The 121,692-nt window shown below is 48.5% G+C and overlaps 4 protein-coding genes and 1 long non-coding RNA gene across 12 annotated transcripts; 2 read left to right on the top strand and 3 right to left on the bottom strand.

Annotated features, from left to right (window-relative positions):
- The first annotated feature begins 346 nt into the window (after positions 1 to 346).
- Positions 347 to 14,130, top strand: SPRYD3 (SPRY domain containing 3). The gene is made up of 11 exons (XM_005902150.3): positions 347 to 500; positions 1,922 to 2,068; positions 3,043 to 3,118; positions 3,575 to 3,699; positions 4,003 to 4,138; positions 5,007 to 5,192; positions 10,935 to 11,084; positions 11,522 to 11,579; positions 12,172 to 12,291; positions 12,386 to 12,558; positions 12,826 to 14,130. Exons 1-11 carry the CDS (start codon positions 478 to 480, stop codon positions 12,958 to 12,960), a joined length of 1,329 nt encoding a protein of 442 aa, XP_005902212.1. The 5' UTR covers positions 347 to 477; the 3' UTR covers positions 12,961 to 14,130.
- Positions 14,131 to 14,366: 236 nt separating this feature from the next.
- On the bottom strand, positions 14,367 to 30,494 carry TNS2 (tensin 2). Of its 7 annotated transcripts, none has more exons than XM_070370838.1 (29): positions 30,325 to 30,494; positions 25,934 to 26,042; positions 25,374 to 25,411; positions 24,443 to 24,481; positions 24,094 to 24,132; positions 23,881 to 23,930; positions 23,473 to 23,644; positions 23,136 to 23,186; positions 22,722 to 22,844; positions 22,575 to 22,639; positions 21,452 to 21,535; positions 20,964 to 21,076; positions 20,811 to 20,871; positions 20,473 to 20,548; positions 20,089 to 20,218; positions 19,918 to 19,983; positions 19,726 to 19,839; positions 18,300 to 19,511; positions 18,020 to 18,185; positions 17,303 to 17,892; positions 17,099 to 17,188; positions 16,681 to 16,806; positions 16,421 to 16,513; positions 16,229 to 16,306; positions 15,990 to 16,067; positions 15,421 to 15,589; positions 15,260 to 15,328; positions 15,126 to 15,155; positions 14,367 to 14,983 (listed from the first exon to the last, which is right to left on the bottom strand). In XM_070370838.1, the coding sequence occupies exons 1-29, from the start codon at positions 30,397 to 30,399 to the stop codon at positions 14,845 to 14,847; spliced, it is 4,245 nt and encodes a 1,414-aa protein (XP_070226939.1). In that variant the 5' UTR covers positions 30,400 to 30,494; the 3' UTR covers positions 14,367 to 14,844. The 7 variants fall into 7 exon arrangements, with proteins under 7 accessions (XP_070226939.1, XP_070226942.1, XP_070226937.1 ...); XM_070370841.1 differs by having other exon boundaries at positions 18,020 to 18,170; XM_070370836.1 differs by lacking the exon at positions 30,325 to 30,494 and adding an exon at positions 28,569 to 28,618.
- A 4,368-nt stretch (positions 30,495 to 34,862) lies between these two features.
- EIF4B (eukaryotic translation initiation factor 4B) lies at positions 34,863 to 60,570 on the bottom strand. Of its 2 annotated transcripts, none has more exons than XM_005902151.3 (15): positions 60,414 to 60,570; positions 53,079 to 53,216; positions 51,911 to 52,119; positions 50,409 to 50,525; positions 49,096 to 49,150; positions 48,330 to 48,464; positions 45,641 to 45,778; positions 45,387 to 45,560; positions 40,896 to 41,124; positions 39,780 to 39,892; positions 38,828 to 39,041; positions 38,312 to 38,367; positions 37,640 to 37,745; positions 37,326 to 37,398; positions 34,863 to 36,955 (listed from the first exon to the last, which is right to left on the bottom strand). In XM_005902151.3, exons 1-15 carry the CDS (start codon positions 60,424 to 60,426, stop codon positions 36,749 to 36,751), a joined length of 1,977 nt encoding a protein of 658 aa, XP_005902213.2. In that variant the 5' UTR covers positions 60,427 to 60,570; the 3' UTR covers positions 34,863 to 36,748. The 2 variants fall into 2 exon arrangements, with proteins under 2 accessions (XP_005902213.2, XP_005902214.2); XM_005902152.3 differs by having other exon boundaries at positions 39,795 to 39,892.
- A 22,361-nt stretch (positions 60,571 to 82,931) lies between these two features.
- LOC138987823 (uncharacterized) lies at positions 82,932 to 87,364 on the top strand. Its single transcript, XR_011464115.1, has 3 exons — positions 82,932 to 82,970; positions 84,914 to 85,056; positions 87,253 to 87,364. It is a non-coding gene; the product is annotated as an uncharacterized lncRNA (long non-coding RNA).
- Positions 87,365 to 109,868: 22,504 nt separating this feature from the next.
- KRT18 (keratin 18) lies at positions 109,869 to 113,633 on the bottom strand. Its single transcript, XM_005902154.3, has 7 exons — positions 112,995 to 113,633; positions 112,131 to 112,213; positions 111,697 to 111,853; positions 110,987 to 111,151; positions 110,759 to 110,884; positions 110,349 to 110,572; positions 109,869 to 110,055 (listed from the first exon to the last, which is right to left on the bottom strand). The coding sequence occupies exons 1-7, from the start codon at positions 113,406 to 113,408 to the stop codon at positions 109,935 to 109,937; spliced, it is 1,290 nt and encodes a 429-aa protein (XP_005902216.1). The 5' UTR covers positions 113,409 to 113,633; the 3' UTR covers positions 109,869 to 109,934.
- Between the last annotated feature and the right edge of the window lie 8,059 nt (positions 113,634 to 121,692).

Here is a 121,692-nt window from a genome sequence, read left to right as displayed (position 1 = left end):
TTAATAATAAGACTCATTTCATAAGGTTGTTGAGTGGATTAAAAGGACATTCCTACAGAGCTCTTAGCATCACGTCTGACACGGAACTGGCGCTGAGGGAATAGTCACAGTATTTGTGGGTACGCAGCGACCTTACCCGCCCGCCCCACACGGGGCGGGAGCCGCCCCTTGACCGGCCACTCAGCGCCCGGGGCGCCCAGTGCGGCGTCTGGGCCGCCACGTCGCCGCCTACCACCCTCTCGACACCCGGGTTTACCAGCCCCTACCCGGCGCTAGGTACCCGGTTCACCGGGCCGCGCCCGGTCCGGCCTGCGTCCTTCGATTGGCTCCTGAAGGTGCCTGTCGTCCTCGGCCGCTGCAGATTGGCCAGAGTGGGTCCAAAGGGGCGGGTCTCGGGGAGCGTAGGAAGGGCGGGGACCCGGATGTGTGTGGTGGCGGCGGCCGAAGAGCTAGTGTGCGGAGCTGAGAGGCCTATGGATGAGGAGGACGCGGCGGCCCCGGTAGGCGGGGATCGGGGGCGGGGTCCCGGAGGCCTCGGGTCGGTCTCCACCGAGCCTGAGGCGGGAGGCGGGAGGCGGGGGTCCTGGGCGGAGGCTTCGGAGTCAGGGGCGGGGCCTTGCGCTCTGGTCGCTGGGCTTCCTCTCTGGGGACCCTTCTCGGCCCAGAGCACGGCCTGGGGAGTCTGGGCGTAGTCACACTGACGGGCCAGTGCTCCTTTCCCCCGGGTCTCCTCTGAGTGATCCGGGTGGAGGCGGGGCCCGGTGCAGCCTCCTCTCGCTGGTGCCAAGGCTATGGGATTCTAGGCAAGCAGATGCCCCTAGGTCTGGGGCGCCAGCATCAACCTGGGGTCGAGCCCTGGCCGAGTGCCGAGGAGGCCAGTCCTAGGAGGCCAGTCCTAGGGCTACCCCGCAGGTGCCTACCCTTCTGAGCCACGCAGTAGCTTGTAGCTACTGCAGAAGCTTGTAATATGCGCATGGGGAGTGAATTTAGCCTAGCCAGCTTCCTAAGCCCCTACTGTGTGCAGGACACTGTCAGGCCTTGATGGAACCTTTGTCCCAGGGTTTGGGATATGGGAAGAGAAAGTAACCCCTCTTTTTGTCACTTTGGGGAAGATTCATTCATCTATGCGTTAGCACTGTTGGTTTAAATACCTGGGTCATCCTACTCCTCTCCATCTTCTCTACTACCGTCTTTGTGGATGCCATCTCTCATTAGAACAGCAGCTGCAGCCTCTTGATTAATTGTTTGCCACTCTGTTTTGCTCATCTTGTGATGAGTTTAGTCTCCAGCCAACCGCCTGAATGATCTTTACAATCAGATAAGCCTTAGAAACATATCATTTCCGAGCTTAAAACCCTCCAGAGCTTTCCCATCATACTTGGAATAAAATTCAAACTCCTTAACATGGTCTGTAGAGCATTGATCTGGCCCCTACCTTCCTTCCATCCTTTTCTGGTACATTTTTTCTGCCTCACATTCCCTGCACACCAGCCACCTGACCTATTTTCCTATCATGCCAGCTGCCTTGCACCTCAGGACCTGTGTTCTGGCTGTCCCCTCTGCCTGGGAAGCTCTTTCTTGGGCTTGTCACATGCCAATCACCTTTTCATCTCATAGAGTTCAACTTGTTATTCTTTCATCATGTCATTCTGCTTATTCCTGCGCTGTCTAGGTAGAATGGAAGCGCTCTGAGAATAGGCAGCCCATCCTTGTTCACAGCTGTATCCATAGCACCTTGGACAGCAGGAGCACGTATAGGGAGCTCAGTAAATGTTTGAATAAAAGGACGAGGGTGGGGATTGTTAAGGTCAATCTAGGCAACTGGCTTCAAGTCTAGAGTCTTTTCTGCATTCTAGGTAGAACTGGCCAAGGTGCTCAGGGCCCTGCTTCCTCTTCCTCAAGTCCCTTCTCCCCTTGGCAGGTTTGTTCTCATGAACAAGATGGATGACCTCAACCTGCACTACCGGTTTCTGAATTGGCGCCGGCGGATCCGGGAGATTCGAGAGGTCCGGGCTTTCCGATATCAGGAGAGGTTCAAGCATATTCTTGTAGATGGAGACACTTTGAGGTGAGTTTCAGGGAGGGCTTTCACATTTTCCTTTCTATGTCAGATCTCAGAGATGAAAAGGGGCTTTTGCAGAAGCAGAGACCTGTCTATACTGCATGGGGATGCAGTGGACTCTGGAGGCCTTTCTGATGGAGCAGTGTGCTTCTTCACCTTGCACCCCTCTGGGCCTGTGTCTCTGGGTCCCTCTGTCCTGGTCTGCATCGGAAGTAGTCATGTCAGAGATGGAGGCTGCTGGGGTCTCAGGAGTTGCCCAACTGTCTTGTCGAGAGGACTCCAGTGAGTCTGTGCGATGCCTGGGTCTCCTGCCTGCATCTCTTGAGTTGGGTTTGGTGAAAGAATGACCATTTCAAAGGCAGTGGACTTCCTGTTTTGGGAAGAATGGCCCGGTAGTGCATCCTGCTCACTGCCTTCCAACCCTTTGGTTTGTGTGTTTGTTTTCTGTCTCTGGCTTGAAACTCTCCCTTGACTCCGTTGGAACCGAATTCTCTCACAGAATTGTCACTGGAAGAGGGACAGAAGTAGTGCTATCTAGCCTGGAAACAAGAAAGTTGAGGAGTGGGGAGTGAATAACTCTTTCAATCTATGAAAGGCTTTGGTCCAGAGGATAGAGACTAGCCATTCTCAAACTCCACTGAGGACAGAGCCAGAGGAAAAGGGCTGAAGCTGCAGCATGAAGGATTGAGGTTAGACAGGGTGTGAGACCGCCTAATAGGCAACTCTGGGAGGCTCTCCTTCTCTTCCCCACTGGCAGTCGTAAGCCAGGCGTGCAGTGGTCTGGTATAGGTTGACCCTTGCTGGAGGCAGCGGGTGACCTCAAGTATCTTGTTATGGTGTTTGTGCAGATGACCCCAGTGTGACCAGATGGATTCTCCTCTCAGCTGGCCCTCACAGGGTGGGGGTTGGGGACACTAAGGCACTCCCCCAAACTCCTGGGCTAGGATGCTAATGGACCTCCCTCTTCATTTCTCCTTCAGTTACCATGGAAACTCTGGTGAAGTTGGCTGCTATGTGGCTTCTCGACCCCTGACAAAGGACAGCAATTATTTTGAGGTGATCAAGGCTATGGGTGGGCAGAGCAGGGGGTGAAATGGTTTAGCTCCAGGGAGCTCTTTTACTGGATTCTTGACCTAGTTCTTTAAACTTTCCATCAGGATTATCCTGTTGGCTGGGAAAAGGGCCCAGAATATCACGATGCCTAATCTGAGAGGCACTGTAGAGTCCTGTCACCCTGTCCCTTTGGCTCTCCTGCCCTTCACCTAGGTAGAATTTGACCCATGTCTTTTCTCACACCCTAACCCAAGCCCGGCATCTACTCCGTCTCCTATCTTTTCCCATAGCTTGGAAATTATTTTGTAAGTAATTGTGGTAAAGTGGGCCCTCACTTTCCCCCGTTCTTCCTCTGGGCATCCTTTCTCTTTGATCCCCTGTCTCCTGGCTCTTTGGGCCTCAGCCCCTTTGATGTCTGCTCCCCTCTGTGCTAACTGTGCCCTGCTCTCCTCCCTCCAGGTGTCGATTGTGGACAGTGGGGTCAGGGGCACCATTGCTGTGGGACTGGTCCCTCAGTACTATAGCTTGGATCACCAGCCTGGCTGGTTGCCTGACTCTGTGGCCTACCATGCTGATGATGGCAAGTGAGTTGCCTCTTGTGGCACCCAACCCCTTTTCTGCAGATTTGGGAATCTTAGATACAAGGGACTACCTCAGGGTGGCTTTGGCCATTCCTTCACTGGTCTTGGGGTATTTTCCTAGATTTTTCTGATCAGGTCAGGAAGGTGGCCTGTTGACTCTCCTTGGAGGCTTGCAGACTTAAAGGGGAGGGTGGAGCTCATACGAGGACGCAGGTAGATGGTGTTGCAGAGTGATGGCGAGCAGGAGTACTGGGGAGAAGTTGGGAGGCCAGGCTCAGATAGTGTGTCTTTCCGCCCTCTCTACAGGCTTTACAATGGCCGAGCCAAGGGTCGGCAGTTTGGGTCAAAGTGCAACTCTGGGGACCGGATTGGTTGTGGCATTGAGCCAGTGTCCTTTGATGTGCAGACTGCCCAGATCTTCTTCACTAAAAATGGGAAGCGGGTAAGTGGGACATCCTGAGTGGGATTTCAATGCTTGAAGCTGTCCAGGGACTTGTGTGAGTGCTATGAAAGAGTCTGCTGGCTGGGGCCAGCCCAGGGCCCCCTGGGCTCATTTCCCATCTTCTTCAGTTCAGTCTTAAATTCTCCTGGGCTCTCCTGCATGTAGAAGACCCTCCCCTCACCCAGGGGAAGCTGGGACTGTCCCCAGGTGATAGACACAGAGGGGCAAGTTTATGCAGTGGAGGAGGGGCAGAGTTTGAGGGGGTACAGAATGGGGTGATGTGGAGGAAGGTTTTGAGTAGGAAAAAAGAGGGAGAGTTTATGGCCTGGCTCCGTAAGCTGGAGGTCGTCTTGGGACGTTTGACTTGAATGCTTTTGAGGATATGTCTTTTCTGTGTTTTGTGTTCCTTGTTTCACTTCTCCTTTCCTTCCCTCTTCAAAGGCGAGTGATGGTGGAGGGCTGGGATAAGAACACATAGGAGAGACCCAGGCTGTCTTCCTTCTCCTCCCCAGCCCCACCTCCTGCCCAGGGAAATCGCTTTCTCAGTTCTCTGCTGAGGGGTTTTCCTCCCTTAGCATCTATCCTGAGCTCTCTTCCTGCTGCAGTCCACACTCAACATGTATCAAAAGTATTTGGCACGTCGAGAGACTTGCTGTTTGCCTTCTAGCTCTGTGGATTGCTTGCTCAGCCAGGAGTGCTCAGCAGCTTTTGTCCAAACTTCTCTGTACCTCTGTTTTGTTCTCCTGTCAGTGTGTGTGGTGATGACTGGTTGCATCATTCTCAAAAGTCCGCTTGTGAGAATTAGATGAGCCGTGGGGAAAGTGAGCCAGGCGGCAGCTCCCTCCTTCCTTCTCTCCTGACAACTCAGGTGGGCTCCACCATCATGCCCATGTCCCCGGACGGGCTGTTTCCGGCAGTGGGCATGCATTCGCTGGGGGAGGAGGTACGGCTGCACCTCAACGCCGAGCTGGGCCGCGAGGATGACAGTGTCATGATGGTGGACAGTTACGAGGATGAGTGGGGCCGGCTGCATGACGTCCGAGTCTGTGGAACCGTAAGTAAGGGGCAGTGGGTGGAGGGCGCCGGGCGGAACTCCTGGGGCCCCAGCGGCTCTTAGGATTGCTTGGAATAGGCAGTGAAGACAGTGTCTTCTGTAGGGTTTTGGAAAGTGAGAGTTTGAGCAGCAGTGCCTGGCACCATGACACGGTCCTTGCGTGCAGGTCTGTGTTCCCTTAGCCTTGGTCCTCCTTTCCCACCTTCCCTTTTGTTTGAGAGCTCAGGCTCATCACTCAACCTTGGGGAAAGCAGTAGCTCTCCTTTGCCTCTTTGGTTCCTTCAGTCCCCAGGGTGGCGCACGCTGCTGCCCTGAACGTCTGTCTGCCTTTGAGAGGCGGGGCTGATTTTGGAGAGGCTGGATGCCTGGACCTCCCTTTTGGCTTGAACCCAGCCCAGCTGGCCCAGCTTTTCATTCGCTGCGATGTGGGGTAGGTGTCATCATAAATCCTACTCGTGTTGGGAGAGGTTCTTCGAGATGCTTTTTTGAGTAAGCATCCATGTCAGTCTCTTTGGCCTTCCCACATTTTATAGGATGAGAATAGAGGCGGATGATGATTCAGTGAGAGTCCTTGACCCTCCAAAGCTGGCCTTTTCATACATCTCATCATACCTGCGTTAGTCCCCTGTCTAGATTTTAAACTTGGTTGGAAGTGTATAGACCTCAAGGGAGGGAAATTCTTCATACTTAGCCTCTGTGCCTCATGCTAGCTTGGAAGTGGATGGCTGCTGAGTCAGGGGTCTGGCCCTGACCTCTGGTGGGCTGCTCAGGCCTCCCACGTGGAATTGTCCCTCTGCTGCCCTCCCACTCCCGGCTCAACCTTTTCCTCCACCCTCTGGCCTTCTCACCCCAAGCCAGGCTGTTTTTAACTCAGCCTTTGATAGCAAAACAGAAGCAGTGGGGGGTGGGAGTAGGTTATGAGCAAGGCTCTCCACTTCTGGAGTGCAAGGTGCGTCCAACCCAGGGAAAATGGTAGGAAGCGTGCATTCCTGCAGCTTCTCACACTCTGCACCCCCTTCTGGCACTGGGATCCAGGGACTGCAATGGCCACCAGCCCGGAGACCTCAGATGCCCACTCCCTGATCTTCATCTCTCCTTTCTTTCCCCCTTCCACCATCATTCTGACAACATCTACAGAGTTGAAGTTGGGGCTGAGCCAGGGCGATGTTCCAGCTCTCATCCTTGACCTCTCCTCAAGAGTTCCTGGCACCCTTTCTCTGCCTGGACCTGTCCCCACTCTGCTCCTTGCTCCTCCCAGGCAGTCTTTTCTAATTGATGCAGAATCCTGTAGGTGTTTATAAATAGCCTTCCTTCCTCTCTGCCCTTCCCCCAGTGCCCTCAGGCCACATATTTAAGAATCTTTTTTTCTCTCTTAGATGTAAGCTATTGAGTTTAACTCTTCTCTTAAGCCCCAGCCCCAGCTGGGGACAGCTGGCAGGGTAGGCATGCCGTTCCCTGCGTACTTGGTCCTCTGGGGCTGCCTTGGACATGAGCCTCTTGAGGCACGCCTCTTTTCTAGTCTTGCCAACCACCTCATCTTTCAAGTGAGGGTAACTTACCCAGTTTCTTCCAGCCCTTTGACCCACCATCTCCACTGTTGCCTCCTGGCCTCCTCCTTCGTGTCCCTTCTGACCATCCACTGTATTTCCAATCTGGTGATCTGAGTGGTGTCAGCCTGCAAGAGCCTGGGAGAGGTCACTGGGCTGCGCCTGTGCCTCCTGTTTCTAAAGATGTCTAGTGCAGCTGCTTCTCCCCTCTGCCCTTCCTGTTTTTACGTCCCCCTCTGTACGGAGCCCTTCCCAGGGACCTTGACCTCTGCTGTGGTTGCAGCCTATTTCTCCTGCCCTGATCATGTTCCCAGGAGAGCACCCTGTGGAACCGTAAAAGTCTGGGGCAATCTGGGGCAGGCTTTGATGCCATCCCGCCCAGGTTTCTCAGTGTGGAGACTGTGGGCATCTTAAGTGAGACAGTTTCTTAATGGGCAGGACATTTAGCATCCCTGGCTCCAAGACCCAAGATGCTGGTAGCTCCTCAAACCATGCCCCCCCGCCCCAGCTGTGTGACTGCCCACACATTCCCACGTATCCTCTTGTACTGCTGAGAAAACAGCCCCAGAGAAAATAAAGAGACTTGATCAAATGTCACAGTGAATTAGTAGCAGAACTAAGCCTAGATACTCCTTGTGCCCCCTCCCCCCACCTTTCCCACTGTCTGATACATGCTGCCTTCTACCCAGGCCCACTCTATTGCAGCCAGTCTCTCCTGCCCCGTCGCACAGGATGAGTCCAGAGTTCCTGGGCTTAAGCCCACTTTCCCAGAGATTTTCTTGTCTAGTGTCATTAGCCAGGTGAGTCTTCTTGGCCACCTTGGAAGTCTTTTACTCCTGTTTCTTTCAGTTTTGTAGTGTCAGTTATCTTCTCTTCTCCTTTCTCACTGGTTCTCCCCAGACAGAAGAGAGACTTAAACTCCAGACTTTTTTTTTTAACCCTAACAATTCATTCTGAGAAGTTTCCAACATACAGAAAAGCTGAAAAAGTAGCACAGTAAATGCCCCCTGGGTCTCCACTGCCTAGATTAACAATTGTTAATATTTAGTTGTGTTTGTTTGATCTGAGGATCTATATATGGACAGACCTGGCTCTTTCCAGATGGCAGTCTTTCCCTGCTTCCTGCTGCCTTACTTTCCCCTCCTAGAGAGCGCCCCCTTCGCAGAGCTCTGGGATGCTGAAGAGTTGCTGTTGCAATGTTCGCTCCGAGATGGGGAAGGCTGCCCCTCATCCCCATCCCCGGGCCTTGTGCAGTGTGCTTACGTGACATGCTGAGGGCGAGGGGCAGTAGGTAGGGCTGGGGGGTTAGACTCATTCTTTGTTCCTCATTTCCGTTCATAGCTCCTCTGACAATTTCTTAGTGACAGGGCAACAGCTATCGTACACAAAGTGGGGTGAATGAGGCCCCACCCTCTCAGGGGTCCTCCCCAGACCCAACCCAGGAGGAGACCTTGTTGGGGCCTGAGCTGGCCGGTGGGAAGCACGTTCCTGGTTCGTGTTTCAGCTGCTTCTAGGCCCTCGGGGCACTGAGCCCTCCCTTGCTCCTGTCAAGAGGGATTAGGGTCTCTGCTGGCAAGACGAGGGCGGGTCGCAGCAGGAGAGGAGGCAAAGAGTAGGTGCTGCCGCTATGAGGGAGGGGTGGGGTGCAGGAGGCTCTCTGCACTCTGGTCTGCAGCCTCTGCTCTGTGGGGGTGAACTGTTTGGCCTCTCGAGGCTTCTGTTGTGTGTAGAGGGAGGTGTAGGGGGTCTTGAGAGCCTTAAGGAAAGAGTTCCCCTACCCCCACCAAAGATGTTGATAGCGGCATTGTTTGAGGAGAAAGCCTTGGGAGGGAGGCAGTTGGTCATCTGGGTGGAGTCATCTGGGGAGTATCCTAGGGAAACGGTGATGATCAGCGGCCATTCCGATGTGGGGGAGGGGGGTAAGGGCTGAGATGAAAGATCCTTTCCTTCTTTGTGATTGGCAGTTCCAGTCTGTTGTAGCTTTGGGGCGATTGTTAATGTTTAGGGAGCACTGGAACACTGGGGTATTCTAGTATAACCCCCATTTCCTGAGTTTAGGAAAGGCCGATGTGTGCATTTATCACCTGCCAGGGGTCAGACTAGGCCCTTGGCACTCACTTCACTTTGCCACCGTTTTTGGAGATGCAGGTGGTGGTTCCTCTCCTGACTGTGCAAGGAACCTAGGCTCCTGGGCGGTGAGCCGCTGTGCCTTCTGAGCTGCTCTGCAGGGTGGGGAGTAGGTTTTAGAGCCCGAATAAGTGTGTTGCGTTAGGGTTTTATCCTCCTGGCCTTGTAGCTTAAGGAAGCCTCCCTACCCTATCCATAACAAAAAGGCAGCCTGCCCTCCTCAGGGCCGAGGCAGGGGGAATGGTTGGGCGGGTTTTTCCCAAGGATCAGGATCTGGATCCGCTGTCTTTTGGCTCTGAGAATGGAGAACACTGTGTTTCCTACACTGAGGCCAGTTGGATGCCGTGGGTCAAGGGCAGCTGTGGGATCCCCCACCCAGTTCAGCAATGCAGAGGAGAGGGTGGGCTGGGGGCTGCTCAGACTGGGTGGAGTCCATGCTAGTTAATGTGCATCAGACCCCATAACCCTGCAAGCCCACCCCCAGCCTTGTGGGGAGAGAGACAATGGAGGAATTCAGGCCCAGCCGAGCCCACCCAGAGGACCAGAAGTAGAATTTAGACAGGGTGGGCCTTCACAATACCTGGTAAATCAGAAGACCACCTTCAGGGGGCCTCTTTCTAATAGAAGAATGCAGTGTGAGACAATGGAGACTTGGCCTAGGAGTGTGACATCGCGGAGCCAGGGTGCCGTGAAGTGTGTACAGTCCTGGCTGGAGGAAGGAGGGGAGAAAGATCCAGTGATCTGCCATAAACCTCCAGCTTTTCTCCTGGTGCCCCCGACCCCCGCCTGCCTGCGGTTCTCTGGGGCGGAGGGGAGGATGGACTTGCTGTGCCAGGGTTTCGGGGCTCCAGGGTGAGGGTGGGCCAGTGCCTCCCTGAAGGGGTGGTGAGGATGTGGCCTCTCCCTCTGCTGAAGACACACGGAGGCTCGGGTGCTGGTGCTGGCGAGCGTGATGCCTTTCCTGTTCAGGCAGGAGTTCTTTGTGGGGTGAGAGGCCAGTGTCCCACACAAGGTTTGCCAGGGAGAAGTGGAGGAGGTCCCCAGGGAGTGAGCTTTCTTCAGGGCCAGAGGGTGGGAGGGTAGAAGAAAGTCTTGAGGGGCAGTTTGGCTAATTAAAAAGGGATTAAGGAATCCCAGGTGATGCTGAGGGTGGGGGACAGACGGGACAGGGTTGAGTCACGGCGCCACTATTACCATGACAACTGATAAATAAATCCTCCCAGATTGGGGGTTGCCGCCCCGTCTTGCCCAGGCAGGATCACTGGGGCTGAGGAGCCCCAGGAGCCCATCAGTCAGCTCCCCTCCACACCCCTGCTCCAGCTTAAAAGAGCCGCGAGGGGCTGGGAGCAGGAATGCCTGCCTTTCTAGCCCTGCTCTGCCTGGCCCCCTCCCTCACACTGAATGCGGGAGCAGAGCTGGTCTGTCCCTGGCTCCCCGGCACCTCCCCACAAGGCTACAAACAGCTCTTTTCAGAGCCAAGTACAACAAAGACCTTGAGAAACTGTATCAGTCCCATCCCAGGCAGAAGTGGCTTCTGAGCTGTCTCCCCTCCCTCAGACGTCTGGACTTGGCCCCTAACCTCTGCATTCTCCTTGGCCTCCCGAGGTACCCTGAGAAAGCCGTTAGGCTTCCTCTTAGCCTAGCCTTCGCTTCTCCTCTTCTCTGTGTTCAGGGCCCCTGGGTGGCCCTTTCCAGGCAGGCACGGTGACCGAGGGAGGTGATGGCCGAGAGAGCCCTGTGTGGTCCTGGCGCCCAGCCACTGGGATCTTGGGGCTGCTCTCCTGTCTCCCCACAGCAAGGAGAGAGTCCTTGTCTCAGTAGGCAGGTGGGTGCAGTCTTCAGTAGGGGCTCAGCCTGCATGCTGCTCCTGCCGCCTCCACTCCCCCGCCCCATGCCTGTTCTCCCCTGCCTGCTGGGAGCACCGAGTCCCTCCTTATGCCTCCAGCACCACTTCCCTTTCAGCTGGGCTTTCTGTGAGAGACCAGGAAACTGGTCCCCAGACAGCCTTGGAACCAGGTTTCCAGGGTGGGTGTCAGCCTGGTCCCCACCCCTGGTTCTCTCCCCACAGCTGCTGGAGTACTTGGGCAAGGGCAAGAGCATCGTGGATGTGGGGCTGGCACAGGCCCGGCGCCCACTCAGCACCCGTAGCCACTACTTTGAGGTGGAGATCGTGGACCCTGGAGAGAAATGCTACATCGCCTTGGGGCTGGCCCGGAAGGTGGGCACTAATGCTGGCTTTCTGCCCGGGGGATGCTCAGCTCTGGGGCTTCTGGTCTAGAGCTGGGAGCTCCAAGGGAGGTGAAGGGGCCTGGCTGCAGAGAGGCATCTTAACCTGAGACAGAAAGGTCATGTGTGTCTGCTATGTAAGGGTACAGACCCTTAGTCACCTCGGGGCTGACAAAGGGTTGTGAGCCTACCACACACACACACCAGGGCCTCGATGGGGGGTGAGGGCACCCCACAACTCTGGCACCCCAGCACCTTCTCACTCTGCCCCCACCCCCTGCAACCTCCAGTGCCTGAAGGTGTGAGCCTGCCGGGGTGGGAGCAGCCATCTGGGTTGTAGCTTGTTCCAGAAGGTGAGGGTTCAGATGCCACTCTCCCATCTTCTTTTCTGCGTGGTATCACAGCTTTCCTTTTTTCACATTGGCATAGGATTATCCCAAGAACAGGCACCCTGGCTGGAGCAGAGGGTCTGTGGCTTATCATGCAGGTGCGTGAGGGGCTGCCCTGGGGGAGCAGGGGCTGTGGGGGTGGGGGGTGCAGGGACACCCATTTTCCTGACCCCGCACCAGGGGCCTCTCCTCTAGCGTCTGACCTGAGAGACTCTCCCCTGCTGCCCCCTGCTGTCCCCTTCCCAAGCTGCTAGCTTTCTCCTGTTTTCCCTCCCAGCCCGACAAGCCAGGGGAGCAGAACAGGGGCGGGGAAGCTGGGCCCAAACTGGACATTCCAGGCCTCTTAGTTGGCTCCCTCTGCTCCCTTCCTGCAGATTCTGCATTTTCTTCCTTTGACTGGTTCGATTTCCTTGCGGGCTTTCTTTAGAAAGGACAAGCCTTGAGTTCTTGGTCCCACCTCTCCCTCCCCCCAGGCCCTTCTCCGCTCTCTGATCAGCTCCTGAGGGAGCTCCCCCTCAGCCCTTTGAGGGGACAGACGTGTCTCTCTTCTGGTGCCCTCATTTTCTCTCCTCCCTTCCTTGGGGCCAGAGAGGGAAGGAGGGGCACTTGGGCTTCTAGCGGGGCGGGCTCTGGGGGTGTAGGGTATCAGCCCCTCCTGCAGGTGCGTGTAGTCTCCCCTCCTCCCAACAGATGACGGGAAGATCTTTCATGGCAGTGGCGTGGGGGACCCTTTCGGGCCACGCTGTTACAAAGGGGACATAATGGGCTGTGGAATCATGTTCCCCCGGGACTACATTCTGGACAGTGAGGGTGAGTGGGGGTGTCCGTGGCCAACCTGTCTGGCCGGGCAGAGGGTGGGTTCTGCGGGCAGAACCGCAGGAGCTCAGGTGTCCTGGCCTCTTAGGTGACAGCGACGACAGCTGTGACACAGTGATCCTGTCCCCGACTGCCCGAGCTGTGCGGAATGTCCGGAATGTCATGTATCTGCACCAGGAAGGGGAGGAAGAAGAGGAAGAGGAGGAAGAGGAAGATGACGGGGAGGAGATAGAGCAAGAGCACGAGGGCAAGAAGGTGGTGGTGAGCGCGGGGGTCCGGGGCTGGGCCAGGCTGGCGCCCCTGTGGAGGAGAGGGCGGAGCCTGGGGAGGGGCGCGGGCTTGCCGAGTGGGGAGACTGGTTGACAGGCTGGTTTCCGGCCTCTGGACGCCCTCTCGTGGTCACCTCCTGCATCGCCGTCCATCTCTCTCCTGCGGTGGCGGGAGTTGGGAAGGATGGGTTTCAGGCCTGTGTAGCCCCAGCATCAGGCAGAGCCTGCTGCCCATCCTGCTCTCCTCCTCCACCCCTAGGTTTTCTTCACTCGGAATGGCAAGATCATTGGCAAGAAGGATGCTGTTGTACCTTCTGGAGGCTTCTTCCCCACCATTGGGATGCTGAGCTGTGGGGAAAAAGTCAAAGTGGATCTGCACCCCCTGAGTGGCTAGGCCTTCTCCCCGGACCTGCCCCTCCCCTTTGTCCCCTCCCTTTGCAGAACCAGGTACGGAGTTCCTGACTCCCTGAGGATCTGCCTACCCAGCAGGCCCCAGGGGGCGTGTTGGCACTCTGCCCCTACCAGATCAGGCCCCTGCCAAGCTCCTCCATGCCCACGTTTCTGCCCCAGGGCTGCCCCAGTCATCAGTCCCTGGGCGAGAGACCCTGGTTGGACAGAAACAGGCCTGAAGGGTGGTGCTCTATGGCCAGGTCCCCTTGGTTTGGGGCATGGGCGTGCCCCCTTCCGCACTGGCGCGTGTGAGGGGAAAGGAGTGAGTGCTTCTGTCTCAGCTGCTGCTGGGCCTGAGACTTGAGAGAGTGGAGCGGGACAGCCCTCCCTGTTGACCGGTGTTCCAGGGCAGCTGTCTTCTGTTCCCTGTCCTCGTCATTGTGTGAACCAGTTGCTGCTGTCACCCCCCTGGCTGGGCTGGGGGGCTCTCTAGGGCCCTCGCTCTCCTTCACTGAATGCTGTCCCTAGAAGACTACTCGAGGGCCTCTCTTCTCTCCCCCCAGAGCCAGCTTCCTCCCTCACGACCTGCTGGGGCACCATGGTCCCCCGAGAACCCCGTCTGGCTCCCCCAGCTGTACACACGTAGATGGTGCCCGTGACATGTAGAGAGAGGGGCTGAAGGTCCCGGGATGGAGCCTTTGCTGCTGTCTCCCTCTGGGCCTCCTCAGCTCACCTGTGGCACCTTTGTCTCTAGTTCTGAGGATGCAGGTTGAGACCACAGAGCCTCTCTCTCCCACACGGTGAGGGCAGGGCCCCAGAGCCCAGTGAGAGCCCGTGCTCCCCTGCCCCACCCGCACCCTGCTTGTTGCCTGCGCCATTGCCTGTTTTGCTTCAGTGTTTGATCTAGCACTTACACATGTCCTCCCCCACCAAGCCCTCCTGTCTCCTAGCCTCTTGACCCCGACCCCTCCCCACACAGTAGCTTCCAGGAGGGAGAGGGAGCAGGAGTTTGGGGAGAGTGGGCAGGGCTTTAGGGCAAGCAGTGAGCTGTTGTACTGTGGGGGCCTCCACTTTGGCCCTCCCTTCAGGCCCTGCACTATGATGTATGAAATGTATGTACAGACCAGAGATGTTTATACAGCCAATAAAGATGGAGTTTCCATATTTATCAGTACAGCTGGGACAGGGGAATCCTTTCCAGTACACGGGGCTGGGGACAGGGCTGGAGGAGGGAGTGGCGAAGGACACTTGCTCACGAGGCATGTGTGGACTGCTGTGGGGCCAGGGAGAGGGATTGTGTGTGTCCCACAGACATGGCTTGGGCCTGGGATGCCCCAAGAAACACAGGTGTGGTCCTGGGAGACCCGAGGCTTTGACCTTCCTGGAAACAGGCATGAGTCCAACTCTGACTAAACATTATAGAAACTCTTTATTATTAGACAAAAATAGACTCTTTTTTTTTTCCTTTCCCCCCTTTTCATGTGATCCTACTCTGATCTCTCTGCTTAGAGGGGAGGCAGAGGAGGGAGTGCCTTGCTCCCCACACCTCTCCCCTCTCCCTGCCGTGCCTGTCTCCCTCGCCAGCCAGCGCGGATGCTCTCCTGCAGGTGGGGCTGTCCGGATCACCCCTTCCAGGCTCCACCGCCTCACCCTCACACACCCGTCTCTGCCCTCTGCTCACATGCAAGGTCATCCCATGGGCCCATCCACTTCGCTTAGCAGGCTGGGGGCGGGGGAGGAGAGCAGTGTCCCAGGCCAGTGTGTCCGCTCCCCACTCCTAGGGGAGAGGCCGGCTCCTGGGTCTCCTGGGTCCAGGCCAGGGGAAGTGAGGGCTGTGGTGCTGAGAGGGGCACAGTGCTGACGTGGGCTTGGAGCTTGTGGCCTCCCTTCATTTCCTCTGGCCCAGTAAAACTTTGGTGATGAAGGTGACAATGGCGCCTGCGGGCTGATCTGGGTCTAGCTCTGCAAAGAGGTGACACACGTTCTCCCAAGGGCTTCCTGGCTTCTTGGCCACAAAACCAAAGATCCTGGGGGCACAAAGGCAGGGTGGGGAAGGCTGAGCATCCCTTCCTCAGGGACCACCATGCCAGGGATGGGGAGCAAGCAGGCGCCTGGACACCATGCTGATGCCATGCTGGGAGGGGAGACGGCACTCTGGGGGAGGCTTACTTGGAGGTGGTCCCGTCGGAGTTGGTCCATCTGTGGAAGGAGAAGAACTGTGAAGGGATGCACCCAGGGAAGAGCTACCAATGGAGAAGCTGGGCTGGGGACTGTGGGATGAAAGGGCTGGGAGGGAGGGTCACCTCCGGTCCTGAGGGTCAGTGCTGGAAAAGGTGATGCTGTTGACTGGATAATGGCGGCGAAAGAAGAGCCTGTAGGGACGAGGGTGGGGAAGGTCATCCAGAAATTGGGGCCCCCGGGGTCTGTGCCTGGGGTCCCCCAGGGGCTTATCTGGCACACATACTTCCTTTGGTTGTCTGTGAGTGTGATGCCCTGGGCTGAGACCTTGAAGTGGACAACGGCTGGTGTGGGGCGGGGGCTGCAGCTCAGAGCTGCGGAGCTGGCCCGTGCCACTGCTTGGGGGCCCGTCAGTGACTCCGTCTCCACTGAGGTCAGGTAGAGCACGCTGCAGGCTGCAGGGTGAGGAGTGGGGTTGAAGGGAGTAGGGAGCGGTGGCTCTGCCAACCCCCAGCTCTATCTCCCATCCGTGTTCCTCCCACCCACCGAGCTCTCGCACTTTCCCCAGCTAGTGCTGCTCAAAATGCATCCATCACACAGGTAACCTGTTAAAAAGGCAGGTGACTGCGCGAGATGCTGGAAGGAAGCCGGAGAATCTGCATTCTAGCAAGACCCCACCCCTGCAGCCTAGACAGGACTCCCCATCCTATCGTGCCTATGGGTACAGGCCTCCCCTGACTTCCTGGGTGAGGTGCATCTGCCAGGGCCGGCCCACACACAAGGCCTTTCTGTTCCCTATGTGTCAGGGGTGTCCCGTTTGGTGCCTGCGGGAGGGAAGGAGGGAGAGGCCCGTACCGGCGCCTTGACGCAGGAGGTCTGCCGCTGTACTCATGTTGCTGGGCACTGGGGCCTCTGGGACCTCCTCCAGAGGATCTGAGGGAAATGGGGGTCAGCAGGGAGTGGCAGGCCCAGGAGCTGAGGGCGCCCTCTGCCGTCCCAAGGGAAGGCAGGCAGGCAGGGAGCCAGGACTGGAGATTGTGCCTTTGGCCGCAGTGGGAGGGGAGACGGGGGAGGACAGATGCCCAGACACCCACCTTTGCTGGGAATGCGCAGGCAGCAGGGCAGGGACAGTGGGGAGATGGAGTGCTGGGAGACCAGGGCTGACAGGCTGCCTGCAGGGGAGAGGCGAGCGGGCTCCCGAGGTGCCCAAGTCCTCCACCTCCCTCCTGACACCTCCTGACCTCCCCGGAATGCCAAGTGCAGCCTTCCCCACCCCTGCTTCTCACCAAAGTAGGGCTCGCTGGGACAGCCCTTGATCTTCACCCCTTTCGGCCCAGTCTCAATGAGAAAATGACGGACCAGCTGTTCTGAGGGGTCCCCTGACAGGAGTGGAGAAGAGGGGAGAAGATTCCAGGTTCCGCTTCTCTCTGCTGGAATTCTCTACCAAGCAGGAGAGCTCATCTCCTCCTCCTCCACCCTGCCTAGTCTTGCCTCTGTGCCTCCCCTCACCACACCCTCCTCCCCCTCAGGCTGGGCCACTCTGTACCTTTCCAGGACTGGGCGCTGGGAGGGGGCGTGGCCACCTTGAGAGCCAGCCCATAGGCTCCTTGGAATGAATGACTGTCCCTGATCAGGAAGGCCCCAGGGTCTTTGTCCTTCAGCAGGGTGATGGCTGGGGGAGGCAGGAGAAGTTTTCACAGCGGCCGACCAAGCCCCAGGTAGCACCTCCGCTCTGCTGCCTGAGCCCCCCAGACCTCTGGCCCTGACAGCTGTGGTGTCAGCACCCAGGATGCCACTGGGGAGTCAGTGCACTGGGCACTGACCTTGTGAGACCTCCTCGGGCCTAAAACCCAGAATCACCTGCTAGAAAGAGACTTGGCCCAGAGGAGACCCGCTGACTAAGTGGCACAAACCAGAAGCTGAGCCAAAGGCCCGGAGCGGGTGGGGGCAGGCTGGCTTCTCACCTTGGTCACGGGACAGGTGTGGCTTGTACCAGAACTTGGATGTGTCCTGGACAAACTTGACATTGCTCTGGCTCTCTTGCATCGGGGGCTCTAGAACAGGGAGGGACTAAGCTTGACCCCAGGGCTCCCCAGTCCTCATGCCATGCCCCTCCCTGGAAACCAGGTTCTCCCCAGGTGGCCCCAGCCTCCTGAAGGCCTGTATACCTGGGGGCTGGGGGGTGTTATCCGGGAGCAGAGGTGCAAAAGTGACATGGTGACTAGCGCCTCTGGCTGGTGGGGACGCCTGCTCTGGGCCCCAGGGTCCCGGCTGCTGCCCAGGCCCCAGCAGGTGGCGTTTCTCAGGGAGAGGGGGCTGGGGGGCGCCGTTGATGTCGTACGATGCAGCCAGAGGAAAGGCAGGTGTGGGCGAGCTCTGAGGGGGTTCTGGGCTGGCCACAAGCCAGGGCATCTGAGTAGGCACAGGGGTGAGGGGGGACCCATCTGGGCTGTCCGGGGGGTCTCGCAGGCCCTGCCAGGGGGCGTGACGGAGGCCGGGCAGGGTGTTGGGTACAGGCCCCCTTGGACTGGTGCTGTCTGAGCGGCCCCCCGGGCTCCTCTCCTGAGGCCAGTCGTTGGGAGAGCTGGGTGGGGAGGCTGGGGAGAAGGCGCCAGGGGCTGGAGGCTCAGGCCCACTTCTTGCAGGCAGCTCTGGAGCCTTATCAGCGCCTCCCTGGCAAACAGGTGGCAAGGCCTCTGCAGGACTCAGTCTCTGAGTGGGCGCCAAGGTGGGGGAGCGGGTGTCCTGCCGTCGGGCGCTGCAGGGAGGGAAGGCGGGCGGGAGTTTAGTTGGGTTGCAGAGCCCTGCGTGAGCTGCCTCCCAACCCAAGCTTCAGTGTCTACCCAGATAAGGAGGCCCCTGAGCTGCCCAGCCCCATGAAGCACCTCTCCTTGCCCTGGACGGGGCTGCTGGTGTGCAGCGGCGTGGAAGGACCAGACAGCTCGGAAGCAGCGCTGCACTGGGCATCTCGTGGGGACCGGGGCAGGGTGCTGTGCCCGCTGGGACCCTCCCTCCAGGACACAGGCTCCGGCGACTCTGCAGGGAGAGGAGCTGTGGGCCAGGAAGAGCCCCCTTTGCCTGGCTTAGCTCTTCCTCAGTCTGTGCTTTCCCCACATTCCCCAGAACCCTCTTCTGCCCTGGGCATCCCCCTTCCCAGGGCCTCACCTGCAGATGCCAAGGGTCCTGCTGGGGCCAGGTGCCCAGGCAGCGGATACCGGTCCCCTCCCTCCTCTGCAGGGATCTCGTAGCTCAGCTTCCTGGACTGGGGGTAGGGCGGGCTGCCCGGGGAAATGGAGCCAGCCCGGGGGGAGTGGGCACGAGGGCTGGGATACCCTCTGCCCTCACCTGGAGACCCACAGCTGTGCGGCACCCGGCCATATGCTGGGCAGTAACTGGGAACTGCTCCTCCATAGCCGTACGTCACCAGGGCAGGGTACCCTGGGTGCCCATACCTTCCCTCGGGGCACAAGGCGTAGGAGCAGCCCTCATGCCCTTCCTCGCCTGCCTTGGGTGGCTTCAAGCAGCTGTAGTCAGGCAGCGGGGTGTGGTGGTGCCCACAGGCAGGCACCAGCAGAGGCAGCGGGTGCCCAGGTCGCACTGGGTGCAGGAGGGGCTTGCCAGCCTCACTTGCCCACCCCTCTCCAGCCTCCCTCTCCAGCCGCAGCCCATAGAGGGCTGCCGTGGGCAGTGCTAGCTTCTCCTCACAAGCGGGGCACGAGCATAGCGGAGGCAGCCCCGGGTCTTCCAGGATCACCACCTCCCGGTAGCCTGGGGGGCGGTAGCCAAAGTCTCCATTGGCGGGTTTCCCCAGCTCAGACGGGTAGGGGTACGGCCCCTCGGACAGTGAGCGGCAGAGGCGTCTCTTCTCCACGGAGGGCTCAGCATAACCCTGTGGGGGCCCCTCATAGGCTCCGAAAGCCAGCCGCCGCCTCTCCAGGGTCCCCTCTGGCCGGTAGTAGCCTCCATTGGGGACCCCGCAGGGTTCCCGGTAGCCCTGGCGGCAGGAGCAGTGGCGGCTGAGGCCAGGCCTGTGTCCCGAATACATTCCGAGGTGGGGGCCTCCGCCTGCAGCAGGCTGGTCTTCGTCATCAAGGATGGCCGTCTCGCGCCCAGCTCCCCGGCCCCCACTAGCCACTCCACAGCCTCCCAGCAGGCGCTCGAGCTCCTGCCGCTCGGCAGCCGTCGGGGGTGGCCGGCCAGGGGACTCAGCAGCCGGCTCCGTGGTCAGTGTGGAGGAGTGGCCAGAGTCGCTGCTGACAGAAAGCAGCGGGGGTGGGGGTGGCTCCGGAGACGGGGCCGGCGGGGTCTGGCGGGGGGCTCGCTGCACCTGGGCATAAGGACTGCCATCCAGGGGCCCCCGGGTGTGGGTGACAGAGTCTGAGTGGGGAGAGGATCAGGGCAGGAGAGCAAGCAGGCAAAAGTGAGAGAGAGAGAGGGAGAGACAGATAAAGCACGTGTGTTAATAGGGGATAGTGCCGGAGACTCCAGCTCAGGGGGTGTCTCTTGGGAGGGTGTCTGTCTAGGGAGGGAAGCATGTACCGCTCCCCCCAGAAACTCCACCTCCCGCCACCTCTGGGGACACCCCACACACCATCCGCACTGTCCTCATGGTGCAAGTTGAAGTTCTCGTAGGAGTCCCAGCGCACTGCGGGCTCTGCAGTGTTGTAGTCGACAGAGACGGAGGGCTCATTCCGTGGGGTGTTACCTATAGAGGGGCGTCCTGGGGGTGAGGAGCAGGGAGACAACCCCCTGACTCCTGCCCCCTCCCAGGCTTGGCTCTTACCTTTGATCTTCTCTGGGCTGGAGGAGAAGACGAACTCCACCGAGGCTTGGAAGGGGAACCTCTCGTCTGTGGGGAGTGGACGGTGAGGAGCCAGGTGCCCCCCTCCCTGCCCTTACCCACCTGCCTGCCTCACCCGGGCTCCAGCCCCCAGGCCACTTGTCTCCAACTCACCGGTCCAGGCCTCATCCAACTGGTCCTTGGAGAAGGTGAGCCGTGGTCCATGGATGGTGCATGTGTGGAACTGGACTCGGAATACGAGGGTCCGGTCAGTTCCCCGGCTACCCTTGTGATAGCATGTTACCTGGGTGAGGGGAGGAAGACCAGCGTTCAGGCTCTGTGTCCACACACATCTCCTCTGTGCTTCCACCTTGGCGGCTATCTGGCTGCAGCTCTGCTCTGCCTCAACTCCAAGTTGACCTCCCCATCAGGAAGACAACCTCCTTGCCCTCCAGCCTGCCTTAAATCAATGGCTCTCCAGAGACGGTGCAGCTGGCAGCGTTCACCACCACCCCGACCCCACCCCCAGGACTCTCCCTGTGGCTAAGGCCCCCTCACCATGACATCGCCTTTGAGGAGGAGGGCTGGCTCCAGGCTGATACAAAGCTGCTGGGGACCAGGGCCTGCAACGTGACTGGGGAAGAGAGAGGGCAGAGCTGAATCAGGGGCACTTGGGTGCACCGGTGGCTGTGAAGAGTCAACAGGGAGTTGGGAGATCAGAGACTGAGCCCTCCCTGAGCGCGAGCTCTTTAAGCATCAGCTTCCCCATCTGTAAAATGGATTCTAGGATGCTATTAGTTTTGGGGTGCAGTGGCTAGAGCTGGAGGCCCAGCTGTCTGGGAAAGGCTGGAAAAACAGGGATTCAGGGAGAAGGGGTCTGGCAACAGAGCACTCACTAGATTCCTGATGTGTAGACAAGCTGCATGGACTGGTAGATCTTGAGGAAGGGCTGGAATCCTAGAGGAGCAAAAAAGAGAAGGTACATGAAGGGCGTTGAGTGGAGGGGTGGGGCACAGCCCCCCGATGGGGCACATTCCAGGCAGACTCACCTGCACCAGGTTCAAAGGCTGGCAGCACGGGCACCAGCACGTGGTGCAGGAAGAGAGGGCTGCTGTTCATGCGGATGGACCCGGACAGCAGACCGCTGAAGTAGGTGATATACCTGGTGGCCGGATGTCAAGGGGGATGTAAGCCCCTTCCAGGTCTTGGTCTCACGTGGTATAGCCATGGGCCCTGACTATCCCGTGAGTCCCTCTTTATCACAAGACTCAGCTTTATTTTCTGTATAGCTGTTGCTAACATCCCAAACGATCTTGTCTATTTATTTATAGGTTTATTGCCTTCTACCCCACCAGCATGTCAATAAGCCCCATGAGAGCAGGGACCTTGGATTTGTTCTGCATTCTCAGCACCTGACACAAGCCCCTAGCACACAGGAGGTGCTCCAGGAAGGTGTGCTGCATGAATGAGATAAGCTTGGCCTTGGCAGCCACGGAGGGACCTGCTCGCCTGGCCCATCCCCACCCAGGCTGCTCACCGGCGCTGGGAGGGCTGCAATTCTGCGGCAACCTTGTCTTCACAGAACTTCCGCATGGTAAGGGTCGCCAGTGCCTGGTCTGCCCTGGGGAGACAGGGGCCAGTGTGGGGGCTAAGGGGGTGGTTACATCCTGGTCTCCCTTTCCTAAGCTCCAGGGGAGGGAAGAGAGGTGTGATTCCCCGGAAGTCTAGAGGAAGTTCAGAGTGGTGGTGCAGAGAACTAGAAACCCCACAAGCAGCCACTTTACTAGTTGTTGGACTGCAGGCAACTGTTCCCTGAGTTTTAGTTTCTTCCTCTGTGAAATGGGACAATAAGACCATGCTATGCGTTGAACTGGGGCTTCCCCCGTGGCTCAGTGGTAAAGAACCCACCTGCCAATGCAGGAGACATGGGTTTGATCCCTGGGTCGGGAAGATCCCCTGGAGAAGGAAATGGTCACCCACTCCAGTATTCTTGCCTGGGAAATCCCATGGCAGAGGAGCCTGGCGGGCTATAGTCCATGGGGTTGCAGAAGAGTCGGATATGACTTAGCGACTAAACAACAGAAATGGGTTGAATTGTGTCCCCCCAGAAGATATGTACCTCAGAATGTGACCTTATTTGGACATAGGGTCGTTGCAGATGTAATTAATTAAGATGTTATACTGGAGTAGGGTGAGCCCTTAATCCAATGTGATTGGTGGCCTTAGAAGAAAAGAAGAAGAGACACAGACACACAGACACACAGGAAGAAGGCCATGTGACGACGAAGGCAGAGACTGGAGCGATACATCTGTAAGCCAAGGGACACCAAGGACTGCTGGCCCCCACCGGCAGCTGGGAAGAGGCCACTCCAAGAGTCTCAGTGCGAGTGTGGCCCTGCTGACACCTTGATTTCAGACTTGGAGCTTCCAGAACTGAGACAACAAAGTTCTGTTGTCTTAAGCTACTTAGTCTGTGGCACTTTGTTATAGCAGCCCTAGGAAAGTGGTGAAGTACAAGTGAGAAAAAGGAGGTGGAAAGCTCAAGTTTATAGTAAATGGCTCTGAACCCTGAGGTGGGCTTTAGAGGAGTGGGGCTCATCAAGGTTCAGCTGGAGGGAGGGTCCCTGGGGAAGGGGGGACTTGGGGCTGGGGCACCTTACCCTGCAGAGATCTTGCTGTAGTGCATATAGGCAGAGACGATGACCCCGAGCTTGCCCTTGCTCCCCTGAGGACAAAGAGGGATAGAGGGCTTGCTGGGGCCCTTTGCTGAGGGCCCCCAGTCCTGTGAACCTGAAGTTCCAGCTCACCTTGCAGTACAATACGACCACGTGCTGCGGGTCAGCACTGAGCCAGGTCTCCATGGCTTTGCAAATGGAGCACAGCTTGTCTAGGGGGGGTGCGTGCAGCTCAGGCCAGCCAAAGTCCTGGACCTGAGGGGTACAGGGATGGAATTGGGGCTGGTGGCCACCAAAGAAGAGGTGGATGGGGTGGAAGACGGATAGGGTTTAGGTGCCTGGAGACAAGGTCAGGGGCCTGTTGCTTGTGTCGATGACAGCCTCAATTCTTTCCTCACTGAGATGATGGGTCGATACCTGCTGCACCACACTTTGGGCTGTCCCAAGTGACAAGTCATATGGGCAAGTGTCTCAGAGTAAAGTAGATGCCAAGTGCTACTGTTAATACTGAGAAGGCTAGGGGTGATGGTTTTAATTCCCTCCTACCTTCGGGTTTAGGCGGGTCAGGTCATGTCTTTTCTCTGAAAGGTTGAAGAGCTGCAAGTAAAGTGGGGGCGTTAGGCGAAGTGACCCTAGGCAGCGAGGCGTGGTGATTCTTGGAGGTGTCACCTGCTGTGACCCTTAGTAAGGGTCTTTCTCCAAAAGGAGGAAGTGACTAAGGCCCGGCCTAACTTTGACAGCCGCATCAGTTGCCTGCCTTCTAGGTCGGCTCCGAGGAGCGTCCGGGGCCCCGCCTCCACAGGTTTGACGTCAGGGAGCTGCCGGGCCCTTCTGGCCCTCCCAGCCCTCTCATTGGCTGACTAAAGCAGGTCCCGCCTCTCACCAGGTACTTGTCACGGTGCTTGGATTGCAGCACGTGAGCCAGCTCGCGCAGGTGGCCCCGGTGTCGCTGCTCGTCAGGCCGCGCGGGGAAAGAGGCGGCCAGGATCCGCTCCGTCACGTAGGTGAGGTCCAAGTCCCAGCGGCGCTCCATGAGCGGGTCCAGGCTGAAGCTCCTGGGGAGGAGGGGGCGAAGCTGTGTTAGGAGCCGGGTGGGGAGAGGGTGTGGGGCGGGCACCGGGAGGCTGGTGTGATGGAAAGGTGTCTGGCCGACTACAGGTGAGGCCTCCTGGGTCCTGACCTTTTGGGGGTGGGGCTGTCCTAGAGAGCTTTGTTGGGGGGAACTGCCCTGGGCTGAGGGTAGGGTATCAGGAAAGGGCTCATATGGGACCACACCCGGCACCCTACTTACCTGGGCAGAGTGCTGCGCTGCTTTGAGTGGTTCAGAGACTTGGTGGATCCCTGGTGGATGAGATGAGATTTTGCACACGTCTTTTCTGCCCCTCATTCTCGGCCTCCCCACTCCAGAGCTCCATGAATTTTGCTCCAGGAGAGACCTAGGTCCTTAGTCCCAGAGCTATCTGCTTCCTTCCCCGCCCCAACCCCCGCTGCAGCATCACCTTACCAGGTGCTCTATGCGCCTCACAGGGGCGGTGTTTCTCCGCTAGAGGGAGAAGGGAGAGGAAAAGGGAGTGGTTAGGGAAGGGGCAAGGACCAGTCTGGGCCTGGGGGCAGTGGGGAGGGGCTGTGTGTGTCCCTGTGAGGGCTGTATTAGGTGGGGCAGGGAGAGAGGGAGGAGTCCTAACCCTGAGCAGGCCCAAGACACAAGAGCAGAGGGCTCAAAAAGTTTTCCACTGTCTGAGGATGGCCACTAAGGACAGCAGTCCATTCAAGGTAACTTCTTGGGGCCCCGTCTGTGGCCACCAGACCTCTGGACTCTTTGGATCCCCCACCCCATCCCAGAGCACACTCACCAGCTCCACGGGAGGCAAAGCCTGACAGGACGAAGTCACCTGGAAGGAGACTGGAGTGAGGAGCTGAGCTGCTGGTGAAATGGGCTCTCCTGGGCTTAAGGATGGGGCCACCCCTCAGCTTCAGCAAGAAAGTGGAGGGGCTGTCAGCAGATGGGCACAGGCTGCAACTGAGGTTCCTCTATTTAAGGGAGCCTCCCCTCTGGCCTCTCGGCCTCCCACCCCTGGGCCCCCAACATGTTACTCTTGGCTCCCAGCCCCCTGCCCACACAGACCCCCATTCATCCAGCTGCAGGGTAGGAGTTATATATAGAGCCATGCAGGCAGGCCACAGCCAGGGACAGACACTGGCCTCTTTCACTGGGAGACCCCGCCCCTGGGCACACAGCTCCCCAAAGCAAGCTCCAAGGCCCTAGGAAGGAGGAGGACTCACACTGCAGGAGGAGGACTAGGGCACCCCAGAGATGGGGCTGGCTCAGGTACCCAATGGATAATGGGTGCTGCCTACATCTTGCATCTTCTGCCCAGCCTTTCCAGGACCCAGGACAAGACCCACTCAGGCATCCTGAGGATCCTTCCCCAGAGGGAAGGCACAGCCCATCCGGCCACCAGTCTCTGCTTTGACCCCCACCCACCCCACCCTTCCTCCTCCTCGTTCTCCTCCTCTTCCCTACCACCACCCCCCCCCGCCCTGCCCGGTCCTCGCGCCAGCTGCAGCCTGGGCACAGCACCAAGACAAACGTGCTGTCTTGCTGTCCACCCGCCTGGGCCAGTCCTCCAGGGGGTGGAGTAGGGTGGTTCTTAAAGGGCCAAGTACAGTACCCTCTGTTACCCAGCAGGGGTTCCCCAATGATGAGAGGGGTGGAAGGGAGGAGAAGCCCATTTCAGAGGAGGAAGGGACCCCAGGCCCTCCTCCCCACATCAGATTACCCACCTTTGCTTCACATTTTCTGTGTGTTGCCACCTTGCAGACTAGAGGGGATGGAGGGGAGGAGAGGTGTTAGCAGGGGCCTACTGGGGCAGTGGAAGGGTGGCTCTCTTGTCTCCCCAGGTTCTGGAACTTTCCGGACTCCAGCTGTACTGAGCTGGCTGGAGTCCGGGAGCAGGGGCAGAGTTCAAGGGAAGCACATGGCAGTGGTGCGCTACTGCCCAGGCCGGGGAGTGGGGGACCCAGGGGCAATGATCTAGGGTGGGTGCGGGTGTGGAGGAAGGCACAGAGGGAAGCCTCCAGTTCCAGGTCAGGTGGAAGGGTAATTTAGAGTACTAGGCTTCCTGGGGTGCTGGGGGTGCAAGGGCTGTTTGGAGGGGAGGCAGTTCCTCTTGGCCCCCACGTTGCCCAGCCCATACTCTGTTCTGGGGTCTGCCTGCTGGGGCTGTGCAGCCCAGCGGTGCTGGGTGATGCTCTCAGAGCCACAGCCTAGGGTGGGGCGCCTCACCTCTGCGTGAGATGCCCTTCCCATTGATGGCTGCCTTACACACGGCACAGCACCTCACCTCTGCATGAGACGCCCGTCCCATCGATGGCCGCCTTACACACGGCACACACGGGTGGTTTCTTCCGGAAGACCTTCTCTCGGAAGCTATGCGGCTCAGCTTTCCTAGGCTGACGGGTGGAGGGACAGACAGACAGAGGTGTCAGTTCCCACGGGTCCATCTCCAGGACGGGGCCGGGCCTGAGTGCTGCACTTTTCCTGTTTTCCATCCTGATATGGCCCCCAAACTTGTCAAACGCAGTTGGCCACAGCTGTTTCCAAGCAGTTACAGTGCTTGTCCTCGACAGTGCATAGAACCTGGCCCCTTGCGTCACCCTAGCTGGGTCAGCTCCTCCCCAAGGAATCACTTAGGCCCCTCACGTGGCCCTGGTGTGTGATACCCTTGTGGTCACTGTTACCCAAACCCTAGAGCTTCCGTTCTGGTGGCGGGGGGGGGTGGCGTTCCCCGACTCCTCTATGAAGGCAACCTGTTTCTCCTCCCATCTTGCCCTTCCTGTAGGAAGTAAGCAGGGAGGGGGTCAGACATGAATATAGGGTGTCAGTCACGAGCACCCAGATGACCCAGAGGAGAGTCCTCAACCAGGCCTGCTTCCCTGGCTCCCACTGTCCCCGTCCTCCCAGCAGCTGACACGCCCTCCTCCCCCCACTGTCAGAACAACATGTTTACTCATTGTGCACCAAGGCGGCAGGCAGCAATTGTGTAAGGAGGGGGCGGTCATGCTGGAGGGAGAGGCAGATGGAGGCACGACATGGAAATATTTAGCTGCTTTACTGCTCCAGGATGTAGTAAGCACCCAGTCACTTGAGAAGGTTCAAGAGGGATTCCAGCACTGAAGGGGGAGAGGGTGGGCCCGCTGCTCTCCGGGGCCTCTCCCCTCCCAGAGTGCTGTGAGCCAGGCGGCTGGGATATCCCCCGAGGCCCAGGACTACCGTTCCCATCCGTCCATCCTCTGGGGACCGATGGACCGTTTACCTCCTTGTCTCCTCTCCTATTTTTCTTTTCCTCTGGGATTCAAGTTCCTGCCTCCCTCCCCCATAGTACTGTCTCATGTTGCCCTGAGATACCTTTTTGAGGGGTAAGGCTGAAAAAAATGTGGAGAAAGGCAGTGATGGGGCCTCTAGGCCCCCCAGCCTGGGAATGCAGGCAGCACCTCTGGTGTCTTGGCTGTCCTTGAAGCTGCTGGATTAAACCCAACTTGAACTCTTCTGGGCTGGACCAACTCTGCCAGACCCACTAGGAAACTTGGGTGCATTTTGGTATTAATGGGACAGGCAGATGATGTCATGGGAAGCAAGTCAAGCCCCCTTGTCTAAGGCACTTCTGAGACCTGGCCGCCTCCCTTCCTTCCTTTGCCACCCCTGCCCCATTTCCCCTAAACTTCTTAGCTTAGGGAAGTTTTCTCCTGGGCTCCAAAATAGTAGCTGGGAAATTCCTACCATAATGTATACCTGCCCGTGCAGGGCTGGCCTGGGCTAGGGCAGGGAAGGTGACAGGGGAGCTGATGAGGATTTGCTATCACCCAGACTTCTGCTGCTCATGTCACAGCCCTGGCCGCTCCAAAGAGACAGAGTAACGAGGGGATACGGGACTAGGGAAGAAGGCTGAAACTGGCCCCCTCCCCCACTGCCCACTCCTCCACCCCCACCCCTCTGCCCAGTCAAGGGCACTCCTACCCTGCTGGTGGCCCGGCTGCTGTCCCTCCTCCCCAGGGCTCTCAGCAGCCTCTCCACCGGGCCGCTGGACTTCATCGTGTCTGGCTGCCTGGGGTGCTGGCCTTGGGGCCCGAACAATGCTGGGGCCTGGCCCGGGGCTTCCTGGAAGCGGCCTGGCTGGCGGAGGCAGCCGCTTCCCTTGGGTGGAGAGTAGGCTGTCTGGCTGGTGTGAGGAGAAGCCAAGCCCTGGAAGTGGAGGGGAGTGCAGGCGGGAAGGGGGCAGGTCGCTGCTCCAGGAAGTGTGTGTGGCGGGGGAGAGGATGTGGGGGAGGCCAGGAGATCAGATTCCCAGGATCTACCCTGCTGGGAGTGTCAGCCCAGGATCTTTTGCCCCCACCCCGATCCTGCTCGGGAGCTGCCCCCAGGCCTGGGATCTATCCTATCCGGGGATCTGTGGGATCCTGAGGTCCAGCCCCCAGTGGGGCGGGGCAGGGGCGGGGTGGGAATTTAGGTCTCAGGGCCCCGGACAAGGGCCAGAGGGGAACGCCGCGTCCCTGCCAGGCCAGCCTCCCCGCCTGAACTCTCAGGCTCTCTGGGGACCTTCTAGTGGGAGGGAGAGGGAGCTGGGAATCGCTGTCCCAGCTAGTTCAGGACCTGGACTGCATCCTGAGGGTCAGCGTTCTGCCTCAGTTTCACTAGTCGTGAAGCAACAGGAAGAGGAAAACATGCACTGGCCCCTTGCCCCCACCATCTACACTGAAAGCCAAATTCCAGCTGAGACTGCTCTGCCCACAGGAGTCAGTTATTCTGCCCTAGCCCAAGGCATTTGAGGCCCTTCTCCTGAAAGCTCCCCAGCTGCCCTGCTCCGGACACAGTCCTTCACTCACCTACTCCCTGGGTCCCTAGCTCCTCTTTGGAGCCTTGCAACTTGGGCCCTCCTCCTCCCCGTCCAGCCCTCCCCCCACCCCAAGCATTAGTTCTACCTTCATGGCTCCCCCAGCTCCGCTCTCCTTCCTCAGCAGCTGTCCCTGGGCTGGAGGGCTGGACAGGAGGCCCCCCTCCCAACACATACTCCACCCCCCTCCGCGGGCCTCCTGCCTCCCTCCTGGGAACACAGCCAGCTTCCTGTCCCAGGAGTTAAGGGAAGGAGGTGGACTGGGGCATTGGAAAGGGGTGGGGGTAGTAATCTTCCAAAAAATGTTAGGGGTTAACAGCCTGGGGGTTCTCAGCCCCAAGTCTTGGATCACAGCCCCCTAGAGCAGTCCAGTGGAACAGTCCAGCTGCTTGAAAGAATGTGCAAATGTGTGTGTCCTGTCCCCCCCCAACATTTGCACTGGTAGTTACTGAATGTCCCAGGGCTCTGGCAGCTCCCCCAGCTCTGGCTTCTCCCACCAGGCCCTCAGCCTCCCCTCTCCCTCCCCCGTGCCCATCAAGGTTGGTCTAACCCTGCCTCCTCTTCGATGAGCCCACTCAGGACACTTCCTTGGGCTGGGCCTAGCCTGAGACTTCTCCCTTGAAGCTCTAATTCCCCTTCCAGGTCAGGAAGTCTGTCCCCAGGGTACTCTGGCCAGAGGGAGGCCTAACCAGTAACTGGAGAGGGGCAGTGGCTCTGCAACCCACTCCCACCTCCAGCCCTGGCTGCTTCCCAGGACATTCCGGGCCCCTGGCCAGTGTGGGCAATCGGGCCGGGGGTGGTCCAGTCCCCAGCTCTGCTGGGAGCAGGTGAGGTGTGGTGGTGGTGGTGCGGGTGTGGGTGGTCTTTCTCCCCTCCTACTGCAGTTACCCCGACCAGGACTCCTCCAGCAGGCTTGTCTCTACTTCTGCTGCCTCCACAGGGGCTGAAAAGTCCCCTAACTTGGCAACAGGTCCCCAAACCTCCTCGGAGCCTCATTCTTGACCTCGTGGGTGGCTCACTAGGCCCTGTGTTGAGTGGCCAGGGAAGATGGCTTTGAGTCCCTCCCCACCCCGTGCAGCGCCTCTCAAGTGAGATGGAAGTGGGAGACCGCTGAGCCCGCTGCTAGTGCTGACAGGAAAAGCAGCTCCCTGGGGCAAGCTTGGGAAGCCCAGGCCAGAGCCCTGAGACCCTCACCCTCTTCCAGCCCCCAACCTTCCTGAGCCTGTCAGTCTCTCCCCCAGCCTGGCCCCTTCTCACTCCAAAGCCCTGGGTTTGTTTGGAGAAACCCTCCACCCGCACTCCCCCTTCCTGGAAATAGCTGTGGTTGGATGAGCGGCTGGGAGCCCAGCCGCGGAGGAGGGGTGAGGCCCAGGGAAGGAGACAGGGAGGGAAGGAGGGGTGCGTGAGAGTGCCCAGGGTGATCTAGAAAACTCACGATGGAGGCCGCATGTGCCTCGGTTTCCCCAGATGTGAGGTGGAAAAGGAAAACCCTGACACACACTCTCCCCGGCCAATTCCCGCCCAAGTCCCGGGCCTGCGGCGGCGGTGCGCGTGCGTGGCGGGACTGAGCGGCGGCGAATGCTATCCGGACGCGCGAAGGCAAGACGGCCGGCCGGGGAGTGGCCGTGGGCTGGCCCCGCCCCCGGCCACCTTTCCGGCCCCTGTCGGCCGCGGACCCCGGACCCCGGGCTCCCGACCCCCGACCTGGCGCGCCCGTTCCGCTCCCCACGCCCATTCGCCCCGCGCAGCGGCTCCGCGCCCCCTGGCGACCACCACCGGCACTGCCCGCCGCGCCGTGACGCACAGGCCGCCGCCCTCCCGTCCGGCGCCTCGCGGCCACTCACCTGCGGGGGGCGCCCGGCGGGGCGGGGGCGCGGCGGGGCGGGGCAGCAACAGGGGGAGCCCCCGGGCCAGCCCATCCCGCCCCGGGCCCGCGCCGAGCAGACGCTGAGGAGGCGGAGGAGGCGGGACGGGCGCGCCGCGCTCGCCCCCGCCGCTCCCCGCGCCGCCCTCTGCTCTCTCCCGCGCGCTCTCCTCCCTCCCTCTTTCCCTCCTTCCCGGGCTCCAATCCCCACGTGCCGCCCGCTCCCCGCCCCTCCTCCTCCTCCTCTCTCTTCTCCCCACCTTCTCCGGCGAGTCCACGCGCCCAGGAGCTAGGAAGGAGGCATGAGGGGACTGGCAGAGACCCTCGGAGACAGAAATTCGGGGAGAGAGGTGGACACGGAGAACACAGGGACAGGAAACAGAGCCCCGCAGAGACTGACCCAGAGAGAGACAGGCAAAGAAACTTACGAGCCAGCAGAAGAAAAGGTGGACAGAAGGCACCAGAAGCAAGGGCGTAGAGGACTGCCTCAGCCTCTTTCAGTCTGGCCCCTTCTCAGGAGTGTATTTGAGAGTGGGCTTGACCACCCAAGGCAGTAGGGTCCACCCGCTGCCTGGCCTAGTGAAGCTAGCGCCACCTTCCCATCGGGGCTTCGGATGAAGGCACCGGGTGTCACTTGTCTCCCAAGTCGCTGGGCACACTTCCCTGGTCCTCTGCCCCACGGGAGACCTCTCTCGGATGCCACTTATGCTCCCCCAAAGGACTCAGAGCTGAGGACCTCCAGGTCAATTTCAACCCCCCATCCCTAACCTTAAGCCACTCCAGTGAGCCCAAACACCCCCTGCTTTGAACCTGGCCTGTCCTGTTCCCTAGGAGAATTCTGTTTAAAAAGTCTTCACTTTTAACTCAAGTTCCTGGCTTCCCAGTGGACACGGAAATTCATTCTAATCTCATTCACTACTTTTGCAGTGTCTGGATCTGGTACTAGATTGGCACTTCTTGGAACTGAGGCTCTGGGGTTGATTTGAGTCTTGCTGCCCTGGAGGGGAAGGTAGAGGGAACGGATGTCTTTCTAGAAGCTCAATCTATTCCCATTCCCAGATTCCCCACTGTTCTTTAGCAGTGAACGGTTCCTGAAAGTTTCTCCCTCTGTCCCCCTCCCCTTTGGATTTTCCATGATGAAAACTGGCCGGGGGGGAGGCGGAAAGGGGGTCAGGCAGATTCTGAGGAGCCAGTGCCCCGGCCTCAATGCCCAACGCCAAGCACTAAGGCCCTCTGTTCCTCACTGGCTCGTCTCTCATCTGAGTCTTTTCTCTGCTCATCTAGCCTTTGGCAAAGGCTGAGAAGTCTGGTTCTGATTACGAGAGAGTGGAGCACCTGATTCTAATCTGGCAGCAGGGAAGAGGTTGGGAAGTGGTGACAGTGCAGGGCCCCCAGAAACTGGCATTTGGGAGGGGTATGTGGCTGGGACCCTTGAACTTACTGCTCTTGACTGAGTTGGTGTCCAATAGCCAGTCTCAGATTAGAGCAGCAGGAGTCACTGGGCTTTGGAGGAAGGGGTGGAGGATTGGAATGGAGCAGGGGAGGGAAGAGATCTGGAGGCATTAGGAGAAGGGGAGGGGCTGGAATTCGAGGACAAGAATCGGAACCTGCTGGGAGAGGGGGAGGGCTGAAGATCATTCAGTGTATTTTGGCCAGGTCTGATTATGTAATCAAGATACTGAGATACGAAAATTCACTCACTCCTTTCGTACCTAAGGCTAGCTCTTACAAAATCTTTCCTCTTCCAGAATTTGTTAGGGTCTTTGGCTGGGCCCTGGGATGCACACCAAAGGGGGTAGGTTCTAGAGGTACCAAAGGAGAGACTGGGGCTCAGAGAAAACATCCTTGATTGGATCCCAGAACGGTGGGCAGGGCTAGAGCCTCACACTCATGCTGGTATTGCTGTCCCTAAGAGAAACTTTTTTGGCAGGTGTGTGTGGGGGCATCCTGCCCCACTGCTGCTGCTGCTGCTGCTAAGTCGCTTAAGTTGTGTCCGACTCTGTGCGACCCCAGAGACAGCAGCCCACCAGGCTCCCCTGTCCCTGGGATTCTCCAGGCAAGAACACTGGAGTGGGTTGCCATTTCCTTCTCCAATGCATGAAAGTGAAAAGTGAAAATGAAGTCTCTCAGTCGTGTCCGACTCTTAGTGACCCCATGGACTACAGCCCACCAGGCTCCTCCGTCCATGGGATTTTCCAGGCAAGAGTACTGCCCTGCTAGCAGGATCTTAGTTTCCCAACCACAGATCAAACCTGGCCCTTGGCAGTGAAAGTGCCAGGTCCTAACCACTGGACGACCAGGGAATTCCCAATAAAAGGAACTTTTGAGGTGCCAAAGAATTGGGGCAGGGTCATAAGGTGGGTAGCTGAACTTACAGCTCAGGGGAAGGGGGCTGCAGGAGGGACGCTGAGGAAGGTGGAGAGTGAAAAAATAAAGGTGGCAGCTTGGAGAGGGTGAAATTATAATGGGTGGCATGGGGGGCCAGCCAGGCATCCTGACTACCATACCAGCTGAGAGCAGAGGGAACTTTAGAAAGGAAGGGGAAAGGGAGGAAAAAACCAGGATGGTTTCAGTGAATCAAGTTGAAGAACACCTTCTGACCCTTCCTGCAGGTTTTCCTTACCTTAACTATGCAGAGGGCAACCCATCTTGGCACGGAAGGCTGAACCCCCTCTTCCGTGGTCTGGGGTGATCCCATGCTTGTGGCCGAGTGTGCTCAGATCCTTGGGGTAGGGGATTACAGGAGGAGGGCATCGAAAGAGTAGGCTGTTCTGGCACAAAGAGGTCAGGGGGCCTTGAGGGAAGGGTTTGGGCTCTGGGAACCAGGAAGGGCGGGGGAGGGGCAGAGCTATCTCCAGAGGCCAATCTCCTGGCTGAGGACAGAGGGTATATTGTCCAACTGGGAGGTTGCTGCTGCTGGGCGGGGAGCAGTGCAGCTCGCCTCTTCCAAACTTTTCTTTTTGGTGAGACTGGGGGTGAGAGAAGGCAAAGTCTCTTGTCCACACTTGTGGCCCTGGGGGTTACGATGGTTGCTGAGAAACAAGGTTTTATTTGAGCAACAGCTTCCCAGAAGATGTGTAGGTCTCCCACTTCCTGAGAAACCAGATTCTGGGCACTCACTGGGACCCTGCTTTGGGATCTGGAGCCTAATGCTTAATTCTGTTTAGGAGAAACTAGGCCACGTGGACTGGAATTCACGTGGGACCTGGCCAGACTCAAGTTGATGCCAAACCTGCAGCCTCCAGTTGCTCAAGACAACAGGAGGTTGACAGGGCTGACCCATCTTGAAACCCATTTCAGTGGTTGGGCTTCTCAGAGTCCATACATTCTGACTGAGGATGGTGGGCAGACCAGTGAACTTAACCTGTTGGGACATAGAACGGGCAGTTCCCTTCTCCCTGCTTTTTCTGTGCACAAGCAACGAGAACCTCTTTCCAGTCAGCCCTTTTCCCATCTTCATCCTTCTTTCCATCAGTTTATTCAGACCTCAGTATTACAGTGAAGAGGGTGGCTTGAAATGAAGGCTTTGGAGGATGTGACTGAGGCAGGCTATACAGGCAGCCTGGGCGGGAGCTTTTCCTCCCTGCCCACAGGGATCACAGCACAGCACACGCCCCTTATCCCTCAACTTGGAAGTCAACGCACCAGCCGTAAACTACAGGAGCTGTTGCTGCTGGAATTTGCCCAGGAAAGCCACCTGTTTAACTGTGCTCCCATCTCCCGCCCCACACTTCCTCTTGGCTCCAAGTCCCCAAAATTGTCCACTGTGGTTTCTGTGGCTTTTATGCTCCACCCCCTTGTGACCTTAAGGATTCTCTGCCACTGTTCTAACCTCTTTCCTGCCTTGAAACAATGAACAGTCTGTCCCTAGCTGTTTGGAAAATTCTCACCATTGGTGCTTTAAAAGTGGCCTCAGTTGTAACCTGGACCACCCTGTCAACTCCCCTCCGCCTGCACAGTGCAGCCAGGAGAGCAGACACAGCACCCGTCCAGACTGGAGTGCAGGTTTGCAGAGACAAAACCTCAAGGACCTGCAGATGTAGCCCTAGAGTTCCTGCTTCATCTTACGATTAAAATAAACAGCACAGGAAATGGGATGCAGATACTCTCAGGTATGGCTCAGAGGTTAAAGCGTCTGCCTGCAACGAGGGAGACCTGGGTTCGATCCCTGGGTCGGGAAGATCCCCTGGAGAAGGAAATGGCAACCCACTCCAGTATTCTTGCCTGGAGAATCCCATGGATGGAGGAGCCTGGTAGGCTACAGTTCACGGGGTTGCAGAGTCAGACACAACTGAGCAACTTCATTAAAAAGTTAACACCAGGCAAAAATGGAGGGGGCATTGATACTATCACTTCCAGTTCTGAGGCCTTAGTCAACAGATTCTGCTTGTAGTCCCACACTTCAGCTGCATAAAGTGGTATCGAGTACTGAGAGAACTTCAGCAAGGTGTGTGTGTGGACAGCACACTGTCAGTGGATAGAATGTGGTATGCATATCAAGAAACTTAAGCATTAAAGTGAACTTTAAAGATCAGATTTATTGGAGAAAACAAAAAAACCCCAAAACCCAAAGGATGGGATTTTACATCTCAAGACATCTCCCAGGTATTAAGTCTACAGATTACAAATCATTTTCATAGAAGATATTTTTGTACAAATTTTACATGTAATGAGGAGCGGGTCATAAATCCCTGTTTGTTCTAACAGGGTGGCAAGAGTAGAGGAATGGGGGGAAGAAACCAGCTTTTTTGTATACATCTATTTGGAAGGAGTAGACATGAAGAGGGCAAACCCTACCTTTTCAACATCTATAGCAAATGGTTTAAAAAAATACCCTCTCAACCTTGGGTATCTCTAAAAGCCACTTCCTAGCTACTAGCCACTCCAAGCCAATTATTTAAAGTTACCTCACGTGGTATGTCCTTTATGTCCACTGGGTAAATGATTCATTACGCTCACTGCTGCAGCACTCATAAACTAACACCCTGCAAGGTTGGACAGGGTCTAACCTAGGACTGATGGGAAAAAAGTTTGCAAATAAGAGACCAAGGTGTCTTTTCTCTGTAGGTACCAATACTGCCCATAAGGACACCATCTATTGAGCTGACAGTACCAAGGTGCACATAAAGCAGGCAAGTAGAGCTACTGTGTTGCAAGAGAAGCAAGAACCTTGTTAAATTGTTCTCCATTATCATTCATTCTCGCAAGGAATGCTAAAAATAAAAAGAACCACCCCCCCCCCCCCCGCAACACTTGGTCTAGGCCACATTATAAACCCAAACATTTGTGTGGGATTTCAGTGCAGAGATGGAAACTTTTTGAAAAAGCACACCCAACACCAATCAAGGTTGTAAGAAAGGTTTCCAATTTAACCACACACACCACCTAAGACTGGTAATTCTAAAGTTTTCTGAGGTGCAAAAGGGGTCAAAGCAGGAGGAGCAGGAATGGCTGGAGGGAAGGAGTGAGACTCAATGAAGGAGCCAAGAACTGCTTAAGAAAAGCAGTAGTGATTCCTCACTGGACAGCTCCCGCGGGGCTCTAGAGGATGCCTAGCTCAAGAGTGTGACCGAAGTCCAAGTCGTCCCTGGGAAGGTCAGGAAAGACTAGCACGAGGAACCGAAGATGATGACAAGAGTCTGAATTTTTAAAACTTCAAGATTTCAACAGAATGTGGATTTATCTGAACTTTCAGAAGGGACAGTGTTTAAGAAAGGGTGAAACCAGGACACATAAAAGATCTGGGAATTCCCACGAACCCTAAGTGCTTCCTGCTCCAGGAAGTAAACCATTCATGTGTTTACTGGAGGTCATATACCATTTTCTCTATTACTGGTGCAAAATAATTCACCAAACCCCGAAGCTTCTTTTCACACCACGATTTCCCCATTTATTTTGGTCACCAAACAGTCCTATTCTTCAGTGGCCTGTAGACTCACTTCCACCTACCCCCCTGGGGGGTACAAATGAAGGAACTCCCCGTAGGCTGGCCCCAGTAACTCAGAACTAAATGAGAGGAGGGGCTGGCAGCCTCCTGGAGACTAAAACATCAGAGACTAAACCTACCTTGCTGAGGATGGAGAATTTATTCAGGTCATATTTGAGAATTCATGTATGCCACAACAGGATAATAGGAATTAAAGGTAGGAACCTCACTCTTCCTTATACCTGTCTACTGCCCAACTAGATTCCAGACACTGCATCACCGTCACTGCATTTTGCTAAACGGAGGCCCCTAGGCACTAATCACACAGGCAATTGCATGTGTCATAAAAACACACCACAACTTTTCCATTAAAAGCTGTACGTCTCTTTCTCTGGCTACACTGATGATTCTCCTGTTAGTTCAATACTTTAAAGGCTGCAGCAGCATGCAAAAGAATTTCATTTCATTTTGTGTTTTTTTAAAAAAAAGTTAAGAAAGGTCTCCAGGAGATGGTGAGTTTTATTTTGTCTTGTCTGGATAGAGGTTTGATTTGCTCTCGAATGTTCCAGGGTGGAGAGAGATTAGGAGAAAGCACAGAATGCAGAGGTCTATTCGGTGTAATCTCCTCATTTTCATCTTCACCGTCAATGGCGAGAGCAGCGTATTTGCTTGCAGAACTGAACTTCTGTAACAGACAAGATAGATAAGGCCTTGAATTCTCACAGCAAAAACCAAGGTCCAGGATACTGGGGCGGACAGGAGGTGGATGTCCAGACCACACCCACGCGTTTGCTTATCAGGCTTCTCGGATGGAGCTGTAGCTGGGGAGAGTTGACTGGAGGCAGGTATATTCTTATGGAAGGCATACACCACCTTTTATCTTGAAGAGGGGATCAGAGTAGTAAAAGGCAGAATGAAGGAAAAGCTAGCCTAAGCTTCTTTCACTATTTCAAACAAGCAGCAATGCCCACTTTCAACCACTCCGTTTGCAGCATGTACAGAATTTCAGTGGTGAAAGTGGGCCACAGGAAGCTGAGGAAGTCTTTGACACTCACCGAGGCTGGATTTTCTTCAGCTTTCTTTGGCTCAGGTGCAGATCTGGAGTCGTGATCCTTTTTGCCATCTTTCCTGCAGAGGCAGAAATACCTTTAGGAGAGGACTCTTCCAACACCAATAAGCAGTTTTCAGATACTGAATAGGCACATCCAGTCAACAATTTTGGCTATCTGGACCTTTTGTAATTTCTAGATTCTCAGAATTGTAACTAACTGTATTGGCTGACTTTAACAGGTTAACAGTGGGAACTTAATTACAAAGTGGCAGCTGTCAAGCATCAGGGCAGAGACTAGAAATGAAAGGACATGCATACCTGTCTGCCTCCTTCCAGTGGTCTTTGTTCCCCCCATCTCCCGGACCACGGCTGGAGCTCCCACTTTGGCCTTTTGGGGCACTCACCCCATCTACTTTATTTTCATCTGTTTGAGGGACATAAAAATAAATGGAAGTCAAGTAAAATAAACACTCCCACTCTCTCAGGTTTCCCTTAAGCTGAAGAGAAGTGTGCCCAAAGGTACTGAGGGAAATGAAAACTATCCCCGATCCAGACTTCCTTCCTAGGCTCTTCTTCCACGTCCTCTGTATCAGTCACACACCCTAAATAAGATCCACTAAAAAATTCTGCCTTGGGGTTAACGCCACCATGAAAAGCAAAGTGGAAATAAGGACTATGATGCCGTGTAGTGACCTTGGCCTTGCAGATGGCAACATTTCTAATCTGGACCAAGCATGTCCGTTTCCTCCCCACCCCCTTTTCTTTCCCTTTTCAAAGAAATGTACTACCAGGAAAGGGCAGGGCTCAATGTTTTCTCCAAACAAGCCACTCCTGCCCTCTACTGGCAAGAAAAGGCAATCAACTTTTAACAACAAAAAAGGTGCAAAATACAATGAAGTTCAGTATTTTTCAATTCCTCTACAGAATTTTTTTTTTTTTTTAATTTAGGTCTCTATCTTGGCAAATGACCTACTTCCCTCTTGGCCTTACCTTTCCTTGCTGATCCTTCCTCAGATAGTTGAGCTGGAACTACTTTCCCTCCACCACTAGAAAGAAAACACGTAATCACATTCATCAGCTTATCTTAGGAAAGGAACAGAAATGTCTATGTCAAGTGCAGTTAGTCTTACAGAAAACCAAAAACACATACTTAATGCTTTTAAACATTAAAATATGGGAAAAGACAACAATCAGAGCAATTATGTGAACTTGACCAAGTGTCACATCCTTTGACGTGACCCCCAAGGCCATACCGCCAAACTGTGGCCCTCGCAGGTTCTGATTTATAGTGTGTGCAGACTGAGTCACCAAAGTGATGTCAAGCAGCTAGCAAAACTCCAGAAAACTGAGCCACCAGCACACCACAGAATTTGCACTATGAAAGCCAAGATGGCAGAACTTATCAGATGCCATAAGGCCAGTACCCCAGAGGGCACCTTCCACCATTAGAAAACAGCACTGAAGAGTCTATAGCCAACCAACTGCTATGTTTCCAAGCTGACTCACCTTGTAGGGGACTGCTGCTCTGTGTCTGAGCTCTGAGATCGAGCAGGAGGGTTAGAACTTCGCTTCACCCAAGCATTCTCCTTTGGTGGAGGGGCTGGCATTACCTTTAGAGGCTGTTCAGGTTTGGGAGGCTTAGAAGTTGGAGACTGACAGTCTTCCTCTTTATTGGGGGTTTCATTTTCTAAAGACTTCTCACTCTCTCTTCTTCTTGCATCTGTGAGGTCAAAATGGGAAGGTCAAAGCATCAGAAAAAAGGGCTTATTGATAACAACCTATTAGAACCTCAAGAGTAGAAAATGGCCCACATCCAAGTATACTGCTTTCCATCATTATTCTTAAATACAGAGCTGAATTTGGCTCCCAACAGATGTTCTCAGTGTTAAAACGTTGGTACTTGATACACATGTAGAAACACTCGTAACAAAAAGTGATACAAGACTTTGGACCTCACTCATAGCACACTGGATAAGAATGTCTGTTATTGCAGGGGACACGGATTTGATTTCTGGTCTTGGAAGATTCCACATTCCATGGAGAAACTAAGCCTGTGTGCCACAACTATGGAGCCTGTGTGCCGCAACTACCAAAGCCCATCGTCTAAAGCCTGGGCTCCACAACGATGAGAGCATCGTACTGGAGAGCAGCCCCCGCTCTCCACAACTAGAGAAAGCCCACCTGCCACAATGGAGACCCAGCCCAACGACAACAGCAAAGTGACACAAGAACCTAAGAGGAGGGGACAAACCCAACAGCCAAGTATACTTTTCAGTGGGAGATTAAACTGATTAACTAAGTCTCTTCTGGTACCCATTACCCAGATTTTCTCAGAGCAAATATGAAAGTCAGACCAATCCATGATAACCCAAATAAAGAGTCCATGACTAAATTTCATATGCATAATTTGGCTATGGATACGTTAGGTTAAGGCAAAGGGCAATAATAAGATACCCACCCTGGTCTGACTTACTTCTGCCAGATGTGGCTGAGGTCCCAGTCTGTGATGACTCACTTCCTGTCCTCGATCGTTCCCGTTCCTGAGTTTCTTCACTTCGCCAGCTTGGGTGTCTGTATATAAGAGATTTAACAAAATACATCATGCCCAGCTCAGTAATGGCTACCCTGCACCCATGCTGACCCCTCAACAACTATCACTTTTTAAGTTTTATCATGTTGGCTTTATATGTGGGTGTATAAGCTGTATTTCTTGCTCAAACCATTTGAAACTGGCAGACATTTAATACACTTGGGTTCTAAATATAAGTATCACTTGCTTCAAAGTTACCTTTATGCCACTTTACTTTTACAAAAAGACCCATATATGCTGCTGCCACTGGAAAGAAATCCTAAGAGGACTCTGCTTTTAAAAAAAGATGAAAAGTGAAAATAGTGTTCAGTGTTGGTTTTACAGCAAGCTTTTTATCTGTTAGCAAAATGTGTCCTAAAATAATTGCTTCTTTGATTTACACCATTCTGGCTTATAAAAAGTTTTGTAGCAATGCTCTACTTTTGGACATTGGGGAAACCTGTACTTCACTAAGTGTTGGCTAGGGTTAAGAACATTCTCCTACAGAATCTGTAACTCTGTGCTCCATTATTGACAACACAATTCTGCCAATCAATCAAAAAACCAGGTCTAGTTTTATCAGATTATTGTAACTGGAAAATAATTTACAGCCTATACTTAGTACTAGTGAAACCATTCTTTCTACTCCATCTCCAATAACTTGAAAAGAGGTAAATCCATTCACCTCACTTTGGTTGGATTTTACTCTATACACTAAGGCAGGGTTTGGCAAATTTTTTTCTTGAAGGTTAGCCAAAATTTGCAGATGCTTGTGAGGGCCCAGGAGGCCTTTTGAAAATCATGAGGGACAGGCTACAACTCTTCCCTGACTAAAGAAACTGTCTCACTCACTGCTACTTGGCAGCTTCAGCCCATGAGCACTAAACGCTAGTAAGTGACAACCAGTAACACTCACACAAATTTCCCGAGTCCTAGAGATACAATGCCCCCGTTAAGAACCATGGGCTTCATGGATGCGAAATCCGTCACTGAAGATCATCTCACCTCTCCCGAGGCCGTCGTTCTAGTTTTGGCTCATCCAGCTGACGCTGCAGTTTCTCCTGTTCCTTCTGTAGCCGCTCTTCTACTTCTCGTTCTCTAGCAGCTGTGTCAACAGGCTTTGCCCCTCCAAAGATAGAGGCTGCACGACTGGACTGGGAGGTGCTAGCGGAGGAATCATCTTCCTTAGGAGTACTCCGAGGCTTTAGGTTCAGTTTGGGTCTTTGAGGGGGACCTAAATTAGGAAAAAAAAGAAAAAAGTAATAGTTTTTGGAAATCACCAAAAGCTGATGTTTAAAAGTCAGATTGCCAGACGTATCTCTTATGAAATGCTATTTAGTATTCAGATTAAAGAGTGGCCTAGCCAGTCCAACAAAGGTAAGGACGCAGATCATTAAACTGATCATTTACCATGGTTACTATTATCTGGGGGGATTTTTAACTATGATAAGATATTGGATGAAAGTATCTTGTTAAAATATGTGGTCTGGAAGAGGAATCATTATAGTAGGTTAAGAAGAACTTATAACACTATGCTGGGGAAGACTCCAGCAGTGTTTATCCTAAACATTTCAAACAGACAAAAGATATAGAAAATATAAAGAAAGCTTGTGTACATCAACCACCCGACATAAAACACTGCAAAAATTTCCAAAGCTTTCCCTGATAACATGCTTAGCTGCATTGTCTTCTCCTAACTACTATGCTCAATTTGCTATTTATCCTTCTCATGCATGTCTTTATTATTTTAGGTCGTATTTATGTATCTGCAAACAAAGAGGATATTGTTTAGCAAATTTTATATTTTCTATAAAGGTTTTACATTAGTAGTTTATGTAACTTTTAAGGTAACATTTTTCATCTGTATGACTCTGTCAAGGGGCCATAACCAATGTGAATAGGATACAACTGGGGTCAGAAACAAGAACTCACTGAAGTCACACACCTAATATAGGGTGGACCAAAAAATGAAACCCACATTATTGATAATTTCTTTTACCTACTCAACAAATAATCTGAACACTTATATTTCTGATACCATATCAATGCCAGGAATATGAAGAGGCAGAACAGTGAAGGCCCTTGTCTATGTCAGAGGTACAAAGGGTTATGTTTCAGGCCATGAAGAGACAAAAAAAGGGTTTTAGAAGAAGAATAACCTTAGGTATTGTTCCAGAAAGACAACCCAAGCCAACGTGAAAATAGAGGGAAATGTAAGTAACATGGGCACAGCAACGATGTCTGAACAGTGACAGTGACCCTGGAGGAAAGGGGGCAGATCTTACGAGTTGGGGGTGATGGGGGTGGAAATCAAATATTGGGGGAGAAAATGGCATGAAAGGCAAAGGTCAGCAGCCAACGAAGATTGCATCTGAGCCTCTACTTTTCAAAGTGGAGACAATACTTGTACCTCTACCACATTGAATACTTACTAATCATTAACTGTAGGTGTGCTGTCTAAATAGAATTACAGATAAGAATTCTGGACCAGATACCTTACTTAAATTTTAATTTTGGCTGTACCACATTCGGAATCTCAGTTCCCCAACCAGGGACTGAACCCAAGCCAGGACAATGAAAGCCCAGAATCCTAACCACCAGGCCACCAGGAAGCTCCCAGATATATTATTTTTAAAATGACATCGCTGAAGTCAGAACAATAAATTGTGGCCATTTATAATACTTTTTGAGGTAGAGTTGTAACACAACACATGTTTTATATAAGTGATCCTAACATTAGGGGCATTAATTTTACAATAGGTACACTGACATCGTACCATTAATGAATGAATAGCAACCATTTGGTATAATAGCACTGAAATAAGCAACACTTGGTTTTTAACCCATTCAGTTCAGTTCAGTCGCTCAGTCGTGTCCGACTCTTTGTGACCCCATGAATTGCAGCATGCCAGGCCTCCCTGTCCATCACCTCACCAACTCCCAGAGTTTACTCAAACTCATGTCCATCGAGTCGGTGATGCCATCCAGCCATCTCATCCTCTGTTGTCCCCTTCTCTTCCTGCCCCCAATCCCTCCCAGCATCAGAGTCTTTTCCAATGAGTCAACTCTTTGCATGAGGTGGCCAAAGTATTGGAGTTTCAGCTTTAGCATCAGTCCTTCCAAAGAAATCCCAGGGCTGATCTCCTTCAGAATGGACTGGTTGGATCTCCTTGCAGTCCAAGGCACTCTCAAAAGTCTTCTCCAACACCACAGTTCAAAACCATCAATTCGTCGGCGCTCAGCTTTCTTCACAGTCCAACTCTCACATCCATACATGACCACTGGAAAAACCATAGCCATGACTAGATAGACCTTTGTTGGCAAAGAAATGTCTCTGCTTTTGAATATGCTATCTAGGTTGGTCATAACTTTCCTTCCATGGAGTAAGCGTCTTTTAATTTCATGGCTGCAATCACCATCTGCAGTGATTTTGGAGCCCCCAAAAATAAAGTCTGACACTGTTTCCCCATCTAGTTCCCATGAAGTGATGGGACCGAATGCCATGATCTTCGTTTTCTGAATGCTGAGCTTTAAGCCAACTTTTTCACTCTCCTCTTTCATCAAGAGGGTTTAAATGGCAACCCACTCCAGTACTCTTGCCTAGAAAATCCCATGGACGGAGGAGCCTCGTGCAGGCTACTGCCCATGGGGTCGCAAAGAGTTGGACGCAACTGAGCCACTTCACTTCACTTTCTGCCATAAAGGTGGTGTCATCTGCGTATCTGAGGTTATTGATATTTCTCCCGGCAATCTTGATTCCAGTTTGTGCTTCTTCCAGCCTAGCGTTTCTCATGATGTACTCTGCATATAAGTTAAGTAAGCAGGATTGACAGTATACAGCCTTGACGTACTCCTTTTCCTATTTGGAACAAGTCTGTTCCATGTCCAATTCTAACTGTTGCTTCCTGACCTGCATATAGGTTTCTCAAGAGGCAGGTCAGGTGGTCTGGTATTCCCATCTCAGAATTTTCCACAGTTTACTGTGATCCACACGGTCAATGGCTTTGGCATAGTCAATAAGGCTGAAATACATGTTTTTCTGGAACTCTCTTGCTTTTTCCATGATCCAGTGGATGTTGGCAATCTGATCTCTGGTTCCTCTGCTTTTTCTAAATCCAGGTTGAACATCAGGAAGTTCACGGTTCACGTATTGCTAAAGCCTGACTTGGAGAATTTTGAGCATTACTTTACTAGCGTGTGAGATGAGTGCAATTGTGCGGTATTTTGAGCATTCTTTGGCATTGCCTTTCTTTGGGATTGGAATGAAAACTGACCTTTTCCAGTCCTGTGGCCACTGCTGAGTTTTCCAAATTTGCTGGCATATTGAGTGTAGCACTTTCACAGCATCATCTTTCAGGATTTGAAATAGCTCCACTGGAATTCCATCACCTCCACTAGCTTTGTTCGTAGTGATGCTTCCTAAGGCCCACTTGACTTCACATTCCAGGATGTCTGGCTCTAGATGAGTGATCACACCATCGTGATTATCTGGGTCATGAAGATCTTTTTGTACAGTTCTTCTGTGTATTCTTGCCACCTCTTCTTAATATCTTCTGCTTCTGTTAGGTCCATACCATTTCTGTCCTTTACAGAGCCTGTCTTTGCATGAAATGTTCCCTTGGCATCTCTAATTTTCTTGACGAGATCTCTAGTCTTTCCCATTCTGTTGTTTTCCTCTATTTCTTTGCATTGATCGCTGAGGAAGGCTTTCTTATCTCTTCTTGCTATTCTTTGGAACCCTGCATTCAGATGTTTGTATCTTTCTTTTTCACTTCTCTTCTTTTCACAGCTATTTGTAAGGCAGACAGCCATTTTGCTTTTTTGCATTTCTTTTCCATGGGGATGGTCTTGATCCCAGTCTCCTGTACAATGTCACAAACCTCCGTCCATAGTTCATCGCACTCTATTATATCTAGTCCCTTAAATCTATTTCTCACTTCCACTGTATAATCATAAGGGATTCGATTTAGGTCATACCTGAATGGTCTAGTGGTTTTCCTTACTTTCTTCAATTTAAGTCTGAATTTTGCAATAAGGAGTTCATGATCTGAGCCACAGTCAGCTCCCAGTTTGTTTTTACTGACTGTATAGAGCTTCTCCTTCTTTGGCTGCAAAGAATATAATCAATCTGATTTTGGTGTTGACCCATACCACCTACCAATTACTGGCTATGAGACCGTGACTGAATTTCATTTCTTCACTTGAAAAGTCGGGCTAAAACAGACTATTTTAAGTGAGACCTTACTGTAAGAGTCTGGCAAATGGTTTTTTCCATTTTTGTCTATTCAATTAAATTTTAATCTATATCCTAAGACAGATTAGAACTAGGCTTTATGTTCATCATGTTCATTTTAATCTAATGCTCTTTCTATCCTGTTCTGATGCATTTTTCTCTTTAACTATGTGCAGATTCTATTTGTGCCCATAACTGGAAAATTTCAACCAGTTACTACTCTAGTTGTAACGCTCCATCAAGCAAGCAGACAAGATGTTTACCTCTATCATCCCGCCTGTAATCATCCCGAGAGTAATCATCTCTGGAACTCCAGGACCGGTCATCTCGTCTGTCGTATCTGTCTTCATAGCGGTCCCCGCCTCCTCTGTAGTCATCATCCCTCCGGTACCCGCTACCGAATGCTCTTCTGCCACTGCCTATCCTGGAATCGTAGCCTGTAAACAGATCCCAAATTGTAATCATCACACTGGAGGGAAGAAGGAAGCTCTTCAAAGAATTTGTGTTTTATAATGACCTCTGTCATAGTCTCTGCCACCTCGGTCATCATAGCGATCTCGGCCCCCGTATCGATCCATGTCCCGGCGTGGGCCATCACGGTAACTGTCCCGATACCCATCACGATATCTGTCTGAATCGTAACGATCTCGATACTCTAGAGAAGAAGACAGACAGGTAACGTCATTCCTTTTTCTTTGATGCTACTAATAAAAAGAAACATGACAGCCCAATAGGTCAGTTTGGTTTCGAGCTCATATTCACTGAGGTGTCTGTTTTTATGAACAACAAAAATATTATATCCAAGGCAGAATAATTTGTATTGAATTAAGTTTTCTCGGTAGTTATTTTTAAAAAGTTATCTACTGATTCAATAAATGTTCCTGGGGTAACAATTTAGGAGGAAGTTAGGGGAGAAATAAATATACAGTCTGTGGTTTAGCTTTTTGAAGTTTCAGTTACCTGTGGTCAACTACAGCCAAAAATTTTTAATGGAAAATTCCAGAAATACACAATTCTTAAGTTTTAAAACGTAACAATAATGTGTGCTGTTCTGAATAGCATGGATGAAATCTTATGCTCTCTCCCTCCAACCTGTCCAGGATACAAATCATCCCTTTTGTCCAGTGTACCCACACAGTATAGAACAGTAAGATATACTTTGAGAGAGACAACACATTCACGTAACTTGTATTACAGTATACTGTTACAATTGTTCTATTTTATTATTAATCATTATTGTGAATCTCTAGTATACTTAATTTATAAATTAAACTTCATTATAGCTATGTACGTATAGGAACAACACAGTGTAACACACAGGATTTGGTAGTATCCAAGGTTTCAGGCATCCATGTGGGGGTGGCGGTGTCTTGAAATGTATCCACAGGTATGGCAGGGGGCAGGAGACATGGACTGCTATATATTCCATAATAAACTTCCAGGATTAATGATATAAATATTAAATAATATAAGCACAAAACACCAGAAGAAAATACAGCTGGAATCTTTCACAGTTGATATCAAAGAATCAAAGTCTACTTAAAAGTTTAGCATGGAGGGAACTCCCAGGTGGTCCAGTGGTTAGGACTCCAAGCTTTCAGAGCAAGAGGCATGGGTTCGATCCCTGGTTAGGGAAAAAACATGCCGAAAGCCATGTGGTGTGGTGGTGGGGAAAACAAAAATTTGGCATGGAAAAATAATTACATATACCACAAATCAAAATGAGAAAAATATATGTACTATATGACAACTGGTTAATTAAAACACCTCAATGTCTCAATATGAACCAATTAATTAAAAAATGAAACAGCCAACTTAAAAGATGTTTTGAGTTTACATGAGTAGGTCAAAGAAAGATATTTTTGTGACAGCTTCATTTTAAACAATGGTTTCATTTTGCAAAGGTCATCATTTTGTCTACATGAACATTCATCCACAGGTAGTTTAGATTTTATAAATGAAGGGGCTTCCCTGGCGGTCCAGTGGCTAAGACTGTGCTTCCAACGCAGAGGGGCACATGTTCAATCCCTGGATGGGAAACTAAGATCCCACATACCTCGTGGCATGGGCAAAATACAAAAATAAACAAACTTTATAAATTATAAACTTGCACTAAGACAGTAGGGATCCACAGTGAAGAAAAGCAGCACAGAGTTATGTTATTATAAGATAGCATATTCTGGAAATATACAAAACATTTAGAGTAATACTTTCCCCACTCCCAAGGTGTCTTTTGTGGGCTACTGGCTTGGGACGGGGTCTCTCCCTTTGTGGCACAGTGTGGGACCTGCCTCTACCATGCTGGCAGGGCTAACTTTGGGGCCCTGGCCTAGTCTTTGTTATTATCCATCCTGCTTGCTTTAAATTATTAAATTTAATATCTGAGGTGAGAAAACTGTCATGTTCCCGGGACCCCTTGGGGTGATTGTCTGCTTTTCAAGAGCCATTTCTCCTTGTTAATAATAAAACCTCTTGCATAGATACTGAAGTAAAAGTACCTAAGTAGTTCTCCCAAGGCTCGTTGAGTCATAAAGACTTGATCTAAAAATCAGATACAAACGTGACTTCGTTCTTCTACATCTTAACTATATCAAGGAGGACTCTCTTAGAATAGGAATGTATCTCTGCTTCCTCAATTATATTTGACACAGGGTTCACTAGTGTCTCACAACAATCAAAATGTTTGTGGATTTAAGTTGCTCTTTCCATTTTTTAACTTGATACTGCTCTAAAATTCCTCCACATTTTTGCTTTTCTTGCTCACCATAACAGGTTTTGGAAATTTCCTGGTGGTCTAGTGGTGAGGACTCAGCACTTTCACTGCCAGGACCCTGGGTTCAATTCCTAGTCAGGAGGATTAGGATCCCGTAAGCCATGAAGCTTGGCCACACCAAACAGGTTTTGAATTTTATCCCTGTCATCACATGTACGTTATGCTATCAAGTATTCCATTATATCAACAAACCACTATTTAGTCATCTTTAAATTACACATTGTATTTGCATACTATTTCTCTCCCCTGTTAAAATAATGTCCAGACAGCAATATTTTATGTTTTGTTCACTGCCATATCCTGAGCTCACAAAAGTACCTAGTGTATGGGTAGACATTTAGGATTATTTGAAGGTAATGAATTTTCTGTTATTGTCTAATTACAAAACACACCCAGAACACAGAAGAAACTAACTGGATGAAAATGAACTTACTGTCTCCAAAGCTATCATCACCCCTTCTGGGCGGGTAGTCATCAAAGCTGTCTGCAGCAGGACGGGCCCTCCAGTCTGTATCTGTTTTGTCAGAATCACGATTTCTATCTCGGCCAAAAGAACGATCATCCCTGTCTACAGATATATCAAATAAAAAACCACAGGTTAGCTCACAAAAACTGTTGCCAAATATTTCTCACATGTGTATACAACCCCTGCTGCCTCACACATGGTACCTGCTTACACCACAGCATTGTCATGAAGTCATCCCAGCCCTGTAAGTGCACTCTTCAGCTCAACCAAGTGACTCCCTTCCTCACATTTATTCCTACTGGCTTAATGCCTACCTATCTCATCTTCTATATAGGCCAGGAGCCTCTAAAATATACGTGAATCGGGCTCCTTTGGTGTCCAGGGTGCTAGGTATGTAATTTATCTAGTATATATTTAATGTTCATCTAAGGCAATCAGGGTTTCTCAGTATCAAGAATCGGGTTGGACGATTCTGTTGTGGGGGCCATCATACACACTAGAGAACAGCCCCCAGATTCCTTTAGATGGCAGCCCTCCCTACACTTGTGACAACCCAAATGTCTCCCAACACTGACAAATGTCCCCTATGAAGCAAAACCACCCTCAGTCAACAATTACTGATTGAGATTAAGGTAGGTCTCCACTAAAAACTTCTGGGGAAGGGCACCTCTGGTTTGTCATCCTAGGACCAGATGAAACAGAATACTCGAACACATTCAGTCAGCTTTCTCACCTTTATCCTGTGCTTGATCAGCAACGTCCACTCGAATTCTCCTGTTACCTAGAGACTGAGAGCATAGGACCATATTAACCAACCTTTTGCCCCATTATGCACAAATCCCATGAGTGACCTTGAACGTCTGGGCATAGCAGAAGCACTGGGGGAAGGAAGATAAAGGAAAAACACTGTAATCTAGCCAACACTACAATCTGTTGGCTAAAGAATCCTCTATAAAGACTTGAATATAAAATAACCTTGTAGAAATAGCATTTAAGTTGGGCTTAAATAAATGTCAGTTTAATTATCTTACTATTTTTATAAAGTCAAATCTCACAGAATAGATTTAACTTTTTAACTATCACAGGCAATTTATTAAGTGTAATCCTTTTACATTATAGGCAATTCAGCAAACTTCAGACAATAACAGTTGTATGGTATCCTTTTCTTATCCAGAATGAGAAGTTAAAAATTAGTAATGCTAATGAAACTTAAAAGTGATATGAAAAGAAAAACTTCCAACTTTTGTTTTTCATATATTAATATTTAACTAAATACACAAATTTTATTCCTATTTGACATTTGCTTCAGATTATCATGGTGGTACTCAAGCCTGAGACAGGAAAAATATTTTAGGAGGAGTTGCTTTCAATCATGTCCAATGTCAGATGTGGACCACAGAATTATGCCACAAATGTCATTGGAAATTGCCTTCTCAACAATGAGAGGTTGTTGGAATTTAAATAAGAGCCTTTTTTTCCCTTTTCAGATATAATCAGTTTGATTTCTAAAGTCACTAGAGGTAAAAAAGCAGTTCCTGGATTAGAAACTTTTTATCACTAATATGCAACTAACTGTTTTAATATTCCTGCTTAGGCAAGCCTAACAATCCATACATGGCCTTAAATGACTGATCACAATTAGATTTAATCTCCATTCCCCTTCATGTATTAATAGCTGCATTTTCTCTCCCTACTGAACCTCTGGTGTGTCTAGACAGGAAAACATCTACAGGCAAGAATAGTAAAAATGCAGGACTGAACGTTTACTGTTATTCCTAGGAGCAAGTACTATTGATACAAATGACATTTTAGAAATGTTTCTGAGCCCTCTTAAAATTATTACTAGGCCCTGATGAACTTGCTGAAAGGAAGTGTGACTTGCTAGATGTTGAAAGTTAACTGGAATACTGATAAATAATCCAGGCTTTTCTTTGTAGATATTGTGGGAATCTTTGAAATAGCTACAGACCCAGACTAAAAAATAATCAGTTTGATAAACATAAGAGTTGTTAGCTCCCAGCCCTCAACCCCACCCTTTTTATTTACCTCTTCGTTGAGGCTCAAGGCACTGAGCAAGGAATCCAGGTCCTCAAACTCTGCATAACCAAAACCTTTTAACCTCTCAGGATTGCTGGGTTCACGCGGTAAACGCACCGCACTGATCTAAAGAGAAATAAGAAATAGTTCCCAAATTCAATGTTCTTGTTCACTTGCCTTCTTTTCTGACACTGTGTATGCAATGCATTTATCTGAAGAATACACAAGAACCTAGATGTCTCCAGGAGGAAAACTGGTACAGAAGGATACAAGAGAGACTTCACTATATACCTTGTTAAAATCTTTACAACTTGAACAGTATGAATTTAGCCTTTAAAAACCTTGGACAAGTTCAGTGTATTCCTTGCAACCCTGACTTCTGCCTCATTTTGTATTTCTATTTTTTAGTTGTTTTTCAATCAAGAGGAATTGCCTATTCCACAATTAATTGATTTTCAATTTTTCTCTCTCAGAAATTAGACTCAGTTTTTGCCAAAAGGTTTTCTGGGCAGTATATTTTATGACAAGCTGACTTATCTGAGAAACATTATTTAGTGTTTTCACATATTTATAGCTTGGCTGAATCAAACACTGGATTGTAAACTCTGGCCATCCTTACCCTCTGCCAAATGATAAAGCTGACTCATACTTTCAACTACTTTCTTGTCACCTTTTGTGTCTGTTTTCTAACCCCTATTATTTACTTCTTCATCTCTCTAACATTGTGCATATATTCAAGTTATCTTTTGCATCACTGATTTGATACTTTATTCTGGCCTTCTGAGATATGGATTTTGTTAGTTGCTATTTTAACTCCACTCATGAGTAGAGCAGGAAAAGGAATTAAAAAAAAAGGGAATAAAGATGTCCTCTCATTGGCAAAGACTCTGGAGAAAAACCCAAAAGAATTGGAAATTATTACTCCTTCTTCCATCTTTGAAATCTTAAGTATTTTTTCATCAAAGTTTGGAAAAAGGACTTCTAAGCACCTCATACTTTCTAGAAACTTTCAGATCAGTGTTTTCAAACATCTTGCCTTAAACTTTTTAAGCAAGCTTGTGAATTCCATTATACGCGAACAGATTCTGTTAACATAAACTACATATCTGCTCAGTTAAATGTATTCATATAAAATATAAAAATGTAGTTTTTAAATGCAGTTTTGCTATAAGCCTGAATGTCATTAACAGAATAGCTGAGTTCAGAGAAACTTTCTTTCCACTTTTCAACATTCAACTGGGTATGTCACCTTTAAATTTCTTAATGAGAATGGTATATGTTTTTGACAGATTCTCCCTGTATTAATAAGGTATTAAATCTGTTGATAAGACTGTCCGACTGCTGTTGGATGAGAACATTCTCAGCCAGAGGGCCTAAATGCCACTTAATTATATAATTTTCTTTTCTAGGTCTATATATAACCTTAGAACTTTTCTCAACACAGGAATTCAAGAGACAGGCACTATGCTACCCTCCCTATGTAGTTAATTACCTAAATCCTTTACACTTACATTTAATCCTCTAAAGAATTCCTTAATGGAGTCTTCTGTCACATCATAGGGCAGGTTCCCTAGAAAAGCAGTGTAGGGTGGAGATTTGGGAAGACGGCTCCGGTCGATATTGGGTTCCCGAGCAGCCCGTGGAGCAGTGGGCAGGATGGAACGGTCAATTGGAGGTGCCCGATACACATCATCATCATTACTATGCCAAGTGGTTGAAACTAGGGTAGAAAAGTAGACATTAAACAATTGAAGAAACTTCCCTTAGTACCACTGTAGAATAAGAGGACCTACACCAAGTGCCAAGTGATAAGTCATTTTATTCCACCTTACCTTTGTAGTAATCTTGTGAGTTTGTTCCCCATTTTACCGAAAAGGAAACTAAGATTTTGGGAAGGTTTTGTAACTTGCCTACCAAGGTCACACAGATGGTAGCCCAGCAGGATGGTAATCCTAGTGGAGCTAGGAGATACTGTCCCTACGGTACTGCCCATGAGTTTGTACTTCAGGTATCAACACTTATAGAAGGTACGCTCTAGATGAAATTTCTTAATACAAAAATAGGTCACAAAAGTATTTTTCAGTTTGCAATGAAGGTTTTAGAAAAAAATGACGGGTGATCAGATGTGTCAGGCCCAATGACTTTATAGCTCCTGCCTGTTGCCAGCTATTCTGCGAAGGCACGGAACTTCTTCAAATATTTTCCCACCATAATTACTATTCCCATTCCTTTCCCTCAGACCATTTTTGTTTACCCAGGAACACCATGCCTTCATACTAATAGCTCCTAGAACAAATTATTTCCTGACTGTTAAGTATAAACAGCTTATAGATTATAATGCCATCTTACTTTATGAGGACATCACAGAATTTTAAACCTAAAATGAAATCATCTAGCCCTTACTTTCCAAATGAAAACAAGGCTTAAAAGGACAGTACCCTGACAAAACTCTATTACTGTAATAGCCAGAATTGGCACTAAGCCCTCTCAAATCACCACTTTAGTCCCTATTTCAAACTCACAGCCTTAACCTATTTTGTTATGTACAAATACATAAACATAAGACTTCAGATTCTACAAAATTAGTAAGCTTCTTCCAAACTGCAAGTGTGAAGCATTATTATGGGATAGATTTTGTCCAGAAACTCCAGGCATGATGGAAAACAGAAGAAAACGCACCATCCCCTTCCAGATCGTCTGTTTCATCAGCCCAGCTGACTGGTTTGGGGACATAGGTGCTGCCTCCACCAGTCCCTCCATCCTCAGCCAGAAAGTCTGTTAGGGAGATAGTCTTCCCCTTCTTATTCTTCTTTTTCGCTGTTTCAAAAAGACAAGAGAAAGATTACTCATCAATACTTGGGTCTTTACAGAATTGTACACGGCACTATTGTTAAATGTACCTATAAGAAAGCAACAAAAAAGTCCCATCAAAGGTAGATTGTGGTACATTTATACGAAAGAATCCCGTGCAGATATAAGGAGAAAGCACAATGTATTGGGACAGAAAGCCCAATGAGAAGTGAAAAATAAAATGAGGTAGGGGCAAACTTTTATTTCCTACTACATTCTCTTGTGTATCATTTGAGATTTTTAATTTAACTATTTGTGTTTAAGAAAGGGTACTATATTCATTGCTCCCGGGACACAAAGAAACAAAACAAAATCCTTACTCTTAATATTCTGACACTCCTTCCCTACCTTAACACCACATATGAAAATGAGATATTATACTAAAGGAAAAACATAAGAAATCCCTGAGAATCAGCAATTTAAATGTTTTCCCTGGTTTGAAATCTTTAGGAATCCTGGCCATGACTCTATTACTCTCCAGTCCTTAGAACTTCTTCTGAGATGGCACCAGTCAGCAGCTAATGCAGAAGAACTGAAAGGACTAACTGAAGTTCTAGAATTGGCCCTTCAGAGCAGCTGTGACGTGGTTAAGGGGGAAAAAAACCCCCCAAAACCATAACAAGCAGTTCTGTTGTAACAAAGATCAGTTTCATGCCTTTTATAATGATGAGTTCCTTCTCCATGTTCCAATTCTCAACAAACTTTCAATTTTCAATCCAAAATGATGAAGAGTCTGTAACTCGATGCACCATTTACTTAACTGAACGAAGGCTGTTCTCTCACCTGGTACTTACCTTTCCTTTAAAACACAATTTTCAAGAACTAAAGACCTGTTTGCTATGAATGTTATGAACCTTCTGCACACAAAATGAACCTCAAGAATTATGGTCCCAATGTGCAAAATAGACAAACTTGGCTACAATTATACAGGGAAAAAATATGGTCTTGAATGTGAAGTTTTCATGCTTCTCTCAAGTGACCTAATAATAACCCTGTTCCAAAACTCATTTATGATCACCAGGTTATATTGTGTATCTATCCTATGCTTCGAAAGAAAGTAGCTATGCAAAGTTTGATAATACTGATACTGCTCCTAGCTCATATGCAAAGGCCTGGGGGAAATTTTAATTTGAATAAGACATAAAACATACCTTTTATGTAGAACGATAATGTATAGGCTTATTTTAGTTGTTCAATTAAAAAATAAGTGGGACTAGTATGATGCTAGCTAGAGAGCTTTACCTTCATGGGGCTTCATGATCTGTCTGGTCATTGAGAAAATAAAAACAGAACTGCTGGTCAGCCCGTACAATGAGGTAAAGCCCAACATGAGAATAACAGTTTGATTGAGGTGTCGCTTTTCCCCTTGTTTTACATACAACTCTAATGCCAAAACAGCACAAGCTGGAAAACCAATCTGCCCTTTGTTTGATTTTGGCATAAATCAATTTCCTAAACCAGGTTTTCTCAGTTTTTACTTCTTGACAAACTAATCTCACATTCTCCTTTAACATAATTTGAAATTTCAAAATAGTGTGTCCAAAAAAGAAAATTAAAACACTGTTTTAGAATGTCTTTTCAAACGATACATATCCCTTTCCCCTTGGATTCTGTGACTGGCCCCTCAGAAACTTCTGGCTGAGAAATCACTGTTGGGTGATGGATAGCCTTCATATACAGACAAACTAAAACTCTTCCTCAAGACCTCCAACTTCTTTAAATCTAGCAGCAGCACTGACTCAATCATAATATAAGCAGCAGATTTAACAGAACAAGCCTTTAAAAAAGTAAAATTAACAAACCTAAATGCTCTCTCCACTCTGTTTTATTCAAATAATTAAGAAACAATGTTACCTAAATCTTTCATGCACCTTTTGCTCCAGCAATATCTATGTCCATCCCATGTTTAGGACTTCAATGATGTTTTCTTTACTAAGTTAAGCATCCTTTAATGCTCCCAGCAGTATCAAACCTTTGACACAATGAGCTGATCCAACTCTTAAATGTCTAAGTTTTCCGTGAATTGGTGAAAGTTCAACCACGTAATAAAACACATCCCAATTACTTAAGACCAAATCCACTTGGACAAGAAGAAATTTTATTAAACCTTCTAACTGCCTGCTTGCCTCATTACAATTGTAATTTACTGACTAAATACTAGGTACTTGTGAAGCTCTTTATATACTCATCTAGTTAAGCTTTGTCATGATAGGTATAAAAATAAATACTACAACTGATCAGCTTAACTCTTTCTCAATTTCTGCACTGCTGGCTGACATTTTAGGTTGGGTAATCCTTTGGGGGGGAGGGCAGGGAGACACTGTACCGTGTATTGTAGGCTGTTGCTGCTAAGTCGCTTCAGTCGTGTCCGACTCTGTGCAACCCCATAGACGGCAGCCCACCAGGCTCCCCCGTCCCTGGGATTCTCCAGGCAAGAACACTGGAGTGGGTTGCCATTGCCTTCTCCAATACATGAAAGGGAAAAGTGAAAGTGAAGTCGTTCAGTCGTGTCCGACTCTTAGCGACCCCATGGACTGCAGCCTACCAGGCTCCTTCATCCATGGGATTTTCCAGGCAAGAGTACTGGAGTGGGGTGCCATTGCCTTCTCCACCACGTACTGTATACTTAATAGCAATCTCCAAGCCTGGACTTAATGTCCTGGGTGGGTGAGACAAAACTGCCCATGGTTGAGAACCAGCGTTCTAAATGGTATTTTCACATCAATAAATAAGTAGACAAAAGGAAATGTTAGCCCTACACAAAGCACATTAGCAGAAAAGTGACTACAATAAACCAAATCTTCAGGATTATCAGGCTAATCAAAAGTAAAAATGCTTCCTTTAGTTTTCTTTCTGTTCTAACTCCACTGTATTAGTAATAAAAGCTCCAACTGACATATACTGGAGTGATAAAATCTATGGACAAGCTGTTAGTTCTTTAAATAAAACAGTAGACACCTTTAAGTACTTTAAGCAATAAAAGCTTATTTGTTGTACAAGGCAGCCCTACTTCTCCCTCTTTCTCAAACTAGTATCTCTTATTCAGGAATGAGAATTCACACAGTTCTTAATAATTAAATGAAGCATTGTTAAAAAAATTAAGTTTCTTGGACTTCCTTGGTGGTACACTGGATAAGAATCTGCCTGCCAATGCAGGGGACATGGGTTCAATCCCTGCTTCAGGAAGATCCCACACTGCCACTGAGCCTGCGCTCTAGAGCCAGTGAGCTGCAACTACTCAAGCCCACACACCTAGAGCCTGTGCTCTGCAACAAGAGAGACCCGTGAACCACAACTAGAGAAAGCCCTCTCAGAGCAATGAAGACCCAATGCAGCCAATAACAATAACAAAAAAAATGCAATCTGCCCAAACACCAGACTGCCTCAGAGAAGGCAATGGCACCCCACTCCAGTACTCCTGCCTGGAAAATCCCATGGACGGAGGAGCCTGGTAGGCTGGAGTCCATGGGGTCGCTAAGAGTCAGACACGACTGAGCGATTTCACTTTCACTTTCATCCACTGGAGAAGGAAATGGCAACCCACTCCAGTGTTCTTGCCTGGAGAATCCCAGGGACGGGGGAGCCTGGTGGGCTGCCATCTAAGGGGTCACACAGTCGGACATGACTGAAATGACTTAGCAGCAGCAGCAGAACTAGACTTATTTACTGCTGTTCAGACCACAGCATGAAAAGACGTTTCATATAGTGTGGCACAGTATCATAACATTAAGAGTCCCCGACCTTTACTGTGCTACTGTTTAGCAGACCAGAGAATAAAGACCGAGTCAGGATCAACAAGCTTACACCATCTTGCTCGTGCTAAGTCATGTCCATCTCTTTGCGACCTCATGGGCTATAGCCTGCCAGGCTCCTCTGTCCATGGGATCTCCCAGGCAAGAATACTACAGTGTCATTACTAGGGTTGTCATTTCCCTCTCCAGGGGATCTTCCCGAACCAGGGATTGAACCCACATCTCCAGCATTGGCAGGTTGATTTTTTTTTTAACCACTGAGCCACCTGGGAAGCATCTTGACCCCTATGTTTAATTGTCACGGGATCTCTTTGTCCCACTTCATCCTGACCCAATCTGAGGAAAATGCCACAATGTTTTCCCTTACCTCTCCACACATACTCAATTTTGATCACATGTGGACCACAGCAATATATGATACAAATCTAAGAAATTGACTTTGGTTGAGTGCACTTATAAATGTACATACATATATTTAACTACAAATAACCAGTTAAAACAAGAACACCCAAAACTCCAAAGTTAATCCCTTTCCCCATGATCAGGAAAACAAATTCTAGGACGTTTTGGAAAACAAGCAGTTAAAACAAAAAACCCCCAAAACTCTAAAGTTAATTCCTTCCCCCATGATCAGGGAAACAAATTCTAGGATGTTCTGCAACGAATACAATGTAGTAAATTATTCTTATCTCAAGTGATACATACATGGCATGTGACTTATACATTCTTTAAAAGTGACATTACTTAGAAATACAATGTTTTACTTTGATACTTCTCTTTGTATTTGTACTTGAATTTTCATAAGACATTTTAACTTTGACCTTCTGAATCTGGGTATCTTACTCCCAGAATAACAAACACATGGTACAGGAAGGGATATGAAGACAGGTAATACACGAACTGCATACAACAGCAACCAGTGAAACCATTTTTTACTATAGGAGTCAGCACTGTATGAAAACCACCACTGGACACTATCTTACTATAAAAAATAATCAAACAAGATGCCACATATAATGGCATTCTGAAGTTATACAAATGAAAGGCAGGTACACTGTTAACAATCCCAAAGCAGTCTAGTCTCACAAACTGTTAACCTGTGTCAAATACATTTGATCCCCTATAGGTAAGGACACAGATGCAATAGTTAGCTTTGGGACACCTCCAGTTCTTGAAGGTCAATAATTACTCACACTGGATACTGCATTACTGCAAAGAATTTTTTGGTTTCATTTAAAAGTAAAAGGGAGGGGATATATGTACAGTTATAGCTGTTTCACCTGTGTACAGCAGAAACCAACACAACATTGTAAAGCAAATTTCCTCTAATTAAAAAAAAAAAGTTAGAGGCCTGTTAAGTTTTATCATGTATTTTCACAAAGAAAATATAAGATGTTTTTTCAGGGTTCATCAAGAAGTATACTGAAAATACATTAATTTTATAGACCCATTAATACAGTGGGTCTGTATTAATACAATGGGTGTATACCCATTATACACCAAATCAATACGATGGGAAAAGATCCATGGTGGGGAAAGAAATTTGGTGATTTCTCAAGGGCTGACTGTCAGATGTACCACTGTACCCGGATACCAGCATAAGTGTCCCTTACAAGTATTACACAAGCTAAAAGATTCATGTAACTGAACTAAAGGAGATGAGGGCTTCCAATCGGGGAGGGTGGAAGAAGAGACTTCACTAAGCACATCTGTTTTACTAGTCTGGACTTTATTTACACAATGCTATCGGTGTCTTCCACCTCTAAAAAAATTCCACACAAGATATACAGAAAGGGAAAACAGGCTTTTCACTAATTATGACACTAAGACATCAAGACAGCAAATTCAGGCCAAAGTACTTCAGATGAAGCTCCTGGGCAGCATCCCAAACTTATGATGACACAGAAACCAACCTTGTTTGTCCCAAGTTGATAATGGAGAAGAATGAGAAGTTTCAAAGACTTCGACCTTACTCTACCATCTGCAGACAGTGACCTTGAAAGAGTAATTTTCATCTTCCTCAGACAGGAGATAACCAACATCTGCATTATCTCACAGAACATCAAATTAGACAACACAAAGAAAAGTGCCAGGTCAACTGTCAAGTGCTACACTAGTAAAAGATATTATGCTCAACTGCACCTCAATTCCCTCAACATTTTTCAAAGACATACATCTCTATGTAATAGATAAGCGAAATTCTTGGTGAGAAATCAGTGTTCAGAGATAAGGTGTTCAGTAAATGTTTTGTACAATGTAGGCTCATGCCAGGGAAAAGAGATCATATCCCCTATTCTAAAATCACTGTTAACAAAATGTTGGCACAACTCTCCACTAAGTCCATGAGAAGTGCAAGCAGACTTACATGAAAGTGATATTTCCTCTCAAATTCTAAACAAGAAGTCAACTCCAGCCACTGGTATTCTAAAAGCAACTCCTAGCAGTTGTGCAGTTACCCCAAAGCCCTGCCCTACTACTGGGGCTATCAAAACTCAACCAAAACGGAAGCTGTCAAGGGCTCTGATCTTGGTCACCACTGGATCTCCAATATCCAGAAGCATGCCTGACAAATATACATTCACAAGTAAAACTGTGTTGAATGAGTAAGAAAAAGTCCAGACGAAATCTAGGTCTCCACCCTGCTTCCTCTCCTCCAACACGTGGGCGCACCACACCGGATTCCCTACCCCCGTCTTAACTCTAGTAGCGCCAACCTCCAAACCTAATACATTTACCCTTGGAAGAACATAGGGGCCGGATCACACTCTAGAAGGGGAAGAGCAAAAAGTGGAGGGACCTAAAGAGAAAGCAACACAGGCGCGTAAAACCTTCCCATCTGGGCTCTCGCGCGTGCTTTTCAGGCGCGCCAGTCTCCAGTACCCTAGGCTCTCCGACCGCGCACGCGCACCGCCACCTTCCTCCGCCCCTCCAGCGACTCGCGCTCGGGTTCTAACTGCCCCCCCTTTATTCCCTGCCCCCACTCCCGTCCGCAACGGCCTCGCGCCTTGGAGACCTAGTTCAGAGTGCACCCGTCCGCGCGCCAACCGCCTCCTTCCTTCCTCCACGCTTTCACGCGGGCACAGTGCTTCATGTCTATGAAAAGGCCTACTTCTCCTGCTGATCTTTCTGCGCCTCCTCCTCACTCCAACTCAAGCCAGAGTCTACCACTACTCCCAGTCCAACCTCGCGCAGATGGGGTGAAAAGGGTGTGAGGGGGGAGGGGAAGGTGTCCTTCCCCTCCCCCAAACATCCCGAGGCAATAACCTATCATGGCCCAGCCGCCAGCCTGCCGCAGCCCCAAAGTCCGAAGGGAAGAGGTGCCGCCCACCCCCCGACTCCGAAGAATCAGTGGATCAGGCTCGGAGAGTCGCTTCGGAGCCTGGTCCTTGGCCGCGCTCGGCCGCTCACTCACCTGAGGCCGCCATGTTGGGAGAGGGAGAGAGAACGCAAAGGACCCGGATGAGGCAGTCACGTGATTATAGCGAGCGCGTCGGGCTAGGAGACGCGAAACTGGGAGGGGGCGGGGAATTGAGGAGGGACACAGGAGGCGGGGCGGCGCTCCTCTAGGTTCGTAAAGCAGCGCGAGGAGGTGACGCGGCATCCGACGGGAAGACCTGCGCGACATGTGGCCAAAGGGGTGGGGCCTGCGCTGTCGCGAAACCCCTCACGCTTTACGTAGGGCGACGTGCGGACGAGGGGCAGGTCTGAGCCTGGGGCGGGGTCTCCTGATCCGCAGACTTCCTGCCTGTGCGGTAAACGGAAGGGGTGGCGCGGCGCTGTCAAGTTCCACCTCTCTGGCACCGATTGGAGGCGGGCTGGAATCCAGAATGGGCGTGCCACAATTGGTTTCCTGAGAAGATTCTGAGTTTCTTTGTAAATCGCTTTTTGTTAAAGCAAAATAAACCACCATTCTGCTTCAGGATGGTTTTAATTGGGGATGTTTAGAAGGAAAAGAAAGTAACATTCATCACTTACTTGCCACGATCTTTTACTAAAAGTCTTTTAATCCTTCGTTTTGCAAACTAAATTCAGTCAAACTCAGGCCCTTAGGATTTCACAGTCTAATGCTGTCTGCGCTTCCTCTTGTTGCCAGGTCTTGTCAGACTCCTTGGGACCCGGTGGACTGTAGCCCGCCAGTCTCCTCTGTCCATGGAATTTCCCAGGCAAGAATATTGGAGTAGGTTGACATTTCCTTCTCCAAGGGATCTTCCCCATCCAGGGATGGAATCCACGTCTCCTGCATGGGAAGAACGATCTTTTACCAATAAGCCACCAGGGAAACCCCATAGGTAGTAGTTCATTCAATGAAAATTTGCTTTGCGCTCCTGCCATGTGTCAGGCGCTTTTATTGGCATTTTGGGTACAACCGGAGAACAAAACTGCTCCAAAGCATGTTATATAGTTCAGTGAGGGAAAGACAGACAATAAGCAGTAATTAAATGAAATATTAGAAATGTTAAGCACTCTACAGGTAATTAAGGTAATTTGATAAAACTGATTTTGTGCAACTTAAATTGCATGGTCAGGGAAGGCCTCTGAGGAAGTGACATGTAAACTGAGATCTCAGTCGGAGAAGCCAGTGGCAACCCACTCCAGTGCTCTTGCCTGGAAAATCCCATGGACGGAGGAGCCTGTTAGGCTGCAGTCCACAGGGTCACTAAGAGTCGGACACGACTGAGTGACTTCACTTTGACTTTTCACTTTCATGCATTGGAGATCAGATCAGATCAGATCAGTCGCTCAGTCGTGTCCGACTCTTTGCAACCCCATGAATCACAGCACGCCAGGCCTCCCTGTCCATCACCAACTCCTGGAGTTCACTCAGACTCACGTCCATCGAGTCAGTGATGCCATCCAGCCATCTCATCCTCTGTCTTCCCCTTCTCCTCCTGCTCCCAATCCCTCCCAGCATCAGAGTCTTTTCCAATGAGTCAGCTCTTCGAAGGAGGTGGCCAAAGGACTGGAGTTTCAGCTTCAGCGTCATTCTTTCCAAAGAAATCCCAGGGCTGATCTCCTTCAGAATGGACTGGTTGGATCTCCTTGCAGTCCAAGGGACTCTCAAGAGTCTTCTCCAACGCCACAGTTCAAAAGCATCAATTCTTTGGCATTCAGCCTTCTTCACAGTCCAACTCTCACATCCATACATGACCACAGGAAAAACCATAGCCTTGACTAGACGGACCTTTGTTGGCAAAGTAATGTCTCTGCTTTTGAATATGCTATCTGGGTTGGTCATAACTTTCCTTCCAAGGAGTAAACGTCTTTTAATTGGAGAAGGCAATGGCAACCCACTCCAGTGTTCTTGCCCGGAGAATCCCAAGGATGGCAGAGCCTGGTGGGCTGCCGTCTATGGGGTCTCACAGAGTCAGACACGACTGAAGTGACTTAGCAGCAGCAGTTAGAGAGAGCCAACCCCCTGAAGAACTAGATCAAATGCTCCAGGACAGGAACATGTTGGCAAATTTGAGTCTGAGTTTGGTGAGGGAGGGGGGAAAAGTGGTAAAAGATGAGGTTTGAGAAATATGTTGGGGTTGGATCATGTGAGGTTTAGGTGTTTGTGTAGGTCTGTGAATCAGGTTTAGGAGTTTGGATTTTATTCCAAATGGATTGGGAAAGCGTGGAAAGATTTTATGCAGGGGAGTGTGAGGACTTGAAATAGTTTTGTAAAGGGTTACTTGGTATCTTGATGTGGGTGATGGTTACATAAGTGTATATTTATATACATCAGATTGTACACTCAAGAATTGTGCACTTAGTGTATAGACGTCACACTTTAAACAACAGTGATGACAACAACAGGATTACTCAGTTTACTGAGTGGAGAGTGGGTTATACACCTGCACTAATGGAAGAGAAAGATCAGTTAAAAGGTTCTTGGTGCCGGGACCTCATAATGTCTTCATGGACCGTAGGCACTTTTGCCTTCATAGGCCCTTTCTCCTTTAAAACAGTGTTGAAATTATTCACTGCACTGGGTCTTCCTTGCGGCGTGTAGGCTTTCTCTAGTTGCAGCACACGGTAGCTTCTCTTGTTGCAGAGCATGGGCTGAATTGCCCCATGGCATGTGGGCTTTTAGTTCCCCAACCAGGGATTGAACCTGTGCCCCCTACATTGGAAGGAGGATTCTTAGCCACGGGACCATCAGGGAAGTCCTAATATTAAAATTTGTATTTTATGATTGTCCTGGTATAAAAACCAGCATATTGATAAAATACATTTTCTTTGACCTAAATGTTTATTTTTTCTTATGATTTAAAAATTAGCTAAAATGTTTTTGTGGGGCCCTTAAAGTATGGTGGTATCCAGGCACTGTGTCTGCTATGCCTGCTGAATAAGCAACCCTGGCTGCTGTCATCCTGGTGAGAGAAGCTGGTGCTTTAGACATGAGTGTAGAGATGGAAAGAGATGGATTCAGGTCTTGGAAGTGGACTAGATGTAAAAGGGCACAGGAGAAGGAACTCTCCCAAGTTTTTGGCATGAACACTTAGGTGATGCCATGCATTTATAGTCTCTTTTCTCAGAAAGTTGTTAGAGAATCCTGTAAAGAAGAGAGCCTGAATTCTGCTGTTGACTTTACTCAAACCACTGACTGGTCATTGAAGCATGAAAGCATGAACAGTTCAGCTGAGGAAAGCAAAAAAAGAATTGAACTGAGATCTGAGCTGATATCTCCATCATGTGAGAAAGAGAGTTGGTAGTTTGGGTCCAACCAGTTTAATCGCTTGCTAAAATGAAAACATAAACATTTTTGGAGGATACGTTTGTTCCCTGTTCCTCCTGTAGGAAATTTCCACAAATTTAGTGGCTTAAAAAGCAAATTTATTCTTTTATGAGTCTGGGTCAGAAGCCTGAAATAGGTTTCACTGAGCCTGAAATAGGTTTCATTGCCAACAATGAAAGTGTTGGCAAGACTGCATTCCTTCTGGAGGTTCTATGGGAGATTCTGTTTCCTTGCCTTTTCCACCTTCTGTATAACTGGCCATGTTCCTTGGCTCATGGTCCGCTTCCTCTGTTTTCAAAGCCAGAAATGTTGGGTTGAGTCCTTCTTGTATTGATCAGTTTGATTTTCACTTTTCTTTCTGCCACCCTCTTTTACTTTTAAGGACCCCTGTGATACAATTGGGCCCACCTGGACAATCCAGTATAGTCTTCTTATTTTAAGGTCTTCCAGTGTGCCACCATAATTCCATCTGCAGCCGTAATTCCCTTTTGCTAGATAATACAACATATTCACAGGTTCCAGAGGTTTGGATGTGCACATCTATTTGTTTGACTGCACTGGGTTTTAGTTGCAGCTGGAGGAATCTTTGAGTTTTGGGAACTCTTAGCTGTGGCATGCCTCAGAAGGATATAACAGAATCTAGAGTCTTCAAAACATAATATACCTGATGTACATGAATCAGAGTTGTTCAACATGTGAGGAAAATGGAAAATGTGACGACAAGACAACAGAGACCAACCCTGAGATGAGCCAGATGTTGAAGTGATCAGACAAGGACTTTAATGCAGCTATTATAACAGTGTTCAATGAGTTAAAGTAAAATATCCTTGTAATGAATGAATAGGGAGGAAATTTCAGCAGAGACTTAGAAAATATGAAAAGAACCAAGAGGACATTTTAGAATAAAAAATACAATGTCTGAAATAAATTTCATGGATGACATTACAAGCAGAATAGAGATAATAGGAAAGAGTCTCTATACTTGAAGGTAGATCAATAGAAATGATCAAATCTGAAGAGAGGGAAAAAAGACTGGAGAAAAAAGTAAACAGACTCTCTGGGACCTGTGGAGAATATTAAAAAATAGAGCATGTTATTGAAGTCTCAAAAGGAGAGGAGAGAGTTGGGGTAGAAAATATTTGAAGAAATAGTACCCCTAAACTTTCCACACTTGGTTAAGATTCAGGAAGCTCAGCAAACCCTAAATAATATAAAGAAAACCGCATTGGCGTGTCATAGTTGAAATGCTGAACACACACCAATGATAACAGAAAAATCCTGAAAGCATTCAGGAAAAAGTGACATTTGTGCAGGGGATTTGAATGGCCATGGGCTTTCCATGAACTATAGAGGTCTAAAAACAGAGAAACAAGATTCCTAGCATGCCAGAAGAATAAAGCTGAGAAGAAATGACACCAGAGGAAATTCAGATCTTCAGGAAAGAATGGAGAGTTTCAGAAATAGTAAACTGATGCATAAAGAAGACTTTTTTCCCTTTTAATGTCTTTGAAATTCATCTGATTGTTAAAAGCAAAAGCAAATTTTAGAATATTGTCTTGTGGGATTTGTAATGTATTTAGGTGTAATGTGTGTATTATTTACAACTATAGTGTAAAGGATGATGGTTCTTCTGTCTGAAGAAATACGGTATTAACTTTAAGTAGGCTATGAAAGGTTAAGGATAGTATTCTAAGCCTTAGAACAGGAACTTTAACAATAATTCAAAGAAATATAGTTAAAATTAATTAATATGGGATTTAAAGACATTTAATCAAAAAGAAGGCAAAAAAAGAGGAATAGATGATAATAATTTTAAAAACTAGCTGGGGGAAAAATAAGAGATGTAAAGCAAGCACTTTAAAGGGATGGCACATGAATTGTCTTCCTGAATAACAGTTTTTGTACTTTCTAGAGCCTAGGAGTGCAAATTCTTGTTGCAACTCTGTTGCTACTCATCTGTGCAGAACAAAGGTAAGCAAAAAAACACAATGCAAGGGGGAGTCAAATGGATAGAATATACTAGAGTATTCTTGACTATGAGGAATTTGAAATATGCAATGGCTCAGGCACATTTTGAATCATCTCTGGAGAAGAATGAGGCGTCCCTCAGTGGTGTACCTAGAAGAGTGGGAAAGAGATGGCTAGGTGTGGGTGTGGATTCTCTTGGCAGTCAGCTACCTTGGGGAGGAGAGGAAAAGCTGGAAGACACCTGCCATTCTGTTGTGAGCTAGCATTTGAGGAGGCTGTCTCCCAGCCCTTCTTTCTTTTTTTGCCCAAAGGCTAAGGATGCAGATGCCTCCAGGAGCTAGGCAGCTAATGGAAATGATTTAAGCAGCCTTGTAGGCACTGTGGCAAACTTCATGCAGATCACTGCTCCGTGTGGCAGAGATGTTTGCTGCTCACCCCAGTCCATAAACTCCCCATTTCTCAGCTCCTTGCTGAGGGGTGGGGAGGGAGACAGACTGGCAGTGGAGGAGCTGTGTCCCATCAAGTAGGAAGCATGTTAAAAGCTATGGAGCAGCTTGATCTGAACAGCCGCTGCTCCTTGCTGATCATGGAGAATATAAGTTGAAGTGGAGAAGGAAATGGCAACCCACTCCAGTGTTCTTGCCTGGAGAATCCCAGGGACGAGGCAGCCTGGTGGGCTGCCGTCTATGGGGTCACACACAGTCGGACACGACTGAGGTGACTTAGCAGCAGCAGCAGAGCAAAGAAAAGGTGTAAGCAACCTGGATTCCTGCGATATTGCCAGGAGGAGAGCTGCTCCAGAGAGTTGACCCTGGACTTGGAGTGAATAAGAAACAAATCTTCATTCTAAGCCCCTTCCTCTATTTTGTAGCCTAGCCTACCCCCACACACTTTCTTTAAAGGCAGCAGTCACAGCTCAGTTCAGCCTCTTACTATCAAGCCTAGTATCTCCAGATCTTCCAGTTTCTGCAAGATAAACCAGAAATATGAGGGTTTTTTTGTGAAAATGTCAACATTTGAAAATAGATGTTAATTAGAAAAGTAAAACCTTGTATACCCCAAATAAGACTTTCCTGAGGGTCAGCTTAACCCCGGGGCCGCTCAGTTGCAACCTGAGCTCTGCATTTGGTGACTCATCAGTTCTCATCAGTGACTCAAAGCTTCTGTTGTTGCTCCTGTTCAAATGGGGGCAGAGATCAGTTCTTTGATTCACAGCACCTGATGAGCTCAATGATGCCTCCAACTCTGGGTTTCTCGCCCTGGTCTAAACTGTGGGGGCAGCTACTGATTGCTTAGGCACGAGTCTGACCTGGCTCCCTATAGCCAGCACCGATAAACTCAGCCTGTAAGAGTCCTAACTGGTTCTCTCTCGTGGCCCTGACCTCGGTCACCTTTGCCCGACATAGTTCATGCTCAACCTGAATGTTTGCTTATGCTTTCTGACCTAGTGATTTACTTTCCCATATATGGCCTTGCTGTTTATGGTTGTGCCCTTTGTACCTAACTCAGTTCAGCTCCTCCTTTCAACCTTTTTCCTCTCAGTTTTTTTTTTTTTTAAACTGTTTAGAGATTTGGATTCTGCCTTCTAGTTCCCTGTGGGTTTGCTCTGAATAGTCCTGGATTTTTAATTATTTTCATATGTGCATACCTGCTAAGTCACTTCAGTTGTGTCTGACTCTTTGCGACTCTATGAACTGTATAGCCCGCCAGGCTCTTCTGTCCATGGAATCCTCCAGGCAAGAATACTGTAGTGAGTTGCCATGCCCTCCTCCAGGGGATCTTCCCAACCCAGGGATCGAGCCCACATCTCCTGTGGCTCCTGCATTGCAGGCGGATTCTTTACCGCTGAACCACCATGGAAGCCCAGTTAATCTCATAGGTAGCTCATGTTGAATGAACATTTTTCTATCCCAACTCTCCTATCTCCATTAAAGGTACTGCTGTCTTCCATGTCACAATCTCAGACTGTTGGTGTCAAGTTAACCTCCCCATCTAAAACCAACCCAGGTGTTAAGTATTCATACAGTATGTCCTGATTTAGGCACTGAGGCTATGATGGTGAACTAAAAAAGTCCATGTCCTCATGGAGCCTGCATCCATTTGGAAGTAGGCAGAAAATAAATATGTATTAGGTCAGAGAGTGATAAGTGCCTTGGAGAAAATTGAAGAAAGTAAGAGAGAGGAGTGCCATGATGGGGGAAGGGGGTCAAGGGGACTTGAGTAGAAGTCAAGAAAAGAGGGAATGAGACTTAACGTACTTCAGGGCAAGAGTGTTGCAAAGGCAGAGACCCTGGGTGGAGGCATGCATGGCATGTTTTGAGGTCCATGGAGGGAGTCACCCAACAGGGAGACTATTGTGGCTGGAACTTGGTGGGTACAGGAGAGGGTGATAGGGGTGGTTACCCCTCTCTCATCTTTGCCTTCTGCTCCATTCCCACCACCTCTGTTCCAGCTGTGACTATCCTTTCCCCTCTGGACTGGTTCAGGAATTGGCCCAGTTTGCCCAGTCTACCCAGTACAGGCTGCCCTGATGAATCTTCTTAAACATGGGTTCTATGATGGTTGAATTTTTTTTTCTTATATTTTTGGCTGCGATGGGTCTTTGTCACTGCTTGGTCTTTTTTCAAATTTTCTCTAGCTGTGGAGAGCAGAGGCTACTCTCTAGTTGCAGCGCAAGGGCTTTATGTTGCTGTGGCTTCTCTTGTTGTGGGGTGCAGGCTCTTCTAGAGCACGTGAGCTTCAGTAGTTACAGCACATGGGCTCAGTAATTGTGGCTCCTGGGCTCTGGAGCACAGGCTCAATAATTGTGGCACATGGGCTTAGTTGCTCCAAGATGTGTGGGATTTTCTTGAACCAAGGATCGAACCTATGTCTCCTGCATTGACAAGTGGACGCCTTAACACTGAGCCACCAGGGAAGCCTCTGTGATGATTAATTTCATATGTCAACATGATTGAACTAAGGGATGCCCAGATAGCTGGTAAAACATAATTTCTTGGTATTTCTGTGAGGGTATCTCTGGAAGACATGAGAGTTTGCATCGCTAGACTGAGTAGAGATAACCTCCACCAATGATTCTGGTGGGTGTCATTTAATCCACTGAGGGCCTGAGTGGAACAAAAAGGCAGAGGAAGGACAAGTTTGCTCTCTCTGCTTGTGCTGAGACATCCATCTTCTGTCCACCTCAGACATCTGTGCTTCTGGTACTCAGGCTTTTGGACTGAGTGATGACACCACCAGCTTTCCTGGCTCTCCAGCTTGCACAGAGAAAATCATGGGACTTCTCAACCTCCATAATAATGTGAGCCAATTCCTATATAAGCCTCCTCTTATATTTGCCTCTGTGTGTGCTGTTGTTTCCATTTTCTCTGGAGAACTCTGACTAACACGCAGTCCATTTCTTTCCAAGGCACTCCTCCCTAACACTGAAAGCACTGCGTAATCTGTCTTCAACTGGTTTCTCCAACGTTATGTTGCCCCCAGCTTCTGTCTTGCTCAGAGCAGATGCTGGGCTTTCCTGCTGTTGCTCACAATTCTCTTCACCTAGAATAGCCTGTACCTTCTCAGTCTCGCAGGAGAAGCCCCACCCACTCCAAGACATTGTCCCAAGACTTCTTGGCCTGGCTCCTATTGAGTTGTGTACTTGTTTGATTTTGTACTTCCTGGTGGCTCAGATGGTAAAAAATCTGCCTGCAATACAGAAGACCTGGGTTCAATCCCTGGGTTGGGAAGATTCCCCTGGAGAAGAGGATGGCAACCCACTCCAATATTCTTGCTGGAGAATTCCAGGGACAGAGGAGCCTGGCATGCTGTAGTCCATGGAGTTGCAAAGCATCAGACATGACTGAACTACTAACACTTGGTTGATTTTATCCTCCTCATTAGATGATAAACTCCAGGAGCTATTTTACAGTCTCTTTTTCCTCTCCTCCAAGGCCTTTTTTTTTTTTTTTTTTTAATGAGAATTTCTGCTTGATGAGTGTGGGTGGGCATTTTCTTGCCCAAATCCAACCTCTGACACCAAGGATGCCATAGTTTCACTTCCTGGGTTAGAAGTTGTTAGTCAGCGGTGGAGCAGGTGAGGGCTTTGGCTAGAGATTTCCCATGTAGTGTTTCAAACCTGAAACTCACTGCAGACTTTGGCAAGAAAGCAGTCAGTTTGCTCGTTAGGACAGGCTTGTTTGACAGCAGCAGGCTCAAATCCCCTTCCTTTCCTTCTCACGTATCAGTTCAAGCTTTTTAATGCTGAAGAATGTTTAAGAAACAGCTAAAGGCCCAACCCTTGCTCCTGAGGAGTTTACAAAGCTATAGTTAATTGTGTGCTCTTGATAGGTATTGGTAAGAATATAATGCGGCTGATTAATGTTTTTATTGTATTTCTGTGGAGAAATGAATAGTGAAATGTTCTCTACTAGACAAATCAAAGGTAAACACAACAGAATAAGGAGCTGAGGATGAACTTGTCACAGATCCTGGCCATATTATACTTTTTCCCACCTTGACCTTGCCTGGCTCGGGACCATTTCCTTCACCTCTCTTTCCTTCTCTAAATCTTGCCCATCCTTCAGGAAGCCTCCTGGATGACTCCAGAATTCATTAAGCTGTTTTGAATACCAGGGTTAATAACCTTTGCCACAGAAGTTTAGAGTTTGAAGATATCCTTAAACGCTTTGCTGCTGTTTTGTGTGAGTTCTCAACTAAATGATTACTCCTTTGGATAATAGTAAGAATAACAACAATAAAGCAGTTAGTATTTATTAAGCATTTATTATGAGCTTGGTACTTTGCTAATATATCTATGTATTTAAGGTAATTTCATCTGCCCGACAACCCTATGAGGAAGTTCTATTATTATTGCCATTTTACAATTGAGGAAGCTGTGTTAGAGTATAAATTTTCAAAAAGGTAACATAATGACTCTCACACAAACATGAAGTGAATATACATCAAAGATATTATTTAACTCCCCTAATTAAGGAGACATGCGCTGGATCATCAAAAAAGAGAGTTCCAGAAAAACATCTATTTCTGCTTTATTGACTGTGTGGATCACAATAAACTGGAAAATTCTGAAAGAGATGGGAATACCAGACCACCTGACCTGCCTCTTGAGAAACCTATATGCAGGTCAGGAGGCAACAGTTAGAACTGGACATGGAACAACAGACTTGTTCCAAATAGGAAAAGGAGTACGTCAAGGCTGTATATTGTCAGCCTGCTTATTTAACTTCTATACAGAGTACATCATGAGAAACGCTGGGCTGGAAGAAGCACAAGCTGGAATCAAGATTGCCGGGAGAAATCTCAATAACCTCAGATATGCAGATGACACCACCCTTATGGTGGTGACACTAAAAAGCCTCTTGATGAAAGTGAAAGAGGAGAGTGAAAAAGTTGGCTTAAAGCTCAACATTCAGAAAACAAAGATCATGGCATCTGGTTCCATCACTTCATGGGAAATAGATGAGGAAACAGTGGAAACAGTGTCAGACTTTATTTTTTGGGGCTCCAAAATCACTGCAGATGGTGATTGCAGTCACGAAATTAAAAGACGCTTACTCCTTGGAAGGAAAGTTATGACCAACCTAGATAACATATTCAAAAGCAGAGACATTACTTGGCCAACAAAGGCCCGTCTAGTCAAGGCTATGGTTTTTCCAGTAGTCATGTATTGATGTGAGAGTTGGACTGTGAAGAAAGCTGAGTGCCGAAGAATTGATGCTTTTGAACTGTGGTGTTGGAGAAGACTCTTGAGAGTGCCTTGGACTGCAAGGAGATCCAACCAGTCCGTTCTAAAGGAGATCAGTTCTGGGTGTTTTTTGGAAGGAATGATGCTAAAGCTGAAACTCCAGTACTTTGGCCACCTCCTGCGAAGAGTTGACTCATTGGAAAAGACTCTGATGCTGGGAGGGACTGGAGGCAGGAGGAGAAGGGGAAGACAGAGGATGAGATGGCTGGATGGCATCACTGACTCGATGGACATGAGTCTGAGTGAACTCCGGGAGTTGGTGATGGACAGGGAGGCCTGGCGTGCTGCAATACATGGGGTCGCAAAGAGTCGGACACGACTGAGCAACTGAACTGAACTGAATTAAGGACAAACCTGCAATTTGTTAAAAAGCAACTGAAAGGAGACTCCAGAGCAGACAAATTTATGGGCAATCAAGAATACTGAAATGAAGTTGCCATGTCCTATTTATACTAAAATTTGAAATTATCTTTTCTGCTGGACAGAAACCAACTTTATTATTTTTTTAATTTAAAAAAGTTTTGCTGCTGTGCTGGGTCTTTGTTGATGTGAGAACTTGTCTCTAGTTGAGGTGAGCGGGGGCTAATCTATAGTTGTGGTGGGGTCTTCTCATTGTGGTGGCTTCTTTTGTGGAGCATGGGCTCTAGAACACAGGCTCAGTAGTTGTGGTACATGGGCTTAGTTGCTCTGCATCACGTGGGATCTTTACCATTGAGCCACCAGGAAAGCCCAGAAACCAATTTTATTTTAAAATATATTTTATGATTATTATTTTTTAATGACTAGTCTATTTATTTAGCAGAGGGAGGAGATGGCGACACTGGAAAGAACCGGTCTTCTGGAATGCAAGGCAGAGGCAGAGTCTGGCTATTAAAGGACTTGAGTAGCAAAACTGCTGTCATTCAGCCTGGAGCTCCATTGATGCTGAATAGAAGCAGCGATGGTGTTTTCTCTACAGCTGCCCCAGCCGGGACCAGGTAGCACAGTGGTAAAGAATCCGCCTGCCAGTGCAGGAGACATCGGAGACCCAAGTTTGATCCTGGGTTGGAAAGATCCCCAGGCTTCTCTTGTGGCTAAGCTGGTAAAGAATCAGCCTGCAATGCAGGAGACCTGGGTTCAATCCCTGGGTTGGGAAGATGCCCTGGAGAAAGGAAAGGCTACCCACTCCAGTATTCTGGCCTGGAGAATTCCATGGACTGTGTAGACCATGGGGTTGCAAAGAGTGGACACGGCTGAGTGGCTTGAGCTGCACTGCACTGGAAAGATCTCCAGGAGGAGGAAACCCACTCCAGTGTTCTTGCCTGGAAAAGTCCATGGACAGAGGAGCCTAGCAGGCTACAGCCCATGGGGTGGCAAAGAGTCGGGTATAGCTGAGCACGCACCAGCGGCATGTGTGCACGGTGTGTGCTAACTTGCTTCAGTTGTGTCGGACTCTTTGCGACCTTATGGACTATAGCCCACCAGGCTTCTCTGTCCATGGGCTTCTCCAGGCAAGAATACTGGAATGGATTGTTATTTCCTATTCCAGGAGAGCAGCATGTTACCAATCAGCAAATAAGCTAAGTCATGTGTGACACTGGCGACCTTACCCCTGGATAGTTAGCCATAGAGTCTATCTCACTGTCCTTCTTAGAAATCTGTGAGCTACTTAAAAGCCTTTAACAAATGTGTCTTCTTCTTTAATTCAGAAAGCAATTTTATCTCACTGTTTATCTCAATATTCATTTGCATTTCTACGGCCCCACATTATCTGTGTTACTGTCAGTTTTTCCAACTTGCAGAGCTATAAATGAATTTAATAAAAATAATCAAAAGAACTTCCCTGGTGGCACAGTAGATGGGAAGCTGCTTGCCAATGTGGCAGACACGGGTTCAATTCCTGGTCTGGGAAGATTCCACACGCCTCGGAGCAGCTAAGCCTGCGAGCCGCAACTACTGAAACCTGCAGCCCTGCAGCCTGTGCTCTGCAATGAGAGAGTCCACCCAGAAGCCCGTGCACCCCAGCGGAGAGCAGCCCCCACTCGCCACATCTAGAGAAAGCCCGAGCCCAGCAACGGAGACTTAGTACAGACAAAAATACAATAAATTAAAAAAATTATAAACCAAAAGCAATCAAAGATTGTACTGAACACAGTATCTTCTTGGCATATCTGAAAATAAGATATGAAGTCCTATTGACAGTCTTTAAAATAGTTTTGCAAACGTAAAAAATCAAAGGCGTAGACATGAACAGAATCAAGTAACGCTGAAAGGTCCCTAGACAAAGTCCAGCAGTCCTCTGGAAGCACCCAGTAATCTCTTGCTCATTTTGGTCTACGATTTTTCCTGCGTTGACTGGGTCTTAGAGTTCGTTCATACTTAGGTACTGAGCACAATACCTAGTGCATGGTAGATTTTCCACGAATGCAGATCAGTTGATGGATGAGAATTACCTTTTAAATTTTTATTTATTATTTTTGGTTGGGTTGGATCTTTGTGGCTGCATGTGGCTTGCTCTAGTTATGGAGAGCAGGGGCTGCTCCTCATTGCAATGCATGGGCTTCTCATTGCAGTGGCTACTTTTGTTGCAGAGCACAGGCTCTAGGTGTGTGGGCTTCAGTAGTTGTGGCAGATGGGCTTAGTTGCTCCAGGGCATGTGGGATCTTCCTGGACCAGGGATGGAACTTGTGTCCCCTGCATTGGCAGGTGGATTCTTATCCACTGTGCCACCAGGGAAGTCCTGATGAGAATTATTAAATGATTATAAAGCTTGTAGTAGATTGAACTCCATGACCAAAATATTTTGCATCTCTTTCATCAAGATGTAGAGTCTAATGTCCTGCTCCTTGAATCTGGAATTGTCTTGTGATTTGCTTTGGCCAGCAAAAAGTTAGAAGTGACAATGAGTGACTTCTGGAGCCTAAACTTCCAGAGGCCCCACAGCTTCCACTCTTAGTGTCTTGGGACCTGCTGTTACCCAGTAAGAAACCCAGGCTCTTCTGGAGAGCCACATGGAGGAGAACCAAGGAGCCTTGACTGAGAGTCCCAGCCAACCCTCGTGTATGTGAGTGAGGCCAACTTGAACCATCCTGGTCCTGGTGACTGTAGCCACTTGAGCAACTTCAGGTGAGGCCAGCAGAACTGCCAAGCTGAACCCAGCTAAAATTGTGACCTAATAAATGATTGCTGTTTTAAGTCTCTAGTCTTGGCTGTTTTGTTTTGTGTTGTTGTTCAGTCGCTCAGTCATGTCCGACTCTCTGCAACCCCAGGGACTGCAGCATGCGAGGCTTCCCTGTCCTTCACCATCTTTTGCTGTGTAGGGATGGCTACACTGATGGAGGGGTGTATCTGCAGTCATGGAATGTCAGCAGGGGACAGGAGAAGTAGCAGATATAGGCTACTCCCCGTGCTCTCGTTTTCCTGGCTCAACTATCTTGCGCCCCAGCTGACTGGCACCCCTGTGCTGCTCCTTGACAGAAATATCACTACCTGAGTACGCTGTTTGGCCCTAAACCTTCTAGGTGTGCACAGGGCTGTTTGACAGGAGCCCTGTCTGCCCTGGGGGGCTGGTGATTTATTAGAGCAGCAGGAGTCCACCCTCTTCAAAAGAAGAGCAACAGTGAGCAAGCAGCTTTCTTCTAGGAACTTTACATCTAATGAGGACATGTGTGTCCAAATTAAGGTATAAAGTTAAACCTGTTGTCAATATTGGCCTCCTCCCTTCCTCAAATGTGTCATGTGACACTTTTACTTTCCAAACATCTTTCTACTTCGCACGTTTCAGTGCCAGCGTAGCCCAGTGAGTGAGAAGAACAGGTGAGGAAATCCAGAGAAACCTCCACAGCAGCTTAATTGCGGACCAGATTGCAGGCCTCCGGCTGCAGTGTGCACTGACCCAGAGCTGGAGACTACCGAGAGCCAGTTCCCGGGGCAGCCCTGTCTCTCTGATGGCCCTCAGTCCAGGCTGTACGTCCAGGACATGCGTGTGAACTCCGGAGATAATGTCGATGGCAGTATGGTGTCCAGGAAGACATCTATTCCATTCTACTGGCCTCTTTAGCTGTGTGATCTCAGGCAGTCACTCAACCGTGCTCAGTCTCAGTATCCTTACTTGTGAAATGAGATTTAAATTATACTGTAAAATTACAGAAACTTAAAAAACCTGTAAACCGTGGTTACATCTGGAATAAGGTAAGAGGCTGGGCATCTGGGATAGGATGGAGACTTACTCCTTTTTTGCTGTTTTATTCTCTGGTTTGTTTTATCTTATTTTTGAAATGTGTTTATTTATTTTTTGGCTATGTCTTGTGGCATGTGGGATCTTAATTCTCTGACCAGGGATTGAACCTGTGCCCCCTACAGTGGAAGCTTGGAGTCTTAACCATTGGACTGTCAGGGAAGCTGCTTTATTTTTCAGGTTCCACATGTAAGTGGTGGCTCAGACAGTAAAGAATCTGACTGTAATGCGGGAGACTTGGGTTTGATCCCTGGGTTGGGAAGATCCCCCAGGGGAAGGGAATAGTTACCCACTCCAGTATTCTTGTCTGGAGAATTCCACAGACAAAGGAGCCTGGTGGGCTATATAGTCCATGGGGTTGCAAAGAGTCAGACACAACTGAGCCACTAACACATACGTACATAAATGGTAACATGCAGTATTTGTGCTTCTCTGTCTGACTTGTTTCACTTAGCATAATGCCCTCCAAGTCCATCCATGTTGTGGCAAATGGCAACATTTCATTCCTTCTTTATGACTAAGTAGTATTCCGTGTGTGTGTGTGTGTGTGTGTGTGTGTGTGTACACCACATCTTCTTTATCCATTTTCTGTTTTATTTATTTATTTTTAGCCATACCACATAGCTTGCGGGATCTTAGTTCCCTGACCAGGGATGGAACCTGGGCCCTCGATAGTGAAAGCACTGAGACCTAACCACTGGGCCACCAGGGAGTTCCCTATTCATTCTTCTGTTGATGGACGTCTTGACTATTAAAAATAACGCTGCTATGAGCATTGGGGTGCATGTATCTTTTGAATTAGTGTTTTTGTTTTCTTTGGATATATACCCAGGGGTGGAATTCCTGCATTGTATATTAAGACGTCCCTGGAGGAGGAAATGGCAACCCACTTCTTGATGGCAACCCCAGTATTCTTGACTGGAGAATCCCATGGACAGAGGAGCCTGGGAGGCTACAGTCCATAGGGTTGCAAAGAGTCAGACACGACTGAAGGGACTTAGCATGTACCCATGTTAAGACATACTTTTCATTGTATATCTTTTTTACCATGCAAATTTGTGGTTGTGATGATTGAGTTTATGTGAACTTGACTAGGCTAAGACATGCCCAGATTGGTGGTAAAATTATTTCTGAGTGTGTCTGTGAGGGTATCTTTGGAAGGTATTAGTATTTGAATCAGTAGACTGAGTGAAGAAGATCCTCCTCACCAGTTTGTGTGAGAATCATCCAGTCTGCTGAGGGCCTGAATAGAACAAAAAGGTGTAGGAAGGGTGAATTTGCTCTCTCTACTTGAGCTGAGATGTCCACCTTCTGCCCTCAGACATTGATGCTTCAATGGGTCCTTGCATCAGGCCAGGACTGATGGGCCCCATCAGACCATTGGGCCCCAATTCTCAGGCCTTGGACTCAGACTGAATAAAACCACTGACTTTCCTGGGTCTCCAACTTGCAGGCAGTAGCCTGTGAGACTTCTTGGCCTCCATAACCGTGTGAGCCAATTTCCATTATTCTTGTCTTGGGAATTCCCTGGTAGTCCAGTGGTTGAGACTCCATGCTTTCACTGTGTAGGGCCCAGGTTTAATCCCTGGTCAAGGAACTAAGATCCCACAGGCTGTGAGGAATGGCCAGATATAAATAAATAAATCTTGTCTTACATATCTCTCTATATTTCCTATTGGTTCTGTTTCTCTGGAGAACTCTGACTGATACGGTAATTGAAGGGCAAATGGTATTAATTCAATAACAATACTAATTAACCAAGAAATAATTATTAGTTCATAATAATTCTAATTAGCCAATAAATGTGCATGAATGCTAAGTAACTTCAGTCATGTCCAACTCTTTGCGACTCTATGGACTGTAGCCTGCCACGCTCCTCTGTCTATGGGATTCTCCAGGCAAGAATACTAGAGTGGGTTGTCATGCCCTCCTCCAGGGGATCTTCCTGACCTGGGGATCGAATCCAAGTCCCTATGTCTCCTGCATTGGCAGGCGGGCTCTTTACCACTAGAGCCACCTGGGAAGCCTCAGGCCAGTAAATAAATATATCTAAAAAATAAGAACACAACTGTGTCTTTCTCCAGTGGCATACTTGAACACTCCTTCTCTACAGGACAAAATTATTTTTAGAAAGAATCTTTTTTTCTTGATTCACTTTTTAGCTTCAGAACAATTAGAAATTTAAAAATATTATTTAAGAGATTTCCCTTGCAGTCTAGTGGTTAAGACTCATGCTTCCACTACAGGGGTCATGGGTTAGATCCTTGGTTGGGGAAGTAAGATCCCACAAGCCGTGAGGTACAGACAATTATATATATATATATACACATACACAAGATATTATTCAAACTCAGTATACCATTTTATGTATGAACTAAAGTTTACAACTTACCAAGCAAAATATTCTACCTTGCAGTTTGTAGTCATTATTTTTAATTTTAAACACAAATAAAATTTTGAAATGTCCACACAGAATGATGAATTGGAGTAAGCCAAAGGTTGTTTCTTAATAATCACTGTGTGTGGTCATTGTCTATTTTTCATCTACCGTCTAAATAAACCCAGAAGATGTATTATCACAAAGGCTGGCTGGGCAAGTTATTTCAATCGCTCAGTTGTGTCCGACTCTTTGCGACTCCATGCACTGCAGCACGCCAGGTTTCCCTGTCCATCACCAACTCCCCTAGCTTGCTCAAACTCATGTTCTTTGAGTCAGTGATGCCATCCAACCATCTCATCCTCTTCTCCTCCTGCCTTCAATCTTTCCCAGCATCAGGGTCTTTTCCAGTGAGTCAGTTCTTCACATCAGGTGGCCAACGTATTGGAGTTTCAGCTTCAGCATCAGTCCTTCCAATGAATAGTCAGGACTGATCTCCTTTAGGATGGACTGGTTGGATCTCCTTGCAGTCCAAGGGACTCTCAAGAGTCTTCTCCAACACCACAGTTCAAAAGCATCATTCTTTGGGGCTCAGCTTTCTTTATAATCCAACTCTCACATCCATACATAACCACTGGAAAAACCATAGCCTTGACTAGATGGACCTTTGTTGGCAAAGTAATGTCTCTGCTTTTTAATATGCTGTCTAGGTTGGTCATAACTTTCCTTCCAAGGAGTAAGCGTCTTTTAATTTCATGGCTGCAATCACCATCTGCAGTGATTTTGGAGCCCAAGAAAATAAAGTCTCTCACTGTTTCCATTGTTTCCCCATCTATTTCCCATGAAACGATGGGACTGGATGCCATGATCTTCGTTTATTGAATGTTGAGTTTAAGCTTATTTTTTCACTCTCCTCTTTCACGTTCATCAAGAGGCTCTTCGCCTTCTGCCATAAGTTTGGTGTCATTTGCGTAGTTGAGGTTATTGACATTTCTCCCGGCAATCTTGATTCCAGCTTGTGCTTCATCCAAAGGCTTGGAGAATTCTGAACTGTTGCAAACTTTTCTCAAAATGAACAGGGTATTCGCTGGGTAAAGAAAATTATGTTTATTGATAGATAAGTAATGAAAGTGTTCATTTGAAGTTTACACATTTATTATCAAAACTCAACAGTCATCATGGCAATCATTTAGCACTTGGACCAACGAAGGATTTTCTTATGAAATATTTGATCATTGACCTTATTTTTTACTTTTTGGCCAGGCGGCATGACTTGCAGATTCTTGTTAATAGTTCCCCGACCAGGGATGAAACCGGGGGCCCCTGGCAGTAAGGGCAAGGAGTCCTAACCATTGTACCACCTGGGAATTCCCTTACTGACCTTGTTTAGAATTGTCTACACATGAAAATAAGAAAAAACAGGCTTTTAGTCAGTTTTTTTTTTTTTTTTAATTTCTCCACTGACAACGAGCCCCCTTGATGTCAGGAGCCACCTTGATTCAGGGTGGAAGATTCCCACAACTCTGCTCTCCTTACAAGGTCCTTGTTAAAGACCAAATGGGATAATATCCTCTTGGGTCTCAAATTCAACTGCTGCAGAGTTCAGAGAGGCACTAAAGGGGTGTAAGTCACAGAGCGCTGTGCAGTCTGTGGAAGACCAGCAGGGCGTGCCCTGACTAGAGGTGTTCACTATCAGTCTTCTTTCCTTCTTTCTTTTTTTAAGTCATGTCAATCCTGTGAGCTAGGCAGGAAGCACCTTTTAAAATGATTTATTTATTTATTCTGGCTGTGCTGGGTCTTCGCTGCTGGGTGGGCTTTTCTCTGGTTGCAGTACCCAGGCTTCTCATTGCAGTGGCTTCTCGCGTGGTTCCTGGGCTCCAGAGCACAGGCTCAATAGTTGGAGTGCACAGATTTAGTTGCTCCCCGGCATGTGGGATCTTCGCGGACTAGAGATCGAACCTGTGTCTCCTGCATTGGCAGGCAAATTCTTTACCACTGGACCACCAGAAGCCCTCAGTTTCCCTTTCTGAGACAGGTCCATCTGTCCATGGGGTGGGCTGACAGCCTATGACACCCACAACTAATAAACAATTCAAACTTTGGTCTGGGCTGACTTCAAAGCTCTTTCCACTATACCATAGTGAAAATATCACCTTACTTTTAATTCATAGGTAGATACTGACTTATGTCCCAAGTCAGAAAAAAACAAGGGAGCCCTGGAGAAGCAGAGAGCTGAAGCAGGTGGGATTTAGATGAGAAGTGCCTACTGGCTCCTGTGAAGGAGAAGGAGAGAAGGGGATGGACCACTGGGGCTGCAAATGTGGCTCTGTATGAGGGGAAAAGGTGCAGTGTGGTTCTATCTGGGGTCCTCACAGTTGAACAGAGTAAGCAGCCCACCTATGGGAACATTTACAATGCAAAGTTATTTTTTAAATGATCAGAGAGATGTTTGTTGCAATTCAGTTTATGATGGCGAAAAACTAAAGTCAATGTAAATATCCCAAACTAGGGGAATGGTTAAATAAATTGCTCTATATCCATTCATTGAGGGGATACTCTTCAATCCCCAAAAATATTATTAGAGGAAGAATGTTTGACAGGGAAAGAAATTTCCATTATATATGTGATATGTGAAGAGGAGATTATAAAACAGTGGGTACAATCCAATCTCACTTTTGTGAAATTAAAACAAGTATGTAAAAGTTGCTCAGTTCTGTCTGACTTTTTGTGACCCAAAGACTATATACATAGTCCACGGAATTCTCCAGGCCAGAGTACTGGATTTGGGTAGCCTTTCCCTTCTCCAGGGGATCTTCCCAACCCAGGGATTGAACCCAGGTCTCCCCCACTGCAGGTGGATTCTTTACCAGCTAAGCCACAAGGCTCAAGCCCTAATAGCCACAAGCCCTATAAAAGACCTTGAAAGCTACATATCAAGGTATTCACAATAGTTATCTCTAGGTGGAGGTATTCTGAAGGTTTAAAATTTTTCTTATTTCTACTCATCTGTGTTTTCTAATTTTCTACAGTGAACACATCTTACTTAGGTACAATAAGGAAAAAAACCACATTTATTTTTTAAAGCATGGTGAGAGTCACTGGATAGGAATCAAAGATTGTGTTAATAGGTTAATGAAAGTGAAAGTCACTCAGTCGAGTCTGAGTCTTTGCTACCCCATGGACTATAGCCTCCCAGGCTCCTCTGTCCATGGGAGTTCTCCAGGCAGGAATACTGGAGTGGGTTGCCATTTCTTCCTCCAGGAGATCTTCCCAACCCAGGGATCGAACCCAGGTTTCCCTCCTTGCAGGCGAATTCTTTACTGTCTGAGCCACCAGGGAAGCAACTGAGCTAATCTGGAAGAGAACCCAGTAAAAGGCCAATGACTTTCCACCCACGATGAAGGAGAGTGATAGGTGTTTGTGTGTGAGGAGGGGCCGAGGTGGGGTGGGGAGGAGATGGAGGGCAGGACCAGGAAAGCTGGAACAGCTTGGGTACAAAGAAGCTGTCAGGGATTGGGGCTCTGCACCTGCCGTGCATATTACCTGTCCTTTGACTGCTGGACCATGGTCTTTGCCTCTCTGTCCATACCTCCTGCAAGGTCCTGCAGGAATGAACTTCAAGCATAGATGAACTCTGGATGTGACTTTGTCCACTGAGGTCATTTGCATTCCAAGAGGCTGTGATTCTATGAACTCCGCCCAATGAGAGGTTGAAAAGAAATTGGAGGTGAATGTGGGTGATGGTTGTTGTTCAGTCGCTCAGTTGTGTCGGACTCATTGTGACCCCATGGACTGCAGCACATCTGGCTTCCCTGTCCTTCACTATCTCCTGGAATTTGCTCAAACTCATGTCCGTTGAGTTGGTGATGCCATCCAAGCATCTCATTCCCTGTTGCCCCCTTCTCCTCCTATGCTTGATTTTCCCCAGCATCGGGGTCTTTTCCAGTGAGTTGTCTCTTCACATCAGCTGGCCAAAGTATTGGAGCTTCAGCTTTAACATCAGCCCTTCCAATGACTATTCAGGATTGATTTCCTTTAGGATTGACTGGTTTGATCTCCTTGCGGTCCAAGGGACTGTCAAGAGTCTTCTTCAGCACCATAGTTTGAAAGCATCAATTCTTCACTGCTCAGCCTTCTTGGTAACCCACTCCAGTATTCTTGCCTGGAGAATCCCATGGACAGAGGAGCCCGGTGGGCTACCGTCCATAAGATTGCAAAGAGTTGGATACGACTGAAGCGACAGAGCGTGCACGTGCAGTCTTCTTTATGGTTCAACTCTCAAATCCGTACATGACTACTGGAAACGCCATAGCTTTGACTAGATGGACTTTGTTGACAAAGTGATGTCTCTGCTTTTTAACATGCTGTCTAGGTTTGTCATAGCTTTTCTTCCAAGGAGTAAGCGTCTTTTAATTTCTTTGAAATTAAAATTAAAAGAATGTGGGTGGAGCATCCGACTGTTAATAGCTTTGGCCAGATGGTGGTGCTATAAGGCCGAGAATCAGAGCACAGCGCAGTAGTCCCGGGTTAGGCTGGAACAGCCATCTGCTTCTGAAAAGCCACCAGGGGGCAGTCGAAGGTTAAGAGGATGCTGCTTCCTGAGGGCCTGCTGGAGCCACCGGTGTACAATACCATTCAATAAAACGAATCATTATAACAATGAAGTGCCAGGGACAAAACAGAATAATTCAAACAGGTGCAGATCTTGATGCTAAATGCTCAGAGGGAGCTCAGAGGACCTGTCCAGCCACTGCCCTCAGCCCGCCCCTTCTCCCACACACACTCCTGGCTGTGAGCCTCCTCCCTCACCATGCCTCTTCCTTTCCCCTCTCTGTTCTCCCTCCCTACCCCACGTTCACTGAGCATGTTCTGGGCACCAGAGCACTTGACCAGAGCCTGGAGAGGAAGCCAGAGCCTGACAGATCCTTTGAGGATGAGGTAGGAGGGAGCTAAGTGAGGGGCAAGACATGTGAGTAGCATGGGTGTGTGAAGTGTGACTGTCACACTCTCAGGTCCTTGGGCTGGAAAAGTGTGCCTGGTTAGAAGAACTGGGTGAAGCTCAGTGTCCCTGAAGGCTGGAGAAACCGTGTTAGTCGCTGAGTAGTGCCCAACTCTGCAACTCCATGGACTGCAGCCTGCCAGGCTCCTCTGTCCATGGGATTTTCCAGGCAAGGATACCGGAGTGGGTTGTCATTTCCTTCTCCAGGGAATCTTACTGACCTAGGAACCAAACCCAGGTCTCCCGCATTGCAGGTGGATTCTTTACCATCTAAGCCACCAGGGAAGCCCCTGGAGAGACCATGTAGTTTGCACATTTCTGAGACCGCTGAAGGATTCCAGGTAGGTGAGAGACATGATGAGATTTATTTATTTTTCGTTTTTTTGGCTGCGCAGAGCAGCATGTGGGATCTTAGTTCCCACAGAGATAGAACCCTTGCCCTCTGCAGTGGAAGTCTGGAATCTTAACCACTGTACTGCTGGGGTAGTTCCATAAGATTTATTTTCAAAGAAGACAGTGCTGGCTGGCATGTCAAAGAAGGCTAATGGGTCATAGGTGGCTCCAAGAAGGCCTTTACTTAGGGAGACCGTGTAATACAGAGACGAGATGGCTGCAGCCTGGATACTAAGTGTAGAAGAAGAGAAGGGAATAGGTTTGGATTTATTTTGGAAGTAGACTTAGTAATTCATTAGGTGCAGAGGGATGGGGTAAGAGAGAAGAGGTCAAATATGATCCCCAGGTTTTGGGAGTGAGTAGCTGGATGTGTGTCACTTATTAAGCTGAGCAATAATTAACAAGGAGCTAGTGAGGAGTTAAGATCATTAGTTCAGTTTTCGGTTTTGAACAGGTTAAATCCAAGGTGTCTAAGAGAAATTCAAAAGGAGGCATTGAGTAGAAAGTTCCATTGACTAGTCAGGAGCTCAGAAGGAAGATCTGGGTTGGACATCTAAGACTGGAAGCCTTTGGTCTATAGAGGATGGAGTTAAAGTCATGGCAATGAGTAAGATTACTCAAGGGAATAATACACAGGAATAAATGCAGAGGCATGCCAATGTATATAGAGCAGATTAAAGGGATGAGCTGAGAAAAGAGGCTGAGGAGCTACATTTGGAGGAGAACCTGGAGTGAGGTTCAAGGAAACAAGGGAAAGAGAGTGTTCCGAAAAGGAGAGTGTTTATGTTCAGCAGCTGAAAGCTAAGAGGTCAAGGAATAGAAGGAGTGTCAAGTATCCACTGATTTTGACAATGTGGAATTTCTTGGAACCTTGACTGGTGCAGCCCTCATGGGAGCCCTGGGCAGCCTGGAGTGGGCTGAGGAATGGGCAGGGGCAAGGGAGGGGAGAGCCTGTGGAAAGGAGCAGAGAACTCAAAAAGGGGATGTTGGGACACTGGTCCAGGGGGCCTGTCTTAAGATGGGCACCACTAGGACATGTTTGAGAGTGAGAAAGAAATCTGATGGAGGAGGGAGAGGAAGGTCAGTTGATGCTGTTTAAGAAGGGATGGAGTCCAGACCTTGGCTCATGCTCTTCCCTAAACATGCAGTGCCCTATCTTACCACTGCCTTGCCATCTTGGACGGATCCTTCAAGGACCAGCTCAGATGTCAGTGCTTCTGGGACATCTGCAAGACAAAGTTTTGTCTCCATGCACTCATAGCATGTATATAGCTGGATTATAGCTTTTGTCATATATTATTGGAAACAGAGGCTGCCACAGAAGCGTCTGTGCCCCAGCGCTGTGTCTGGCAAATATATAACAGGCCTTAATAAATGACTTTGAATGGACAGCCAGGTGGATAATGGGTGGAGTCAGCACCCTATACCACGGTGCTGAAGGAAGGGCGACGTGGGGGTTGGCACTGATTTTTTTTTTTCCCCCCTGCAGGAGTGGAGTCCTGACAGTTCCCAGACCCCCTCATATTATCTCAAGGAGCTTAAAGGATCCATCCAATGTGGTTGAAGAAACAGAAATGCAGGCAGTGCCCGGCTCCCACCAGTCTATCCACACAGCAAGCCTGGAGGTCAGAGGTGAGGGGGGCCAGACTGGGGCGGGGGTCGGGAGAGGTGCCTGAATTCCTTTCTCAGAGCACTTAGCGGGGATCCTCAGGTATTTTCTAATTAAGATGAGAAGCAGCAGCAAGAGCCCTCTGGAATGTAAACGTCAGATAAGATCAGTACCCCCTCCCCTCCAGGAAGCTCCCATTTTCTTTCTTCTAAGATGAATAACACATTCTTTCCCAGGAACTAGTTTCTGCCCCCTTTGGTCCCTGCAGTTTATCCTCTTTCCTGGGGACAGTGAATCTTTGTTTCCCAAGTGCTTTCCTTGCCCCCAACTTCAGGCCTTGCCTCCAACTTTGGGTCTCTTTGCATCTCTATGGCTTCTTCATCTTATGTGGGGCCTGTGCTTCTGAAAGCTGGAGGGGAACATCTCACTTTCATCATCATATGAACATCTCCTGGGTTTGGCCTGGGGATTATTGACCCCTGCTATGGGCTTTTCTACCCTCTCTCTTCTTGGGGAGTAGAGCAGATGCCATCATAGAGTCAAAAAACATTCATTCAAAGAATCAATTCCAGCCAACATACGGGACCAGGAACCTCAAAAACTAAAAGAACAATCTCAATGAGAGGTCTTAATGAGAGGGCACCAGTTATCCGGTGCCAGAGCTGTGGGGAAGGCTTCAGGGAGGAGGTGTCCTTAGTGCTGAGCCTTGATGGATGTGTGGATCAGGAAAGAGAAGAGTAGCCGGGACAGAGAAGCGGCAGGAGGCAGCTGAGGAAGCATTGCGAGGGAGCAAAGAATCTGAAGGAGGAGACAGGCGGGCTAAGTAGGGAGACAAACACAGGGTCGTAGGAGAGATGGAATGCAAGGATAAGGAGGTCGGATTGTATACTTTGAACAATGGGATGTCATCGAAGGTATCTGTTAGGGGAGGGAGTGGTGATAGGTGACAGGTGTGGATTTACAGATAATTCTGGAAGTGAAGTGTAGACTGTGTTCCAGAGTAGAGAGGTAAGGGTCCCATGCACTATTATCTCCCCCACTCCTCATCCTCTGCCATTGCTGTTGTCCCAGCAGGCCCGGGAGTGTTTGGAGTAAAGGTCCAGGAGGCGTGGGGCTGAGGAAGCCAGGAGAGACACATGCCCCCATCTCTCAATCCAGGGATCCTCCAGACCTTGGGTCTACACTGTGCGAATGCTTCTGTCCATAGTGGAGCTTCCCTGCCTCCTGGGTGGCACAGGGCAGGGTGAACTATTCTGGACCAGAGGGCCTGGCACCTTACAGGGAAGGGTTTAGTTCCTTGGTACCACCTGACTTCTGCATAGCACACTCTGACCTCAGTCTGCTGGAAGGGAGGCGGGAAAAGGGGGATGGGGAATGGAGAAATAGAGGGCAGAAATTCAAGAGCAAGGTGGGATATGGTTTGGGGCTAGCTCACTGGGTTCAGGGGTACATCCCAGAGGCTCAGTCTAATCACAGAGGCTCCCCAGAATATCTCCTTTCTCTCTTGTGACCCCAGACCCATGCCTTGTTGACTTCTGGGGGTCAACTGTCAGTGAAGAGAACTATTCACTGGAATGCAGATACTGGGCCTGGGAGGCCCTATTCCCGAGATTGGATAGAAGCAGTGGTCTCTCCAGGGTTGTTCTTGTGGGGCCACTGGCTGACCTCTTGGACCGCTGTCTCTCTGGGAATCTGGGCCTGGGCCGTTTGCAGCTGCTATGGTGCTGGGAGCCCAGACCCTTGAATTTTCATTCCTCTCTCTACTTGTCCCAGGGTGGCTCACTTGCCTTTTTTGGTGTCACGATCCCCTTCTCTGACTCCCTGCCCGGTGCCCAATCCCCAGGCTGCCTCACTTGGGTGAGAAGGAGGTGGACAGCCCTCATATAGGCCAGCACCTCACCCAGTCCCTCATGTGAGCAGAGATCTGCCCCCTGCGTTACACACGCTTTGCTCCTCTGGGAGTTACAAGTGAAGTGAGAGTAGCTCAGTCATGTCCGACTCCTCTTTGCGAGGCCATGGACTATACAGTCCATGGAATTCTCTAGGCCAGAATACTGCAGAGGGTAGCCCTTCTCTTCTCCATGGGATCTTCCCAACCCAGGGATCGAACCCTGGCCTCCCGCATTGAGGGTGGATTCTTTACCAGCTGAGCCACAAGGGAAGACCATTCACAGGGAGTTACAAAGACCAGGTCTAATTTCTCTTCTCCTGAATGGCAGGCCCTCAGATCATAGAAAGCAGAAGCGAACTCAGAGGACACTGCAGGCTAATCTACGTTTCGGTGAGGAAAACGACCCAGAGGGGAAAGAGCCACATTAGAGTTGCCTGGTGAGTCAGCCTGGCCCAACCCACGCCTCCTGACACCACCCAGGGCGCTTTTATTACCTCCCAAGCTTTCTTTTCTCCACGCCAAACTCTCCTCTCCCTGGAGATCTTACTTTGATCTTCACTTTTAATTGTGTGTGCACATCCTATCTCTCCTTGAGTTCACCCTGTAACTTACACATTGTCTTGCCCACAGGGACCTAGCAGTACAGGGTGGTCCAGGAAGGCTTCACTGTGAAGGAACACTTCAAGTAGTCCTTACCCTCTGAGTTCCTTCAGTTTCAGTTCATTTCATCCCCACCCGGAGCTCCTCCAAGGTGGGTTCACTTAAACGATGAAGAAACCCAGGTGAGGAGATGAGGGTTTTGCTCAAGGTCGGACTGCTAGAGAGGGTGAGGCCACAGCTGCTGGGCAGCAGGTATGCCCCCGGGCCGCCTCGTAGTTGTTAAAGTATGAAAACACTGCACTTGTGTCTCAGTTGGGAAATAGTCACCGCCTGAGAGGTCCCTGTCCCCCCTCCCCACCCACCCCCACCCCCGTCTTGTCTTCCTGGGGTCCCTGCCTATCATCAACTCTAAGGAATAGGTGTTCAGGCTTGGAATCTGTTCGCTCTAAATTTAAGCCTGGGCTGATGCGACAAGTCCACAACCGCTGAACCCAACCCTGAGGTCCAGATGACTTCTGGAATTCAGAATCTTTTAGATTTTAGAAAGGAAACGTAGTGCATGTAATGTTTAAGGAAAATCGCAGGGGGGTTGAGATGGCCCTGGAATCATGAAATCACATACTTTACTATTTCAGCAGGGAGATGTAGGAACATTCCTCCCAGGTGAGATATATAAAACTCAGACACAGCCTCATGTCAGGGTTTCAAGTAAGTAAATTACAAAAAACTTCTAGGGACTTCCTGGCACTTCAGTGGTTAAGACTTCACACTTCCACTGCAGGGGGTGTGGATTTGATCCCAGGTCAAGGAACTAAGATCCCACATGCCACGCAGCCAAGCAAAACAAAACAAAACTCTGGTCTTCAGAGTTTTCTGGAATTTGAAACTGTTGGTTAAGGGCTTGAACATTATGATACTGCCTTTTAAGGATGATTTTTCGTTACTTGGTGGGAGCTTGAATGAGCCAAAGAAGTTGCTAGGAAAGGCTAAGGAGAGGTGATGGAGGCCTGGGAGTGGATGGCAAATGAGAGATAGCTCCAGGGGACCCCAGTAAGACTTTGCTTTGACCAGGGCTGTCATAGTCCAGCCACCCTTAGCCCTGACAACGGAGGGATCTGAGAGCTCTGAGAAGCTGGGCCTGGTGCCAGGTAGGCTCAGGGAAGCACTAAGGTGGACAGCAGGCCTTTCAGACCCTGGCTGAGCAGAGCCATGTTCAGCAGGCAGGATGTCACCTCCTTAGTTAGGCCTGAGATTTTGAGGCAGCTGGGGGGCTGGCATCCTAGATAGCAGCTGCAGGGACAAGACCTTTTTGTCTGTGCTTTTGGCTCAGCTCAGCCCTAAGGTATGCTCCTGTCAGCCTCAGGTTATCTCCCTGGAGATGGACCGACTGCCTGACACCTGGCATTTGCCCACCCATGCTCTCTTGCCATCGCCATAGCCAAGAGCAGATGCAGGTTCTCTGGGACACTAGGAACAAGTGTTTATTGAATGCCTACTATGAGGACACCTTCCCTGATGGCTTAGATGTAAAGGATCTGCCTGCAGTGTGGGAGACCTGGGCTCGATCCCTGGGGTGGGGAGAATCCCATGGACAGAGGCGCCGGAGGACACTGTGCTGGTGTTCCTGTCACTTTCCTGGTTGACCTTGGGCACTGTGTTCTCATTATCCTCTCATCTGGATTGCACATGCTCCCGATGCACAAGCCCTGCCATCCCTCAGAGCCCACTTCTGCATGAATCACAATCACCATCTTTGCTCCCAATGCCTGTAGTGGTTACTGCCCTGCCATTCCTTGGCTTTGAATTCAGCTCATGACCTTTCTCATATCCTTGTCTCATACTTTGTTGACTGATTTTTTATTTGAGCACTCTGTTGTTTTGAATCAGTTAGGGCTAAGGTCTCCACCAGGAGTTCAGGCTATCTGAAAAATAGGAACCTGCCCTTCCTTTCTTGAACACGTGTGGAATGCAGGATCGATCCCAGGGGAGAACTGCCGAGCCCTTCAAAGGAGAGGTAGAAAATAGTGCCTGGGGCCAATAAACATTTGAACTGCGCATTCCTAAAAGACAGCAAGATTTATAGTTTTAGCACATCCCATTACAAAGGCTATTTACCTGACTGGGGGAGGCTGTATAATTTCTGTACCTGGAAATTAAAAAAAAATTTAACTATATTACATGAGCTTAGTATTCAACCCACATGCTTTAATATTCATTCGATAGCTTTTATAATACACAGGATTTTCTTCTGGCTAGAATGGCTTAGGTTGGAAAGTCTGAGGTTTCCTAACAGTGTGCAGCTGTGAAGTGGGGCCACAGACTGAGGAAGTTTAACCATTCTCCCAATGGGTTCTATTTCTTTGTACAAAGAGGGTTTACAGAGGGAGAAAGATGATTTTCGGGGTTTTTTTGTCCATGCCACAAGGCTCGTGGGGTCTTGGTTCCCCGACTAGGGATTCAATCCAGACCTGGGCAGTGAGAGCACAGAGTCTTAACCACTGGACTGCCAAGAAATTCCCAAAAGATGACTGTGCTGCTGCTGCTGCTGCTGCTGCTGCTAAGTCGCTTCAGTTGTGTCAGACTCTGTGCCACCCCAGAGACGGCAGCCCACCAGGCTCCACTGTCCCTGGGATTCTCCAGGCAAGAACACTGGAGTGGGTTGCCATTTGCTTCTCCAATGCATGAAAGTGAAAAGTGAAAGGGAAGTCGCTGTCGTGTCCGACTCTTAGTGACCCCATGGACTGCAGCCTACCAGGCTCCTCCGTCCATGGGATTTTCCAGGCAAGAGTACTGGAGGGAGGTGCCATTGCCTTCTTCAAAGATAACTTTGGACAACTTCAAAAATCTCCTTACTTGATCCCTGGGTCGGGAAGATCCCCTGGAGAAGGGAATGGCAACCCACTCCAGTATTCTTGCCTGGAGAATTCCATGGACAGAGAAGCCTGGTGGGCTACAGTCCATGGGGTCTCACAGAGTCGGAGACGACTGAGGGACTAACACTTTCACTCTCCTTATTAATCCTTCCCTTGAGTGTTCTTCTTATATCGTCCCTTCTTGATAGGTTTTCACTCATTTATCTGTTCATTCATTCACTCATTCATTCAAACACGAATGAGGGGGACTCTCCTGCTGATTCAGTGGATAAGATTCTGAGCTCCCAGTGCAGGGAGCTGGGCCATCCCTGGTCTGGGAACTGGACCCCACATGTTGCAAATAAGACCCAGTGCAGTCAAATAAATTAATTAAAAAAAGAAAAAACTAATGAGAGTTGAGCTTTAAGCCAACTTTTTCACTCTCCTCTTTCACTTTCATCAAGAGGCTTTTTAGTTCCTCTTCACCTTCTGCCATAAGAGTGGTGTCATCTGCATATCTGAGATTATTGATATTTCTCCTGGCAATCTTGATTCCAGCTTGTGCTTCTTCCAGCCCAGCGTTTCTCATGATGTACTCTGCATGTAAGTTAAATAAGCAGGGTGACAATATACAGCCTTGATGTACTCCTTTTCCTATTTGGAACCAGTCTATTGTTCCATGTCCAATTCTAACTGTTGCTTCCTGACCTGCATATAGGTTTCTCAGGAGCCAGGTCAGGTGGTCTGATATTCTCATCTCTTTCAGAATTTTCCAGTTTATTATGAGCCACATAGTCAAAGGCTTTGGCATAGTCAATAAAGCAGAAATAGATGTTTTACTGGAACTCTCTTGCTTTCTCCATGATCCAGCAGATGTTGGCAATTTGATCTCTGGTTCCTCTGCCTTTTCTAAAACCAGCTTGAACATCAGGAAGTTTACAGTTCACGTACTGCTGAAGCCTGGCTTGGAGAATTTTGAGCATTACTTTGCTAGCATGTGAGATGAGTGCAGTTGTGTGGTAGTTTGAGCATTCTTTGGCATTGCCTTTCTTTGGGATTGGAATGAAAACTGACCTTTTCCAGTCCTGTGGCCACTGCTGAGTTTTCCAAATTTGCTGGCATATTGAGTGCAGCACTTTCACAGCATCATCTTTCAGGATTTGAAATAGCTCCACTGGAATTCCATCACCTCCACTAGCTTTGTTTGTAGTGATGCTTTCTAAGGCCCACTTGACTTCACATTCCAGGATGTCTGGCTCTAGATGAGTGATCACACCATCGTGATTATCTGGGTCATGAAGATCTTTTTTGTATGATTATTCTGTGTATTCTTGTCACCTCTTCTTAATATCTTCTGCTTCTGTTAGGTCCATACCATTTCTGTCCTTTATCAAGCCCATCTTTGCATGAAATGTTCCCTTGGTATCTTTAATTTTCTTGACGAGATCTCTAGTCTTTCCCATTCTGTTGTTTTCCTCTATTTCTTTGCATTGATCACTGAAGAAGGCTTTCTTATCTCTTCTTGCTATTTTTTGGAACTTTACATTCAGATGCTTATATCTTTCCTTTTCTCCTTTGCTTTTCGCTTCTCTTCTTTTCACAGCTATTTGTAAGGCCTCCTCAGACAGCCATTTTGCTTTTTTGCATTTCTTTTCCATGGGGATGGTCTTGATCCCTGTCTCCTGTACAATGTCAGGAACCTCTGTCCACAGTTCATCAGGCACTCTGTCTATCAGGTCTAGGCCCTTAAATCTATTTCTCACTCCCACTGTATAATCATAAGGGATTTGATTTAGGTCACACCTGAGTGGTCTAGTGGTTTTCCCCACTTCATTCTGTCTCAAAAACAAAGACACCTGACTGTTTATAGGTGACTTATCACGTGCTGGAACTCTGCCAAGTCTCAGGGGTACAAGAGTGAGCAAGACAGCCTAGTCTCTGCCCACGGGAGCTTTCAGTGTAGAACTTCGCTGTGCAATACAGTAGTCTTAGCCACTAGCCACTACTATGACTATTTAAATTCATCGAAATTAAATATAGTAAAAATAAATTTTCTCAGTCACATTAGCTATACTTCAAGTGCTCAGTAGGCCCTATGGAGTTGGTGGCTACCATACTGGACAGATATAGTATACTTCCTTTACTGCAGAAATAAAAGATCTTTTGGATGCTATCTAGAGGTGGAAGGAGGAAGAGGGATGGGTAAGGCAGATGGGTCATGTATCCAGATCCAGATATATGTCATCAAAATGACAGAATGAAGTGCTTTAGATTGTGGCTTTTAAACTTTTTTTGATTAAAATCCACAGTAATATGTATATATACATATACATATATATATTTATAAAACATCTCTCTCTTCACATTAAGAGTTTCATGAAACAGTATAACAGTATCCACCCGTACCACATGGGATGCACTCCAATTTACTTTATTTTACCTTATTCTATTAATTTTGTTAAAAAGTTTTATGTATATGCTGGTTTGGAGAAGGCAATGGCACCCCACTCCAGTACTCTTGCCTGGAAAATCCAATGGACGGAGGAGCCTGGTAGACTGAAGTCCATGGGGTCTCTAGGAGTTGGACATGACTGAGCGACTTCACTTTCACTTTTCACTTTCATGCATTGGAGAAGGCAATGGCAACCCACTCCAGTGTCCTTGCCTGGAGAATCCCAGGGACAGGGGAGCCTGGTGGGCTGCTGTCTCTGGGGTCGCAGAGAGTCGGACACGACTGAAGCGACTTAGCAGCTTAGCAGCAGATATGCTGGTTAGACAACTCTTCTGCTCATACTCCTTGCTTTGAAAAATACTGCCTTAGACATTAGTGAGGGTAGGGTGAGCTGATGGGGAAGAGAAAAGAAGAGTGACGGAAGAGTGAAGAAGGCTTCCTGGAAGAGATTGTAGTGGCTTTAGAAGAAGCGGGAAAGGAGCAATATTAGTCTGGCATAGTGAACTAACTTGGGGTGGAGGACTTGGGCCACAAGGGGCTGTAATTCATTCCCCAAATCTAGATGGCTTCAAAGTCTCTTCCTGTTCTCCTCCCTCCCCTCGTGGGCTCCCAAGCCCTTTCATCTGGCCTTGAGTGTAAATCATTAGCTCTAGCGGGGGACACAAAACAGCACTCTAACACAGGTATGTGTGGGAAAGGCCTAGAGGAAAGTCAACAATGTAAATGAGTGCCTTCAGATCCTGAGGGGTTGGCTGGTGGAGAAAGCTTAGCTGCTTTGGTAGGGACCTGCTGACCCTACTGCCTGGGGTGGGGGGTAGGGGGAACTCTGCCTGCTTTAGGCCCAGGGCACTGAATCCCTACTTTACCCTAAATCCCTCCTGTTGCAGCACCAGCCACTTCTTCATGTTCTGGTCAGGGCCTTTGGGAGAAGCAGCTTCCCAAGAGCTGAGGATCACTAAAACCATTCCTTCATTCAAACTCTTTGTATGTTCTTAGGTAGAGAAGTGCTTTCCCAGCTTAGTCCCAAGCAGGGGGAGTCCAAGGCCAACAGTGGAGCTAAATCTGTACACAGTGCTTGGGGTTCCCTCTACACAGGTTAGGAGAATAATAATCACTCACAGATGGCTCAGACAGTAAAGAATCTGGCTGCAATGCAGGAGACCCGGGTTCAATTCTGGGTTGGGAAGACTCCCTGGAGAAGGAAATAGCAACCCATTCCAGTATTCTTGCCTAGAGAATTCAGTGGACAGAGGAGCTTGGTGGGATACAGTCCATAGGGTCCAAAAGAGTCGAATATGAATGAGCAACTAACACTTTCACTTTCACAGATAATATCTCACTGAGAAGGGAGTTCTGTGTAATTCTAGTGGGCGAGCTGTGTCTTGAAGGTTACAAGAAGGTAGATTTCAGCCCAGTATCAGTGGCAATAATACTCTAGTAACTAGAGTGCCCAATGGGGACACTATCTTCCTTTTAACTTTTTTTTTTTTTAATATTAGAGTATAGCCAGCTAACAAAGTTGTGATAGTTTCAGGTGGACAGCAAAGTGACTCTGCCATACATATACATGCATCCATTCTCCCCCAAACCCCCCTCCCATCCAGGCTGCCACACAATATTGAGCAGAGTTCCCTTTGCTATGCAGTAGAGCCTTACTGGAAAAGGCAATGGCACCCCACTCCAGTACTCTTGCCTGGAAAATCCCATGGACGGAGGAGCCTGGTGGGCTGCAGTCCGTGGGGTCGCTGAGTCAGACACGACTGAGCAACTTCACTTTCACTTTTCACTTTCATGCATTGGAGAAGCAAATGGCAACCCACTCCAGTGTTCTTGCCTGGAGAATCCCAGGGACGGGGGAGCCTGGTGGGCTGCTGTCTGTGGGGTCGCACAGAGTCCGACATGACTGAAGTGACTTAGCAGCAGCAGCAGCAGAGGCTTACTGGTTATCTATTTTAAATATAGTGATGTGTGCATGTCCATCCCAAACTTCCTAACTATCCCTTAAAGGGGCACTATCTTAAGTTACTTACAGGCTATCTAAAAACGTTTTCTTTTTTTTTTTAAATTGAAGTATAGTTGATTTCTAATATTATGTTAGTTTTAGGTATACAGCAAAGTGATTTCAGATACTTACAGGCTATCTTTAAGAAAAGTATTTATTTATTTGTTTTTGGCTGTTCAGTGTCTTCACTGATGCACGCAGGCTTTCTCCAATTGTGGTGAGCAGGGGCTACTGACTGGTTGTGGTCCTCGGGCTCCTCACTGCAGTGACTTCTCTTGTTACAGAGCACGGGCTCTAGGGCACACAGGCTTGGGTAGTTGCAGCCCTCTGGCTCTGGAGTGCGGCTCAGTAGTTGTGGCATACAGGCTTAGTTGCCCCACTGAATGTGGGATCTTCCCGGACCAGGGATCGAACCCGTGTCCCATGCACTGGCGGATTCTTAACCACTGGACTATAGGGGAAGTTCTTTACAGGCTATCTTAAAGTCTTCCCACAGAGGACAGATGTCAGGAAGGCCACAAGGAAGATTCCTACCCTGAGAGACCAAATTTGAACCTTTGTTACTTCTGAGGACAAAGCAGACGCAAATCCCTAATCTCCTGGAGCCAACATGGCTGGGAGGTGAGAGGAATGGGAAGTCAGGCACTGAGTGACTTGGGCCGCCTCCTAAAACTCCAGGACTGTAAAATGTGTGGAATTCTAGGGAACATCATGACTCACTTCCACCTGTATTATTTCAAGTAATCCTTACAACCACCCATGAAGAAGTTAGGGCAGGGCAGGCGAGTGTCTACACCTAATAAATGTGTGCTCAAGAAAGCAATATCTTTATGTCACTCATGAAAAAACTAAGGCCCCGAGGGTGGCTGACTCAAGGTCACAGAGGTAGTGACAGGGCTGGGACAAGGATTTGCGTTTCTTTTGCCATGGCATGTGGGATTTCAGATTCCTGACTAGGTTCAGGGATTGAACCTGGGCCCCTGCAGTAGGTGTTAAGTCCTTAACCTCTGAACCACCAGGGAAGTCCCAGGGATTCAGAGTTTAGAACTTCACTGCTTTTCACACCCCAGTGGGTGACCCAGCCCAGGAGGAGATGGAAAATCTTTCTCCTTACCCCTCTTCACCAAGGAGAACTGAGACTTTCCCCAGGGTGGGGAGATGGGAGAGGGACCTGGGCCAGAGTGAGGAGACTCACTGGATGGTAAGAGTGTGTGTGCCACCCTTCTGATTCCTTGTGACCAGTCGGCATAAGCAGATTGTGGCAGAGAGGGAAAGAGCAGGGGAGGGCGATTATGGAAACTGAAGAAGGGGGAATTCTAGTGCTCACCTGCTTATCATAATATCCAGCCTTAGACAGCACTTACTATAGGTTAGACGTTGTAGAGGCAGTGACCAAAACCACCCCAAAGAAAAAGAAATGAAAGAAGGCGAAATGGTTGTCTGAGGAATCCTTCCAAAGAGCTGAGAAAAGAAGAGAAGTGAAAGACAGTGGAGAAAGGGAAAGATACACCCATCTGAATGCAGAGTTCCAGAGACTAGCAAGGAGAGATAAGAAAGCCTTCTCAAGTGAACAATGTAAAGAAATACAAGAAAACAATAGAATGGGAAAGACCAGAGATCTCTTCAAGAAAATTGGAGATACCAAGGGAACATTTCATGCAAAGATGAGCCCAATAAAGGACAGAAATGGTGTGGACCAAACAGAAGCAGAAGAGATTGAGAAGGCGTGGCAAGAATACACAGAAGAATATACACAAAAAGGTCTTAATGATCCGGACAAGGGCTTTCCTGGTGGCTCAGAGGTAAAGAATCTGACTGCAATGCAGGAGACCCGGATTCAATCCCTGGGTCAGGAAGATCCCTTGGAAAAAGGAATGGCTACCCACTGCAGTATTCTTGCCTGGAGAGTCCCATGGACAGAGGAGCCTGGAAGGTTACAGTCCATGGAGTCAGATAACCATGATGGTGTGGTCACTCTACTATAGTCAAACATCCTGGAGTGTGAAGTCAAGTGAGCCTTAGGAAGCATCACTATGAACAAAGCTAGTGGAGGTGATGGAATTCCAGCATAGCTATTTCAAGTCCTAAAAGATAATGCTGTTAATGTACTGCATTCAATATGTCAGCAAATCTGGAAAACTCAGCATTGGCCACAGGACTGGAAAAGGTCAGTTTTCATTCCAATCCCAAAGAAAGACAATGCCAAAGAATGTTCAAACTACTGTACAACTGTGCTCATTTCACATGCAAGCAAAGTATTGCTGAAAATCCTTCAAGCTAGGCTTTAGTAGTACGGGAACCAAGAACTTGCAGATGTATAAAGCTGGATTTAGAAAAGGTAGAGGAACCAGAGATCAAACTGCCAACATCTTCTGGATCATAGAAAAAAACAAGGGAATTCCAAAAAACATCTACTTCTGCTTCACTGACTATGCTAAAGCCTTTGACTGTGTGGATCACAGCAAACTGTGGAAAATTCTTCAAGAGATGGGAATACTGGACAACCTTACCTGCCTCCTGAGAAACCTGTATGCAGATGAAGAAGCTACAGTTAGACCTGGACATAGAACAATGGACTGGCTCAAAATTGGGAAAGGAGTACGTCAAGGCTGTATATTGTCACCCTGCTTATTTAACTTATATGCAGAGTACATCATGAGAAATGCTGGGCTGGATGAATCACAAGCTGGGGAGAAATATCAACAACCTCAAAGACGACACCACTCTAATGGCAGAAAGGGAAGAGGAACTAAAGATGAGGGTGAAAGAGGAGAGTTGAAAACCTGGCTTAAAACTTAACATTCAAAAAACTAAGATCATGGCATCTGGTCCCATCATTTCATGGTAAATAGATGGGGAAAAAGTGGAAACAGTGGCAGATTTTATTTTCTTGGGCTCCAAAATCACTGTGGATGGTGACCACAGCCACGAAATTAAAGAAGCTTGCTCTTTGGAAGAAATGCTATGACAAACCGAGATAGCATATTAAAAAGCAGAGACATCACTTTGCTGGCAAAAGTCTATGGAGCCAAAGCTATGGTTTTTCCAGTTCTCATGTATGGATGTGAGAGTTAGACTATAAAGAAGGCTGAGCACTGAAGAATCGATGCTTTCGAACTGCGCTGGAGAAGACTCTAGAGAGTCCCTTGGACAGCACGGAAATCAAACCAGTCAATCCTGAAGGAAATCAACTCTGAATATTCATTGGAAGGACTGATGCTGAAGCTGAAGCTCCAATACTTTGGCCACCTGCTGCAAAGAGCTGACTTGGAAAAGACCCTGATGTTGGAAAAGATTGAGGGTACGACGAGAAGGGGGCGACAGAGGATGAGATGGTTGGATGGCATCACCCACCAACTCAATGGACATGAGTCTGAGCAAACTCCGGGAAGATAGTGAAGGACAGGGAAGCCAGGTGTGCTGCAGTCCATGGGGTCGCAAAGAGTTGGACAAGACTTAGGGACTGAACAACAGCATAGATTAGATGGGTCCAACAAGCTTTACATGTGTTAGTTCATTTACTCCCCCTCAACATTGGAAGGACTGATGTTGAAGCTGAAACTCTAATACTTTGGCCACCTGATGTGAAGAGCTGACTCACTGGAAAAGACCCTGATGCTGGGAAAGATTGAGGGCAGGAGGAGAAGGGGAACGACAGAGGATGAGATGGTTGGATGGCATCACTGACTCAATGGACATGAGTTTGGGTAAACTCCAGGCGTTGGTGATGGACAGGGAGGCCTGGCGTGCTGCGGTTCATGGGGTTGCAAAGAGTCAGACACGACTGAGCAACTGAACTGAACTGAACAACCCCAGAAGCAGGCACTACCCTTAGCTCTATTTTAGGAACAAGAAAACTAAGGCACTGATAGGTAAGGAATCTGTCCCAGGGTCATCCAGTCTGAGTGGTTTTCCTGGGATTTGAGGCTGGGCTCTCTAGTGAGGGGGCTGCCACCCCTGGGTCCAGAAGCCATCTTCCCTCCCTAGCTCCCTCAGTGGGCACCTGGCCAACCCACTGCCCTGGCACCCAGCGGACCCTACTCAAACCAGATCACATCCAAGACCTCCTCCAGGGCTGCAGTCCTTGTTCGTGGAGCTCAAGGGCAAAGAGGAAAGGTGAGAAATGTGAGAACAAAAAGAAGCTTTGTGTCGGGGTGGGATTCCCCTTAAAGCGACAGCCAAGGTGGAACGGATGGGGGTGCTGAGAAGGACGCAGAGAAGGCGCCAGAGCATGGAGCCGCGGGCAGCGCGGGGGTGGGGACTGGCGGGCAGGAAGCCGGACCCTAAATCTCAAAAATTCTCCTTAAAGGACTCTCTGGAGCTGGCGGAGCTGCTTCTCAGCTCTGCGCAGCCCGTCTCGGCTCGTTTCGCGAACAAACCGCGTGGGGAAGCTGCATTCCGGCCCGCACCCTCCTTTTCCTACTGCGTCCGCCACCCTCGGGCCTGCTTCTCCTATCCCCAGTTCCCAGTGGCGTCAGCAGGGGGCGCCTGGGTGTCTGCAGCCCCAAGGGCTCAGGGCTGTCTCCCTGTCCCTGTCCCGTGGCCTCTGCAAATCTGGGTTCGTGCCCGGTGCAGGGCCGCTGTATCCCCAGAACCCCTCAGTTGGGTCTCCTGGCTTCCAGTTTGTTCTGGAACTTCCGGTAGCTCCCAGGGCGAGTCCCGGGGCACCTGCAACGCCTCAGTCTCCTAAGAAGGAGGAGCACTTTCCTATCATAACACAAAGAACTCAGGGGGAAAAATCTCAGGTATGTGTGTGTTGAGCGCGTATATGTTTAAGGTAAGGATCGACTATTAAAAAACAATCTTAAAGTTATTTTTGGAGAGAATAAATAAGAAACATTTTACAAACCCATTTTTAAGAAATTAAACTTTTATTTTGAAATAATTGTAGACACATGCATTTGGAAATAACACAGAGAAATCCCACGCACTTCCTTACCCAGTTTCCCCCAAGGGTAGCCTCTTACAAAACTGTAGTACTATAGATCACAGACAAGGCTTTTATCTTGATGAAGTAAAGATACAAGACATTTCCATCACCACAAGGATCTCTGGTGTTTTCTTTGTATGGCCACACACTTTACTCTGGCCCCATTTCCTTCTTAACACCCACACCCCTCCCCCCAACCACTGAATCACTAAGTTGTTCCCCATTTTTATAACTTTGTTATTTGGAGAATGAAATAGACATGGAATCATACAATATGTGACATTTGGGACTGACTTTTCTCAGCATATTTCCTTGGAGATTCACCTGGGCTATTGCATATAGCTGAGAAATATTCCACTGCAAGGATGTGGTGCTGTTATTTAACCATTTACCTGTTGAAGGACATCTATATTGTTTCTAGTTTTTAGCTATTTTAAGAATACAGTTGCAGAACTTCCCTGGTGGTTCCAATGACTAAGACTCTGCTCTCCCAATGCAGGGGGCCTGGGTTCATTCTCTGGTCGGGGAACTAAACTCTATATGCCTCAACTAAAAGATCCTGTGTGTCACAACTAATAAATAAATCTTTACAGATAAATTAATTAAAAAATTTTTACAAAGGATAAAGTTGCTTTTGCAGTACAGATTCTTTTTGTGAAGATAAAGTTTTTGTTTCTCTAGGATCAATGTCCAGGAGTGCAAGGCTGCATTGTGTGTGAGATTTTTAAGAAACTGCCAAACTGGATTTCAGAGTTGTGCTATTTTCCATCCCTGCCAGCTATGTATGAATGTTCCAGTTTTTCCACATCTACTCCAGCATTTGGTGTTGTCCATTTAAAATTTTTTAATCATCTTAATTGGTGTGTAGTGATATCTTGTGGTGATTTTAGTTTGCATCTCCCCAATAGTGATATTGAACATCTTTTCATATGCTTATTTGCCATCTGTATATCCTCTTCAGGGAACTGTCTCTTCAAATTTTAACCCATTTTCTAATTGGATTGTTTGTTTTTTACTGTTGAGTTTTGAGAATTCTTTATATGTTCTAGACAGTAGTACCTGGGAAATGTATGGTTTGCAACTAATTTCTCCTAGTCTGTTGCTTGTCTTTTTTTTTTTTCCCCGTAGAGTTTTTTAGTATTGTGTTTTACATTTAAGTTTGTGATCAATTTTGAGTTAATTTTTGTATAAGGTGTAAGACATAGATTGAGATGGTGGTGGCTGTTTTTCATTTGTGATTGTCCAGTTGCTCCCGTACTTGCTTGTTGAAAAGGCTATTTTTTCCTCCATTGAATTGCTCTTTTCCTTTTGTCAAAAACTGGGCATATTTGTGTGAATCTATTCCTGGGTTCTGTATGTCATTCCAGTGATCTGTATATCTGTCTCTCTGCCAGTACCACACAGTCTTGATTACTATAGTGAAATAATGTGTTCACATCATGTGGACTGATTTTTCCTACTTTCATGTAATTGTTTTAGCTATTCTTGTTTCTTTGCCTTTCCATATACATTATATTTTTGTTTTAAAAAGTTTTTCTTATTTTACTATAGAGAAAAAAATAGCCTTGTGACTATAAAAAGATTGCCAAGATGTTAAATTTAATAATATCAGCTTCATTGGCTTGTTGTGAGGATTAAATGTGTGGGTTGTTGTTGGGAAGTCGTATCTGAGTCTTTGAGACCCCATGGACTGTAGCCCACCAGGGTTCTCTGTCCGTGGGATTTCCTAGGCAAGAATATTTGGAGTGGGATGTAAATTTTAGAATAATCTTGTCTCTACACACACACACACACACACACACACACACACACATAATCCCATTTCATTGTTGATGTTGGCAATTTGTTTCTTCTCTCTCTTTTGATTTGTCGATTTTGTTCATCTTTTCAAAGAAGTTGTTCTTTTTAAAAAACTTTTATTTATGTACTTATTTTTGGCTGGGTCTTCATTGCTACACACAGACTTTCTCTAGGTGCAGTGAACAGGGCCGCTCTCTAGTTGCAGCGCTCAGGCTTCTCATTGTGGCCTACAGGCTTCGGTGCTTCACAGCACGTGGGGTCTTCCCAGATCAGGGATCGAACCTGTATCTCCTGCTTTGGCAGGTGGATTCTTTACTACTGAGCCACGAGGGAAGGCCCTCAAGGAAGCAGTTCTTGGGACTTCACTGGTGATCCAGTGGATAAGAATCTTCCTGCCAGTGCAGGAGACATGGGTTCGATACCTGGTTGGAAAGGATTCCACATGCCCTGGGGTGACTAAGCAGCTACTGAAGCCTGTGTACTTAAAGCCAGCGCTCTGCAGCAGGAGAAGCCACTGCAATGAGAAGCCTGTGTGTTGCAGTGAAGAGTAGCTCCTGCCCACGCTACTAGGGAAAGCCCTAGTGTAGCAAGGAAGACCCAGAGCAGCCAAAAAAAGTCCTCTTTTTCATTATTTTCTCTATTGCTTTTCTGTTTCCAGTGTCACTGTTTTCAAATTTTCTTCCTTTTGAATTTCCTTCTTTCTGCTTGCTTATGGTTTATTTTGCTGTTCTTTTTCTATATTCTTGAAATGGGAGCTGAGCATGAATACCCCTCTCAACATTGCTTCATCTGTATCCTACCATTTTTGAGATAATGTATTTTAATTTTCATTCAGTTCATTGTGGTTTTAAATTTCTTTTGAGACTCCTTTGACTCATGGGTTACTTAGAAGTGTGGTATTTCATTTCTAAGTGTTTGGAGATTTTTCTCTTATCTTTATGTTGTTGTTTTCTAGTTTGATTCCATTGTGGTCAAAGAAAACATTCTATATGATTTAAATTCTTTTCAATTTTCTGAGGTTAGTTCTGTGGCCCAGGATATAGCCTGTCTCAGTATATGTCCAGTGGGCACTTGAAAAGAATGTGTATTCTGCTGTTGGTGGGGGTGAACTGTTTTATAAATGACAGTGAAGTTTCATTGGTTGATAGTGTTTTTGAGTTCCTCTTTAGCTTTGCTGATTTTCTGTCTAGTTGTTCTATCAGTTAGTAAGAAAGAAGTGTTGAAATCTCCAACTATAATTGTAGATTTTTCTGTTTCTCCTTTCATTTCAATCAATTTTTTTACTTTACATATTTTACAACTCTGTTGTTAACTGCATATATGTTAGGATTGCTGTGTCTTCCTGGTGGATTGAATTCATATCATTATATAGTGTCTCTGCTGCTGCTGCTGCTAAGTCGCTTCAGTAGTGTCTGACTCTGTGCGACCCCATAGACGGCAGCCCACCAGGCTCCCACATCCCTGGGATTCTCCAGGCAAGAACACTGGAGTGGGTTGCCATTTCTTTCTCCAATACAAGAAAGTGAAAAGCGAAAGGGAAGTCGCTCAGTCGTGTCCGACTTCTAGTGACCCCATGGACTGCAGCCTACCAGGCTCCTCCGTCCATGGGATTTTCCAGGCAAGCGTACTGGAGTGGGGTGCCCTCGCCTTCTCTGATATAGTGTCTCTATCTCTGGCACTTTTCTTTGCTCTGAAGTCTACTATATTTTATATTTATACTGCCACTTCTACTTTATTTTGATTGATATTCCATTACATATCTTCTTTTTTCATTCTTTTACTTTTTATACCTGTGATTTTTAAAAATTTGATACATTTATCTGTAGAAAATTTTTTCATGTCAGTATTCTAAATAGATTTAACAACCCATTAGATTTAATAATCCATTAAACAATTGTTCAAAAATGTAGTCAACCAAGTCCCTATTGTTGGGCATATAGATTATTTCCAAGTTCAGGACATGGTAAAATTTTGCAAAATTTCTAATATTTTTATGTCCTTGATTTGAAGTGAATTTCTTTTTAAAAATTTTATTTTCATTAGACAGTAATTACTTTACAATATCGTGATGGTTTTTGCCATACATCAGCATGGATCAGTCACAGGTACACATATGTCTCCTGCCTCTTGAAGGCCCCTGTCCCACCACTCTAGGTTGTCACAGAGCCCTGGCTTTGGGTTCCCTGCTTCATACAGCAAACTGCCACTGGCTGTCCGTTTCACATATGGTAATGTATACGTTTCAATGGTCTTCTCTCAAATCATCCCACCCTCTCCTTCTTCCACCGTGTCCAAAGTCTGTTCTTTATGTCTGTGTCTCCTGTGCTGCCCTGCACGTAGGATCACCAATACTACCTTTCTAGATTTCATATATATGCATTGATATACCATATTTACCTTTCTCTTTCTGACTTACTTCACTCTGTTTAGAAATGAATTTCTTATAGACACATTTATAACAAAAAAAGATGGTTTTAATAGACTGCCCAATTATTTTAGAACTGGAGCCGTGTGACAAGGTAATTACTGCCAAAGATTCCTGAAAGTCAGACCATTTTGATTATTACACTGACCTTGTTGCCTTTTAAGGTAACCAAACCCACTTTGCCTCTGGTGGTCAGCTGCTGCCTCTGGCCTCTCCATGCTGGTATCCATCATTGCTATGGAAATCAGGAAGCCCATTTCCATAGCAGGCTGTCCATCTTCATTCCTGACTGCAGAGAAAAATCAGCACAGCTCTTTTAAAGAATGATGTGCTTCTCTCATCAGTATATATATCAGTGCCTCAGTGAAGGACGTTTCCCTGAGGCCCTCTTGGGGGAATTATTTAGGAGTGAGTGAATGGATTGTACATGATAAATCCCCTTTAACATTCCTGTCTAAGTCTTTGGATTTCTTTTTCTGTGTTATACAATAGGATTTCTCATATTACAGCTTCATTCCTCGTGCACCACTCCTGAATCCAGGTTTTAACAAATTAAGGAAAGAGATAAAAATCATTCCTAAACTGCTGGAGTTAGCACACTGAGTTTGGAATCTCTGAACCCATATTAAAAAATTCAGCCCAGGGAATTTCGCCTGGCAGTCCGTTGGTTAGGACTCTATGCTTTCACTGCTGAAGGCCGGGTTCAGTCCCTGGTTGGGAGCTAAGATCCTGCAAGCCATGCTGCTGCTGCTGCTGCTAAGTCGCTTCAGTCGTGTCCGACTCTGTGCGACCCCATAGACGGTCGCCCACCAGGCTCCCCCGTCCCTGGGATTCTCAAGGCAAGAACACTGGAGTGGGTTGCCATTTCCTTCTCCTGCAGTGGGACCAAAAAAAAAAAAAAAAAAATTCAACCCAATTCTAAAACTGTGTTCCTTCCTCTCTGGTTTAGGATCTTTAGAATCTTACTCTATACATTGTTCTTCATAAACTAGTAAATGTTTGCAATTTTTGTGAGTTTTCTCTTCTGGGGTCAGATTTTGTGTTGTCCCTCTAGTTGTGTGTCTGAGCTGTCCATGGCACATTGACTGCTGCAAGTGAGGCTTTTACAGAGTTTCCAAGTAAGACAAAACCAGCCTCATTAAACAGAGAAAGAGGGGCTGCCTCTGCCAGCCAGTGAGATTTAGCAGGGCCTGGGCATTCAGCATCCTCAAATATATCCCAAAGCCCCTTTGCCTATTCTTAGGATTCCTCCTTAATCTCTTGGTTTTTCCCATAAGACCTGGGAAGGTTGTGATTTCAGTGTATGTAATCCAACAACCTGCAGAATCAGGCTTCAGCTGCATCGGCCCCATGGCTACAGGAGTTAAGAGATTCATTTAGGAAGTCTTTCTTGGGATCAGCCTGGTCCCTTTAAGCCAAGAATTTAAAAGGTCAAGCTTGCCATTTCCTTTTCTTAAGCTCATTAGTACAGCCAAAGCAGCCAGACCACACAGAGTCCTTGATTTCCTTTTCCTTTCCTGCATTAGGAGGGAAAGCCATGGTGCTGTCCCTCTGTACAGACTGGGTCTGACTCTCAACCTTGCCTGCCCATTGGAATCACCTACAGGCTTTTTGGGGCTTCCCAGGTGGCTCAATGGAAAAGAATCCATCCTCCAATGCAGTAGACTCAGGAGATGTGGGTTTGATCCCTGGGTTAGGAAAATCCCCTGGAGGAAGAGATGACAACCCACTCCAATATTCTTGCCTGGAGAATCCCATGGACAGAGGAGCCTGGTGGGCTACAGTTCATAGGGTCACAAAGAGTCAACGCAACTTAATGACTGAGCATGCACACCAGACTCTTAACGTTTGCCTTGAGTCCTGTGCCCCAACCTCAGAACAACTGAGTCAGAATATCTGGAGATGGGACCTGGCCTTGATATTGTTTATGAATCTCACCAGGTAATTCAAATGTGCATCCAAGGGCTGAGACTCCAACCCCTGCTTCCCCCCAACCCCACCCAAACCCCAGGTTTAAGTTGTAATGCACAGAGGAAAGAGTTTGGGACTGGGAATCTGGAAATGTAGTTTCCTGTGTTAAGCTTCTTGCTCTGTGGCTTCAGACCTGTCACATGATCTCTGTGAACCTCAGTGCCCACCTCTCTGGGCCAGAGCCAGTAATAACTGCTGCCTCGCATACTTCACAGGATTTTAATGGGATCAAATGCGTGAGCGCCCTGGGAACTGTAAGACATTGTCCAATGGGAGGGCTAGTCATACCAGATGTCTCATCTCAGGTTACTTCCATCATTTGCCTCAGTTGCAAGCACTGCTCGGGCTCTGCCAGGGACTTTCTGCTTCACCCTCGGGCAGGTGTGTGTGTGTGTGTGTGTGCGTGTGTGTGTGTGTGTGTGTGTGTGTGTGTGTGTGTTAGTCACTCAGTCATGTCCAACTCTTTGTGACCCCCTGGACTCTAGCCCACTAGGACCCTCTGTCCATGGGATTCTCCAGGCAAGAATACTGGAGTGGGTTGCCATTCCTTTCTCCAGGGGATCTTCCCGACCCAGGGACTGAACCCAGGTCTCTTGCATTGCAGGTGGATTCTTTACCATCTGAGTCACCAGAGAACCAGGTATACTTCCCATACTGTTTGCTGGGGTCAGTCTAGTCTCAGGCCTGTCTACTCGCTGTCCCACATAAGTCTCTTTGTTTTAGAGGCCTAAGAAAAGCTAGATTCCTCTTGACTAAATTTCAGCGAGGTGACTTTCCTGGCAGTCTAGAGGTTAAGACTGTGCTTTTACTGCAAGGGCATAGGTTTGACCCCTGGTGCGGGAACTCAGACCCCACATCCTGTGCAGCAGGCCCGCCCACCCCCGCCACCCCGAATTCCAGTGATGGCCCACCAGCGCAGTAGAATACTTTGTCGGGGGCTCATCAGACTTCTGGGGCACTTGTGTGGTCAGAGGGATGTACTACTTGCCATGTGATACTTACACGTTTGGAAAATGGTGGAGAGGACCGCGTCAGACTTCTACCTCAATGGCCTTCCTATAACAAGTCTCAGAAAGTAAAGCTCAACCATCTTGCCCCAAGGTTTCATTTCCTGTAGACTCCTGCAAAGATTAGCGTTGGGGGATGATAACGGTTGGGAAAGAAGTCGGATAAGTGATTGTTATTTTATTCAGGGAAGGTAGGTTTAAGAAGGGTGAGAAACACCTCACTAGGGCACCTTGCTTTCAGGAAGGATGTTTTGAAGGACCCAGGTGACCTGCAGAAGCTCCCAGATGACCTCTCCTTGTGACTCAGGAAGAGTGACCCTTGCTGTGCTCACTTCACGTACCCTTTGACTCATCTTCTCTGGGGGAGCCTACTTTGGTAAAGATGCCCAATCCCTTCCTCTGGGGGCTTCCCTGGCCCTCGAGGCTGCCTGTCCTGGCGCCACTGTCCTCTGGGCCTCTCAAGGACAAAGGGGCTCTGGCAGTACTATCTTTAGCTTTTCTTGAAGGACCTTCATGTTTTTAGAGATTGCAGAATAAACACACTGTATTTCTTAAGTAAAAACTCAGTTTTCCATTTTAGTCGGAGATTCATTATCCTGGGGTCATCACATTTGCACTTTCCTGACTACAGTCTTCCTGGCTTGCTCTATCTGGCCTATAACACTTAACTTCTTGCTAACATGCTGTGTTGCAGTTAGTATCTGTTTCCCGTCACCAGAATATAAACTCCATGAGGACAGATATTTTGTCTATTTGGTTCACTGAAAATCCCTAGTGCCTAGAAGAGAGGCTGGTACATAGTAGGTGCTCAGTAAGTATTTGTTGAAAGAATAAATAAAAAATGCACATCCTTTTGATCATTAGGCTATGAGCCCCACGAGGTAGGGGCAGTACCAACTTTGTTTACCACATATATGCTGACAGGGCCTGGCACAAAGTAGGCACTGCATAAATGTTAATATTTGGTAATATGGCAGTCTAACGTCTCATTTTTAGGAATTTATAGATAAATTCCTAGATAAATTCCTAGATATGCTCACATATGACATATTACTTAGATATTAAATGCATAATAATCAATATTAATTGCAGCATTTTTGCAAAAACAAAACTACTGGAGACCAAGACATTCATTGCTAGAAGATCCGGGTTAAGTAAATTCATACTCCACACACTAAAATACCAAGCAGCTGTTCAAAATAATGAGACATATGATGTGAGATCAAATGTAATAGCCCCTTTCCCATCAAATGACAGTTTGGGTTTTTTTGCATTGCTGAGACCCGAGAGAAAATTACTGAGGATTCTTTTAAAATAATTATGCCAACATCATTCCTATACAGATGCAATAAGAAGTCTTATGTAAAATGGTATCATATTTTGTATGATGTTTCGCAAACTAGACAGATGACAAATTACTAAGGCAAGGATCAAAAAAAATCTAAATATCATTTCTCGAATTGGTCTGTGGAGCATGATTGAACCTTATACAGAGCAAGGTTCTGATTTTTTGAAAGAATTTGTAGAGTGTAGTAGTTACTCTGTATTGCAGATTAAAAGCAGATTTATGTGATATAAACATTCAACTGGACAATGGGTAGGAAAAATTAATTGAAATTGGCACCAAAACAGGATGTGTGACAGAATGCATAATCGTTGCAATTCTGTTTTTTTTTTCTCCCTCGATCCTGGACTAACAATTTTTTAGTAAATGGAATATGCATATGGATTCCAAATGAAGGTAGAAGAGATTCCAAATTCACTTATCTGGGTTAAAAAAAAAAAGGTAGGTCTACATATATTGATTCAGAAAGGTATCCAAGACACACTGTGAAATTAAGAAAACAGAGTTTAAGAAATTGAGGTGCAGAACAAACAGTATAATCCTACATATACAAAATAAAATGTGTTTGTATGTCTAGTTTAAGAAACTTTTATAGTGGTTAACTGTGGGGAATGGAATGGGACATATTTAATTTTCTTTCCTTATTTCCTTTTGGATTTTGTGCATTTTAAAAATACTTTTAATTAAAAAGAATAAATTACCATTCCAATCAAGGCATGATTAATTTTAGCCATCCTTTTTTTTTTTCACTAGATGACACACTTCCAATCAAAAGGACCCAATTGTGCAACCAGGCAGTCATACTAAATAAGAAAGAGAAAGACAAATACCATTTCACTTACATGTGCAATCTAAAATATGGCACGAGTGAACCTGTCCACAAAACAGCGAGACTCAGACACGGAGATCAGACTTGTGGTTGCCAAGGGAGGAGATGGCGGAGGGAGGACTGGGAATTTGGAATTGTCAGGTGCAAAGTATTATATACAGGATGGATAAATAAGGTCCTACTGTACAGCAGAGGGAACTATGTTCAATATCCTGTAACGAGCCATAATAGAAAAGAATATAAAAAGAATAAAAAATGTTTCTATGAAGTAAAAGAAAATGGGATAGTTATCTACTCCATTGGGTTGATCGTGAGCATTACATGAAACAGCCTGGCAGAGGACCAAGCAAGAAGCAAACTTTTGATAGTAGCAATGAACTATTACAGTTATTGACAAGAAACCCACTTATACACACACATCTGTCTTTGGCACAACTTCTTCCTCAGGCTCAGATTTGTACCAAGGAGCACTTGTCAGGTGGGAATTTATGATCACCAGTTCACAATTCTATTGCAATTTTCCCCACTGCCCTTGGCCCATCTCATCTAGTAGCTCCCTCTTATGTCTCTGAGAAGCTGTTTCCCAGAGCCCAGATACTTCCTCTGCCCATACCCCACTCGTATGAAACCCCTGAGCTTAGAGGTGATTTCTGCCTGATCAGAGAGACAGGTCTATCCGGTCAGGGCATTCGTACGCTCACAGTATGAAAACAGACACGGAAGACACAAAATGATATGCAATAACGTCTCAACTTTTATTGATCTCCTGTTCCCCAGGGGACCCCGCTTCTGCGGCCTCAGTGCCTCAGAACTTTGGTGTCTGAGGTCTCAGACACCACTTTGCCATCCACGAGCCTGAGGGTGGTGGTCTTCTGGATGGTTTGCCTGGAGTTGCTGCTGTCCAGAGCGTCGCCAAGACTATAACAGAAGACAAAGCCCCAGTTATAAACAGCCCCGAAGAGAAAAGAGAAACAAGGAAAATGAAGAAAAATAAGCCTGGCCTTACTTCCTAATTCCCCCTTAGCTGCTTAAGCCAAACTCCACCTGTGCCTTAAGAAGAGCTAGGGCCGACACTTGGTCAGTTCTCTTCTCGGGGCATGCACAGAGCACCAGCCCAATGCTCAGTGGGCCAATGAACAGGCATATGGGGGCTTGGGGATAAGTGGTAGCTTGATCCTAGCTTCTAGGGGTAGGAAAAGAGACTCACTCACCTGAAATCCTCCCCATCTTCCAGCAGACGGCGGTAGGTATTGATCTCAGCCTCCAGCTTGACCTTGACATTCAGCAGGGCCTCGTACTCCTGGGTCTGGCGTTGCCCCTCTGCCCGGGTCTGGGCCAGCTCTGACTCCAGGTGCAGGAGGACTCCGTTGAGCTGCTCCATCTGCATGGCGTATCGGGCCTCCACTTCCCTCAGGCTGTTCTCCAAGCTGGCCTTCTGCAGGGGCACAGGGAGGAGGGTGGGGTGAGACAGAGTGGAGAGAGAGACTCTGCAGCTTTCAGCCCTCTTTGAAACTTTGTTGAGTGCCTACTATTTGCCAGGCACTAGGCTAGTGGGTAGGAGCAGTGGGAAATGCAATGGGAGAAACAACTGTTCCTAGTGAAAGGAGCTGAGGGTTCTTACCAGATTTCTCATGGAGTCCAGGTCGATCTCCAGGGACTGGACAGTGCGCCTCAGCTCCGTGAGGGTCATCTCAGCAGCTCCTATCTCAGCGGTCTGTGAGGTGACCACTGTGGTGCTCTCCTCAATCTGCAGGGTAGATATGGTCCTCAGGTTCCTCCTTCTCCATCAGCCTCCCTCCCGCACCCTCATGCCTCTGTGCTGAGCCTGGCATCCATCATTCTCTCGTACCTGCTGGGACCAGTACTTGTCCAGCTCCTCTCGGTTCTTCTGAGCCAGCTCGTCATACTGGGCCCGGATGTCTGCCATGATCTTGCTAAGGTCCTGAGGTTTGGGGGCATCCAACTCCACGGTCAGCCCAGAGTTGGCAATCTGGTTTTGTAGACCCTTTACTTCCTAAAAGAGAGAGGGACAAATGTTGAGGAAGGTTTCAGGGTCAGAACTCCAGGAAGCCTCTTTATCTGTGACTGCCTCTTCCAGGAGTCCTACAGAATCAGCTGGGGAACAGAACTGAGGAATCTTTTGACTTTGCTCTCTGGGCAATGCCAATTCTGGGCTTCTACTCCATATGGGTAAAATGCCCACTGTTAACCACTCATGCCTGTTGCTCACAGGTGGTGGTTTCTCTCTCCTTTCTTCACCCTGTCCCTCCATCTACAGACTACTCCTTGCACCTTCCTCCCTCACCATCCTCTATCACATCTCACCTCTACTGCTAGCTGTTTCCACCTTGGTCCTCATCTCATCCTCTCACCCATGTCTTTTTGACCTCACCATGCTCTAATTCCGGTTAACCACTGAGCATGGCAACAGTCTGATTAAGAAGTACTTAGGCTGGTAGTTCTCAACTTCCCTGTAAGTCTTCTTGTACGTGGCTTGCTCCATCTACTCCCCAACCCTGACTTGTCTTGACCCCCTGGTGGCCAGGGGCCACTGCTTGCCTCCTCATGGTTCTTCTTCATGAAGAGCAGCTCCTCCTTGAGAGCCTCGATCTCAGTCTCCAGCTGCAGCCGGGTGACATTGGTGTCATCGATGACCTTGCGGAGCCCGTGTATGTCACTCTCCACAGACTGGCGCATGGCCAGCTCTGTCTCATACCTACAGGGAGTGGAGGTGATCAGAAGGGCCCCGCCTCTGGTCCCAAACCTTCTCAACCCATGCCACCTCCTAAAAGCAGCCTCATGCACACCAGCCACCTGAAGTCAGGAATCAAGCACTAAGCCTCTGAACACCATTCCTGGCACTTGGGGGGCAGAGTTCTTCACACTGAGTTACATTAAGAATAAATTGATGATGCTTTACTCTCATCCACCCAGCTCCACCCACAACTGAACAAAATCCCCTTGACCCCAGCTTCCTAAACCCCCAGCCTTACTTGACTCTGAAGTCATCAGCAGCAAGACGGGCATTATCAATCTGCAGAACGATGCGGGCGTTGTCCACAGAATTTGCAAAAATCTGGGGATATTGTAAACAGAGGTCGCTCCATGAATAGGTGTTAAGTGATGAGGTGGGCTGAGTGGAGGGTGTTATGTGTCTCTGAAAAAACCTTCCGGGTCCCTGGAATAACCAGAGGCTCTCCTCCTATACCTAGGCCCTTCCATTTGTGCTCCTCATACTGCTCCCTCCCTTCCCGGACTCCCAAATCCCACCTTTCCCAGTCTCCTACTGACTCTCTTTCTAGGCCTCTGCTGGCTGGCCTGTCTACTAAATGAGCAGCTACTGAAAAGTCCTCTCCCAGGTTCCCTCCTGCTGTTTTTAGTGCACCTGCTCAGCGCAGGCCCCATTGGCCTCTCCCACAGGTAGGCCGTGTGTTTACTCCAGGATGACTCAGCCTTAGCCACATCCGCTTAACCCCTCCAACTGTCCTCCAGAAGCTGGAGTGTCTGGGTCCTCTGTGTGGGCCTGTTTCGCCTCCCTGCATGCTGTCCGCTCCTCTGTGAAGCTCCCCCTCCTCTTCCCACTCTCCCCTGGGGAAGCTGTCCGTGCCCTTTCACCCACCCTTGGGGTCCCTGTGAAGCGGGGGTGGGGAGGCGGTGTGTGTGGAAATCCGGGACATCCCTAATCCCCGACGGGTGGAGTTGGGGGCGGGGCGGGAGATAGGGAGGGGAGAGGAGTGCATACACCTCCCCCTACTAAAATTCCTATCCTTGGGGTAGGGGGAGGAGAGAGAAGGGAGAGGGTGACTGGAGGGTCACACTGGTTGGGAGTGGGAGCCACTCCCGCCGTGCCCGCTTACCTGAGCCCTCAGGTCCTCGATGATCTTCAGGTAATGCGCCCAGTCTCTGACCTGGGGTCCCTTCTTCTCCAGGTGTTCCCGGATTTTGCTCTCCAGTCTCCGGTTATCCGCCTCCAGGCTCCTCACCTTCTCCAGGTAGGAGGCCAGGCGGTCATTCAGGTCTTGCATGGTCTCCTTCTCGCCCTGGATGCCCCCTACACCCACCAGACCCCCGGCCATCCCGGCGCCCAGGTTCCCGGACCCCCAGCCGCCCCGGACGCTGGTGGTGCGGGACACGGAGATCCGGGAGCCCGAGCCCCCGGCGCCTGCATAGACGCTGGCCGCGCTGCTGACCGGTCGGACCCGGTGGCCCGACGACTGCACGGAGCCCAGGGACCGATAGTTGGAGAAGGTGGATTGGGTGCTGAAGCTCATGATGCTTGTTCGCGAGGAAAGAGCGAGGCCAGGACTCAGGTGCTGGGTCGTGGAGTGTGTGAGGTCCGCAACTCAAGTTATAGCTCCCAGGGATGGGGGCGGGGGTGGGGTCCTGCCCGGCAAGCCCCGCCCCCGCCATCAGAGTCGCCGCGGAAGCCTGGGTCACAGGTGGGACCGCGGGGACTTGGCGCCCTCGGTTCCTCACCCTCCCGGCCTTTCCCCGCCCCCTCTGCACCGCCCCACCAAGGCCTCCCTCCACCCCCCAGGGAGGGGGTGAGTGAGTGGGACCGGGCCTGCCAAGGGCAGAAGGTGAAGTTGACTCTGGCAGCTGGGATTTCAGGGCAGGAAATGACGTTATTGTACCCCCCTTTCCCAGGTGGAGGGAGGTACTGGCCTCGTAGAGAATTTGGGGGATGAGTGTCGAGTTGTGTGTGTCCTTGTCCTCAGCCTGCAGGCCAAGTTCTCGCCTGCAGGGGGCGTCTCGGGGGAAATCCCAAAGCCCCAGGAGTCTTGGGGAAGAAAAGCTGGGGGCTGGCAGAGAGGAAGAGAGACGCCATCCTGAGCTTCAAGTCCCGCTGGTTTACTCTCGCCCCTCCTGCCCGTTGTTCCCTAGCACACACTCAGACGTGTGCTGTCATTGCCCACAGACACACTCACTCACCAGTTACACTGACTCCCGAAAACTCACCCTGAACCTCCCCTCCCCTGTGCCTCAGCTCACTCCCATGGAGGTCTGGTCTACTTGGGAGTGCTTTGTGGTCTCAGCTGGAGTCCTCACTTCAACACACCTGTGTATCAGCCTTACCCACACCCTTGGGTAAACAATTTCTGAGCACTCGCAGTTCAACAAATATTTGTTAGGCACCTACTGTGTGTCAGGCCCTGCTCTAATTGCCTGGACAGCAGCAGGGAGAAAAGACCAGTAATCCCTCATGGAGACTGTCTGAGAGGAGAAACATTCTAGCTGAGACTCAGCCCTGGTGGCCAGCTCTCTCTCCCCTTACCAGGACTTTTCTGCAGGCCCCCTGCTTCTCCTCCAAAGGCTCTCTGAATCCCATGCCTGTCTCCAGGGGGCTGCCTCGTCCAGGAAGCTTATGTCAGGACATGGGTGAGACGATGGAGGTAGGGAAGTACCCTTTTCCCCTTCACCTCAGAACCTGGATGGTGACCCCCTACTGAATGAACTGGAGGAATCCTGAGATACTGGGCCTTCAAGTCTGTCACCACCGCCAGCTCGTTTGGCTGGCAGGGCCTGGCATTACAGGCCTGTCTGTACTCTTTGCTCTGGAGTGGACCTATCGATTCTTATCGAGCTGCCAGCTGAACTGAAGAGAAGGGGGCAGACAGGAAAGGAGGCCTGGGAAGAGAAGGAGTCCCAGGAATAATTAGGTCGGTGGACGAGGCAGGCACAGGTCAAATGAGGGACTTGGCCCTGGATCATCCCAGTCCTGGCATCCTCTGCTGGGGCGAGGCCCCTACCCAGCGCCCCGCAACCAGCAGGAGCTGGCTAGGGGAGGTCAGAGTAGGAAATGGCCAGGGGAGGGTTAGGGTCTGCTGAAGGCCAAGAGGCAAATGAAATGCAAATTTGCATACAAATGAATGACCACTAGGTTTGCCTGGAAGATTTCTGGGAGCTTAGAAGTCCCAGCCAGTCAAAGGGGTTTCTCCTGCTTTCACCTTCACATTCTCCCACGAGGTTCCAGAATTGTCTTGTTGTGTAGAATTGCACAATAAGGGGTAGAGATTACATATATGATGTATTGCCTTTGCTGTTTTTGCTTAACTTGAAGTCAGCCAATTTGGGTACGTTGCCAGCTGTGTGACCTTGGGGAAGTCACTTGACTAGGCACTTCAGTTTCTTCTCTTGTAAAAGGAGAAGAAAGCAAGCGTGACCAGTCTATCTCCTGGGATGGCAGTGGATACTTACGTTAATTATCACTCACTCATTCACTGAACAAATGCTGTTTACTTACTATTGGGTAAATCTCCAAAAGGGCAGATGTCTCCAGGATATAAGGACTCTTTCTAAGTCACTTAAGACCCCTGGGGGACTTTGAATTCCAACGGGGATCAGGTCCAGATCTAAGGGTTCTTATCTAAGCTCTTTCCAGATCATTCTCTGACTACTGCCTGACTCCAACAGCCTGGGACATTTTGGGGCCTGGGGAGGGAGGCGCTGTCTGGGGGTGGTGGAGGAGCAGTGCCAGCTGGGTCTTATCTCCCGTAGCTGATGTTAGTGACCACATTCCTGACCTCTTGCAGCAGTGGGGCAGATACCGACCTCAGGTTTCCAGCACCAGCCTGCCCTTTTCCACCACATCTAGATTGCTCTGTGGTTCAGAGCCTTTTCACTTTTATCTGAGTGTCTCTGGGAGAGCTGGGGAGGGGGCATTTTTGAGCACCCTGGTTCCCAGCACTGAGGCTCTGAGTTGGGGGTGGGAGGCCAGGTGGGAAGGGGGATGGGTGATAGTGAGGCCAGTCCCGGGTGAAGGGGGAGCAGGAGGGGCCCTGCTGAGAGAGGCCAGAACAAAGACATTGAAGAGAAGGCTAGCTGAGTAAAGAGACTTGGCTGAGGTGGGGGTCCTGAAGGAGGGGAAATGGTCCCCACCCCCATCCTGCCCTGGATTCCGGTGTCCTGCTGAGGGGTCGCTGGGGAGCTGGGAACCTGAGAGACAGGTTTAATTCCTGAGTAAATTCTGAGATGACCCTGATAAGGAGGGATCAGCTCTTTCCTTCCCCCTCCTGGCACTCTCCCAGGGAGGGCGGGAGCCACAGCCCTGGGAGAACTAGATAGTGGGGGGATTAAGGGATTGGGGGATCATGAGGGCCTGGAGCCCCTTAGGCTTTGCTTTATCATTTAGGCTATAAATTTTGTACCCAACCCTGAGGAGGTGGTTGTTTAGAAAAAGAACTGAAATGTGAGGGTGGGGGTCTATGGCGGGGAGTTATGGGGTGGGGTGAGGATTGGGCACGTGTCTGATTCTCCTCATCTTCTCCAACAACTGAAGGATAGAGAATGACTCCAGACAGGATTTCCAAAAGTGTGTGTGTTACAGGCAGTGAGAGGTCCTTGCAGGGACAGTAGGGGGCAGTGAGGCGGGTGAGCAGTTGGCCTAGGAGGCTCCCTTCAGCTCCCCTCAGTGGAGGGCCTGGCTTGCAGGCTGCCCACAGGAGGACTGCAAGGGGTGCTGAGTCAGGGGCAAAGCCTGAGAGGAAGAGAATAGACAGGGGAGGGGGCGGGAGTGAAACCCGAGGGAAAAGAGTCTGGGGCTGTGTGAGAATTCCTGGCATGTAAGGGAAGCTCCGTAAGTGACTTTGATTCAAACCATTAATGAAAAGGGGGTTCTAGGAGAGGCAGTGGTGGGGGTGGGGGTCAGGAAATGTGGTTAGGAAGGCTGTGGAGGCCGGTGGGATGATGGGGATGGCAACTGGGTTGGGAGCAGGAACCCATGAGAATCCCTCATGACTTTTGGGAATTTCTTTGAAAGTGTCCCTGACCGCTGTGGAGGCCCTGGACCTGCCTGTCCAGTGTCAGTAGCAGAGGGCTTCTGAGGGTTCTGTCCAGGCCCTGTCCCTCGGGTTCGGAAGATCAAAGAAGGCTCTGGTACTTTTATATCATTGCTTCAGTTGGATTTGTATCCTGGCTTATTTTCCAGAGATAAAGGTCAGCCCTGAGAAGCATTTAGCTGTCCAGGAATATCCAGTGATAAAGCTCAGAGAAATCGTGCCCTTCCGGAGTCCCCTCAGCTCCCCGGGGTCCCCTGCAGTCTCCTCTGACAAAGGCAGCTCTCACCTACCAGGGCAGGGGTGGCCGCTCCTACTCTTATAACCTCTTCCCCTTCCCTACTTCTGCCCCTGGTGCTCCTGGTCACTCTCCAGGTACCTCAATGCCATCCCCCAGCCCATCACCTCTTTTCAGTCTGCCAAGAGGTGGGTGTCCAAAGACCTGGGTTCAGGGTTCCACTGCTGGCTGGGTGAGCTTGGGCAAATTTACCTGCCTTGGTCTCTTCAGTTGTAGAATAAGGATAGTAGTTATATGTACAACTAGAGTTTTCATGAGGATCAAATGTGACAGTCTGCCTGGAAGAGCTTTGACAGCAGAATAAGCTAGTCAGTTTCCTTTCTTTTCCAGTTTGCCCGCATTTATTCCTTTTCTTCCCAAACCCTTTATTTCACTCTCACTACCTTCTAGCCTTCTGCTCCCTGCTCGTCACTATTTCTTTTACTTTCATCTTGAGCACGGGGCAGGGTGACTAAAACTGAGTCTATGGAAAAGGGATGAAATGGAAAAGTAGAGTGTCTGAGAACCATTTCAAACTCGTCCCATCAACGTCCACATCTCTATCAGCCTCTCTCGCTTTGGCTTTGAACCTGGCAGATCTACCAGCAATGTCTGGGGAAACTGGCAGCTAGACAAGCAGCGTTACAGCTTGAGTGAGGCATGGGGTATGGAATGCAGCTTATGGGGCCAAGGCTAGCCCTCAGGGCCTTTGCACAAACTGGAGGAAGTCAGCTTCCTTGTCTCTTTGGCCTGGTGCCCTTGTGCAATGACCGACTTGCACAGGCAGATGTGGTAGCCCTGTCTGAAGCCACCCCCCTTGGGGATTTGGGGAAAACCCTGGTGTGGATGAGCTGGCCTGTGATAAAAGATCAGACAAAAAAAGTGGGCAGAGTCTGCACAAAGGGACCCAAGGCAAGAAGAGGAGGAAGAGACAGAGGAAAAAGAGAGGAGAAAGGAGAGGAGGTCCAGACGCCTGTCCACTCCCAAAAGAGACCAGGGGAGAGGGCTGTCATGAAAGCCAAAGAGAAGGAATTTCAAGGAGGGGCGGACACACACAGAGATCAAGGGGGCTGAGGACAAGCGATGGAGACCAAAGCCAGGTGCTGAAAGGACAAGGTGTAAGTGGTTAGTGCTGAGTGGAAGCAGAATGTCAACTTTTCTTTTTAAGAAGTTTGGGGTAATTCCCTGGTAGTCCAGGGGTTAGGACTTTGAGCTTCCACTGCTGGGGTCCAGGTTCAATTCCTGGTCGGGGAGCTAAAATCCTGGACTGAGTGGTTGAGTGGCATTGCCAAAAGAATGTTTGTATATACATGAACATATATATGTATGTATATACAAACTTTTGTGTGTGTATATATATATATGTATAATATGTATGTGTGTAGATTTTGTTTGTTTAGCTGTTTAGTCTCTAAGTCATGTCCAACTTTTTGTGACCCCATGGATCCCATAGACTGTAGCCCTCCAGGCTTCTCTGTCAATGGGATTTCCCAGGCGAGAATACTGGAGTGAGTGGGTTGCCATTTCCTTCTCCTGGAGATATTCCCAACCCAGGGATCCAAGCTGGGTCTCCTGCATTGCAGACAGATTCGTTACCATCTGAGCCACCAGGGAAGCTCCGTGTGTGTATCTTTTTTAAAAATAGTTTTATGTATTGTTGGCTGGGCTGGGTCTTCCTTGCTGCATGGGCTTTCTCTAGTTGCAATTCGTGGGCTTCTCGTTGCAGTGGCTTTTTTGTTGCAGAGCACGGGCTCAGTAGTTGTGGCACATAGGCTTAGTTGTCCAGCAGTATGTGGAATCTTTTCCGACCAGGGGTCGAACCTGTGTCCCCTGCATTGGCAGGCAGATACGTTACCACTGAGCCACCAGGGGAGCCTCCTGCGTGTGTATCTTTAAACAATAAAGAAACCGCCTGCAGTGCAATGACTGGGTTCAACTAAGTTTGTCAGGGATGGAAAGGAGAAAATGGGGTGATATCTTGGTGTAGGTAGCAAGGTTGATGAAAGGTGTCCTCAGGATGGTACTTGGTACTCTTTAGCCAGGCTGATCAACGATTAAACAAGCGATGACAATGGAGTGAGGTTGGCACTGTGCCTAAGAGGCTGGAGGACCTGACATTTCAGCTGGACCCTGAAGAGTGCTAGTGCTAGCAGGTGGCACACCTGGGGTTTGCCTGATGTAACCTCTACGTGTCTCTGCCTCCCCCCAGTGTGAAGAGCAGGACAGACGAAAGGAGTCTATGTCTACATGCATGTGGTACACTAGGTTATGTGAATGGTTTTGAAATCCCAGTGAAGGTCACATAACATGGCTATGATGAGGTCAGCCACATAAGAATCTGTATCCTCAGGGAATATCTTGCTGAAAGAGGGAGGGAGTGGTGGAAACTCAGAAGCAAGGGAATCTAGGCTTACCACATTGTTGAAATAGACTCTTGGGGTGGGTTGAGTGGGAAAGCTAAGGCAAAGAAAACCTCAGATGAAAAGGAGTTTAGGGCTTGGGAGCTGACATGACGGATGGCAGCAGCTGTCTGGAAAACAAGGGAGCGTGCAATGTGGTGTGTCAGAGAGGAGACTGTCAGAATTTGAGGTCAGAGCAGATATCATTCTAGCGTGGCCAAAGGTGCTGAAAATCACCTAGTTAAGCATCTTAAGGAAAAGAAAGGATAGGGAAAAAAGCATACATTTTAGAGTCAAACAGATCTAATGTTCTAGTTCTGTTGTTTGCCTGCTGAGTGACGTTGTTCATGTCAGTACCCAAGCCAGTGAACTTCTCTGTCTAACAGTTTCCTCATCTGTTGCAGGAATTAAACCAGCCTGGTAGGGCCTGGAGCATCACAGGTACTCCCCTGCCTCCTTCTTCTGGAAGAATTATCAGCACGGAGGTTCAAGTCTCTCAGTTTGGTTCAGTTCCACAGTGAGCTGGGGATACAGAGATAAATAAGAATTAACAGCGATAATCAAGGAGAAGACTATTAGAGGGGACAGATAACTGTATGATACGTGCTGTGAAACGTCCTAAAGTACTATCAGAAGATGGAATAATTCATCCATTCATTAACAATTTATAAGGCGACTGTTTTGTGCCAGCCATGTTCTAGGCTTTGGGGGTACAGCAAAGAAAAGTCAGATGAGGTTGTTGCTCTTACAGAGGTCACATTTTATGTGTTGAAGGATTGGGATCATGGAGAACCTCATGTAGGAGGGAATGCGCTGAACTTCAAAAAATGAGCAGGAACTTGCTAGAGAAACGAGGGGGTCAGGAGAACTCTTTCCAGGTAAAACAACCGGCACTGAGACCGGTTACAGTCTCCAACAGAGTCCCCTCCTCTGAGTTTCAGATCTGTATCTCCTGAACATCACTGGGTATTGTAGCCAGTTGATTTCCAATAAATCTTTTTTCATGTTTTTACCTTTTTATTTTTGGCCTCACCTGGAAGCTTGTAGGATCTTTGAACCCATGCCCTCGACAGTGAAAGCATGACATCCTAAACACTGGAATTCCCAAAGAAATCTTAAAGCTATTAGATTTAAGGCATCTGGTTTTTTTTTTCCTCTTTCTTTAAAAAAATTCAGGAATAAAAGCACCATATGACCCAGCAATCCCACTCCTAGGCGTATACCCTGAGGAAACCAAGATTGAAAAAGACACATGTATCCCATTGTTCATTGCAGCACTATTTACAACAGCTAGAACATGGAAGCAACCTAGATGTCCATCGACAGATGAATGGATAAAGAAGCTGTGGTACATATACACAGTGGAATATTACTCAGCCATAAAAAGGAACACATTTGAGTGAGTTCTAATGAGGTGGATGAACCTAGAACCTATTATACAGAGTGAAGTGAGTCAGAAAGAGAAAGATAAATATCATATTCTAATGCATATATATGGAATCTAGAAAAATGGTACTGAAGAGTTTATTTATAGGGCAGCAATGGAGAAATAGACATAGAGAATAGACTTATGGACATGTGGAGAGGGAAGGAGAGGGGAGTTGTATGGAAAGAGTAACATGGAAACTTACATTACCATATGTAAAATAGACAGCCAATGGGGAATTTGCTGTATGGCTAAGAAACTCAAATAGGGGCTCTGTATCAACATAGAGAGGTGGGATGGGGAGGGAGATGGGAGGAAGTTCAGAAGGGAGGGGATTATATGTATACGTATGGCTGATTCATGTTGAGGTTTGACAGGAAACAACGGAATTCTGTAGAGCAATTATCCTTCAATTAAAAAATAAATAAATTGAAAAATTCAGATTTATTGAGGTACAATCTGCATACAATAATGTTCACTCTTTTAGGGATACAGTTCGATGGGTTTTGACAAATAATACAGTTATAGATCTGCCACCATAAATCAAGATATAAAACTTTTAATCACCTCAAAAAGTCCCATTGTACTCTTTCATAGTCAATCTCCCTCGCCCACCCCCAACTCCAGCAACCATCAATCTGCTCCTATCATTTTTCCTTTTTCAGAATGCCATGTAAA

This window comes from Bos mutus, chromosome 5 (assembly GCF_027580195.1).
Source record: "Bos mutus isolate GX-2022 chromosome 5, NWIPB_WYAK_1.1, whole genome shotgun sequence".
In the NCBI taxonomy this organism is placed as follows: domain Eukaryota; kingdom Metazoa; phylum Chordata; class Mammalia; order Artiodactyla; family Bovidae; genus Bos; species Bos mutus.
Note: the sequence above shows the minus strand (reverse complement) of the source record. Positions and strands in the feature narration are given on the sequence as shown.

Bases quoted from the DNA above. Each gene is read 5' to 3' on its own strand.
- KRT18 (XM_005902154.3), bottom strand. From the start codon at position 113,408: ATGAGCTTCAGCACCCAATCCACCTTCTCCAACTATCGGTCCCTGGGC. The intron at 112,214-112,994 runs GTAAGCGGGCAC...CAATATCCCCAG, and splicing joins TCGAGGACCTGAGGGCTCAG to ATTTTTGCAAATTCTGTGGA. The intron at 110,573-110,758 runs GTAAGAACCCTC...GTGCCCCTGCAG, and splicing joins TGGACTCCATGAGAAATCTG to AAGGCCAGCTTGGAGAACAG.
- EIF4B (XM_005902151.3), bottom strand. The intron at 39,042-39,779 runs GTGGGTATCTTA...TTGACCTCACAG, and splicing joins CAGAAGTAAGTCAGACCAGG to ATGCAAGAAGAAGAGAGAGT. The intron at 37,399-37,639 runs GTATGCATGTCC...CTGCCTCTGCAG, and splicing joins CACTGGAAGGAGGCAGACAG to GAAAGATGGCAAAAAGGATC.
- TNS2 (XM_070370838.1), bottom strand. From the start codon at position 30,399: ATGGGCTGGCCCGGGGGCTCCCCCTGTTGCTGCCCCGCCCCGCCGCGC. The intron at 24,133-24,442 runs GTGAGTGTGCTC...TTCTCCCTCTAG, and splicing joins CTTTGCCTCCCGTGGAGCTG to CGGAGAAACACCGCCCCTGT. The intron at 23,645-23,880 runs GTAAGTAGGGTG...CCTCCTCCCCAG, and splicing joins CAGCGCAGCACTCTGCCCAG to GAGCTTCAGCCTGGACCCGC.
- SPRYD3 (XM_005902150.3), top strand. From the start codon at position 478: ATGAGGAGGACGCGGCGGCCCCG. The intron at 11,085-11,521 runs GTGGGCACTAAT...ACATTGGCATAG, and splicing joins CCTTGGGGCTGGCCCGGAAG to GATTATCCCAAGAACAGGCA. The intron at 12,559-12,825 runs GTGAGCGCGGGG...CTCCACCCCTAG, and splicing joins ACGAGGGCAAGAAGGTGGTG to GTTTTCTTCACTCGGAATGG.